Source organism: Argiope bruennichi, chromosome 11 (genome assembly GCF_947563725.1).
Source record: "Argiope bruennichi chromosome 11, qqArgBrue1.1, whole genome shotgun sequence".
Classification (NCBI taxonomy): domain Eukaryota; kingdom Metazoa; phylum Arthropoda; class Arachnida; order Araneae; family Araneidae; genus Argiope; species Argiope bruennichi.
The window spans coordinates 91460485-91598101 of NC_079161.1; the positions used below are offsets into that span (position 1 = coordinate 91460485).

At 31.8% G+C, this 137617-nt stretch overlaps 3 protein-coding genes across 7 annotated transcripts; all 3 read left to right on the forward strand.

Moving 5' to 3' along the window:
- Positions 1–22126: 22126 nt before the first annotated feature.
- Positions 22127–109584, forward strand: LOC129957549 (uncharacterized). Of its 3 annotated transcripts, none has more exons than XM_056069904.1 (2): positions 22127–22219; positions 103296–105101. In XM_056069904.1, the coding sequence occupies exon 2, from the start codon at positions 103442–103444 to the stop codon at positions 104990–104992; it is 1551 nt and encodes a 516-aa protein (XP_055925879.1). In that variant the 5' UTR covers positions 22127–22219; positions 103296–103441; the 3' UTR covers positions 104993–105101. The 3 variants fall into 3 exon arrangements, 2 of the variants coding, with proteins under 2 accessions (XP_055925879.1, XP_055925878.1); XR_008782774.1 differs by lacking the exons at positions 22127–22219; positions 103296–105101 and adding exons at positions 91441–91933; positions 107160–109584; XM_056069903.1 differs by lacking the exon at positions 22127–22219 and adding an exon at positions 91441–91933.
- Positions 38159–50604, forward strand: LOC129957551 (uncharacterized). Of its 3 annotated transcripts, none has more exons than XM_056069910.1 (3): positions 38159–38637; positions 42982–43438; positions 46481–50604. In XM_056069910.1, the coding sequence occupies exon 3, from the start codon at positions 46712–46714 to the stop codon at positions 48206–48208; it is 1497 nt and encodes a 498-aa protein (XP_055925885.1). In that variant the 5' UTR covers positions 38159–38637; positions 42982–43438; positions 46481–46711; the 3' UTR covers positions 48209–50604. The 3 variants fall into 3 exon arrangements, with proteins under 3 accessions (XP_055925885.1, XP_055925886.1, XP_055925884.1); XM_056069911.1 differs by having other exon boundaries at positions 42982–43081; XM_056069909.1 differs by lacking the exon at positions 42982–43438.
- Positions 109585–133948: 24364 nt separating the features above from the next.
- LOC129956761 (uncharacterized) lies at positions 133949–134368 on the forward strand. The gene has a single exon (XM_056068701.1). The coding sequence runs from the start codon at positions 133949–133951 to the stop codon at positions 134366–134368; it is 420 nt and encodes a 139-aa protein (XP_055924676.1).
- Positions 134369–137617: the final 3249 nt, after the last annotated feature.

Here is a 137617-nt window from a genome sequence, read left to right on the forward strand (position 1 = left end):
AAAACTATACTTTGCCAAGAATCAGATAAATTTTTGTTGAATATTTCTTCGAGATATATAAAATATGAAAACTATTCTGTAGAGCACATAAGTCTTTAGAGCCCGACAGCTCTGCTTTCAATTCTGATTTTTTTTAAAAAGGACATGCTTGATTTCTGTAAAAAAAATGCCTTTACATTAATTTCAGTTGAATCATTTGCATTATAATTTTAAGTTGGAATTTTTCGGGGGCTGATAGAAAATTAGAGATAAGTAGAAAATGAATAAGTAGTACTTATAATGATGCTGAATGTGTAGTACGTATAATGAAGCTGAATGTGTAGTACGTATAATGAAGCTGAATGTGTAGTACGTATAATGAAGCTGAATTTGTAGTACGTATAATGAAGCTGCATGTGTAGTAGTTATAATGAAACTGAATAAGTAGTACTTATAATGAATCTGAATGTGTAGTACATATAATGAAGCTGAATGTGTAGTACGTATAATGAAGCTGAATATGTAGTACGTATACTGAAGCTGAATATGTAGTACGTATACTGAAGCTGAATGGGTAGTAGCTATTATGAAACTGAATAAGTAATACTTATAATGAATCTGAATGTGTAGTACATATAATGAAGCTGAATGTGTAGTACGTATAATGAAGCTGAATATGTAGTACGTATACTGAAGCTGAATATGTAGTACGTATACTGAAGCTGAATGGGTAGTAGCTATTATGAAACTGAATAAGTAATACTTATAATGAAGCTGAATGTGTAGTACTTATAATGAAGCTGATAGTGTAGTATGTATAATAAAGCTGCATGTGAAGTACTTATAATGAAACTGAATAAGTAGTATAATGAAGCTGAATGTGTAGTACTTATAATGAAGCTGAATGTATAGTACTTATAATGTAAAGTTAAATCTCTACAGGGCAGACCGTTTGAGTTAAAGCTACCAAATTAGCAGATTTACACCTAAAGGGTCTAAAATGTGCACAACAGAGCTATTTTTTTTAAAATTTTTAATTAGAGTTTTAATGAATTAAAAAATTACGCGAAATTTCTACGTTTCTTCTCAATAATTTCCGAAAATATTATCGCAGAAAAATAATTTTTAAATCAAGTTTAAGCTCAAAAAGATGTCTTTTTAATAATATCATTGTTTTTCCAAGCTTCCATTTTTAATGAATTTCTAAAAAAATACTTTGACCACATTTTTCAATAAATTATTTCGCACAAAATAAAATTATAATTTATCCTGCTTGAGCCCTTCAGATGTGCTTGGGGAAAATTAGCTGCTGCCATCACGCTGGCAAATAATAAAAATGAAAGATTAAATCAACGTTTAGTACAAACTAAACCAAGAAAGTGTCATTTGCAGCACGTGTCTGTATAAAACGAAATATGACATCTTCTAAAAAAATAAAGCATAATAAAAAAATAAAACATGACAAAATAAAAAAAGTTGTCTGTGGTGTTTTAAAATAGCTATAACATTAATTCAATAATACAATTTTATTTAAGGCATACATAGTTTTATATATACTCTAATCAAGGCTCAACTGCCAATTTCTATAACTTGATTAATTGGCGTATATATCTAATAAAAAATGGTCTAAATGAAATAAATAATTATATTTTTTGTAGTCTGAATCAATAAATGTTCTGATGAATTACGAACTTTGAATTTTTATACAGATAGTCTGTTTTTGAATCATGTTTAATAAAACATTTTTGAGACATTTCCTCTTTTAAAAAACAAAAGTTCCGCTCTTTTGCAATTACAAAGCATTGAAATATGAACATTAGAATGTCTCTATTCTATAAGAAACATGCGAACTCTCCTTCGGCCGTCTTGAAGGAAATACGCCATTCAAGACTTTTTCCAAGAGTGTTTGCCTGAAGTAAATTTAATTGTTGATTGTTCTAAAATGAAGGTAATGAAAGTTTCATAAGTTGGTAATGTTTGATCTCATAAGATTAAACGCTAGATTGTCAAGCTAATTTTACTGAATATGATTTATAGGAACGAATTACTGTATAAAATTCAAACTTCATAATGTTTTCAGAAGGACATTTATTGATTGAAATAAAATAATATATTATTTACCGAAATTAAATCTTTTTCAAGGTAAAACTTAATTTTATAGTGAATCAGAATTTTTTTTTTATTGAATAATTCTTAGAAATATTGCAAAAATTATTTAAAAAATATATTCTGTGTTACACGTAAGATTACAATGCTGAATGGCCCTACTTTGTTTTGTAACATTTTTAAAAAAATGTTTGTTAGTAAAAAAGTTTTCCTGTTTATTATTTATTTCTCTTTCAAATTTTTATTTTTTTCTATTCAATTTAAATTTTAAGGAAGTTGACAGAAAATTAGAGAGATATATACAGTATAATGTACATGAATTTCGATTGGTTTCTATAATGATATGAGTTAAATGATTGTCAAAATTTGAAGCTTAAAAGTATTTTTCCTGAAAACGCCTATAAGAGACCATCGTATATAAATATTTAATTGAAAATTTGGAAAACATTAATCCTAGCGTTGTTCGCCAAAGGCGACTAGTATTTATAATAAAGATGAATGTGTGTTTGTGTGTTCGCGCTCTACAGGCCAGACCGTTTGACTTACAACTACCAAATTTGGCATATGTATACCTTTCAGGTCAAGAATCTGGGAGCGATTTTTTAAAAATTTTAATTACTTCAAAATTAAGCGAAATTTCGACGTTTCATCGCGGTAGCTTCTGAAAATATTATTGCTCAAAAATGATTTTTCATCAAATTTAAGTTCAAATAATTATCTTGTTTATGTTGCCATTGTTTTAGTTTATAAATTAGGTTCCATTTTTTAATGAATTAAAAATACATTTTAACCATATTTTTCAAATGGGTATTTCATATGGAGAAAAAAAATTAGCTTTTATGAATAAATGGCCAACACATTGACAAAAGTACAAATTAAAAAATAAATCAAATATTTCTGCAAACCTAGAAAAGTGTAATTTTCAGCACGTCTGTAAGAAATGAAATAAATATGAAACATAATATTTTCCAAAAAATAAATGCACGACAAAGTTTTCGATGATCTTTTACAATATATACATTATTATTTCATTAAATCAGCTTTATTTAAGGCAAATATGGATTTATATATATATATATATATATATACACACACACACACATTTTCAATTGAAGGTTCAACGGCTAATATGTAAACTTTAAATAACTGAAATGCATGTGTTAAAGAAGGGCCTAAATGAGTTAATAATCATATTATATGTAATTTGAGTCAATAAATTCTGTAATAAATGACGAATGTTGAGATTTCATCTTGATCCTCTGCTCTGTGAATCATATTTAACAAAATATTTTCATGACATTAATATTTTTAACAAAAAGAGTTGCACTCCAATCAACTAAGTCTGTCTGTAAAACTGACTGATTTATGAAAATTTAAATATAACTATTCATTAAAAATGGACTATTTTAAACCTCTTCTTCGACCGTCTCAAAAATGATACCCCCAATCAACACCCTGGGTTTCTCGAACGAGGAAGATGGGACGAAATGTGTACCTCAGAATGTGCACTAAAATTCACTTTTCTTATTGACCAATCCCAGCTCGCGAAAGAAAGCTGCTAGGTATATCCATGTATATGAGCAATGCAATCGTACATGTGATTGGCTAACGTGCAAACGTGATTGATTGTGTATGTTTATATTTCGGAGATGAACAGCAAACGTGTGTCAGATTCTGTCTGGTTAATCTTTGAAAATTCACAGGTGGTTTGAGACACAGAAGTGTGAAAGAATTTTTGAGCAATTGTTGATATATGTGGGATAGTAAACATAAAAATATAGTTCTTTTTATCATGTACGTAATGTTATTCCATTTACATTAACTTACAAATCTTCAGTAACATGTGGGATGATTATGATTTAAAGTATATTTGTATGTATCACCAAATAAGTAGCATATTTAGATAAATGATTTTTTTTAAATATATTTCAAAGATTTTATTTTCTAGTGATTCTTTTTTTTTTTTCGTGCAGAACATGCAAATAAGGCTTTCTATCAATATCATGTTTTCACAAGTATTGAGTCATAATTTTTAACAATGATTATCATCTTCATATTTAACTATCAGAACTTTATTGCTGAAGATATTCATATTTCCTCAATTTTAAATACTTTCATCTCTTTACATTTTGTTCCCATTTGTTTCAATAACACTTAGTTCCCTAAAGCCCAACTAATTATTGACATTCTTATTAAATACTAATTTTACCTAATTGTTACATGACAAGTTGTAATAAGCATTGCCTTTTTTTTTTTTTTTTGTTTATTTATTTATTTTGCACTGAAATGGAATATGTAGGGAAGAAAATACTCATATATTGAACATATTCAAAGTGAAAAGGAAAATTTATATTTTAAAAATATATAATTGTTTTTTTTTTTCACTTCTTAATATCAACTACATAGACTCAGACATTGATTTCTATTTATATAGCAATTTCAGCACAATGAGTCAAGCAAATGTCTTAAACTGTAATGCCGTGACAATTTGTGCAATTCTTAATAGCTATTCCTTCGATATAAATTATGAAGATCAAGCAACTCATATATGTGTGAATTTTTGAATTGTTTGTGTGTGAATTTACATTGAAATATTTTAATACCATCTGCTTTTACTTTATTTCATATTAACCATTTTAAAATATATCCAAATTTCAATAAAAGACATACTTCTAATAACATGTTTTCTGTATTTTACTCAATATTTTGCAATACATATATATATATATAATGTAATTTTAAATAACCATGTTATATTTCTTCAAAAAAATTTTCAGCATATTTTTTTCTGAATTGGTTTGAATGAGTTTCTTCTAAAGGTGAATATTTTAAAATCCTTTTATGGAAGGCTTTATACAGATGTATGAGGCCTCATATAATGCACTTAGAATTTTAATACAATATTTTACTTGTTAAAGAAATATAATGATCATCATATGATATTAAAATGCATACATGTAATATTTTTTTTTTAAGGATTGAGAAATTATGTATATTTAAAATAAGCTATACAGAAGTTTCATGCAAGCATAATAAATAGTACTTAGTTAGCTCCTAATAATTTGTTTTAAATACAATTAAAATTGGTACCATTCAGCAACTACATTTGTTGACGATTATCTCAGTGTCAAATAAATGTTTTAAGATTTAAGTTCTTAAAATATCTCTAATTTTATATAAACCTTGTCCTGGTTTTATATTAATCTTCAGTTTCTAAATTTTTACATTACATTGCAACTTCATCTCTTCACATAATATAGTGAAGCGAAAAAAGAGTAATATTTAGTTTTCATTCCTTTTAACAATTTGCTATTTTGTTAAAATTTGTTTTTAAATTACAATAGCTTTCTAACAAATAAGATGCCAAAATTCTTTCTCTTGAAACTTAGCAAAAATGAAATGCTTTGTTAGTTCATTTTCTGGAAATATTTAATTTAAACAATATTAATAAATAAATGTTGTATAATCCTGGTTCAATGTAAACTGATTTTATGAAATATCTCTGATATTGCTAATTCAAAAAACAAATACTTATTGTAGGGAAATAATTGGAATTCTTCCCATGAAATTGCAAAATTGCTGATTTTTTTAATGAGTAATTGATATGCTATTATTCATATACTACAGTTTAGCATTCGTTTTGTATTCAAAACATTTCAGATCCCCCCCCCCAAACAAAAAAGACTTGTATTGCCTGCCTATATGCCTTTACAGAGTTTAATTTTGACCTACTATCAATTATTAGGTTCTAATCCATGCAATTTTTTTTCACTTACAGCTTATTATGCTAACAAAGAATATAATATTAATAAAATAAAAATGATACATCATGTAACAAAAGTTTAATGAACCCAAATGTGGTACATAGTGCACAGATTTGGATTGTATTTCTAACATGATAGTGTTTATAGACTGGTGTACTGTTTATAATTTCAACATGCATGACAAAAATCATTCAAAATGGTTTACAGAACAGATCATCACATCTACAACTACAAAATTCGGCATGTAGTTACTTCTTAAGTTGCTGATGCTCATTAACCCTTTCAAGAGAAATGGAAAATATGCTTCCTCCCAAATGTTTCAATTTTTGTGTGAAGTTATGTAGGTTTACAAGTACTGACACAAATTTTCTATAGTATGTATGGCATGGAATAGTTTTGGTTTTCTGGCACAAGGTCCAATTTAGGACAAGCTGCGCCAGCCACAAGGATATTTAAAAAGTTCCATCATAAAAGTGTAAAAGGTGTAAATAAAACAAGGATACATTGTAAAACGTCAAAAGTTTATAAGGTCTATGATTTATAATGATTTGGCACAAGAATAAAAATAAATCTCAAATTTTAAATGCTGTGAAAGAAACCAGTGGCTTTAAAAAAAGGCAAGTTTTGAGTGAGGTTTCTCACCCACCAGGTCCTGTAAATTTAAAATAGGCGAATGAAAGTCAGTTAAACGATCAGAAGTAAAATTAGGACATTGAGTAAAAATATGTGCAGTAGAATTGATCACTCCACAATTCGTACAATGAGGGGCTCGTTCACCAAACAGCAAATGTCTATGTGTATACCTTGTGTGTCCAATGCGTAGACGAATTAATTTCACATCTGCGCATCGGTTTGGTAAAACTGACCACAAAAGTAATTCGGTCTGAAAACTAGTACATTTTAATGTTGAACTTATGGCAGCACTATAATAAGCACAGGTTTGGGTGTTCTGTCTAAAACAAACTTTTTCGCTTTGTAGTTTCATGATCATCAGCTGAGCATTTGGCATATCGACGGCTGCCATGGCAAGTTCCCTGTGAATGTTCGAATCTCTGACATTTAAAGGAACGCAGAAGATGCGGTACATATGGTTTAACTTTGGATTGTATATAGCCAGCACGTATAAATTTCGGAAATTCTGGACTACTGAAAATTAGTACGTTTAATTTTTATGCGATGAGCCGCACAAACTTTTTGGGAATGCAATTCGGGAGTGCATTCTCCGAACAATCAAAAAGATCTAAATCAGAGATGACTCCTCGGGAAAAATTCAGCGTCCTGTGAGGAGTTACCTCTACAGGGAAGTCTCCAAGTTTTGTTAATTTCTGCATTGTAGCAATCTGTGTTTTTGATGAGGTCTCAATAAGGAGATCCCTGGATGGAAGTTTTTAAGTAGATCTGACATCACCAATAAATGAAGAAATCAATCTTTGAACTATGAAAGGTGAAACTTTATAAAAGGTCTTCGGTGTGTGTAATATTAGAAATCTAGTATCTTCAGTGATAGGTAAGCGTGGCAAAGTGTCTGAAAAACCCATGCAAAAAGGGGAAAAAAATTCGGGCCACGACGGCACCGCCCACCACGGAGACCAACAAGGGAAGGTAGCCACCGGCTCTGGCCATTTCCAGCCTCAGTCCTTACCATGGCGCTAGCTGGAACCTATACGCTGAGAGTCATCCCCGGGGACAGTGACCACCCTTAACGCCAAGCCCAAGAAGTGGGCCCATCGCTTGATCCCCTTGAGCAGCCCAGTCTGGGATACCGGCCGATTGATACATCAGGGACCGAAATGTACCACCCTTCTAAAAGGTCGCCACGCACGGCAAACACGTGGGGTTTAGGGCTGTCCATGAGAAGCGAGAAGCAAACAGACCGGCGACAGCTTCTCATGGCGAGCTCCCTCGCTTACCGATTCGAGGAATGGAATAATTAAGAAAACAGAAGAGGAAGGATTTAAAGAGAGAAGGATAAAGAAGAGAAAAGGGAGAGAGGAGAGAAGAAAGAGTAAAGATCCCTTGGTACCTCAGGATTGGGACACCTGTACCCACCTAAAGGAGGTCAGCCCCTGCAGGGACAAATTTTCTATCGGACAGGAACTTAGATGCTCCAGTTCCTTATTTCATATAAAATAGTGTGTCTTGATTTGTTATTTAACTATCAAGTAACCAAATTTAATTAATGTAATTAGCTAAATGAGTCACTTTTCTTAAGCCAAATTCAATCCTAAAAATATTTTAACAAATCATGATTGTGTAAAAAAATGACCTTTTAAAGGATTAAGAAAGAGTTTTTCACAATTTTGAATTAGAATTGGCACCTAAACATTACTTAAAACTTTAAAATTTTTCTTCAATAATTTTGAAGCATATCAGAACAAACCATTTTTTTTTAAATACAAAAATGAGTTTTTCTATGAAATTTATTTTATTGCCGTGCGTGTTTCTACCTGTAATTTATATATGCGTGTATTACCTGTAATTAAAATAATTTTTTAATATGCTTTATAATTTTTTATCTGTAGTAACTGGATTTATACTCACACACATTCCAAAGATATTAAGTATATTCGTTAGTAATTTTTTTTCGGCACAATAAAATCAGAGGAATCAAACATAAAATATTCCACTCGAATTATCTTGAAAAGTACTAAAATATGGAGCAAGTTCGGAAAAAAAAAATCTAGGAGCAATAATCCCCTCTCCTTTCAACATGTCTCTGATCACAATGTATTCTTATGTCGAATTAAAGGACTTATTTGCAATTCTAAAAAATTTAGCTGAAAACGATTTTCTATCATTGGGGCAATTGTGTTTTTAGTATTCAGACAGAATAACGTTTACTGAAATTTAGAATGAAAGTCTTTAAAGGAGTGATATGGAAAAATAAACCCATTCATCATCATAAAAATTCTTATAAAGAACATTTCCAAGACGTTGAAAATCTTAAGTCAGATAGTGAACCGGACTAAAACAAAGTCTTCGAATGCCAATTAAACCCTCAAGGGGTCGTTTTTCTTTTCCTCTCCTCAACGATATCTATATAAACAGTTTTAAGAAGAAAATTTCATCAAACTGAAATAGCAAAAATTTTTATTGCGGATCACTTTCTAAAGTTCAGTATATCGCAATGCCAAATTAAATTTTCGAAGAATTCGACAAAAAATAAGTTTTAAAAGTGACACTTTTTAAAGACAATCTAAATAATATTTAATTATAGATTTAAATTATAATGCAGCTTTTTTTTAAAAATTATGGAACAACAAAATATAAAACTTTTGGTAGAACAATGCTCTAAAAGTAAATAACGAACTGCTAGAAAAATAGATATTATTATAATTAATATCAGTAATTATAATAATAATTAAGTTTGCACGGGTTTTGTACACTAGGCGACAGTACAAAATTAAACTATCGGAAATACCACAAAAAATCTAAAGGGACCTAAGCAGTTGTCTATTTAATAAAAAGGTCATAGGCACTGCAGAATTGTATGCAGACTATCAACATATACTCTGTTGAGGATATTTTTCATTAAAATGAGCTTTTTTTTATACGAATAAAAACAATGCAAGGAACATAAGTTGCTAAACTATCAGATGTGAAAAATTATTAAAAGAAATAACCACATCATTAACTTCTTAAAAATAAAAATTGCTTAATATTTCAGTGACAAGCTGTTTCATTCATCATTTGGATAAAAAGAAATAATTTGTCTTCAATATTAGGATATAAATTTCTTGGATAAAAAAATTCATAAAATTCTTAATTCTTCAGACTGTTTATGTGTTAAAAAAAACTTGTCAACACTATAATGAAACCTCATTTCTTAAAAAATGAAAATTACCTTAGTTTTACAGAGTTTTTCAGATCCAATATATTTAATTCACCAAAAAAAAATTGCAGATAATATAGCCTCCAAATTAAATTTGGTAAGGAAAAACTAGTCCAAATATAGCGTTCATATATTATGAGAGACTTCCTTTTTTTCAGAATTTTAACACAGTTTAAATAATTTTTTTTTCTATAAATATGGTACTCATTCTTTCTGAATTTCACAGGAAAAAAAAAAAAAAAAAGGAAAATTAGCTTTTTCCTAGAGAGAGAGAAAAAAAAAAAAGACAAGAACTTATTTTCTCAAGCTGAAAGTTTAAAAGCAGGAAGTATAGTCATAAAATCCAGTGTTCACATTCTACCTTTCTTTCTTCCATTGAGATTTCCCGCTCACACCTTATGAGCATAAACAATCAATATCAGCATTTGGCAGGAAAAGTTTTACCACAGAATGAGCTGATGTTTTAGTGATTCACTTGTTATTAAATTTTAAAATTAGGATTTATCTTATACTTATTTTGCTTATAAAAAATCTTAACTCATAATTAAAAATTTCACAGTATTTAACAAATATCTTCATTACATAGTGAAAAAAAAAGACTAAAAAGATGTTATTTATTTATTCTTAACTTCATAGACATGGCCTTTTACGCTGGATATTGGCAACAACCTAGTCACATTTTTCAAAAAATATTCAGTCAATTGACTCCAAGCAAGATGGCTGCAAAAATGTGCTGTGTAGTAAATTATATAAAACATAAAATCAGGAAACAGTATTTTTTTTTTTTACCTTGCTAGATAGTTCATTGCCACTGTATAATTCATTTTTTTAAAATACAAATCTTCAAAATCATAAATAATTTTGTTAAATATAAAATTTGTTTCTATTTTGACACTTCTGTTTTATTCTTTCAAGTTATAAATATATGATATTCTCTCAGTACTCTAATGTGCTAAAGAAATAGATGAATTTTATTAAGTTTTTTGATTTTATATACTACTCCAAGCACTTATAAATTTGTTTCATTTGCAAAATTAAAAAAAGAAAACTATTTCTGGGAGACATTTATAAAATGAATTGATAACCAAAGATTAACTATGTTTATTAACTATGTAAAAAGAAATCATTAAGTAATAAGTATATAAATGGAAAAATGAAATAACGGAGAATCATTAAAAATCTGCAATTTGTGAAAACTAATAATGTAACATATTCTTATGGTTTTGTTTCACTTCAGAATGTGTTAAACTACATATCTTTATATGAGTTGAAAGAAGAAAAATCAAGCTCAGCAATACCCTTGCAGCCTTTTAACAAGCTTGACAAAGCGATGAAATATGCAGACAATGAATAGATAATATAACATTGTAAATTTCTATATATATTTCAACCATCTGCATCTAAATAATTTTTATACAGATTTCTATGCCCTCCCCCTTATAAGAATGTACACTAAACAAATGAAATATAATTCTTTTCATATTATCTAAATGATCTATTTTAATTTTATATACAACACAGCTACAGCATGGAAAATGTTCCATTTCTTAGCTGTCACTTACTGCTTTATTTCTTGAATTCTTGTTTGGATACATTTGTTAGTTCAGAGCCAGGAGTCACCAATGAGGAAGATTGATGAGGACGAGGAGCAAACTCGTGACGTTGGGGTTTGTAGCCGAGTAACAAGACCACTAGACAAAAGTGTACACTCTTTCCATAAGCTGTTATCTGGCTTATAAGCTTCACCACAATTTCTTGTATGGATTTATCCAGATACTATTTTTTTTTTTTTTTTTTTTTTTTAATAAAGGAACTTCCTAAAAGTTGAAAGCTAGAAATTTCTGGACAACCTTTTCAGCTAAACCATTGGGAATTTGTTCCTTTCTTTTAAGACAGGAGAAAATAAATAAATTGAAATACATACAATATAACAATATAAACTGCAGTGTAAAAAATTAATTTATTTTTCTTATAAAAATATATACTATTTTGGTCACAGTGATCTTTTATTGATATACTGATTCAAATTACATTCATTAAATAACAAACAACATTTAATAAACCCATTAAAATGAGACAAGAACACTTTAAAGTAACACAATCATATATTTATATTAAGTCGTTTTTAGTATATTGCTTCCATTATGAGCTTGTTTTTTCCTGTTTTGAATATGTGATTAACTTAAATTTTTGAATTTAGTCACTTACTAATTCTTGACACCATCAAGGCACTCCATTTCCAAAATTATCTATTCTCACTGAGATTAGCAATCATAACCTGCATTAAATCTTCTGTGAAACTAATAAAAGAACTTCCTAAAAGTTAAGCTTAAGAGAAAGCGAAAAAACTTTAGACAATCACTTAAAATTAACCATTGGGAATTATTTGTTTATGGTGTTTAAATTTAGAAGGGATAATTCCCATTAAGTAAGATTAACAATTAATGAAATTTATTATTTTTAAATTAATATCAAAATTAAAATTTTCACAATAAAAGATTTAAAAATTTAAGTTTTTAGTAATCTGTTCAAACATTAGGGCTCTAAATGAAAGTATAGTAAAGTCCTGAGTTAAAGAAAATTTATTCAATTTTTGATGTGCATAAAAAATTATATAAACTCCACAATTAAAATCATCAGTTTGTTTTATATGAGGTGGAAAAAACTATCTGCCAGTGGCTTTCTGAATTAAGTAATTTATTTAAAATTCTAGACCACTTCCTGATAAAAATTGCAGTATTATTATCTGGTCTGCCACCAAGTGGATCAAAATATTCAAATGTTTTATATTATCAATAATCAAAGTCCAATGACAATTTAAATTGACAGGGTTAATTAATAAATCTAGATTTGGCAACTCTTGAATTCAAGAAAATTTAAGAATATCCTTCTGATTATAGATTAAAACTGATTGCAAGGATACTATTGCTTTACAATTTCTGAATTTCTCAGTTAATAGGAAAAGAAAAGCATCTATAACAGAATCATAAAGCCAACCCTTCTTAAAGCTTAGTGACGCAGACTTTAGATAATTCTCTTCTTTCAGAGTAACAAAAGGATCTAAAGATTATAATATATAAAAAGAAAGATTGATATTATTAATAGTTACTACTGTTGCAGTAGGATTATCTTCATTCATCTTACTGAATTTATTAAATATATTAAGGCTAGTACATACAGAATTTTCTTTAGCAGAATACGCTTTTAAAGGAATAATTTCCTTTTTATGACCATCAGGATCATCACTACTTTTTTCATCATGACTAAAGCATTTAGAAATTTCTCCCGCAGGATATGATTGTGAAGGTGCAATCTGCTCTATAATACTGTCAGGTTCATCAATATTTTTTTCATTAACTCTTTGCCGTTTCCCATTTTTTTCACGAAATGATTGTCTCCTCTTATGTCTTTGAGAAGTTTTAAAAAATTTAATCAGCTGGGGAATTTTTTGATTGGGAGCAACATATACCTGAGGCGTGACAGGAGCAGGATCATTTTTATGACAGACAACTCCACGCATACCAGATACTAAAGTATTTAACCAATTTACTACATTAGTTAACATAATTTCTTGAATACGAGGAATTTTAATTAATTCCAAAATCTTAGAGCATAGTTTTTTGCATTCAGCTTCTTTTGTGTTAAAACATTCAGACAAAACATTACCTTTCAATTTAAAATTTAAGATTTGGGGGTCAATTCCTTGTGCATTTGTTTCATTTTCAACAGCATAAAAATCATCTGTTATGCATATTTTTATTTCAGAATACAATAAATGTACTTTATAAATATGCTTGCAAAGGGTACTATTGTCTTCACAAGAACACAAATGACTACATAGTAGTGTACAGTTAATATCAGTACATTTAAAACAGCAATGATCTAATAAAAGACAAACATCTGTAATTTTTTTACTTAGTATACTATTTCTTTTTTTGTCTGTGAATTTACTAACCATTGATCATCATGTTTAACTATATCATTAATGGGAATTTTTACACCCATTTCATGTTTTTCTTTAATAGTTTTATTGAAATTTGAATTTAATGGAAATTTATTGACAACATTAGAAGAATATTTTAAAAACCTATCTGTTTCCATCTTTAAAAGAGTTGAAATTAGCTCATCTATGCACTTACTGAATTTACGCTCAAAATATACAGTTTTTAACTGATTATGAAACGATTCACACTAATGATTTGTATTGGTATCACTATGAGGAAACTGCCTATAGCAGGTAGTCTATAATGCTTTTCTAGCAGAATAATTTTTTTATAAAATAATCAACAAAATTTTGGCATTCATTTAAATATTTACTAATGAAAATTGAAACTTTATTTTCAAAATCCTCTAGAGACTTTCCATTCATTATATTTAATAATTCATACGACATCTTCATACGGAGACATTTATCATGGACTTTAACAGTCAACTGCCTTTTCCAAGCACGGTATACATGCCACTGACACAATAGATGCTTGATATCGGGACCAAATACAGAATTAAAAGCATTTTAAAAGTAAAACCATCATCATCAGTCATGACAGTATTCACTTTCAAATTAGGAATTCGACATAAAGCAACTAATGTACGAAAATCTAAATCATTTGTAATAAAATGCGCAACAGGATATCCCTGATCATACTCATTTTACACATGCAATGAAAGAAGAAAAAAATCATACTGGTTTGTGCCATGGGTAGTATCAATGCAAAGGATTTTATGGGAGTGTTTCATAAGCATGTCTTTTTGAGCTTCAATTTGAAAACCTAATGCAAAAGAATTTTCATGATTTGGTAAGCTATCCAAATAAGAAGATCCGAAAATAGTATCCGACTTTTGTAATTTGAAAATTAAAATGGGATTATATTTTTCATTTTTTAATTTCTCCACAGTACATGGCATCATTAATCGGCTTTACTGTATTACGTAGATGCCTTGAATAAGACCGTATAGTCTTCCGAGAAATAAAAACTTTTATTGAACAGAAATTTCTTTTATCCCAACAGCCTGCATCACCAAGAATTAAGCTTATTATTTTCGAAACAGGAAATGATACCAATAAATAATCCTTGTGAGAGTTATTAATGTCCAATACAATACAGTTAATTTTAACTGGTAAACATGATACAGTTTGAACCTCAGATTTACAGCAATGCTTTAAATGATAGCTAAAAGAGGATTTCGAAGAGTAAGACTTTAAACATAATTTACAAATTCTAGGATATGTATTTTTAACTTTGAAAGGATTTTCAAATTTTTGACAAACATCTGAAACTGAAGATGTTAAATTAACATCTCTACTTGCTTGTAGATCCTTTGTAGGTTTTGACACCGATTCTGTCAGACATGCATTTGTTTCCAAAACCCTACTGTAATTTTTTCCAGATGGGGATAAGAAAACATGAGTTTTTGATTTGCTGCATTGATTTAAATGGTTTGAAAAAGGAGATTTAGAGGAATAGGACTTCAAACATATTTCACATAGTTTAGGATAACAGTCTTGAACAGGTTGCAGGCATTTAAATTTCTTCAGGTAATTTGAAAACGAGGACTGTGTAGAATATGTTTTCCCACAATAAACACAGTTTTTAGAATAGGAACAATTTCGGGGGCCTCCACCATTTATTTTATGTAATATGTTATAATTAGTTGACAAAACTGAAAATTTATTTGATGTGGGAATACTACTAAAAACATTTTCACTAAACTGATAGAATGGAATGCATGGGTTCACAGAAAGTACAAATTCAGTATTACCTTTAGAAGATGGCAGAGAAGAAATATCTTTCGTGAGCAGAGCAGCTGACTGTTGCATGGGTGTAGAAATTAGCCGAGCAGGTTGCACGGGCCTAGAAACTGGCCTGACAGACTGTTGCATGGGTGTAGAAATTAGCCGAGCAGGTTGCACGGGCCTAGAAACTGGCCTGGCAGACTCTTGCTTTGGCCGAGCAGGTTGCATGGGCCTAGAAACTGGCCTTACTGACCCTTACTTTGGCCAAGCAGAAGAAACAAATGCTGTGGGAAAAGATGACAATAGAGGAAACTGAATCATCAAAAGAAAACCAGAGTTGGAAGACCGAGTCTTTACAATCTGTGAAAATAAAACAAAAACCAATTATAAATTATTGACTTCAGGCTTGCATGAATTTTTAAACTCATTGCGAGAAAAAAACAATGTATTCATACATGCCTTTTTAGATGCTATATCAGCTGAAATGCATCCTGTTAAGGATTCAAGAAAACAACCTGCAAGCAGCTTATTACCCCATTTATTTAAATGCAAGCCATCTCTTGCAAGATAATTTTTCTAAGATGGCTGGTAAGAACTGCAAAAGAGAAACGTTTGGTAATAACATAGTTCTTTGAGTGCACAGTTTATGGCTCAAATCTTATAGTTTAGTGTCTGTAAATGATACTGATTCCTTATACTCCTTTCTGTAGAAATCAAAACGTGGCCAAAGCTCTATATTTTTTAAGTATTACTTCAATAGTACTGTGGGAAAAGCATTAATATTAGAAATATATTTATTAAGATTAAAGGAGAAAAGATAAAACATTACTACATAGAACATAAAAGATACATGATCGTGAGCTGCACGTCTTGCAGTCTCACTGCCCAATGGCGGGAAAGAATCACGTGATTAATGACGTGACGCAACATGGCGCCATACAGGATACGGGATCTGTCAGCGCTTCCCACATCGGCCATCATGACAGGATAGGCGACCTCGCCTTATGGTATACAGTACATTGAAGTAAATATATAAAACAAACAGCAAATACAGGAAAATAATAATATGTAAAATTGAAATATTCACAAGATAAAACAAATAAAATAGTCATACCATCCGTGACAGCATAAGTATATAGCAATACAATAGCGTGCACTGGAAATATCGAATAACTAACTAAAAATAAAAATAATATTAGTGTTGAACATATAAAAATATAATAACACAAAATAAACAGAGAAAAAAAATCAAAGTCTATATCGTCCAAATATACACAGACAAAAAGAAGGCAAATAGTTCTCTTTTTTTTTTTAAAGCAGCCAGTATATGTCAGCACAGTTGCACAAGAAAACGAAGTAATTGAACCTTTAACGTTTTCACTTGAATCATATCCATCCAAAACGTGCACTAACGTCCATTCACCAGTCCAGTAAAATATCCACGGCAAAAATCCCCTCTTATCAAAATTTTTAGCATCAATTTAACGTCTTAAATTGTACTAATGTCCACAGCTTTTTCAACAATTTGGCGGGATTTGCTAGGGGTATTCACGAGAAAGGCCGAGCCCCCAAAAATGTGGGAAAAGGCAACGGCCAGCATTAATATGTGAAATATATTTATTAAGATTAAAGGAGAAAAGATAAAACATTACTACATAGAACATAAAAGATACATGAGCGTGAGCTGCACGTCTTGCAGTCTCACTGCCCAACTCTCGTCTGCCAATAATGGCGGGAAAGCATCACGTGATTAATGACGTGACGCAACATGGCGCCATACGGGATACGAGATCTGTCAGCGCTTCCCACAGTATCCAAAGATGCATTATTTGTGCCAACATGCACTTAGAACCAGTCATAATTTTTGTGTACAGAAATATTATTAGCTAATCTTTCAATAGTTGCACCAGGATAAGAAACAATGTCCAAATGAAAGTCAGGTGATTCAACAGATATATACTTATTCAAGTATTTGATCATGGAATCGCCAATAAAAAGAGCCCTCATTGTAAAACAGCGAGATAAAATGGAATTCTTTCAAAAGCTAGTAATAGTAACAAAATTCTGTACAAACTGCCAAAAAAGCCCAAAGCAAAACAGAAAAAATATATATATTCAATACGCAGAAGATGTTCCAAGATTTTTATTAGATACCACAAATAAATTTAAAACTATCAAGTTCAATATACCACTGAATAATGAGAAAATTGAAATAATATACAAATTAAATATAAAAAACAATCAAACAATTTCCCAAGTTAGCACTAATCTGGATATTAAAACCTTTCAGATTATAGATAATAATAAGATGTAATTAATCTAAGGAAAAACAAATAGTAAAATTAAATATAAAAGTTTATAATATAAACTACAAGTACAAAGAAACTTTTTTGTGTCCTAGCTAACCCTAATTAGCACTACAGTGATACTAATTCTAAATAAGATAAGTAAAGTAAAAAAAAAAACTAATTAATATGAATAAATAATGAAAGATAAATAAACAATATAGATTAATAAAATATAAAAGAATTCTTATCTCCACAAGCAAATAAAAGGTGTAAGAGATTCAATAAACACGTCTCACATACAGCAGAGCAAAAAGAAAAAGGATTAGTCACTAAATATTGCTTGAGAAAGACCGCGCTAAATGACCAGTATGACGTCAACAAAGTGTTACGTCATATCCGATGAACTTTGGTTCACATCTGGTAGAATCAGGGGTACACATCCGGTGGCAACGACTTACTCCCATCTGTAAAAACCGGGTTTCTCATATATATACAGGTGTTGCCGAATTCAACCGGCAAATTCAGAGAATTGATAGTAGGCATCAAGAGGATAAAGAATCACCATACAACATGGGGTCCCAAACGACGTTTAATTTGTTAAAATCGCTAAAATATAGAGAGTCAGAGAAGTGTTGGAAATCGTAGAAAATTATTAAAAATATAACAAATGGTGTTTCAACTACGAATTTTTTTTAAGTGAAAGCACATTCTTAAAAATATTTTTTTTTCATGCTGGTAACTTGCGGATTTGATGATTAGGGAATCCTAAATTACTGTAAACGAAAAAGTAGTTTAGGACTCATGTTTGCACAAAGATTAAAACTTGAAGGAAAATAAAAGCTTGAAAATGTAATTCATTTTACACTCTGTAACTTGATACAAGTTTGTAGTGTGAGAACTGGGGAGTTTTAAAGATATTCAAGAAAAAGTAATATGGGAACCAGAAAACATCGCTGCAACATCAGTACCGATGTTCGCAGAAGCCGAAATCGAAATTCGAAAGACAAATTCAGAGAAAGGAGAGTAGGTGAAAAATTACCAGAAAATTCAGGGTCGCTGGTAACGTTTTTCAATGAAAATCACAAATCGGGTGGATAAGGTCTCTTCAACACGCACAATGAAAATACTTAGTCATTCGAAAATCCCCACATCATTCTCTCGTCGAACATGTAGCACAAGTTTGATATTAACATCTGGGCAGAGTCATATATTTGGAGCGTATCTTCTTCCTGAACCTCTCAGCTGCAAAATGTACCTTGTTTTCTTCCAGCACGTTCCTCCGGATTTACTGCAGGGAACACCGACAATTTGTTAATGCATAATGGAACATAAGCACATTTTAGTTACATTTGTGAAATCTGACTTGTTTGCGAATGAAGTATAACGAAAAACAATTCTACAATGATCATTAATGAATACTTGTTCGCTGCTTTTATTTTTCACGAATGCCTGAAAAATTTACATAAGAGAAGGCTTCTTCTCGATTACCTTATTCCTAATCCTCGCATTCATAGGGCCGTTTCCTTAGCTAGACTCATTGTCTTTTCGACGTCTGTTTTTGCGATTTTCACTGAATAAACGTTATATGAAGCCCTATTTTTTCTTGTAATTTTTCGTCTACTTAATGCTTATTGTCCTTGCTATGAATTTCTCTTTCGAATTTGACAACGCTCTCTGCGAGCATCGGTACTTATGCTACAGCGACGTTTTCTGGTTCCCATTTTAGTTTTTCTTGAATATCTTTAAAACTCTCCAGTTCTCACACCGCACACTTATATGAAATTATAGACTATAAAATTCCTTACATTTTCAATTCATTTAATTCATCTTCATTTAATTTTTCTTCAAGTTTTAATATTTTTGCAAATATGGGTTCTAAACTACTTTTTCGTTTTCAGTCATTTGCGACCCCCTAGATCATCAAATCCGCATGTTACTAGCATTAAAAAATGTGTAAGATTGTGCTTTCACTTAAAAAAAATTCGTAGTTGAAACACCATTTGTTATTTTGTTTTATTAATTTTTTACATTTTCTAACAATTCTCCGACTCTCTATATTTTTGCGATTTTCACCAACTAAACGTCTTTTGGGACCCCATGTTGTATGGTGATTCTTTATCCCACCGATGCCTACTATCACCCCTCTGAATTTGTCAGTCGAATTCGGCATATTCAAGTATATATATATATATATAATGCTTTTTGAATCCTGTCGGCTAAATAATATGTAATATATTTTGGCTGAGTAAAGTGCAGGTTCGACAAGCAGTGAAGAGACTTTGTATCTTTAATTTCGTTTTAATATCCATTTCGTGAAAGCATAATTATTAACAAGAAGGTGCAGCTCGGACAGAAAACAGAAGGAAAAAAAAGGGACGAACAAATGATCACTTGTCTTATATAACATAAGATTTTTGGTAGGGCGCCAATTCAATACACGTGTGACCTTTGACATCTTTTGAAGGGTTCAGAAGATATCACTTTCATTTGATACGTAGTACTGATGGCGCATTATTTTTACAAGCGGATGAGTTAAACCAAAAGTGGAATTGGATCAAGAAATAGTAGAATATTTTAGAATGAAGTCACGATGGGCTATAATTTAAGATAAAGTTTTGGAAATTAATTTGGATTAAATTAAGAGTTTAAAATATCATTACATATATATATATGTATCTATGTGTGTAAGTATATATATATATATGTATGTATGTATGTAGAGACATGTTAACTCTGGCTCAAAAAACAGGCCTTTACTAACCGGATTATACATCAAATAAAATATCTCTCACGGGCCCTAGAGGAAAGCCTAGTTGAGATGAATGCTTAGAGATGGCTCATATGCAAGAATCACACACTATATTATAACAAACGAATTTAATGAACTGAACGTTTTACATCGACGAATGCTAACTGCATTACTGAATACAGAGTTCTATTGGCGGGAATCAGATTCCTCCGTATTGGCTGTTGAGTTATGACGCAAGCGGCGCCAGGATGACACTCCGGACACCACAATGGGCCGTCATGATGAACTTGACGTCCTCGTCAACCTCAGGAAGAAGCTGAAACACTCAAAAAAGAAAATTTTAGATTTTTGCATTAAAAAAAAATGTACTTTACGCAGTTGTCGACAAAGGCTTCATGTGTTCTGCTGCTGTAGAAGTATGGTTGGGGCTTTCGAGGATTCCCACTTTCTCCGCAAGGTACCTTTCGTGTGGCGTCTTGGCTATGATGTGATAAGGACCATGGAACTTCGGATGAAGCTTCTAACCATTGCCGAATTGGGTCCTCTGTATAGCCACTAAGTCACCTGGATTATATTGAATAGCTTTCTTCCTGTTCTGGTTGCAAGCTCTCTTCTTGAAAGCGCAAGATGTTCTGTCGTGCTTCTTCACGAATGTCCTCGTGGCTGTCGATGACTCATTGCTCATATTCTTCCTTCCTGTCGAGAATTTTCTGGTCATTTTTGTGCCTCATTTGCACACCGATCATGAGTTCGAAAGGAGTAAATTTTGTACTCCGTGGAGCACTAGAGTTAAATACTGGTTGTGCTGCTTGAACATGAGTGTACCACTTCGTGGGATCATTGATGGAAAGTTTGGCAAGCAGGGGGGATAAGATTTCCATGAACCCTTTCCACTTGTCCATTTCCTCGAGGTATTCCTGTGGTAATTTAAATGTGATTTATATTTTGATTCGCGCAATAGTTTGTGAATTCCTTCGATGTAAATGCGGAACCTTTATCCTTGATGATAGGCATGGGACTTCCGAACACTGCTTCCTGCAATTGCAGTTTTGAAATTTGCATCATTTGCAGTGACACCTTTAACAGGATATAAACAAACAAACTTTGAGAATGCATCTATTACGCTGAGAATATGATTGTAATTTTTATTGGTTGGCACTAAGGGTCCAATAAAGTCAACATGGTAAGTACTTAGAGGAAAGTTTTCCTTCGGTATCGGATGCAAGAACCTTTCAGACTTACCACGCTTTCGGTTGACTAGGATGCATTCGACACAGTTCTGCATTACCGATTCAATACTTTTTTCTATATTCGGGAAAAAATAGTCACGTTCGATAATGTTTTTAGTTTTCTCCACGGCGAAGTGCCCTTTTGAATGCGCGATCTTAATTATTTCGTGTTTTATTAATTCAGGTATTGCAGGCAAACGATGGTTATCCTGTCATTTATACAAAATGGTATTTTGTATGACGAAATCAACTTGGTTGTTATCTTTACATAGCTCTTTCATTTTTTTTTATGTATTCTTCTGACACCTGTGCCACTTGCACTTCTGTTAAATTATCAGAAAGTGCAGTCATGACTGTTGGGTATCTACTAAGTGAATCAACGTGACGCATTTGACTGCCTTAGCGATGTACTATCTCATAATCAAAATCTTCGAGGAATAAAAGCCAACGAGCTATTTTAGGAATTAATTCTTTTTTTAGTAATAGTCTATTTGAACGCAGAGCAGTCAGTGACAGCTTTTATTTTAGATCCTGAAATGTAAGTACTCAATTTTGTTAATGCTTTAATAACAGTTAAAACTTCTCATTCATAGCTCGATAAATTTTCTGAGTTTTTTTTTTTTTTTTACTCATATAACCTATGGGATGTAAATTATCATCGTCGTCAGCTTGAAGAAAGACTCCAGCGTAACTTAATTTGGAAGCATCTGATTGGAGTTCCAGTCTGGAACCTGGTTTGTACAGATGTGAAATTGGATCTTGCAAAAAAGAGCTTCTAAAAACTCTTCAATAAACAGTCTGGTTTCGCGATTTTTACGTTTCACTAAGACAATTGGAGACGCATAATCAGAATAGCTTTTTTCAATGATGCCCAGTGCAAGCCATTCCTCGATTTGTTTTGTAACTTGTTGTTTTTCTATAGGAGCAAATCTACGAACCGGTGAGGTCACAGGGATGTCATCAGTTAAAATAATAGACATTTGCAAATCTGTAGTACGGATTTTCTTTGGAGAGCAATTTGAAATTAAATTAATTACATGATCTTTCATATTTTTATCAGAGATATATATTCTATATCAAGATCATTTCAGAATAAACATTTAAAACATTTGTGCATACTTCCTTCACTAACCATTCAGAATTTACATCAGAAAAACTCTTTTCAAAACAAGTATCAGATATTAAATTAACATCTACAAATTTATCTTTATTCAAAGATATATCATCACTCTGTAAATAAAATTCACAGTCAGAATTTATTTTCGAACAAGTAGTAATACTTTTATTTAGAATAGAAGTTAAGTTATTATCATTTTTTTACTACAACAGAATGAGAAGAAATATGTTTTGTTTCTTTTTTATTCTCACGGATTTATTTGATTCATTTTCGGTATCAACAGAAAGAATTATGCAACGTTGGTATTCTTTTTCACTTGATGACTCACACTCGGATTTATTTTCAGAAACGCATTCAGTTGTAGGATTTTTATTGGAAAAAGTATTTTTAAGATCTAAATAGCTATTAGATGGTATAATACATTCAAAAGAAATATTTGTGTCTGCAGCTGCTAAAACTCTTTTCGCTTCCGATTTTTTATCAACTTGACTAATATCTATCGCCACCAACGGAAAACTGACAATTGAACTGTTCGCTAATTTAATTTTTGTGCTACGGCCTACATAATTTAATTTCCTTACATAATTAGGATTAATAATCATTAACAGGCTTCCGCAATCAACCAAAGCTTTAATAAGAACGTCGTTTACAATTATATCTACGTATTCCAACTCAGATATTATTAACTCTTGTGGAATTTCATTTGATTTCAACATGGAGTTTACAGTATATGAGTAATGGGATCTTCTCTGATTGTTATGTTGTCTAGCATCAACATTTTGGGGACAGAATTTTATCAAATGCGACGTAGAATTACATTTAAAACAAGTTTTCCTATCAATATTTCCACCGTGTTCATGATCGTTATTTTGGCGGGAATTATTGACGCTCGACCTCGAACTGTAGTCATGTGCATCTCTGCTGTCTTCCCCAAACTAACTTTTATTTCTTGCGCGGAAGTAAATGTCTATTTCTTTTGCTAACGTCAGTGGTTTTAACCAGTCTGAGCCTTGTTTGATCAAAATGTGCCCAGATGTATCCTTGTCAAGAGTGCTGGTTAATTTATGTTACAATTAGTTTACAAAGGGTCGCAAAATCTTTTACTTTTCTTAGTTCTAAATATTATTCTAAATTCGCTTTTAATCTTGAGACAAATTGCACATGATTTTATCCTTTAAATGTTTTGGCGGCTTGAAAGTTATCCCAACATTCTTTAGCAGATGGTTGGAATTCTCTTAACACTATTCTTTTGATTTCGTCATAATCTTTTATTTCACTTTCGTTCGCGTATAACAAAACATGTCGGCATTTCTCTCCTAACAAATTTAGAAGGACTTCGGCTTTGTATTCAGTTTTAACCTGTTTTGTTTCGAAAGCACGTTCCAAAATATAGAAAAACAAATTGAAATTTTTTGATTTAGTTGGTATTGGCATTGTCAATGTGCGGATGCTTTTAATTATTTGCTCTATGGACTCCGCATGATTTTCTGGAGGAGGACCGTTAGAACTACTTATTCCGGTCGCTTGAACGTTTCTCATACTTTCTTCATGAGCTAGTTTTAATTTTTCTAATTCAAACTGTCTTTCCTTTTCACGCGCTTGTTCTGCCTCTATTTTCTGGCGTTCCTCTACATTTGAGATGATTATGTCTTTAACAAATTCCAAATCATCTTTAGCAGCTTGGCTATTTTCTATAATTTGTTTAAGCTGCACGATATTTGTTTTTTCCGGAACTACCTCACCTATTGCTTCAGCGACAATAATTAAATCTTTCTTTTTTGTATTTTTAAACATTTTCTATATGTCTTTATTTTTCCTAATAACAAATGCTAATATAATAACGATAGTAATAACAATGCTAATATTTCTTCAAAACAGAAATTTCTAAAATAAACACATTCAAACAGTTTCTTTCTTTCTTTCTTTCTTTTTTTTTTTTTTTTTTTTTTTTTTTGAAAAAGTCATTCTCAAATATGCAAATCCTAAAACGAATGCTTGCAAGATTCTTTATTCAAAATGATATAGAAAATTCAACTACATCTTCTTCTTCAATTATACCCATTGATATCATATTCTGCAGGATCTTCACTATTCGCCGGCCACTGCCGAAGATTTTCTTGAACGATTTTACCGACCACTGCCGAACCGAAGATTTTCTTGAAAAATTTTGTCAGCTACTGCCGATTCGAAGATAATTTAATGACAACTAATGGTGAAATATCCGGATTCTTACCGTATCGAAGATTAATTTTCTATTTCCGAGGTCATTGCAACCAGGACCAAGCCCCCACATGTAGAGACAGGTTAACTCTGGCTCGAAAAACAGGCCTCTATTTACCGAATTATACATTAAATCAAATATCTCTGACGGGCCCTAGGAGAAAGCCCGGTTGAGATTAAGGCTTAGAGATGGCTCATATTATAAGAATTACACACTATATTATAACAAACGAATTTAATGAACTGGACGAACGGCTGGGCCGTTTTACATCGACGAACGCTATTACATTACTGAATACAGAGTTCTATTACGCAAGAGGAGCCAAGATGACACTCTGGACACCAAACACACACACACACACACACATATATATATATATAACATGTGAGGGTGGTCTACCCGACACTTTCTCGCATGCTCTTTGATAACAGTTTTATCCCCCTTCCCCCACATAAAAATGTTGGCAATGAATACATTGCATGGCATTGGTGAAAGTAATTAAGAAAAATTACATTTTGGCGTGAAGTTAGCACTTTTATTGAATCTAGCGGGTCACCCTTGGCGAGGTTTTTGGCAATTAATCCCTGGCATACAGTTAAGAATGCCCTGAAATAGAGTTCGTGTATTAGATTAGTTTTTCCAAACCAATTAAAAGTAAAATTCGACACAGAACTTCACTTGTAGTTACAAAATTACGTACCAAATTTGATGTATTTAAATCATTGGGTTTTTGAGTTGTCATGTTTATATGATTTTGTTATTACATATCGACAGAAGGTCAACCCCTTCTTGGATTTCGCTCAAAATTTGGTGTTTGTATGCTATAGATGTTTAATCTGCCTACCCAGTTTCATTCATCTAGCTGTCTTCGTTTTGTAGTTATCGTGTTACATATATTCGAACAGCCAGACAGACTGACTTACTCTGAATGGAATTTGCACAAAGATGTTTCAGAAATTTGTAATTTTGATGTAAAGAGCATATACTAAAATTCATCTGTCTGGCTCAAAACGTCTTTGAGTTTCCATAGTCATCGACAGGCAGATATTGTTATAGTTTATATTATCAAGGTTTACTGCAAATGTCAAACTTTATATTAGTCGGCTTTAAAGGAAATGTTTATATCTGCATTATAAACATATTTGAAGAAATTGACTATCTTTCTCAAATATTGTTCTTTAAATTAAATGCAAATAATATGTTTTATTGTAGAGATTAATTTATCGTTTGATTTTTGAGTTAAAAAAATCCTCTGGTTTCTTAATTAATATTGGAACCAAGATCTTATATTATTTTAATGTTTCTACTATAACTATTAATTGGAGTAAAAGGAAATTTATCGCCAGTTGTTTTTAAAGATATTCTTCGGCACTTGTGAATGAATTGCACGTCTTTGGTAAAATTTAAACTTAACCACCACTCCTTAACTGGATGCCATTCCCGAACAATCAATAGATTTATAGTTTTCCGATGTTTATTTTTCTTGGCGATTAATCGCTTTTATTAGGTTAATAAACGCGCCTATACTTGGGTTAAAGCCATTATAGTTTCCTGATTATTACAATATATCTTATTACAGCATACTCTTAATAATGTGGCAAATCAGTGCGGCAGTCAGTATATTGTGGTGAAAGATTATAAGCCAGTTAACAGCTACGGTACACGAGCATTTGCTTTTGTATTGTGGTCATGTTACTCGGCTGCGAACCACAAGGTCCCAAGCTCTATCATCGCTCATTCCAATCCACCACAATAGAAAACCAAAGTTTATCATCAAATTCACAAAAGCTTCAGAATTACGAAATTAATTTTTTTTAAAGCATAAGGAGTTATAAAACATGCAGTTTCTGGAAATTTCTAAACTGATCATTTTTATATGTATAATGTTGCCATTAAATCTTCCTCCTCCTTCATTTTTATTTATTCAATTTACTCCATATGTATTTAAACAGTTTCTTAATAAGGTAATAGAAAAAGTGAAAGATTTGCTTCATTTTTTTTCAAAACTGGCAATAAATTGTTGATGTTAGAAGCAACTAAAAACAAGAACTTAAAAATCCCTTTTTACTACCTAACTTCGAAGCGGTTGCAGGTATCGAAAAAGCTTTAAATAAAAAAGTTGTTCGCCTTAATGAAACGCTAATGTGACTCATTTAATTTATTTTTCTATCTTCAATATTAAGAAAGTTAAAGCAAAATAAAAAAATTGACCATTCACCATTTCTACTCCCTTCTAACTAGTTAGCGCATCTTCGACTTCATCCGAGGTTTTTATATTTTTTACAACATATTCCAAGACAATTAAAATGCAAACAACATTGTCAAAACTTTATACGACACCCCACCCTAATATATATATAATTCTAAAATTATATCTATATATCTTTAATTCTAAAAATTGCAATTAGCAAAAAATATTAAAGTGGCTTCTTTCATCTTACAAGGGTTTCATCTTACCACTGTGTTGAAATCTGAGATCAGGATGAGATTTAATATAATGATAGTTGTTACAGAGTTCACGCCCATAGATGGCGTTTCTGTCGCATAAGAAGTTTTTGTTTATTCTTTTTTATGCCTTAACGTTTAGTGTGTAAGAACGATTCTGTGACCTAGACGTGGCACCCAATTGTGAGCGGTGTCCTGATCTCTAACAGTCTACCTGAAGGGGCACAAAAAATATGCCCGAAAATAAAATGGTGTTCACCAGACAGAAATGAGTTTTATTTGAAAAGAATTACATTAAGTGGTCCGTCGACTTCGCAGTATTGAACCATCAAGAGTTTTGTGGAAAAAAAATCGGGAAGTGTTTCGATTTTTCCGGGTGTTTTTGCTTCGGTTTACTCAGTGATTTCTGAATCGTTAGTGATCTACAATGGATATAAAGTGTAAATTCCTGTGGTTGGATTATTGTTTTCGTTTTGGTTTCAGGATATACTTTTGTTTTTCAAACTTGTGTATTAGTTTCGTTTTTATGAGTTGCATGTATTCAGAGATCCCTTTTCAAAATGCTTTCAAAACTTAAAAAGAGTGAATTAATTGAAGTTGTCGAGGAACTAGAAATCGATATTCCTTCGGGAGCCAAAGTAGATACTAGTAAAGATTTAATTGAAAAGAGCGAGATCTGTAATGATAATTATGAATTCGAAAAAACTGAGGTTGAATCAATAATTGAAAAGAAAAAAGATTACGAGAAAAATGAAGCACAGAATCTAGAATTGGACAAACTTAAACTCGCGCAATTAGAAAAACAACTTGAGCTTGCGAATTTACAAAAAGATGTAACACAAAAGGTTAGTGTGACAAATAGCGATTCCGATTCAAATTTTAGTTTAGAAAGTTTGATAAAAAAAGTGTCAAAACTTTAACTGTATCAGTTCCTACACGAGCAGAGTCGTATAATTTATTTTTCCAATCGCTTGAAAGAGCTTTCAAAACCAAAAATGTCCCAGAACAATTCAAGTCAGAGATCCTATTAAATATCTTAGGCGAAAAAGTTGCCAATTTAATGAAATATTTAAATGAGGATGAATTGTGTATGTATGAAAAATTAAAGGAATTAGTGTTAAAAGAATTTCAATCCACCCCACAAGAAGTGTCAAATAATTTTCGTAAAGCGAAAAAACGTCCAAACGAAAGCTATATCCGGTTTGCATCGCGACTTAGTGCAGCATTTGATTATTATTGTCAATTAAATAGGTAAATGATTTCAAGGGAGTTTGTGAACTCATGGTTTCCGAAAAAATATTTGATTCATTAGATCGTGAACTACAAATTCATACAGTGCCCGAAAAAATTATAAGGACACACGAAAAATCGCCAAATCTAGAAGCCTTGTTTACAGAATCGTATGCAAATTTTTGCAGCAAAAATAGAAGTAAAACTAACATATTTTATGCGTAAAGTAACTAAAATTTTCAATTTTAAATCTGCTAAAATTTAAATTTTGATTTTTAAACCTAAATGAATACGGAAAAAAGTATAAGGACATTGCTTTTTCTCCAGTAATTATTGAAAAATTTGCATATTTGAAAGCATAAAATGACAACTCCGAGTTAAAAGATTCATTTGCGAAAAGAATTTCCCACTCGGTAACTTTCAGTGTGAATTTTTAAACGATGCCCAAAGGAACTCAACTTTCTGACTCTGAAAAAGGAAAAATTGTTGCTTTTTGAGAATGCGGATTAAGTGGATGAGAAATTTCAAAAAGAATCAAGAGATCTGAAACGGTGGTTTATAATTTTCTAAAAAATCCTGGGATTATGGTATGAAAAAGCGAATTGGGAGACCAGAAATTCTCACTCGTCGACAAAAAAGAATGATTGTAAGGTGAGCTTGCGAGAAAAGAGAAACCGCAAATGAAGTTAGACAAAATTTGAGTTTACCATGCTCAACAAGGACTGTTCAAAATGTTTTGCGTAAACATCCTCAAGTTTCTTATGGGAAATTAGTGTCACGTCCCCCTCTTACAAATCATCATAAGAAAAGAAGAGTTTACTTTTCCAAAAAATACATTTCTCTTGGTCAAAAGTGGGCTGATGTAATGTTTTCGAACGAAAAAAAGTTCATTCTTGATGGACCTGATGGTTTTCGTTATTTTTGTTATGATCTGCGAAAGACCAAGGAAGTATTTTCCAGGCGTGAATATGGTGGTGGCTCGGTTATGGTATGGGGCGCTTTTGCGGCAAATGGAACCACTCCAATTGTATTTATCAACAGCAAAATGAATTCGGACAGGTATGTTGATATGTTAGGAGAAAGTTTGTTACCTGAAGAGCCACTAATTACTTCAGGGGACTATATTTTTCAGCAGGATAATGCTTCGATACACGTTTCTACGAGTGCAAAACTCTGGTTTGAAGCTAATTCTGTAAATTTACTTGATTGCCGGCGAGAAGTCCCGATCTTAATCCAATCGAAAACTTATGGGGACTTCTAGCCCGAGAAGTTTATAAAAACGGCACACAGTATCAATGTACACAAGATCTTGTCGTCGCTATCAAAGACGCTTGGGAAAGAATATCTGTGGACATTTTAAAAGATCTTTCGGGATCTATGACCTTTCGGCTTATTCAAGAGATTGAAAAAAAAGGTAGTTTTCTTGATTATTGAAAAATTTTTTAAGTATTTTACAACATGTCCTTATAATTTTTTCCGTATTTCCTTTAATGTTAAATTTTGTAAAATCAATATTTTGAAGCTAAATTATCTTTTTTATGTGGTATAAGTGTTATCACAAAATTATGCTGCAGAAGTAAGAAATATAAAAAGTTCATTTAGGTGAAATGGAAATAAAGCATATTTTCATGCAATTACATGTTGTCCTTATACTTTTTTCGCGCACTGTATTGGCGTGAAACAAGCAGAATCTTGGTATGTGCCACCAGATTTGGCCAGGCATTGCGATATTTATGTATCGTCAAAAATCAAAAACGATAGTAACGTGTTTTCACGACCGCAAGTTGTAAACCATTCTCAAAAATATCGTAAAGAATACAGTCCACAAAAAGCATTCGTAGCGGAAGTTAAAACTCCGAAATGTGTAATTTGTAAATGTAATGAAAATCATTCCCTGAATGTATGTCGTGTGTTCAAATATATGCTTGTTAATGAGAGAATTGAGGTCGTTAAAAGTAAGCAATTATGTTTTAATTGTTTAAATCACCATAAAATTGCTAACTGCCATTCAAAATCCAACTGTTCCATTTGCAAAAAACGACATAACACTTTTTTGCACCTGAGAAATACTCAAAGCGAAAATGAAACTCGTTCGCAGAATGCTAACGCTGGATTAAATCCAAGGTCAAATGTATTCGGTCCGCGAATTGAAAATCCCAGTAATAATTCTTCACAACTGACGAATGAGTCACCTGCGAACAGTACGCATTCATTCACTGCTACCAACTTAAATGTAAACAAAATGGTTTTATTAAGTACTGCAAATGTGATGATTTTTATAGTGATGAGTTTTATTTGAAGAAATTTACAATAGTGTACATTTAGAATGTTCATTCATGAAAATATTAAAACGCAATGACCAGTCAATTTCGAGAAAATGGTCGTCAAACTTTTGGTAAAGCTTATATACTGATAACTTGACTGATGTACAAATGATCCCGATGGCATAGTTGTCTAGGTAAACGTCTCGTAAACGGAAGGTCAGGGTTCGAATTTGGCTAGGAATTCTTTTAATAACTTTATTCAATTAAAAATTTACAAATACTCTTAATTAATATGTTTTTAATTTTTTTCATCCGAAATAAATATTTATTATCGAAATACATAATAATAAAATTTAAATTTAAAAAGAAAAATTATAAGTACAGATGCATTTTTTAAAACAAAATAATTTACATTTTATTAACTATTTAGAGTTAGTTTTAATTAATATGCTACTTAATTTTAAGCGAGGATAAATACTTATTCTTTTAATACTTAAATTATAATTTAATGTTTAAAGGAAAAATAATTGAAAACGTAACATTAATGGCTACAATAATTTAACTTGCTTACATCGTTTTCAAACAATTAATTTTCGAATTCTTGGATTTTAATAATAATACATTATCAATTCTAATTCAACGAAGCTGTATTTATATCAAAAATTGAAGGAAGCAGCTGATATTTGTTAAATATGTAAGCAAACGTCCCCAACTGCAGTAATCAAAGGAAATAATAGAGAGCAGCTGTTAATTTATTGAATGCGTAGGCAGATGATTCAAAGTGTATTAAGCGTATACAAAATTCTTATTTAATCGAACATCATGAAGAAATAAATTCTTGCAAAGATAGTGTAAAATGTCAATCAATTGTACACCACCAATTCTCATCACTAATTTTTAATAAGATGATAGGGCATGCTACGCTGCCCAACTTTCTGATGAAAGTGAGATATTTTTAAATGCAAATGAAGTTTGTTTTTCCATAGATCTCTTAAAGGAACCTTGCTCTTGTGGACAATCATCATTTATCAGTTGTGCAAGATGTCGAAATATATTTTGTTTCCAATGTTTTTACTATAATTACCATTCTGGTTCTTGTATAGAATTGAAAGTAAATGTATTTAGGATAATTTTTTAGAAATATTGAATGATTTTTTTTACGATGTGTGTATTTATAATTAATAATTATCACCATTTATGTTATATTTATTACTATTTTTTTAAATATTAAATTACAATTTAAGTATTAAAATAATAAACATTTTCTCTTGCATAAAAATAAGTAGCATATTAATTAAAACTATCTGTAAATAGTTAATTAAGTTTAAATAATATTATTTTGTTTAAAAATGCATCTGTATTTATAATTTTTTTTAATTTTTATTTTATTATTATGTATTTTGATAATAAATATTTATTTTGGATGAGAAAATTTTAAAAATATTAATTAAGCGTATTTTTAAATTTTTAATTTAATAAAAGTTAATAAATAAAATAATTTAATAAAAGATTCTTCGTCTGGTTCGAAACCAGACCTTCCATTCACGAGACGGTTACCTAGACAACCATCCCATCGGAATCATCGGATGGATGTCAAGTTATCAGTATATAAGCCTTATCAAAAGTTTGAAGACCAATTTCTCGAAATTGAATGGCCATTGCGTTTTAATATTTTCATGAATGAACACTCATTATACTAAATCTCATCCCGATCTCAGATTTCAACTCCGTATCCTCCCCTTGATAGTACATAAAATAAGTTAAAATATTTTTCAGAAAGATCAATTAATTTACCTTGAATCAAAATTCATTAATTATTTTACCTCCATTAATCAGCTTAAACAGAGCACGTGTTCGTAACTTCTCATTGCGCGTTTCAGCAGGATACTGTCTGTACCTGACACAATAGAGCCTATTATTAGTGAAAATTCTGATTAAAAATTTATAAAAGAAGGCACTTCAGTGAGCGTGTTGCTACTTATTACAATTATTTCTTTCCCCAGGATCAAATGTTCAAATAGAAAGCTATGGAACAGAATTTTGTTATGAAAGGGCTGATTATAAAAAAATAGAATTTTTTTTCAATATGAAAAATTTAAGAACGATTCTTTCCATTCATCTAAGTGAAATTTCATTCTTCTGTATTTTAAATGCAATACGAGGTTCAATCAAAACGTAAACTGTGCTGTTAAGGTATGAGATTACGTCGGGATGAATTTTTTGAAGAAATGCTCTAAAGTAATTATATTTTAAAATTACTTACATAAAATTGATTGAAAAACATATATGAAACCCAAACCAGTTAAATGGCAAAATTGTTTTAAAAGTTGGAAAAAACGTTCTTTTTTTTGGCTTTAAAGCAAAAATTCATTTCATTTAGAGGTTTATCACATGCTCTGCCAAGAATTTTGCAAACAGATTTTAAAAATATAATTCCGAATTCCTAAACTAACAAAAGAGCTGTATTTATATTTACTCTTTAAATATTGAGGTTTAACTGATAAATAACACGAAAATTTCGATTTTTTTTTTCGCATTGTGAAGCATTCAAACAATTATAAGAATATTTCTCGACAACTGCAAAACACATTGAAGAATTATTATACCAAATGTAACAAAAAATATATATTAGATTTTTCATAAGAAAATTTTTCAATATGAGAAAAGTAGCATTAAACTCTATATAAATGCAGGTATAAAAATCAGTGTAAACTCCAAAAAGATTCACTTAAAAAAATTCGAGCAGTTATATAAAGAAAACCGTAGAAACGTTATAAAAATTAAATTTTAAAAATTTCCTTTTTTCGTCCACATAGTCTCTTACCTGCATTCAAATTTTAGTACAAATTTATTTGTATCTTATTATTACTTGCAAATTCCACTATTTGATGTAATTACCTCCGTTATTTAAACAATTTTTGACTCCTGGGCAAGTTATTGAAAGCATTCTACAAAAAAATTCCAGAATTTGATATAATTGATGCTCTTTCCTTGCACTCAGCCGCTTCAATACTTGTACCATTCTCAAACATATTGTATCATTTTGTGAAGCTTTCAATCTCAGAATTTGATGTCCTTGATGGTTCTCCCCTGCCACTCAGTTTCATCAATACGGGTACTTCCATTCTGAAATTTGTTGCAACATTTTTCGATAGCTTTCAAATATCAGAATTTGTTGCATTTTATTGTCTTCCCTGGCACTCGGCGCACAACATTTTTTGTTTTGTTATCAGGCGCAAGAACCAATAATGCGAATGGTTTACCAACACGTGAACATGCCATATATAACTGACCATGAGAAAAACAAGAGTTTTCTAAATTCAGACAACAAACACTCAACGATTGGCCTGGTGACTGGTTAATCGTCATCGCGAATGCAACTCGAATTGGAAATTAAATTCGTTTGAACTCTTAGGGCATATCGCTTGGGATCATGAGAATCCTCGGAATGAGAACTTACTCCTCTTTGAATTTTCCTTTGAGTGTGGTCGCGTAAATCACTTTGATCATTAGTTTTTTTTTTAATCACCAAACGCGTTCCATTGCATAATTTTGGTTGGTTTAGTTTTCGAAGCATCATGACCTCCGAGCCAACCTTCGGCTGTAAATTGTGCAGTGGTAAGCCAGGCATATCCAAGGAGTTTAAAAATTCAGATGGATAGTTGGTGATTTCGTTTTCGTTTGTTACACAGTCAATAGATTTGTATAAATGCAGAGTACCAACGATTTGATTCTGAATTACGAAGTTTAAATCATCCACGTCATTGATCTTAGCCGCCAAAATTGCTTGCTCACTCAACCATTTATGATTTTTGTGGTTATCAATGATGTTCAGGAACACTTTGTAAATGAGCTCATCTTTAGATGAAACGAAATTGCAAAAATTCCAAGAAAATGGAATCAATCCGCTCGATTCGTCGACAGGAACACGGCCATAACCGATAATCAACAATTGCTTGGCGAAATCTTCAGCAGATGGATCGTTCAACAATGCAACTCTCGTGTCACTTGAAGTTTCTTCACATAGCGGCACAGATCTGATGATTTGAGGCAAGCGTTTATTTCATCGGCAGCAGTCGATCTTTTAATGACTGGCAGTGTTTGGCAGAAATGGCCAGACAGTAAAATCATTGCGCTTCCAAAGCATCTCGAGTCATTGCGCAGATCTTTCATTGTCCGGTCAAGTGCTTCCAATGCGCGTTTGTGCGCCATCGTGCATTCGTCCCACATGATGATATTAGATGCTACTAAAATTTTGACCATTGCGGACTGTTTCGAAATGTTACATGTCACTTGTTTAGAATTTTGTAGGTTTAACGGCAACTTTAACGCTGAATGAGCCGTACGCCATCCTTCCAACAATGTGGCCGCTATGCCATTGCGGTAGAAGCAACTCTTCTACCGCAATGTTCGATCTCGCACGAACAGTGGCCAAAAGCAATGATATGAGGAATTGTGCAATCGTGTAGAAACGCTGCTCGATTCAAATAAACACTTAAACCATCGCGCCGAAAATTATCTCGCTGTTGCAATTTTTTCAGCTTATTAAGAAAATAATAATGGATTATAAAAAATCATTTTTAAATACACAACGGAAATTTGCAAATAATATTCCATTCGAAAGACCACCACTGAAGTTCAAGACATGAATTTAAACTGTCACAATCACAGTTCATTTTGAAGCAAAGCCACGCTGAAAATCGTCTGCCAATCAAGAAAACTGGAAAAGTGTCCTGGGGCGCTAGAATCCAGCCTCTATAGATTCAAACTATTTCATTCTTTAGTAGTGGCAATTATTTTTAAATTGTAATGTTTCGAAACCAAATGTTGGAATTATTTATGATCCTATCCGCAAACGTTTCTCAGAAATAAGACATCACTTTCCAGAATTTTTTAATGCGCAGAATAAATTTGATACGTTACAACGGATCAAGTATTATTATCTTATGTTTGAATTTTTTATTACTGTGCATGGAGACTTTCTCGGAAATAAGATATTTTATTCGGATATGATGAATTTCACACGTTTTAATGGATTACTGATTTATAGAGCATACTGAAGTTCTGCTTTTCGTTTAAGAAGTTTGAAAAATACTTACGGATATTTAATAATTTTCGTTTTGAATTAATTGCGATTATTTATCTTACAGTTTACTAAGAAAATTCTGTACGGTAATAGCATAGTTGAATTCTCAATCTATTAAAATGTTTTTAATATTGCTACGAAGCTCAGTTATTAAATTGGTAAAAATAAAACAAATAATTTAGTTAGTAGTTTTGACCTACTTGACAATTGTTGCAGTATTACCAACTCCTAAAAAAATACCCCTAAGATAGGATTAAATTTGGTGCGATCGTAGTTTAACCCCCTCATTGGCGCACTTTTCAAAAATCGCCAACTAACCAACCATGAGCTTACGCCGTATCGGAGGAGTCCTAGATAAGAGAAAACGGGTGTGGCCATCTTTGGCGCGTTATCGCTAAAGGCGAAGAAGGGAGTTAAACTACGATTCCCCTTAACTTTTTTTTCGTGAACTTTTACGATATTTTATGGTTATTCTGCTATTCGGGTCTGAGACGAATCCAAAAATCAAATATCATTAAAATCTTCAGTTATAAATGGAGTAACTAACACGATTTACGACTTTGTTTTAAATATATAGATATATCTTACATAGAATGTGAACTCCAACATTTTTTAAATACAATATTGCGCCATTTGCAATTAAAGGATTAAAATATTGCTTTATTTTACTCTTGTGGTTCTTTGGACAAGCAACATATTGAACAATAATTAAATTTATAGTTAATAAACAAGCAACTTATTAAAAAAGAAATAAACTAGTATTTATTGAATAAGTAACTTATTGAACAGGAAATAATAGTTATTGAACAAGAACTAAACTAGTAATTATTGAACAACAAGTAAGCTGAATTATAACTTGTTTTATCTTTTCGTGCTAAGCAGCTCTGTTTTAGTCACAATTCCCTGTCATTTTTAAACAATTTGTGAGGATCCTATGTTACGTTAATTAAAAACTGTGTAGCTCATGATTCATCTTTTAGATTATAATGGTTAATGGTGTTTCAGGTCACTTTTAATCCGAACATTAAAAAAAAATCATTCTTGGGATAATGTCTATTGCATTGTCTTTAAAAATCATCATTGAAATCGTAACGAGTTTAATGAATGAAATTTGGTATATTGTCTTTGCATTAAAATTGCAGATACTTGTGAAATAATAGTTGAAATCCATCCATGTCTGGGTAAATCTTTTTCCATTTGCATGCAATGATGAAACTATTTCGTTGCCACATAATATTGCAATACCACATTTCTTTAAAGGCAATCATCGAACTAAACACTAATTTTTCGCCGCTGTGTAATTGTTGTTTACCCATTAGTTTATCAGGCCATGATTTAAAAATGATATAACTCGGTGTCTAATGTTGGATAACGAGTGAATTTTCAATTCATTTTACTTTCATTATTTTTAGAAATACAAATGTTTTTTAAATTCGTAAATAATTTCTACATTTAAATTTATTTTATTGAATTATGTAAAATACTAATTCAATTCTAAGTCCATATTAAATGAAAAAAAAATGAAAACATTATGAAACAATTTAGAAAATTTCTGAATGTTAAAACGGATTTTAAATGAAGAAAACAAATTAGAAATTCTCCGGCAGACAAAGCCAAAATCACGAACATACTGCAAGAGAATAAAATTACATCAACATGAAATTCGCGTTTTTAATTTCCATTTAAGTTTTTTGAAATATATCTATTTCATTCCTGGTCCAATACAAACAGTTTCATTTCGAAAACCAATCGATGATAAATAGAATAGAAATTAATTTTTTGTTTGCAGAATAAAATCATATTAGTTACTGTCGTTTATTTAATAATAAAAAGAAGGATCCGAAGCTCTGCTATTTTCCAGGCATATGCTATGAGCCAATACAATTAAAATATATTAGGTTACATATACATAGGCATATTTTATCCTATAGAAATTATCCTCGCTCATGACATTAATATAAAAATTGTTTTACATTCTTGGCGAGTAAGTTTCAAATTCTTGGCTTCATCTTTTGGCGGAAACATTTAGCTGCAGAGCAACCATACAGCAAGCGCGTCACGCAGCGAGGGTATAATTTGTCTTCGTATGAGAATTTCCCCCATTATCCCTTGCAACCCCGAGCGGAGCAGAGAGAAATGAAATGCGTGCCTCTGATATCGATTATCAATTCGGAGCTATCAACGTTAAATAGATATTTTCTCTGAAACTAAACAAGAATAACAGCCTTCCTTTAATTCTTATATTCAAAAGAAAATATGAGAAATTCTTTTTTATATACATTCAATTCAGATTATTATTGAATGAATTAACCATTTATATCTATACCGCTTTTCCAAATTTTAACAAACATCATCATCAGCAAACAAACCGTTCTTTTGTCACGGAATTGCATTGTGCTGCAACTAAAGTCAGATTAAGAACTGTGTTTCGAGTTACTAAACCAAATGGTTAAATAATTGTGAATTCGAGATAAAGTGGCGAAAAAGCTAAAATGGACAATCATCGTTTAGTTTCGTAAAACTAATTCGTTTTTGGTGAATATTGAAAAATTGCCTGAAATTCGATTCTATAAAGAAGTCTGAGTATCACTTGGTATGTATGTGCATTAGATTATTTATTGAACTGTTTATAGATATTAATATTGGATTTCCTTTTCGTTTTTGACAACTCGAATAATTCTTATTTTATTATGCGTAACTGTAGTTTATCTGTAGTAAAGAAAAAATAATACTCGAATGTAAAACAAAACCAACTGTGAGATAGAATTTATTTTTTCACTTCTGTTTTGAAGAAATATATCAATTATCTATCATTGTGAAATTAATTACCAGAAATACCTCAGACTGTATAATGTATTGAAATTTTAGAGCTAATGTTTTATATTAGTTTAATTATATTTATTTTATTAACTCTAAAAAAATTGTTTCTTTTTATTTATCTGATCTGACTCCAGACAGCCCTGCATTCACTTTTATATCTAATACTGTTAAGGTTGATTTTCTATGCTTATAAATAATTTAATAATATAATTAAACTTATAAGAATCTGAACAATTATATTCGATTAAGTATTGATATTATTCTAATATTTTATAATTCATAGAATTTGTTTTTTTACAAACTTATTTATTGGCTACTAGAAAAATCAAATTCTTTAATAGAAGCGTATTTATCAATCACAATTAGAAAAATGCAATTGTTTTTTTAAAGAAAAAAAATATAATGAAAAATTTTAACAGACAAAATATGAAATTTCATGCAAATTGGAAAATCACCAAAAGAAAAATGGTTTAAAAATTTATTTTAATTCTTATTCTAAAAAAATGAAATGTTTTACCACATAATGAAATAAAACTATTAGTTCTTCATTATTTTGATTTGCTTTAAGTTTTAAAATCATTTAAATTTTCACAAATAAAAAAGAACTAGAATAAAATAGATAAAAATTGATTAATAGAAAATAAGTGGTACATGATTGAAAAATAGAGTAAGTGTGATTGGAGAAATTAATTTGCTTACTAAAGGGAGTTTTCTAATAGTAAATTTAGTAATGAGATTATACCAAACAAATTTCAATATATATTAAGTGAAGAGTAGGAGTTATTTTTATTCCTTTTTCTATCCCACACCCCCATTTTTTTTTCGAACTACTAATTTATTATTACATTTTAGCAAAAAATTTTCCCAGAAATTCATTTTGCAATATTACACCTATGGCAAGTAATTCCACATATAGAGTCTTTTAACTGGGATTTTATGATTTAAGATTAAAAGCATTGTTTCATATGAACTGTATAAACATAAGTGTAAATGTTAATCCAGTTGGTTCAAAAATTCACATATTTTACTAAAAATAGCGAGCAAATTATTAAGATAACAATTATTATTAAATGAATTTAAAGATAAAAATGTTAAAATTTGTGTAACATTCTCAATCGCAACAATCTTTATGTCTCATAAGAGCAAATTGATAAAATAAATTGATTACTAATTTCCAAAGTTTAGATTCCATTTGCATATTACTTTTTCTCAGGATTCTAAGGCACTGAATTATTTTGTCCTAACTCTTTCACATGCCTTTTCAACATTATTATTCAATTTCTTCTAAATTATAGATTCATTTTTCAACTAAGTTGTCGTTTCCAAAAATTGATTGTAATTTTTAAAAATTGTTTTCAACCTCATTAAAAAAAAATGAAAATTTTACAATAAAACTTTATACACTTGCTTAATATTGAAGACCATCCTACAGTAAAAAAATGCTCAAACCTATGCAAAGAGTGAAAAAATTACTCAAACAGTTTCTGCAGTTTATTTTTAAAAATTGAATGAAAAAAAAATTATAAAAATCTGAAGACATATTCTGTATTTTCTCTCTTATTTTAATTGTATTAATGGTATTTTGAGAAACAGATTCAATTGTTCATAATTTATTAATATGATTTATTAGACATATTTTCAAAACATATCATGGATGAATTTAGGTTGCCATTAACCACAAAAACTTTGCTTAATTTTTTGGATTACTATGTAAATACCATGAAATGAAAGAGCTTTGGAATATATATTCTTTTCATAAGGTTCAAAAGCTTTTCAAAGAATATTATTTTTTGAACAAATTTTTCATCTTGCTTTCTGTATCCTTAATTGAGTTGAACTTTCCTTTGGCAGTGTTCAGATCAGACAAAATTTCAGTGTGCTCTTGGGCATGTTTACATTTACATTTATAAAAGAATTCAATAGTCTTTTTTTTACTGCAATAACTATGCATAAAATTTTTTACTACATTTTTAGAAATTTTTCTAAATATACCGATACTAAATTGTTAATGGATATCCAAAGTTCCTGAAAAAATTTATTTTTATAGAGATTTTTTGATGTGTTGAAGTTTGGCTGTATTTTTCAGAGTAAGTTGTGTGTCTTTATTTTAATATAGATTTATCATTGAATAAATCTTTCATCTGGTGATTTCCTACTAAAAATGCAATTAAAATTGTATTTCAAATATTATTGAAATTAAATGCGAGTAGAAAGTTTCTTTGGTATTTATATATTTTGGCAGCCCCTAATTTAATCGCCCGGTTCATTATGTATAAAAGTTAAGGTTGCAGTAGGTATAATGGAGCTTGGCAACTTTGGATATATTTAAAGTTGCCAAGTAAAGCCCGGGGATGGCTACAATATATTACGTGTAATACATGGCTTTGTTTGGGCTCATTACCATTGAATGTGCTGTTTGATATTGTAATTGTTATAATATTGTAATTGTATCAAATGAATTTTTAAACTCTTTACGGCTGGTTTCTTTTCCTGATTTATTTTAATTACCTTTTCTGTGTATATTGGCTTCTAGTGCTTTAAGGGTTTTACTTCTATTGCTGTAAATACCTCAAAATAAAATTTAAAAAAATATAATTAATGACTTTTAATAAGACTCGTACAAGGGAAAGAAACCTTGTTAATTTGAAAATAAAATGTCCAATATTTATGTCTTTTCTGTTATCAAAGGAAGAAAACCAAAGATAAAAAATTTAAAAAAATAATGAAAATGATTTGAATTTCGTTAAAATATTGAAAAATATAGTTGTAAGATATTCTTAAAAATATTCTTTATAATTAAATTAGCAAAATATATATATATATATATATATATATATATATATATAGCTATATATAGTGATAAAATTTGTATAAAACAAAAGATTTTTTTAAAATTATTAACTGATGAAAGAAATCATTTTTACTATGAAATGTTCTTGAACTATGGAAAAAAAAAAATACATGAATGTTTTTAATTTTATTTTTTAATTTAAAAAAAACAATAATTGCAAAATTTTGAATTTTTCGGTAATTTGAGTTTTTCCCTTGTCTAAGAATCTTTGTATTCACTGAATATTAAAATATTGTCGTTAATTACGATTTGTTTTGAGTAATCATTGACATAGAAATAATTAGTTATTTTATTAAATCAACAGGAGTGTTGCCCCGAAACTTTCTCGCATACTCTCCAGTAAAGGTGTTATCGCCCACACCCAGCAAAAAAGTTGTGGAGTTTGGGCAGAGAATGCCTTGCATTGCATTGGCGTACAATACTCACGAAATATTAACCTTTGACGAGAATTTTATTTTTTAGAGAATCTGTCTTACGATCAGTGGCATCAATTCATTAATTGGATTGATGGATTTTTTTTTTTTTTCCAAGTGGCTAGAACCATTCCTATTCCCGATCAGGAAGCTCCGACTGCAGCAGAGGAACTGCTTGGAAACAGAATTTTGCGTTACGGCTTGCCTATAAATTTACATTCGGATCGCGACACACATTTTCATTTCTCTCTTTTTTCTGAGCTTTTCAAGCTTTTAGGAATTCAATGAACACTAGAGGACAATAGAATGAACAATGGAGCGACAACATTGCATCTTGAAGCAATGTCGCGATGTAAAGATCCATGTCATTTTTCATTATTTCTTTTAAAGAAATCAGATTGATTGAGACGCACAGTTTTTACCTTTTTCCTGGACTGTCGAAGTACTCCCAATGAAGTGATTAGATAGAGCGGATCGAAAATCTTTTTGGCCAACCTTGCACTCTCTTTGGAAGACCAAGTGAAAAGCCTTCTTTAACGAATGTATACATGAAGAGTTGAGCGGCACTTTTGGAAAGTGTACACGCGTAGACAGCAGGAGAATTAATCTGCAGTCGAATGAATGAAAATGTGTTATGATGCCAGAGTAATAGATCGCCATTTTATGGGGAATGTCGTATTTGAATGTATTATTACCCGAAGACACGGAGGGGGTTGAGACCGAAATAGCAACTCGATAAGGAAGACCCTTATTCTGTCGTCAAGAACTAACTGATGTTGTCTGTTGAATTCGTAGTTGTCTAACGCCAAAAGATATTCACGTCTATTAACTAATACAGAACAATAACTCATAGGTATGGATAATGAGCCTGAAGAGGGAGGCATTGTCACAATTCTACAACATTTCCTCCTTGCAGATAGTTTTATGACAAAGAAAAGAGTTCTGCGATTAAGGTAAGGTGGTACCAAATCTATGATTTCTTATTTCGCCAGAGTGTGATTATTTTCAAACATTGTATCCTTTTAAGTTTGATAAATTGCTGTGTATTTGTAAATTTCATTTATTTTGATGATTATTCAAACAACAAGAGGAATCTCGTTACATTTTCGCATCGATCTACATTGAATGTATAAGTCATGACATGGTTTTCCAATTATTATACTCTGTTTCACCCTAACTTGGCAGTAGTGTAAATTCTAGGCATGCCGAATCGCAGTCGTCATCAGGGGAACAGGGTTACTTTAAAGTACAAAGTTACTAGAAATGCAGATCGCTGGCGAAACTTTATCTCGCAAATTTTTCGCCAAATGGTAAATATTTATTTACTTTATCATATTATCACTTTATCAGAGAATTAATTGTTTCCTTATTTTCATTATTTTTTCAATATTATTGACACATTATTTTAATAAATCATTAAAATTATTTCATTTCGTTTCACTGTTTTTCAAAAGAAAACAATATATCTTTCAATATTCTGTAAAGCGTAGTTCGGCTAATGTTTTTCGAAAAGATATTTATATCATCGTTCACATCTTTTAAAACTTTATCTAATGTTGGGATCTCATTTCTGCAAAAAAATGCATGGATTTTTCGTCAAATACAGAATAATGTAAAATCATCATATTTTACAAGACCTGAATGTTTATCTACTGAGCCTGGTCGCTTCTTTCCAGGGGTACTTAAAGGATGCTTTTATTTCTTTTTTCAAAAGGAAAACTGTTCATTGCGAAACATCTGTAAGATGCGAAACTTTATCGACGATTTGATTGATAGAATCTTAAGGGTCTTCTCGGAGTCGAGAACAAACATTTAATATATTTCTGCGTGCTGCACTTTTTGTTTTTTTCACTCGTCTTGAAGGTGTGCACAGCGTAGTCGGTGATAACACTTTCTCTTTTTCAACCATTTTAGAAGTTAATAGAAATGACGAATCGAATAAATATTCACCAAACAAAACTAATAACTACTAATGCGATTAATAGTATCAAAAACATCAGCTGCTAAAAAAGCGAGAATAAAAAAGTACGAAAGATGATAATGGTTGCGAACTGAATGAAGTTGAGTTGGCGGAGACGTAAAAGAAAAGCGCGCCAAATATTTGACCTTGAAGACCGGTTCTAGCCAAAGTGAAATTCATTATGTCAATCTTTTAGTTTTATTCGTTCGCTTTATTTACAAAATACTTGACATATAAGCACTTCTAACTTGAGAATAATTTTAAATACATATTGATAAAAAAATGATTTCTGTAATTTATGATATTATTTGATAAATTTCTGCGCATTTTAACTATTTTAAAGTCGGAATTGATGGGGAACTCTTTCCCAAAGCGGAGCGTCACATTTTCTACCTTTAACAATACTGCCAAGTTAGAGTGAAACAGAGTATAGAAAATCGACAGGGTTGCCGCCTCGCAGGGAAAATGCAGGGGATTCGAAAATCATTTAAAAATAGAGAAATTTGAAAATTTTCATAAATACCGGGAAAATACAGGGATTTTGTAGTTTCTTAATTCCTTCCCCACCCTTTTTTTTCATGTAAAAAATTCCGATCTGTGAACATTGCAAGAATAAAAACTTTTTTACTTTTAAAAACATTAAGAAACTTTTTAGTTAAAAAATTTTTAGTTTAAAAATAATATTTAAAAGCTCAACATTTATGGTCATTAAAACTTGTTGCATCTCATTGGTCCTCTAATGCATTCAATGATATATCGAAATCGAATCGCCAGCGATGACCACACGTCAGCAAGTAAATATCACATAAATAAAAATGATGTTCTCGGCATTGTCAATTCAGATTGTTTGCTGGCGCACACACACTCTGATTTCGAAAATTAATTCATTTGAAAATATAAATCATTTCCGATTTCTATAAGATATCGGATACTTGGTTGGCCTCGCGGCGAGTTGCAGCGGACTGTTTTGCAAGCGCGCCTGTGAATTTCTTGCCAAGTGTTCATCGACTCCAAATGGTATTTTTCTTTTGTAACCTTTTTATATTTGTGAAATTGTACATGAGTTAATTATCAGGATGTTGCAGATTATTAACCAGTTACAGTCAATTTTGGCAGAAAAAACAAGCTTCCTGTTTTTATTATATGTCCTAAAAGTCAGAAACAAAAGAAAATCAAAAGTCGTCATTAAAAATTTTATCTCGTTCGCAATTCAGAGTCAAAAATCCCAAGGTTAAAAATATACTTGTCTACAAAATTGGGCTTCAATTTGTTATCAACTATGTATCTTCCACCTGGACCACTACAGCGAAGACGTAAGGCAAATAACTGATAGCTCTCCAAATAAAGCTGCACGCCGTATCTGTATCACGACTTGACTTTTTAGAAATCCACATATATAAAAAGTTCACCAATTCATTTCAGTTGACCGCTCCCATCAGGATTTTTCTTCATACCAGCATGTGTGGTCTCCCCAAAACTTTCTAGCATACTCTCTAATAAATAAGAAGTTATGTTTTACAAGCTTTTTTTCCAAACCAGTTAAAACCAAAATTTGACATAGAGTTAAAAATGCTGTCACAAAATCAATACCGAAGCCCAGGTATTTAAGTGTGTTTTTGAGTTTTTTGAGTTAATGCGCTTATATGCTCCTGAAAGTACAGACGTTTAACCACTTGATGAATTTGAACTAAAATTTAGATGGGTGTCTTCAATAAAAATGTTAAATCTATGTACCGAATTTTATCAATCTAGTTTTCCTCGCTTTATAATTCTCGTGTCACATTATATTTCAACATTCGGACAGACAAACTTCCTCTCAACAGATTTTGCTCTGAATTTGATATAAATCTTAAAATTATATGTAAGACCACATACTAAATTTAATCTATCTAGCTCAAAGCGTTTTTGAATTATTGTTGTAGCAGGGGGACTTATTCCAAAAGTGTGTTTTTCGAATTCCTTGAGATCTAAAACGTGGAGATTTGTCAAAATCTCGAGTTAAAATTTTTTTTAGCGACTGCAGCACTTTTATTATACTTTCTATGCGTTAATGTAAATACTGAATACCGACAAGGAAGTGTTAAAAAAATGTCCGTTGACATTTCATGGCAAATTCCATGAAAACCAAGTCTCTTTAATCTGCCAAGCTCCTTTTACAAATCTCACTTATTGAAATTCTTATATTGTCTATCACAGGCGATGAAAATTGCACCGAGTCTATGAAACAATATAGGCACCTTTTGCAAGTTCCGGTTTTGTTTTAACCTCTCAAACTTAGCAATAAGTAACTTCTGTTGCATTTTTATGTCGTTTGTTTGTTTTTGAACGAAATTTTTTAATAATAAAATTTTATTGTGAAAAGATTGATCATCCGTTTGTTCTTTCGTTTCAGGTAGAGGTATTGTGGCAGATAGGTACAACAGATCGACCTGTTTTCAAATGTCCTTAACCATCAAGCATATATTACAGTATGAACCAACTTCCAACAGTGAATTTTATTTTCAAGACATAAAATGTGAGCGTCATCTGTAAGGAAAACAATAAACGTAGGAGAACATAAAATATCGTGTATGCGATTTTAAAGAACCGTCTGTCGGAAAGTGAAAAGACAATTTTACAATCGATGGCAATGGACTTGTACCCGAAGACATTAGAGGATCTTGCTCTCAGAAGGGCGGCGGTTATTCTGTGTAGTTGCCCTAACATGTATATGTTTGCTGCAAGAATGAAGGATGCTACTAAAGAAGAATTTGAGCCAGAAATAGATAAAATCTCGAGAAATATTGTAGCTAATTTTTCGTTGCCTCTAATGCTGGAGCAGGATTTGCTTGGAGCAATGAAAGCTGTTTCTAGGGAAATAATAAAATGGGTGAAGTTTCATGAAAATTTTTTAGAGCAATATGATGGAGTTTTGTCTAGACTAGAGAACCTAGAACATATATGTTGGACACGCCTCGGGACTGTGGACTACGAGAAAACGGCCCAAGTACTGATCCGCAACAAAAAGTTAAGCACCGAGCAGTGCTTCAAACTTGCCTGCCTCTATTGTTTCTTTCAAGATATAAAGGAACTTTGGAAGGAAGTACCCTATTCGTACAAAAAAGTTTTTTTTAAGGTTAACCCTTTGCCGATTACAGAACCTAGAATAGTGGTTTTTTTTTATTGTTTATTAAATCGCCGAGGATATCAGGAGGAATTAATTCTTCCACCAGAGCAAAGAGATTTATCTTCTATCTTTGAATATATGTTTGAATATGTCGCACTTCAAGGTTATAGAACTGCAACTCAGTATTTTTTTCACAAGTTAAACCTCTTGGACAGATTACACATAATAACAAGGTTAGCTGTACGTGTAGCAAAAATGCGTTCTTTTGATCGTTGTTTCTATTTGCACGAGTACCAAAAATATAGCGACGTTTTGCGCTTTTTGATGAGCCATATGCGTGTAAGTGAACAACGAGAACTGTGTCGTAGTGCGCCGTTTGAAACCCTTAAGTGTCTTCTGGATTGGCCCTGGCAATTTGAATTCTTGAGACACGCAAAATATATATTGCAATTCTATCTTCTCACAAATGAAAAGTACAGCCGGTTGCTTTTCATTCTGGCCCATAACAGTTCTTCAGGATTCAACTATCCGAAATTGTTCCGAATATTTTTTCGCATGAGTCCGAAGAAATATAAAAATTATACGTTGACTCATTACTCGCATTTCTTGCCTGAATTCATAAAGATCAACGATGTTGTGACCGTGAAATTTATTTTGAGGCATTTGAATGTGAAAGAGAAAGTGAAACTTCTGGCCAACAAAAGTATGGGGTGTAACTTTATACCTGCTCTTGTAACTGCAGGCAAGTGGGATTTCCTAAGACTCTTCATTCGTGAATCCCAGTTAGCGAATGAAAGCAAAGACTGTCTCGTGGCATATTTTCGATTGCGGTTTCCTGAGGACTGGAAAAGCGAGTGGTTCCGAGAGTTTGTGCGTGAAATTCGTACAGATCAAAGCGGAGCAAAGTACGATCGATGGGCCTCCGATTGCAAAAGAGTATTTCGACGTGCGGTGAGGAAACGCCGCAATGAAGATCATTCCGAACAGCCTAAGAAATTACTTAGAGCAAATTAAGTTCGAGAACGAAGAACGTGCGTGGCCGAAAGGAAAACAAATATGGATTTTAACTTTAATTTATATACGGGGATAAGTAGTACTTTATGGGATTTCTTTGAAAATTTTCAGATTAGGAGAGGGAAATTTGGATACCTTTGAAGTTATGCTGTAAACGATAAGGGTTTTTATAACTTCACTTAAGGACGTATTAATCCCTAGAAAGGGAAATTTTCGCACGAGTTTTCCCTCCATTATGGGGGAAATGCAAGCAATCTGGACAACAACATACCCGAATGAATGTGTAAACAGAATTGATTTGAACTGATTATCTTTATTTTTAAACGCTGAATCCGTGGCCTCCTGTGTTTTTGAAATGATTGTGAAGTTGAAGTGAAATTAAAAAGCAAGAAAGGACTGATTTTCTAGAAAAAGCTACAAATAAAAATGCTTGTTTGACATAGCATGAACTACCAGTAATTGTGAAGATTAATTTAATTATTTATGTTCGATTTTTCAGAAGATGAAATGAACACAAATTTTTGTTTTCATCCATAATTTTTGCAGTCATGAATTATCTGGCTATGAATGAATTATTCACTTGTTGAGAAAACTTCGAAATGACAAAAAAATATATATTTATCTATTTAAAATAATAAAAGGAAAAAAACTGACGAAGCTTTTACCTAGCCCCATATATAGATCCGATTTCGCCTATTTTTATATGATAGGAAAAATCATGGTCCCGTGATATGTCATCTAGTTTCATCTGCCTCCTTTGACCTCTATTTTTATGAGAATTTTTTTTAAAATGTGTTCTTACTATTTTGATAGGAAAAACAACAACAAAGTTCCTCTATCATAATTTTGGTACCAAATTCGAAAGTTTTTGTTTCGAAAGGTTTCTTATGGTTTCTAAAATCATCACCAATAGTGATCTACCTTTTACTTTTCCAGATATATTGTAGCATATAATTTTTGTAAGGTTGTCAGCCTTGGCAACCGGATCTAATTTTGTTACCAACTGACAATTTCGTTACTTCCAAGCATAGCCAACCACCCTGCGTGCTGTATCTTTATTCTGCAAGTGTCATTTGAAATAATGCTTTGTTTACTTTTACATATATTATTATAATTATAATTTTACTATATGTTTGCTGTGAGAAGATACAGCTCATTATGTTGACTGACACAACTAAATTAATCTTTTCAATGCTATTCTCCGTCGATGACCGTTTTGATGCTTTTTATTGAGTTTTCTAGAGCCAATTTTAAAGAAACTAATTTTGCGAAATTTGGCTCATTTCTTGTGGGATGGCATTACCATATAAATTTCATTTTGCAATATCTCTCAAAAATCGAGCAAAAGGAGGTAAACAGCACCTGGTAATCTACGTAGAAGACATTTGTTTTCATGTGATGTAAAAATCGGCGACATCAGTATTTTGCATATTTTACTAGTAGTTGTTGACTATGTATATTTTTAAGTTTTTTCATCCTCACAGAATGTACACTGAAGTAGGGGATTCTGCAGTTTTACTCGAGAATGGACGGTGGTCGAGAAATGGGAACCATCGACGGCATATCAAGGCTTAACTAACTTTCATATGAAATAGAAATTGACGGAATCGGTACTCTATGACATTCCCAATTACTTTTCAATGGAAAGAATTTGGTAGAACAGCTGGACGCCCACGGGGCTAGTAATTTATTAAAATGAAAAACTTTCTGTTGAAGTGATATTTCTTAAGGAAAACAAACAAAATCAGTCTATCTAAGGAATAATGTTATGCTGGACGTATTTAAGATTTTAAGCTACCTAGCAGAGGAATTCCTTTTTTTGTAAGTTCAATTTGTAATTTTATTTTAAATGGTTGGTTATTAATTTTCATCCCAGTTAAGTATGAATAGGTCGTGCGTATAGAATTGCATCCTTTTTGGACGAAGGTTTTTGTATCCACATTGTCCCAAACGAGATTATAGAGAGAATGCATTTTTGTATATGATGTGGGGTTATTTGCATATTGTGTATTCAGAATATTTTGCATATTATCAATTGTATATAATGTGAATTACTGTGCTGTGTATATTTTATGCATTTTGTGAATTGATCCTTGATGAATGATAATCCAAAACAAAATTGAACATAACTGAATTTGTAATTAGTTGGAATAAGAATTCCAATTTTATGTAAAGTAATTTTGAAATTCGAATCAGAAATGGTTCCTTTAATTTTTTTGTAAAGTTAATTACGTGAATGAATATTCCATATATTGTGAATTTTATATGTGATGTTGCAAAACAAAATTGAACATTATAGTTTTTCTTTTAATTTAAAATTGACCGAAACGTTTTTTAAAGGTTTAAGAAAGAATGAATCATTTATTAAATAAATGAAAAATATTTTTCATTAATTTTTTTTTTACCACAAGATATTAAAATTTGGAGAATCGCTTCATTTACAATTTTCTTTTTTCTTTTTTTTTTTCTTTTTCTAATGTTATAAGATATTTCGTTAAAAACAATTCTATTATTCATTTTGTAATTCAATAAAATTTATGTATGGATATTTTATATACTGCAAATTATGTCTTTGTTTTGTGATATTACAAATCAAAACTGGACAATGTAGCTTAGTAATTTTTTTGAAATATTTGTTTAAAGGAATGATTTTTTCTTAATGAGAAATCTAAAAGTTTTTGGTAAAAAATATTAAATGTTATGTCGTTGTTTTTTCCATGCTTTCTTAAGCACTGAAAGGCAATGGAATAATTTCATAAATGTGTCTCTGTGTTATTGGTATTCGAGGTGTGAAAATGTTTTCAATTCTTTGTGCAATTTTTAAATTCATGTCAAAGTTGATTTGTAATAAAATGTTTATTATATTGCTTCTTATTTTTATATTGTCTGGATGTGAACCAACTACCTGATAGCAAATCTGTTTGACTTCTTGTTTCAACACGTTTAGGCTACACGATTTCTGAAATATTTGAGAATTATTTTTTTTATCTATCGCTGAAATAGATTCTCAAATTTTATTAACTGAAATAAATGGCCTCCTCTCTGATTGTCCAAAGTCTTTTTGACTGAATTTGAAAGTAATCTTTTCATGCTTTACGTCCGTAAATTTAATCCAAAATAACCTTAATATAATATCTGATATTCAATCGGATATTAAAAAAAAATGCACTGGCCGTTCAATGTTTGATTTACAATAGAAGAAAATAATTCTTTTCCGTAAACTGGAAGGAAAGCTAGATTTTTATTCGTGTAAGTTACTATTTCCAAATTCCTTTCAATCCTTGGACTAAAATCATAGACAATTTCAGAAAATAAAATTGAGGGAATGCACTTCTCGAAACATTTTTGCACTCACTTCAATTAATCTTCCCCCCCCTCCCCCAGTTCTCCCCCCTTTAAATTGTGGGCCTTGGATAAGGCCACTAATATCTTGAATTCCGTTCACTAAAACAATGCAAAATAATTAAAACTGACAGTTCTGGTGATATATATTTGCATGAATTTGCCGGTTTTACTGAATCTATCTTGAAAATACTTGTTTTGGAAGCCTGTTTGCAGACCGACTCACGCCAAAATTTGACACAAAACTAAAATTGTAATCACAAGAGAATATTACGAATTGAACGATGATGAACTTGTGTGCTAAATTCTATTTTCATTGGATCTTTGCGTTTTGTAATTATTGAGTCCACTTGTACTCAAACAGCAGAACAGACAGACTTCCTCCGAACAGATTTTTCTCAACATTTGATTGAATTGGTGAAAACACTGTTTATGAAGTTTCATTTTCTACTTTAAAGCGTTTTTGAGTTGACTTCCTTAAAGATAGTCAAAATGACAAAAGACTGTTTCACTGTCTCAGGGAGGTCCAAAACGTATAGTTTCATTAAAATTTCGAATTTGAGTTTTTTGAACGTTACAATACTCTCTTTGTACTTCACTTACGATGAAGTAAAAATGAAATGTGACATATTGAAGCAACCATATGTAATTTTTATATTCCTATTGAATAATTTAGTATTTATTGAAAAATAAATAATTCCAAAGTACAAATATTATAGAACCACTATACAAATCTAGACATGTTGCAAAGTTTGTGTAACTGAAGAGCGTTGAAGTTTTTAGCAGGTTCCAAAACTTTGCATCATTCGGTAAGAACTGAAAGTTTATCTGTGCACTTTAAACATATTTGAAGAAATGAACTATCGTTTGCAAATATTGTTCTTTCAATTAAATGCAGACGATAATGATTTATGATAGAAAGTAGGAATTTATCGTTTGATTTGTCATTGATATTGGAGGGAAAAAAACCCATCTTTTTTTATTAATTGATTTTGAAGCTAAGATCTTCAAACCAAATAACCGTCAAATTCCTAAAACCACTATAAAAGGGTTTTCTTTAAAAATATATATATATATATATAAACAGCTAAAAAATACGCAGTTTTGGGAAATTTTTAATTTATTCGGTTTTACTTATTGATATCATTAAATTTCTTTTCTTTATTTCAATTTTATTAGTTGTATTCAAGTTTTTAATGTTTATCACACGTGCATTTAATCAATTTCATACTGTAAAAATTATAAAATTAATTTTTTTTTTTTTTTTTTTTTGAAAGTGGCGACGTAAATTGTTATTATCTGCTCTGGATTACCCTGCACGATGGACAGTTCTACGCAGTGAGTGAGGGTATTCCGCCCACATGGCTTTGGGGTGAAATATTGTGAATTAAAAGTAAAAGCATTATTTAAGATCAATTTTATAAACAGAAATGTAAATATGAATTTTCCAAAAATGTTTTTACTTTTTTATAGTAGTTTTCAACTTTCTTCTTTAAATCAGCATCATGGTCAATAATTGTCGGTTTGAACTTTTTTTAATGATATGAAACTCTATTAAATACGTCGCATATAATTTCGAGGCATCTATAAAATTTGCAAAATAACCACAAAGTAATGCTTTTTTTGTACGGAGCAATACCGAGAACCATGATGCGCCGACATAGAATTTATTCATTCAACAGGTCTTATTTCAAAATTGATACAAGAAATGGTCCATTCTAATGGAAAAGGCCAGTAATAGTATTTGCAGATGAAAGTTGTTTTTCTAACTTTGAAAAATAATTAACTCACTGCCGAAATTGTAAGGAAAACTTCCAATATTCGATTATCTATCTTCTCTCTATTGACCGTCTCAAAGAAGGTACACCAGTCATTTCCCAGTGTTTCTCAAGAATGATTCGCCTAAGATTATGAAAATATTGATTTTCCTAAAATTGTAATATTCAAACTTTATAAATCGGTGAGATTGGATAGCAGAAGATAGAAATGCTGATTTATTTAAAAGGATAGGTTTATTTATTTCATCTCGCAGAATACATTTCCTTTAGACCAAAGGGTTGTCTAAAATTTAAACATCAAAGTATTTTAAAATATATTTATTGACTGAAAGAAAATAAATTATTCGAATTGACGTCATTTAAATCCTTTTGAACATAAAACTAAAAACTATACTTTGCCAAGAATCAGATAAATTTTTGTTGAATATTTCTTCGAGATATATAAAATATGAAAACTATTCTGTAGAGCACATAAGTCTTTAGAGCCCGACAGCTCTGCTTTCAATTCTGATTTTTTTTAAAAAGGACAGGCTTGATTTCTGTAAAAAAAATGCCTTTACATTAATTTCAGTTGAATCATTTGCATTATAATTTTAAGTTGGAATTTTTCGGGGGCTGATAGAAAATTAGAGATAAGTAGAAAATGAATAAGTAGTACTTATAATGATGCTGAATGTGTAGTACGTATAATGAAGCTGAATGTGTAGTACGTATAATGAAGCTGATAGTGTAGTATGTATAATAAAGCTGCATGTGAAGTACTTATAATGAAACTGAATAAGTAGTATAATGAAGCTGAATGTGTAGTACTTATAATGAAGCTGAATGTATAGTACTTATAATGTAAAGTTAAATCTCTACAGGGCAGACCGTTTGAGTTAAAGCTACCAAATTAGCAGATTTACACCTAAAGGGTCTAAAATGTGCACAACAGAGCTATTTTTTTAAAATTTTTAATTAGAGTTTTAATGAATTAAAAAATTACGCGAAATTTCTACGTTTCTTCTCAATAATTTCCGAAAATATTATCGCAGAAAAATAATTTTTAAATCAAGTTTAAGCTCAAAAAGATGTCTTTTTAATAATATCATTGTTTTTCCAAGCTTCCATTTTTAATGAATTTCTAAAAAAATACTTTGACCACATTTTTCAATAAATTATTTCGCACAAAATAAAATTATAATTTATCCTGCTTGAGCCCTTCAGATGTGCTTGGGGAAAATTAGCTGCTGCCATCACGCTGGCAAATAATAAAAATGAAAGATTAAATCAACGTTTAGTACAAACTAAACCAAGAAAGTGTCATTTGCAGCACGTGTCTGTATAAAACGAAATATGACATCTTCTAAAAAAATAAAGCATAATAAAAAAATAAAACATGACAAAATAAAAAAAGTTGTCTGTGGTGTTTTAAAATAGCTATAACATTAATTCAATAATACAATTTTATTTAAGGCATACATAGTTTTATATATACTCTAATCAAGGCTCAACTGCCAATTTCTATAACTTGATTAATTGGCGTATATATCTAATAAAAAATGGTCTAAATGAAATAAATAATTATATTTTTTGTAGTCTGAATCAATAAATGTTCTGATGAATTACGAACTTTGAATTTTTATACAGATAGTCTGTTTTTGAATCATGTTTAATAAAACATTTTTGAGACATTTCCTCTTTTAAAAAACAAAAGTTCCGCTCTTTTGCAATTACAAAGCATTGAAATATGAACATTAGAATGTCTCTATTCTATAAGAAACATGCGAACTCTCCTTCGGCCGTCTTGAAGGAAATACGCCATTCAAGACTTTTTCCAAGAGTGTTTGCCTGAAGTAAATTTAATTGTTGATTGTTCTAAAATGAAGGTAATGAAAGTTTCATAAGTTGGTAATGTTTGATCTCATAAGATTAAACGCTAGATTGTCAAGCTAATTTTACTGAATATGATTTATAGGAACGAATTACTGTATAAAATTCAAACTTCATAATGTTTTCAGAAGGACATTTATTGATTGAAATAAAATAATATATTATTTACCGAAATTAAATCTTTTTCAAGGTAAAACTTAATTTTATAGTGAATCAGAATTTTTTTTTTATTGAATAATTCTTAGAAATATTGCAAAAATTGTTTTAAAAATATATTCTGTGTTACACATAAGATTACCATGCTGAAGGGTTCTACTTTGTTTTGTAACATTTTTAAAAAAATGTTTGTTAGTAAAAAAGTTTTCCTGTTTATTATTTATTTCTCTTTCAAATTTTTATTTTTTTCTATTCAATTTAAATTTTAAGGAAGTTGACAGAAAATTAGAGAGATATATACAGTATAATGTACATGAATTTCGATTGGTTTCTATAATGATATGAGTTAAATGATTGTCAAAATTTGAAGCTTAAAAGTATTTTTCCTGAAAACGCCTATAAGAGACCATCGTATATAAATATTTAATTGAAAATTTGGAAAACATTAATCCTAGCGTTGTTCGCCAAAGGCGACTAGTATTTATAATAAAGATGAATGTGTGTTTGTGTGTTCGCGCTCTACAGGCCAGACCGTTTGACTTACAACTACCAAATTTGGCATATGTATACCTTTGAGGTCAAGAATCTGGGAGCGATTTTTTTAAAATTTTAATTACTTCAAAATTAAGCGAAATTTCGACGTTTCATCGCGGTAGCTTCTGAAAATATTATTGCTCAAAAATGATTTTTCATCAAATTTAAGTTCAAATAATTATCTTGTTTATGTTGCCATTGTTTTAGTTTATAAATTAGGTTCTATTTTTTAATGAATTAAAAATACATTTTAACCATATTTTTCAAATGGGTATTTCATATGGGGAAAAAAAAATTAGCTTTTATGAATAAATGGCCAACACATTGACAAAAGTACAAATTAAAAAATAAATCAAATATTTCTGCAAACCTAGAAAAGTGTAATTTTCAGCACGTCTGTAAGAAATGAAATAAATATGAAACATAATATTTTCCAAAAAATAAATGCACGACAAAGTTTTCGATGATCTTTTACAATATATACATTATTATTTCATTAAATCAGCTTTATTTAAGGCAAATATGGATTTTTATATATATATATATATATATATATATATATATATATATATATATATATATATACACACACACACACATTTTCAATTGAAGGTTCAACGGCTAATATGTAAACTTTAAATAACTGAAATGCATGTGTTAAAGAAGGGCCTAAATGAGTTAATAATCATATTATATGTAATTTGAGTCAATAAATTCTGTAATAAATGACGAATGTTGAGATTTCATCTTGATCCTCTGCTCTGTGAATCATATTTAACAAAATATTTTCATGACATTAATATTTTTAACAAAAAGAGTTGCACTCCAATCAACTAAGTCTGTCTGTAAAACTGACTGATTTATGAAAATTTAAATATAACTATTCATTAAAAATGGACTATTTTAAACCTCTTCTTCGACCGTCTCAAAAATGATACCCCCAATCAACACCCTGGGTTTCTCGAACGAGGAAGATGGGACGAAATGTGTACCTCAGAATGTGTACTAAAATTCACTTTTCTTATTGACCAATCCCAGCTCGCGAAAGAAAGCTGCTAGGTATATCCATGTATATGAGCAATGCAATCGTACATGTGATTGGCTAACGTGCAAACGTGATTGATTGTGTATGTTTATATTTCGGAGATGAACAGCAAACGTGTGTCAGATTCTGTCTGGTTAATCTTTGAAAATTCACAGGTGGTTTGAGACACAGAAGTGTGAAAGAATTTTTGAGCAATTGTTGATATATGTGGGATAGTAAACATAAAAATATAGTTCTTTTTATCATGTACGTAATGTTATTCCATTTACATTAACTTACAAATCTTCAGTAACATGTGGGATGATTATGATTTAAAGTATATTTGTATGTATCACCAAATAAGTAGCATATTTAGATAAATGATTTTTTTTAAATATATTTCAAAGATTTTATTTTCTAGTGATTCTTTTTTTTTTTTTTTTTTTTTCGTGCAGAACATGCAAATAAGGCTTTCTATCAATATCATGTTTTCACAAGTATTGAGTCATAATTTTTAACAATGATTATCATCTTCATATTTAACTATCAGAACTTTATTGCTGAAGATATTCATATTTCCTCAATTTTAAATACTTTCATCTCTTTACATTTTGTTCCCATTTGTTTCAATAACACTTAGTTCCCTTAAGCCCAACTAATTATTGACATTCTTATTAAATACTAATTTTACCTAATTGTTACATGACAAGTTGTAATAAGCATTGCCTTTTTTTTTTGTTTGTTTATTTATTTATTTTGCACTGAAATGGAATATGTAGGGAAGAAAATACTCATATATTGAACATATTCAAAGTGAAAAGGAAAATTTATATTTTAAAAATATAAAATTGTTTTTTTTTTCACTTCTTAATATCAACTACATAGACTCAGACATTGATTTCTATTTATATAGCAATTTCAGCACAATGAGTCAAGCAAATGTCTTAAACTGTAATGCCGTGACAATTTGTGCAATTCTTAATAGCTATTCCTTCGATATAAATTATGAAGATCAAGCAACTCATATATGTGTGAATTTTTGAATTGTTTGTGTGTGAATTTACATTGAAATATTTTAATACCATCTGCTTTTACTTTATTTCATATTAACCATTTTAAAATATATCCAAATTTCAATAAAAGACATACTTCTAATAACATGTTTTCTGTATTTTACTCAATATTTTGCAATACATATATATATATAATGTAATTTTAAATAACCATGTTATATTTCTTCAAAAAAATTTTCAGCATATTTTTTTCTGAATTGGTTTGAATGAGTTTCTTCTAAAGGTGAATATTTTAAAATCCTTTTATGGAAGGCTTTATACAGATGTATGAGGCCTCATATAATGCACTTAGAATTTTAATACAATATTTTACTTGTTAAAGAAATATAATGATCATCATATGATATTAAAATGCATACATGTAATATTTTTTTTAAGGATTGAGAAATTATGTATATTTAAAATAAGCTATACAGAAGTTTCATGCAAGCATAATAAATAGTACTTAGTTAGCTCCTAATAATTTGTTTTAAATACAATTAAAATTGGTACCATTCAGCAACTACATTTGTTGACGATTATCTCAGTGTCAAATAAATGTTTTAAGATTTAAGTTCTTAAAATATCTCTAATTTTATATAAACCTTGTCCTGGTTTTATATTAATCTTCAGTTTCTAAATTTTTACATTACATTGCAACTTCATCTCTTCACATAATATAGTGAAGCGAAAAAAGAGTAATATTTAGTTTTCATTCCTTTTAACAATTTGCTATTTTGTTAAAATTTGTTTTTAAATTACAATAGCTTTCTAACAAATAAGATGCCAAAATTCTTTCTCTTGAAACTTAGCAAAAATGAAATGCTTTGTTAGTTCATTTTCTGGAAATATTTAATTTAAACAATATTAATAAATAAATGTTGTATAATCCTGGTTCAATGTAAACTGATTTTATGAAATATCTCTGATATTGCTAATTCAAAAAACAAATACTTATTGTAGGGAAATAATTGGAATTCTTCCCATGAAATTGCAAAATTGCTGATTTTTTTAATGAGTAATTGATATGCTATTATTCATATACTACAGTTTAGCATTCGTTTTGTATTCAAAACATTTCAGATCCCCCCCCCCAAACAAAAAAGACTTGTATTGCCTGCCTATATGCCTTTACAGAGTTTAATTTTGACCTGCTATCAATTATTAGGTTCTAATCCATGCAATTTTTTTTCACTTACAGCTTATTATGCTAACAAAGAATATAATATTAATAAAATAAAAATGATACATCATGTAACAAAAGTTTAATGAACCCAAATGTGGTACATAGTGCACAGATTTGGATTGTATTTCTAACATGATAGTGTTTATAGACTGGTGTACTGTTTATAATTTCAACATGCATGACAAAAATCATTCAAAATGGTTTACAGAACAGATCATCACATCTACAACTACAAAATTCGGCATGTAGTTACTTCTTAAGTTGCTGATGCTCATTAACCCTTTCAAGAGAAATGGAAAATATGCTTCCTCCCAAATGTTTCAATTTTTGTGTGAAGTTATGTAGGTTTACAAGTACTGACACAAATTTTCTATAGTATGTATGGCATGGAATAGTTTTGGTTTTCTGGCACAAGGTCCAATTTAGGACAAGCTGCGCCAGCCACAAGGATATTTAAAAAGTTCCATCATAAAAGTGTAAAAGGTGTAAATAAAACAAGGATACATTGTAAAACGTCAAAAGTTTATAAGGTCTATGATTTATAATGATTTGGCACAAGAATAAAAATAAATCTAAAATTTTAAATGCTGTGAAAGAAACCAGTGGCTTTAAAAAAAGGCAAGTTTTGAGTGAGGTTTCTCACCCACCAGGTCCTGTAAATTTAAAATAGGCGAATGAAAGTCAGTTAAACGATCAGAAGTAAAATTAGGACATTGAGTAAAAATATGTGCAGTAGAATTGATCACTCCACAATTCGTACAATGAGGGGCTCGTTCACCAAACAGCAAATGTCTATGTGTATACCTTGTGTGTCCAATGCGTAGACGAATTAATTTCACATCTGCGCATCGGTTTGGTAAAACTGACCACAAAAGTAATTCGGTCTGAAAACTAGTACATTTTAATGTTGAACTTATGGCAGCACTATAATAAGGACAGGTTTGGGTGTTCTGTCTAAAACAAACTTTTTCGCTTTGTAGTTTCATGATCATCAGCTGAGCATTTGGCATATCGACGGCTGCGATGGCAAGTTCCCTGTGAATGTTCGAATCTCTGACATTTAAAGGAACGCAGAAGATGCGGTACATATGGTTTAACTTTGGATTGTATATAGCCAGCACGTATAAATTTCGGAAATTCTGGACTACTGAAAATTAGTACGTTTAATTTTTATGCGATGAGCCGCACAAACTTTTTGGGAATGCAATTCGGGAGTGCATTCTCCGAACAATCAAAAAGATCTAAATCAGAGATGACTCCTCGGGAAAAATTCAGCGTCCTGTGAGGAGTTACCTCTACAGGGAAGTCTCCAAGTTTTGTTAATTTCTGCATTGTAGCAATCTGTGTTTTTGATGAGGTCTCAATAAGGAGATCCCTGGATGGAAGTTTTTAAGTAGATCTGACATCACCAATAAATGAAGAAATCAATCTTTGAACTATGAAAGGTGAAACTTTATAAAAGGTCTTCGGTGTGTGTAATATTAGAAATCTAGTATCTTCAGTGATAGGTAAGCGTGGCAAAGTGTCTGAAAACCCAATGCAAAAAGGGGAAAAAAATTCGGGCCACGACGGCACCGCCCACCACGGAGACCAACAAGGGAAGGTAGCCACCGGCTCTGGCCATTTCCAGCCTCAGTCCTTATACCATGGCGCTAGCTGGAACCTATACGCTGAGAGTCATCCCCGGGGACAGTGACCACCCTTAACGCCAAGCCCAAGAAGTGGGCCCATCGCTTGATCCCCTTGAGCAGCCCAGTCTGGGATACCGGCCGATTGATACATCAGGGACCGAAATGTACCACCCTTCTAAAAGGTCGCCACGCACGGCAAACACGTGGGGTTTAGGGCTGTCCATGAGAAGCGAGAAGCAAACAGACCGGCGACAGCTTCTCATGGCGAGCTCCCTCGCTTACCGATTCGAGGAATGGAATAATTAAGAAAACAGAAGAGGAAGGATTTAAAGAGAGAAGGATAAAGAAGAGAAAAGGGAGAGAGGAGAGAAGAAAGAGTAAAGATCCCTTGGTACCTCAGGATTGGGACACCTGTACCCACCTAAAGGAGGTCAGCCCCTGCAGGGACAAATTTTCTATCGGACAGGAACTTAGATGCTCCAGTTCCTTATTTCATATAAAATAGTGTGTCTTGATTTGTTATTTAACTATCAAGTAACCAAATTTAATTAATGTAATTAGCTAAATGAGTCACTTTTCTTAAGCCAAATTCAATCCTAAAAATATTTTAACAAATCATGATTGTGTAAAAAAATGACCTTTTAAAGGATTAAGAAAGAGTTTTTCACAATTTTGAATTAGAATTGGCACCTAAACATTACTTAAAACTTTAAAATTTTTCTTCAATAATTTTGAAGCATATCAGAACAAACCATTTTTTTTAAAATACAAAAATGAGTTTTTCTATGAAATTTATTTTATTGCCGTGCGTGTTTCTACCTGTAATTTATATATGCGTGTATTACCTGTAATTAAAATAATTTTTTAATATGCTTTATAATTTTTTATCTGTAGTAACTGGATTTATACTCACACACATTCCAAAGATATTAAGTATATTCGTTAGTAATTTTTTTTCGGCACAATAAAATCAGAGGAATCAAACATAAAATATTCCACTCGAATTATCTTGAAAAGTACTAAAATATGGAGCAAGTTCGGAAGAAAAAAAAAATCTAGGAGCAATAATCCCCTCTCTTTTCAACATGTCTCTGATCACAATGTATTCTTATGTCGAATTAAAGGACTTATTTGCAATTCTAAAAAATTTAGCTGAAAACGATTTTCTATCATTGGGGCAATTGTGTTTTTAGTATTCAGACAGAATAACGTTTACTGAAATTTAGAATGAAAGTCTTTAAAGGAGTGATATGGAAAAATAAACCCATTCATCATCATAAAAATTCTTATAAAGAACATTTCCAAGACGTTGAAAATCTTAAGTCAGATAGTGAACCGGACTAAAACAAAGTCTTCGAATGCCAATTAAACCCTCAAGGGGTCGTTTTTCTTTTCCTCTCCTCAACGATATCTATATAAACAGTTTTAAGAAGAAAATTTCATCAAACTGAAATAGCAAAAATTTTTATTGCGGATCACTTTCTAAAGTTCAGTATATCGCAATGCCAAATTAAATTTTCGAAGAATTCGACAAAAAATAAGTTTTAAAAGTGACACTTTTTAAAGACAATCTAAATAATATTTAATTATAGATTTAAATTATAATGCAGCTTTTTTTTTAAAATTATGGAACAACAAAATATAAAACTTTTGGTAGAACAATGCTCTAAAAGTAAATAACGAACTGCTAGAAAAATAGATATTATTATAATTAATATCATTAATTATAATAATAATTAAGTTTGCACGGGTTTTGTACACTAGGCGACAGTACAAAATTAAACTATCGGAAATACCACAAAAAATCTAAAGGGACCTAAGCAGTTGTCTATTTAATAAAAAGGTCATAGGCACTGCAGAATTGTATGCAGACTATCAACATATACTCTGTTGAGGATATTTTTCATTAAAATGAGCTTTTTTTTATACGAATAAAAACAATGCAAGGAACATAAGTTGCTAAACTATCAGATGTGAAAAATTATTAAAAGAAATAACCACATCATTAACTTCTTAAAAATAAAAATTGCTTAATATTTCAGTGACAAGCTGTTTCATTCATCATTTCAATAAAAAGAAATAATTTGTCTTCAATATTAGGATATAAATTTCTTGGATAAAAAAATTCATAAAATTCTTAATTCTTCAGACTGTTTATGTGTTAAAAAAAACTTGTCAACACTATAATGAAACCTCATTTCTTAAAAAATGAAAATTACCTTAGTTTTACAGAGTTTTTCAGATCCAATATATTTAATTCACCAAAAAAAAATTGCAGATAATATAGCCTCCAAATTAAATTTGGTAAGGAAAAACTAGTCCAAATATAGCGTTCATATATTATGAGAGACTTCCTTTTTTTCAGAATTTTAACACAGTTTAAATAATTTTTTTTTCTATAAATATGGTACTCATTCTTTCTGAATTTCACAGGAAAAAAAAAAAAAAAGGAAAATTAGCTTTTTCCTAGAGAGAGAGAAAAAAAAAAAAGACAAGAACTTATTTTCTCAAGCTGAAAGTTTAAAAGCAGGAAGTATAGTCATAAAATCCAGTGTTCACATTCTACCTTTCTTTCTTCCATTGAGATTTCCCGCTCACACCTTATGAGCATAAACAATCAATATCAGCATTTGGCAGGAAAAGTTTTACCACAGAATGAGCTGATGTTTTAGTGATTCACTTGTTATTAAATTTTAAAATTAGGATTTATCTTATACTTATTTTGCTTATAAAAAATCTTAACTCATAATTAAAAATTTCACAGTATTTAACAAATATCTTCATTACATAGTGAAAAAAAAAGACTAAAAAGATGTTATTTATTTATTCTTAACTTCATAGACATGGCCTTTTACGCTGGATATTGGCAACAACCTAGTCACATTTTTCAAAAAATATTCAGTCAATTGACTCCAAGCAAAATGGCTGCAAAAATGTGCTGTGTAGTAAATTATATAAAACATAAAATCAGGAAACAGTATTTTTTTTTTTTACCTTGCTAGATAGTTCATTGCCACTGTATAATTCATTTTTTTAAAATACAAATCTTCAAAATCATAAATAATTTTGTTAAATATAAAATTTGTTTCTATTTTGACACTTTTACTTTATTCTTTCAAGTTATAAATATATGATATTCTCTCAGTACTCTAATGTGCTAAAGAAATAGATGAATTTTATTAAGTTTTTTGATTTTATATACTACTCCAAGCACTTATAAATTTGTTTCATTTGCAAAATTAAAAAAAGAAAACTATTTCTAGGAGACATTTATAAAATGAATTGATAACCAAAGATTAACTATGTTTATTAACTATGTAAAAAGAAATCATTAAGTAATAAGTATATAAATGGAAAAATAAAATAACAGAGAATCATTAAAAATCTGCAATTTGTGAAAACTAATAATGTAACATATTCTTTTGGTTTTGTTTCATTTCAGAATGTGTTAAACTACATATCTTTATATGAGTTGAAAGAAGAAAAATCAAGCTCAGCAATACCCTTGCAGCTTTTTAACAAGCTTGACAAAGCGATGAAATATGCAGACAATGAATAGATAATATAACATTGTAAATTTCTATATATATTTCAACCATCTGCATCTAAATAATTTTTATACAGATTTCTATGCCCTCCCCCTTATAAGAATGTACACTAAACAAATGAAATATAATTCTTTTCATATTATCTAAATGATCTATTTTAATTTTATATACAACACAGCTACAGCATGGAAAATGTTCCATTTCTTAGCTGTCACTTACTGCTTTATTTCTTGAATTCTTGTTTGGATACATTTGTTAGTTCAGAGCCAGGAGTCACCAATGAGGAAGATTGATGAGGACGAGGAGCAAACTCGTGACGTTGGGGTTTGTAGCCGAGTAACAAGACCACTAGACAAAAGTGTACACTCTTTCCATAAGCTGTTATCTGGCTTATAAGCTTCACCACAATTTCTTGTATGGATTTATCCAGATACTATTTTTTTTTTTTTTTTTTTTTTTTTTTTAATAAAGGAACTTCCTAAAAGTTGAAAGCTAGAAATTTCTGGACAACCTTTTCAGCTAAACCATTGGGAATTTGTTCCTTTCTTTTAAGACAGGAGAAAATAAATAAATTGAAATACATACAATATAACAATATAAACTGCAGTGTAAAAAATTAATTTATTTTTCTTATAAAAATATATACTATTTTGGTCACAGTGATCTTTTATTGCTATACTGATTCAAATTACATTCACTAAATAACAAACAACATTTAATAAACCCATTAAAATGAGACAAGAACAATTTAAAGTAACACAATCATATATTTATATTAAGTCGTTTTTAGTATATTGCTTCCATTATGAGCTTGTTTTTTCCTGTTTTGAATATGTGATTAACTTAAATTTTTGAATTTAGTCACTTACTAATTCTTGACACCATCAAGGCACTCCATTTCCAAAATTATCTATTCTCACTGAGATTAGCAATCATAACTTGCATTAAATCTTCTGTGAAATTAATAAAAGAACTTCCTAAAAGTTAAGCTTAAGAGAAAGCTAAAAAACTTTAGACAATCACTTAAAATTAACCATTGGGAATTATTTGTTTATGGTATTTAAATTTAGAAGGGATAATTCCCATTAAGTAAGATTAACAATTAATGAAATTTATTATTTTTAAATTAATATCAAAATTAAAATTTTCACAATAAAAGATTTAAAAATTTAAGTTTTTAGTAATCTGTTCAAACATTAGGGCTCTAAATGAAACTATAGTAAAGTCCTGAGTTAAAGAAAATTTATTCAATTTTTGATGTGCATAAAAAATTATATAAACTCCACAATTAAAATCATCAGTTTGTTTTATATGAGGTGGAAAAAACTATCTGCCAGTGGCTTTCTGAATTAAGTAATTTATTTAAAATTCTAGACCACTTCCTGATCAAAATTGCAGTATTATTATCTGGTCTGCCACCAAGTGGATCAAAATATTCAAATGTTTTATATTATCAATAATCAAAGTCCAATGACAATTTAAATTGACAGGGATAATTAATAAATCTAGATTTGGCAACTCTTGAATCCAAGAAAATTTAAGAATATTCTTCTGATTATAGATTAAAACTGATTGCAAGGATACTATTGCTTTACAATTTCTGAATTTCTCAGTTAATAGGAAAAGAAAAGCATCTATAACAGAATCATAAAGCCAACCCTTCTTAAAGCTTAGTGACGCAGACTTTAGTTAATTCTCTTCTTTCAGAGTACCAAAAGGATCTAAAGATTATAATATATAAAAAGAAAGATTGATATTATTAATAGTTACTACTGTTGCAGTAGGATAATCTTCATTCATCTTACTAAATTTATTAAATATATTAAGGCTAGTACATACAGAATTTTCTTTAGCAGAATAAGCTTTTAAAGGAATAATTTCCTTTTTATGACCATCAGAATCATCACTACTTTTTTCATCATGACTAAAGCATTTAGAAATTTCTCCCGCAAGATATGATTGTGAAGGTGCAATCTGCTCTATAATACTGTCAGGTTCATCAATATTTTTTTCATTAACTCCTTGCCGTTTCCCATTTTTTTCACGAAATGATTGTCTCCTCTTATGTCTTTGAGAAGTTTTAAAAAATTTAATCAGCTGGAGAATTTTTTGATTGGGAGCAACATATACCTGAGGCGTGACAGGAGCAGGATCATTTTTATGACAGACAACTCCACGCATACCAGATACTAAAGTATTTAACCAATTTACTACATTAGTTAACATAATTTCTTGAATACGAGGAATTTTAATTAATTCCAAAATCTCAGAGCATAGTTTTTTGCATTCAGCTTCTTTTGTGTTAAAACATTCAGACAAAACATTACCTTTCAATTTAAAATTTAAGATTTGGGGGTCATTTCCTTGTGCATTTGTTTCATTTTCAACAGCATAAAAATCATCTGTTATGCATGTTTTTATTTCAGAATACAATAAATGTACTTTATAAATATGCTTGCAAAGGGTACTATTGTCTTCACAAGAACACAAATGACTACATAGTAGTGTACAGTTAATATCAGTACATTTAAAACAGCAATGATCTAATAAAAGACAAACATCTGTAATTTTTTTACTTAGTATACTATTCCTTTTTTTGTCTGTGAATTTACTAACCATTGATCATCATGTTTAACTATATCATTAATGGGAATTTTTACACCCATTTCATGTTTTTCTTTAATAGTTTTATTGAAATTTGAATTTAATGGAAATTTATTGACAACATTAGAAGAATATTTTAAAAACCTATCTGTTTCCATCTTTAAAAGAGTTGAAATTAGCTCATCTATGCACTTACTGAATTTACGCTCAAAATATACAGTTTTTAACTGATTATGAAACGATTCACACTAATGATTTGTATTGGTATCACTATGAGGAAACTGCCTATAGCAGGTAGTCTATAATGCTTTTCTAGCAGAATAATTTTTTTATAAAATAATCAACAAAATTTTGGCATTCATTTAAATATTTACTAATGAAAATTGAAACTTTATTTTCAAAATCCTCTAGAGACTTTCCATTCATTATATTTAATAATTCATACGACATCTTCATACGGAGACATTTATCATGGACTTTAACAGTCAACTGCCTTTTCCAAGCACGGTATACATGCCACTGACACAATAGATGCTTGATATCGGGACCAAATACAGAATTAAAAGCATTTTAAAAGTAAAACCATCATCATCAGTCATGACAGTATTCACTTTCAAATTAGGAATTCGACATAAAGCAACTAATGTACGAAAATCTAAATCATTTGTAATAAAATGCGCAACAGGATATCCCTGATCATACTCATTTTACACATGCAATGAAAGAAGAAAAAAATCATACTGGTTTGTGCCATGGGTAGTATCAATGCAAAGGATTTTATGGGAGTGTTTCATAAGCATGTCTTTTTGAGCTTCAATTTGAAAACCTAATGCAAAAGAATTTTCATGATTTGGTAAGCTATCCAAATAAGAAGATCCGAAAATAGTATCCGACTTTTGTAATTTGAAAATTAAAATGGGATTATATTTTTCATTTTTTAATTTCTCCACAGTACATGGCATCATTAATCGGCTTTACTGTATTACGTAGATGCCTTGAATAAGACCGTATAGTCTTCCGAGAAATAAAAACTTTTATTGAGCAGAAATTTCTTTTATCCCAACAGCCTGCATTACCAAGAATTAAGCTTATTATTTTCGAAACAGGAAATGATACCAATAAATAATCCTTGTGAGAGTTATTAATGTCCAATACAATACAGTTAATTTTAACTGGTAAACATGATACAGTTTGAACCTCAGATTTACAGCAATGCTTTAAATGATAGCTAAAAGAGGATTTCGAAGAGTAAGACTTTAAACATAATTTACAAATTCTAGGATATGTATTTTTAACTTTGAAAGGATTTTCAAATTTTTGACAAACATCTGAAACTGAAGATGTTAAATTAACATCTCTACTTGCTTGTAGATCCTTTGTAGGTTTTGACACCGATTCTGTCAGACATGCATTTGTTTCCAAAACCCTACTGTAATTTTTTCCAGATGGGGATAAGAAAACATGAGTTTTTGATTTGCTGCATTGATTTAAATGGTTTGAAAAAGAAGATTTAGAGGAATAGGACTTCAAACATATTTCACATAGTTTAGGATAACAGTCTTGAACAGGTTGCAGGCATTTAAATTTCTTCAGGTAATTTGAAAACGAGGACTGTGTAGAATATGTTTTCCCACAATAAACACAGTTTTTAGAATAGGAACAATTTCGGGGGCCTCCACCATTTATTTTATGTAATATGTTATAATTAGTTGACAAAACTGAAAATTTATTTGATGTGGGAATACTACTAAAAACATTTTCACTAAACTGATAGAATGGAATGCATGGGTTCACAGAAAGTACAAATTCAGTATTACCTTTAGAAGATGGCAGAGAAGAAATATCTTTCGTGAGCAGAGCAGCTGACTGTTGCATGGGTGTAGAAATTAGCCGAGCAGGTTGCACGGGCCTAGAAACTGGCCTGACAGACTGTTGCATGGGTGTAGAAATTAGCCGAGCAGGTTGCACGGGCCTAGAAACTGGCCTGGCAGACTCTTGCTTTGGCCGAGCAGGTTGCATGGGCCTAGAAACTGGCCTTACTGACCCTTACTTTGGCCAAGCAGAAGAAACAAATGCTGTGGGAAAAGATGACAATAGAGGAAACTGAATCATCAAAAGAAAACCAGAGTTGGAAGACCGAGTCTTTACAATCTGTGAAAATAAAACAAAAACCAATTATAAATTATTGACTTCAGGCTTGCATGAATTTTTAAACTCATTGCGAGAAAAAAACAAAGTATTCATACATGCCTTTTTAGATGCTATATCAGCTGAAATGCATCCTGTTAAGGATTCAAGAAAACAACCTGCAAGCAGCTTATTACCCCATTTATTTAAATGCAAGCCATCTCTTGCAAGATAATTTTTCTAAGATGGCTGGTAAGAACTGCAAAAGAGAAACGCTTGGTAATAATATAGTTCTTTGAGTGCACAGTTTATGGCTCAAATCTTATAGTTTAGTGTCTGTAAATGATACTGATTCCTTATACTCCTTTCTGTAGAAATCAAAACGTGGCCAAAGCTCTATATTTTTTAAGTATTACTTCAATAGTACTGTGGGAAAAGCATTAATATTAGAAATATATTTATTAAGATTAAAGGAGAAAAGATAAAACATTACTACATAGAACATAAAAGATACATGATCGTGAGCTGCACGTCTTGCAGTCTCACTGCCCAATGGCGGGAAAGAATCACGTGATTAATGACGTGACGCAACATGGCGCCATACAGGATACGGGATCTGTCAGCGCTTCCCACATCGGCCATCATGACAGGATAGGCGACCTCGCCTTATGGTATACAGTACATTGAAGTAAATATATAAAACAAACAGCAAATACAGGAAAATAATAATATGTAAAATTGAAATATTCACAAGATAAAACAAATAAAATAGTCATACCATCCGTGACAGCATAAGTATATAGCAATACAATAGCGTGCACTGGAAATATCGAATAACTAACTAAAAATAAAAATAATATTAGTGTTGAACATATAAAAATATAATAACACAAAATAAACAGAGAAAAAAAATCAAAGTCTATATCGTCCAAATATACACAGACAAAAAGAAGGCAAATAGTTCTCTTTTTTTTTAAAGCAGCCAGTATATGTCAGCACAGTTGCACAAGAAAACGAAGTAATTGAACCTTTAACGTTTTCACTTGAATCATATCCATCCAAAACGTGCACTAACGTCCATTCACCAGTCCAGTAAAATATCCACGGCAAAAATCCCCTCTTATCAAAATTTTTAGCATCAATTTAACGTCTTAAATTGTACTAATGTCCACAGCTTTTTCAACAGTTTGGCGGGATTTGCTAGGGGTATTCACGAGAAAGGCCGAGCCCCCAAAAATGTGGGAAAAGGCAACGACCAGCATTAATATTTGAAATATATTTATTAAGATTAAAGGAGAAAAGATAAAACATTACTACATAGAACATAAAAGATACATGAGCGTGAGCTGCACGTCTTGCAGTCTCACTGCCCAACTCTCGTCTGCCAATAATGGCGGGAAAGCATCACGTGATTAATGACGTGACGCAACATGGCGCCATACGGGATACGAGATCTGTCAGCGCTTCCCACAGTATCCAAAGATGCATTATTTGTGCCAACATGCACTTAGAACCAGTCATAATTTTTGTGTACAGAAATATTATTAGCTAATCTTTCAATAGTTGCACCAGGATAAGAAACAATGTCCAAATGAAAGTCAGGTGATTCAACAGATATATACTTATTCAAGTATTTGATCATGGAATCGCCAATAAAAAGAGCCCTCATTGTAAAACAGCGAGATAAAATGGAATTCTTTCAAAAGCTAGTAATAGTAACAAAATTCTGTACAAACTGCCAAAAAAGCCCAAAGCAAAACAGAAAAAATATATATATTCAATACGCAGAAGATGTTCCAAGATTTTTATTAGATACCACAAATAAATTTAAAACTATCAAGTTCAATATACCACTGAATAATGAGAAAATTGAAATAATATACAAATTAAATATAAAAAACAATCAAACAATTTCCCAAGTTAGCACTAATCTGGAAATTAAAACCTTTCAGATTATAGATAATAATAAGATGTAATTAATCTAAGGAAAAACAAATAGTAAAATTAAATATAAAAGTTTATAATATAAACTACAAGTACAAAGAAACTTTTTTGTGTCCTAGCTAACCCTAATTAGCACTACAGTGATACTAATTCTAAATAAGATAAGTAAAGTAAAAAAAAAAAAACTAATTAATATGAATAAATAATGAAAGATAAATAAACAATATAGATTAATAAAATATAAAAGAATTCTTATCTCCACAAGCAAATAAAAGGTGTAAGAGATTCAATAAACACGTCTCACATACAGCAGAGCAAAAAGAAAAAGGATTAGTCACTAAATATTGCTTGAGAAAGACCGCGCTAAATGACCAGTATGACGTCAACAAAGTGTTACGTCATATCCGATGAACTTTGGTTCACATCTGGTAGAATCAGGGGTACACATCCGGTGGCAACGACTTACTCCCATCTGTAAAAACCGGGTTTCTCATATATATACAGGTGTTGCCGAATTCAACCGGCAAATTCAGAGAATTGATAGTAGGCATCAAGAGGATAAAGAATCACCATACAACATGGGGTCCCAAACGACGTTTAATTTGTTAAAATCGCTAAAATATAGAGAGTCAGAGAAGTGTTGGAAATCGTAGAAAATTATTAAAAATATAACAAATGGTGTTTCAACTACGAATTTTTTTTAAGTGAAAGCACATTCTTAAAAATATTTTTTTTTCATGCTGGTAACTTGCGGATTTGATGATTAGGGAATCCTAAATTACTGTAAACGAAAAAGTAGTTTAGGACTCATGTTTGCACAAAGATTAAAACTTGAAGGAAAATAAAAGCTTGAAAATGTAATTCATTTTACACTCTGTAACTTGATACAAGTTTGTAGTGTGAGAACTGGGGAGTTTTAAAGATATTCAAGAAAAAGTAATATGGGAACCAGAAAACATCGCTGCAACATCAGTACCGATGTTCGCAGAAACCGAAATCGAAATTCGAAAGACAAATTCAGAGAAAGGAGAGTAGGTGAAAAATTACCAGAAAATTCAGGGTCGCTGGTAACGTTTTTCAATGAAAATCACAAATCGAGTGGATAAGGTCTCTTCAACACGCACAATGAAAATACTTAGTCATTCTAAAATCCCCACATCATTCTCTCGTCGAACATGTAGCACAAGTTTGATATTAACATCTGGGCAGAGTCATATATTTGGAGCGTATCTTCTTCCTGACCCTCTCAGCTGCAAAATGTACCTTGTTTTCTTCCAGCACGTTCCTCCGGATTTACTGCAGGGAACACCGACAATTTGTTAATGCATAATGGAACATAAGCACATTTTAGTTACATTTGTGAAATCTGACTTGTTTGCGAATGAAGTATAACGAAAAACAATTCTACAATGATCATTAATGAATACTTGTTCGCTGCTTTTATTTTTCACGAATGCCTGAAAAATTTACATAAGAGAAGGCTTCTTCTCGATTACCTTATTCCTAATCCTCGCATTCATAGGGCCGTTTCCTTAGCTAGACTCATTGTCTTTTCGACGTCTGTTTTTGCGATTTTCACTGAATAAACGTTATCAGAAGCCCTATTTTTTCTTGTAATTTTTCGTCTACTTAATGCTTATTGTCCTTGCTATGAATTTCTCTTTCGAATTTGACAACGCTCTCTGCGAGCATCGGTACTTATGCTACAGCGACGTTTTCTGGTTCCCATTTTAGTTTTTCTTGAATATCTTTAAAACTCTCCAGTTCTCACACCGCACACTTATATGAAATTATAGACTATAAAATTCCTTACATTTTCAATTCATTTAATTCATCTTCATTTAATTTTTCTTCAATATTTAATATTTTTGCAAATATGGGTTCTAAACTACTTTTTCGTTTTCAGTCATTTGCGACCCCCTAGATCATCAAATCCGCATGTTACTAGCATTAAAAAAATGTGTAAGATTGTGCTTTCACTTAAAAAAAATTCGTAGTTGAAACACCATTTGTTATTTTGTTTTATTAATTTTTTACATTTTCTAACAATTCTCCGACTCTCTATATTTTTGCGATTTTCACCAACTAAACGTCTTTTGGGACCCCATGTTGTATGGTGATTCTTTATCCCACCGATGCCTACTATCACCCCTCTGAATTTGTCAGTCGAATTCGGCATATTCAAGTATATATATATATATAATGCTTTTCGAATCCTGTCGGCTAAATAATATGTAATATATTTTGGCTGAGTAAAGTGCAGGTTTAACAAGCAGTGAAGAGACTTTGTATCTTTCATTTCGTTTTAATATCCATTTCGTGAAAGCATAATTATTAACAAGAAGGTGCAGCGCGGACAGAAAACAGAAGAAAAAAAAAAGGGACGAACAAATGATAACTTGTCTTATATAACACAAGATTTTTGGCCGGGCGCCAATTCAATACACGTGTGACCTTTGACATCTTTTGAAGGGTTCAGAAGATATCACTTTCATTTGATACGTAGTACTGATGGCGCATTATTTTTACAAGGGGATGAGTTAAACCAAAAGTGGAATCGGATCAAGAAATAGTAGAATATTTTAGAATGAAGTCACGATGGGCTATAATTTAATATAAAGTTTTGGAAATTAATTTGGATTAAATTAAGAGTTTAAAATATCATTACATATATACATGTATCTATGTGTGTAAGTATATATATATATATATATGTATGTATGTATGTAGAGACATGTTGACTCTGGCTCAAAAAACAGGCCTCTACTAACCGGATTATACATCAAATAAAATATCTCTCACGGGCCCTAGGGGAAAGCCTAGTTGAGATTAATGCTTAGAGATGGCTCATATGCAAGAATCACACACTATAACAAGCGAATTTAATGAACTGAACGTTTTACATCGACGAATGCTAATTGCATTACTGAATACAGAGTTCTATTGGCGAGAATCAGATTCCTCCGTATTGGCTGTTGAGTTATGACGCAAGCGGCGCCAGGATGACAATGGGCCGTCATGATGAACTTGACGTCCTCGTCAACCTAGGAAGAAGCTGAAACACTCAAAAAAGAAAATTTTAGATTTTTGCATTTAAAAAAATATGTACTTTACGCAATTGTCGACAAAGGCTTCATGTGTTCTGCTGCTGTAGAAGTATGGTTGGGGCTTTCGAGGATTCCCACTTTCTCCGCAAGGTACCTTTCGTGTGGCGTCTTGGCTATGATGTGGTAAGGACCATGGAACTTCGGATGAGGGGTCTAACCATTGCCGAATTGGGTCCTCTGTATGGCCACTAAGTCACCTGGATTATATTGAATAGCTTTCTTCCTGTTCTGGTTGCAAGCTCTCTTCTTGAAAGCGCAAGATGTTCTGTCGTGCTTCTTCACGAATGTCCTCGTGGCTGTCGATGACTCATTGCTCATATTCTTCCTTCCTGTCGAGAATTTTCTGGTCATTTTTGTGCCTCATTTGCACACCGATCATGAGTTCGAAAGGAGTAAATTTTGTACTCCGTGGAGCACTAGAGTTAAATACTGGTTGTGCTGCTTGAACATGAGTGTACCACTTCGTGGGATCATTGATGGAAAGTTTGGCAAGCAGGGGGGATAAGATTTCCATGAACCCTTTCCACTTGTCCATTTCCTCGAGGTATTCCTGTGGTAATTTAAATGTGATTTATATTTTGATTCGCGCAATAGTTTGTGAATTCCTTCGATGTAAATGCGGAACCTTTATCCTTGATGATAGGCATGGGACTTCCGAACACTGCTTCCTGCAATTGCAGTTTTGAAATTTGCATCATTTGCAGTGACACCTTTAACAGGATATAAACAAACAAACTTTGAGAATGCATCTATTACGCTGAGAATATGATTGTAATTTTTATTGGTTGGCACTAAGGGTCCAATAAAGTCAACATGGTAAGTACTTAGAGAAAAGTTTTCCTTCGGTATCGGATGCAAGAACCTTTCAGACTTACCACGCTTTCGGTTGACTAGGATGCATTCGACACAGTTCTGCATTACCGATTCAATACTTTTTTCTATATTCGGGAAAAAATAGTCACGTTCGATAATGTTTTTAGTTTTCTCCACGGCGAAGTGCCCTTTTGAATGCGCGATCTTAATTATTTCGTGTTTTATTAATTCAGGTATTGCAGGCAAACGATGATTATCCTGTCATTTATACAAAATGTTATTTTGTATGACGAAATCAACTTGGTTGTTATCTTTACATAGTTCTTTCAATTTTTTTTATGTATTCATCTGACATCTGAGCCACTTGCACTCGCGCTGTTAAATAATCACAAAATGCAGTCATGACTGTTGGGTATCTACTAAGTGAATCAACGTAGCGCATTTGACTGCCTGAGTGATGTACTATCTCATAATCAAAATCTTCGAGGAATAAAAGCCAACGAGCTATTTTAGGAATTAATTCTTTTTTTAGTAATAGTCTATTTGAACGCAGAGCAGTCAGTGACAGCTTTTATTTTAGATCCTAAATTTAAGTACTCAATTTTGTTAATACTTTAATAACAGTTAAAACTTCTCATTCATAGCTCGATAAATTTTCTGAGTTTTTTTTTTTTTTTTTTACTCATATAACCTATGGGATGTAAATTATCGTCGTCGTCAGCTTGAAGAAAGACTCCAGCGTAACTTAATTTGGAAGCATCTGTATGGAGTTCCAGTTTGGAACCTGGTTTGTACAGATGTGAAATTGGATCTTGCAAAAAAGAGCCTCTAAAAGCTCTTCAATAAACAGTCTGGTTTCGCGATTTTTACGTTTCACTAAGACAATTGGAGACGCATAATCAGAATAGCTTTTTTCAATGATGCCCAGTGCAAGCCATTCCTCGATTTGTTTTGTAACTTGTTGTTTTTCTATAGGAGCAAATCTACGAACCGGTGAGGTCACAGGGATGTCATCAGTTAAAATAATAGACATTTGCAAATCTGTAGTACGGATTTTCTTTGGAGAGCAATTTGAAATTAAATTAATTACATGATCTTTCATATTTTTATCAGAGATATATATTCTATATCAAGATCATTTCAGAATAAACATTTAAAACATTTGTGCATACTTCCTTCACTAACCATTCAGAATTTACATCAGAAAAACTCTTTTCAAAACAAGTATCAGATATTAAATGAACATCTACAAATTTATCTTTATTCAAAGATATATCATCACTCTGTAAATAAAATTCAGAGTCAGCATTTCTTTTCGAACAAGTAGTAATACTTTTATTTAGAAGCGAAGTTAAGTTATTATCTTTTTTTTACAACAACAGAATGAGAAGAAATATGTTTTGTTTCTTTTTTATTCTCACGGTTTAATTTATTTGATTCGTTTCCGGTATCAACAAATAGAATTATGCAACGTTGGTATTCTTTTTCACTTGATGACTCACACTCGGATTTATTTTCAGAAACGCATTCAGTTGTAGGATTTTTATTGGAAAAAGTATTTTTGACATCTAAATAGCTATTAGATGGTATAATACATTCAAAAGAACTATTTGTGTCTGCAGGTGCTAAAACTCTTTTCGCTTCCGATTTTTTATCAACATGACTAATATCTATCGCCACCAACGGAAAACTGACAATTGAACTGTTCGCTAATTTAATTTTTGTGCTACGGCCTACATAATTTAATTTCTTTACATAATTAGGATTAATAATCATTAACAGGCTTCCGCAATCAACCAAAGCTTTAATAAGAACGTCGTTTACAATTATATCTACATATTCCAACTCAGATATTATTAACTCTTGTGGAATTTCATTTGATTTCAACATGGGGTTTACAGGATTTGAGTAATGGGATCTTCTCTGATTGTTATGTTGTCTAGCATCAACATTTTGGGGACAGAATTTTATCAAATGCGACGTAGAATTACATTTAAAACAAGTTTTCCTATCAATATTTCCACCGTGTCCATGATCGTTATTTTGGCGGGAATTATTGACGCTCGACCTCGAACTGTAGTCTTGTGTATTTCTGCTGTCTTCCCAAAACAAACTTTTGTTTCTTGCGCGGAAGTAAATGTCTATTTCTTTTGCTAACGTCAGCGGTTTTAACCAGTCTGAGCCTTGTTTGTTCAAAATGTGCTCGGATGTGTCCTTATAAAGAGTGCTGGTTCATTTATCGGTTATAATTAGTTCACAAAGAATCGCAAAATCTGCCACTTTTCTTAGTTCTAAATAATATTCTAAATTTGTTTTTAATCCTGAGACGAATTGCATATGATTTTCTCCTTTAAATCTTTTGGGGCTTGAAAGTTATCCCAATATTCTTTAGAAGATGGTTGGAATTCTCTTAACACTATTCTTTTGATATTGTCATAATTTTTTTATTTCGCTTTCGTTCGTGTATAACAAAACATGTCGGCATTTCTTCTTCGGCTTTGTATTCAGTCTTAACCTGTTTTGTTTCGAAAGCACGTTCCAAAATATTGAAAAACAAATTGAAATTTTCTGATTTAGTTGGTATTGGCATTGTCAATGTGCGGATGCCTTTAATTATTTGTTCGATGGACTCCGCATGATTTTCTGGAGGAGGTCCGTTAGGATTACTTACTCCGGCCGCTTGAACGTTTCTCATACTTTCTTCATGAGCTAAAGTTAGTTTTAATTTTTCTAATTCAAACTGTCTTTCCTTTTCACGCACTTTTTCTGCCTCTATTTTCTGGCGTTCCTCTACATTTGAGATGATTATGTCTTTAACAAATTCCAAATCATCTTTAGCAGCTTGGCTATTTTCTATAATTTGTTTAAGCTGCACGATATTTGTTTTTTCCAGAACTACCTCACCTATTGCTTCAGCGACAATAATTAAATCTTTCTTTTTTTGTATTTTTAAACATTTTGAATATGCCTTTATTTTTCCTAATAAAAAATGCTAATATAATAACGATAATATAACAATACTAATATTTCTTCAAAACAGAAATTTCTGACATAAACACATTCAAACAGTTTCTTTCTTTTCTTTTTTTTTTTTTTTTTGAAAAAGTCATTTTCAAATATGCAAATCCTAAAATAAATGCTTGCAATATTCTTTATTCAAAATGATATAGAAAATTCTCCTACATCTTCTTCTTCAATTATACCCATTGAGATCATATTCTGCAGGATCTTCACTATTCGCCGGCCACTGCCGAAGATTTTCTTGAACGATTTTACCGACCACTGCCGAACCGAAGATTTTCTTGAAAAATTTTGTCAGCTACTGCCGATTCGAAGATAATTTAATGACAACTAATGGTGAAATATCCGGATTCTTACCGTATCGAAAATTAATTTTCTATTTCCGAGGTCATTGCAACCAGGACCGAGCCCCCACATGTAGAGAAGGTTAACTCTGGCTCGAAAAACAGGCCTCTACTTATCTGATTATGTATGAAATCAAATATCTCTGACGGGCCCTAGGGGAAAGCCCGGTTGAGATTAAGGCTTAGAGATGGCTCATATTACAAGAATTACACACTATATTATAACAAACGAATTTAACGAACTGGACGAACGGCTGGGCCGTTTTACATCGACGAACGCTATTACATTACTGAATACAGTGTTCTATTACGCAAGAGGAGCCAAGATGACACTCTCGACACGAAACACACACACACATATATATAACATGTGAGGGTGGTCTACCCGACACTTTCTCGCATGCTCTTTGATAACGGTTTTATCCCCCCTCCCCCACATAAAAATGTTGGCAATGAATACCTTGCATGGCATTGGTGAAAGTAATTAAGAAAAATTACATTTTGGCGTGAAGTTAGCACTTTTATTGAATCTAGCGGGTCACCCTTGGCGAGGTTTTTGGCAATTAATCCCTGGCATACAGTTAAGAATGCCCTGAAATAGAGTTTGTGTATTAGATTAGTTTTTCCAAACCAATTAAAAGTAAAATTCGACACAGAACTTCACTTGTAGTTACAAAATTACGTACCAAATTTGATGTATTTAAATCATTGGGTTTTTGAGTTGTCATGTTTATATGATTTTGTTATTACATATCGACAGAAGGTCAACCCCTTCTTGGATTTCGCTCAAAATTTGGTGTTTGTATGCTATAGATGTTTAATCTGCCTACCCAGTTTCATCCATCTAGCTCTCTTCGTTTTGTAGTTATCGTGTTACATATATTCGAACAGCCAGACAGACTGACTTACTCTGAATGGAATTTGCACAAAGATGTTTCAGAAATTTGTAATTTTGATGTAAAGAGCATATACTAAAATTCATCTGCCTGGCTCAAAACGTCTTTGAGTTTCCATAGTCATCGACAGGCAGATATTGTTATAGTTTATATTATCAAGGTTTACTGCAAATGTCAAACTTTATATTAGTCGGCTTTAAAGGAAATGTTTATATCTGCATTATAAACATATTTGAAGAAATTGACTATCTTTCTCAAATATTGTTCTTTAAATTAAATGCAAATAATATGTTTTATTGTAGAGATTAATTTATCGTTTGATTTTTGAGTTAAAAAAATCCTCTGGTTTCTTAATTAATATTGGAACCAAGATCTTATATTATTTTAATGTTTCTACTATAACTATTAATTGGAGTAAAAGGAAATTTATCGCCAGTTTTTTTTAAAGATATTCTTCGACACTTGTGAATGAATTGCACGTCTTTGGTAAAATTTAAACTTAACCACCACTCCTTAACTGGATGCCATTCCCGAACAATCAATAGATTTATAGTTTTCCGATGTTTATTTTTCTTGGCGATTAATCGCTTTTATTCGGCTAATAAACGCGCCTATACTTGGGTTAAAGCCATTATAGTTTCCTGATTATTACAATATATCTTATTACAGCATACTCTTAATAATGTGGCAAATCAGCGCGGCAGTCAGTATATTGTGGTGAAAGCTTATAAGCCAGTTAACAGCTACGGTACACGAGCATTTGCTTTTGTATTGTGGTCATGTTATTCGGCTGCGAACCACAAGGTCCCAAGTTCTATCCTCGCTCATTCCAATCCACCACAATAGAAAACCAAAGTTTATCATCAAATTCACAAAAGCTTCAGAATTACGAAATTAATTTTTTTTAAAGCATAAGGAGTTATAAAACATGCAGTTTCTGGAAATTTCTAAACTGATCATTTTTATATGTATAATGTTGCCATTAAATCTTGCTCCTCCTTTATTTTTATTTATTCAATTTTATTCTAGTGTTTAACCTTTACTCCATATATATTTAAACAGTTTCTTAATAAGGTAATAGAAAAAGTGAAAGATTTGCTTCATTTTTTTTTCAAAACTGGCAATAAATTGTTGATGTTAGAAGCAACTAAAAACAGGAACTTAAAAATCCCTTTTTACCACCTAACTTCGAAGCGGTTGCAGGTATCGAAAAAGCTTTAAATAAAAAAGTTGTTCGCCTTAATGAAACGCTAATGTGACTCATTTAATTTATTTTTCTATCTTCAATATTAAGAAAGTTAAAGCAAAATAAAAAAATTGACCATTCACCATTTCTACTCCCTTCTAACTAGCTAGCGCATCTTCGACTTCATCCGAGGTTTTTATATTTCTTACAACATATTCCAAGACAATTAAAATGCAAACAACATTGTCAAAACTTTATACGACACCCCACCCTAATATATATATAATTCTAAAATTAAATCTATATATCTTTAATTCTAAAAATTGCAATTAGCAAAAAATATTAAAGTGGCTTCTTTCATCTTACAAGGGTTTCATCTTACCACTGTGTTGAAATCTGAGATCAGGATGAGATTTAATATAATGATAGTTGTTACAGAGTTCACGCCCATAGATGGCGTTTCTGTCGCATAAGAAGTTTTTGTTTATTCTTTTTTATGCCTTAACGTTTAGTGTGTAAGAACGATTCTGTGACCTAGACGTGGCACCCAATTGTGAGCGGTGTCCTGATCTTAACAGTCTACCTGAAGGGGCACAAAAAATATGCCCGAAAATAAAATGGTGTTCACCAGACAGAAATGAGTTTTATTTGAAAAGAATTACATTAAGTGGTCCGTCGACTTCGCAGTATTGAACCATCGAGAGTTTTGTGGAAAAAAAATCGGGAAGTGTTTCGATTTTTCCGGGTGTTTTTGCTTCGGTTTACTCAGTGATTTCTGAATCGTTAGTGATCTACAATGGATATAAAGTGTAAATTCCTGTGGTTGGATTATTGTTTTCGTTTTGGTTTCAGGATATACTTTTGTTTTTCAAACTTGTGTATTAGTTTCGTTTTTATGAGTTGCATGTATTCAGAGATCCCTTTTCAAAATGCTTTCAAAACTTAAAAAGAGTGAATTAATTGAAGTTCTCGAGGAACTAGAAATCGATATTCCTTCGGGAGCCAAAGTAGATACTAGTAAAGATTTAATTGAAAAGAGCGAGATCTGTAATGATAATTATGAATTCGAAAAAACTGAGGTTGAATCAATAATTGAAAAGAAAAAAGATTACGAGAAAAATGAAGCACAGAATCTAGAATTGGACAAACTTAAACTCGCGCAATTAGAAAAACAACTTGAGCTTGCGATTTTACAAAAAGATGTAACACAAAAGGTCAGTGTGACAAATAGCGATTCCGATTCAAATTTTAGTTTAGAAAGTTTGATAAAAAAAAGTGTCAAAACTTTAACTGTATCAGTTCCTACACGAGCAGAGTCGTATAATTTATTTTTCCAATCGCTTGAAGGAGCTTTCAAAACCAAAAATGTCCCAGAACAATTCAAGTCAGAGATCCTATTAAATATCTTAGGCGAAAAAGTTGCCAATTTAATGAAATATTTAAATGAGGATGAATTGTGTATGTATGAAAAATTAAAGGAATTAGTGTTAAAAGAATTTCAATCCACCCCACAAGAAGTGTCAAATAATTTTCGTAAAGCGAAAAAACGTCCAAACGAAAGCTATATCCGGTTTGCATCGCGACTTAGTGCAGCATTTGATTATTATTGTCAATTAAATAGGTAAATGATTTCAAGGGAGTTTGTGAACTCATGGTTTCCGAAAAAATATTTGATTCATTAGATCGTGAACTACAAATTCATACAGTGCCCGAAAAAATTATAAGGACACACGAAAAATCGCCAAATCTAGAAGCCTTGTTTACAGAATCGTATGCAAATTTTTGCAGCAAAAATAGAAGTAAAACTAACATATTTTATGCGTAAAGTAACTAAAATTTTCAATTTTAAATCTGCTAAAATTTAAATTTTGATTTTTAAACCTAAATGAATACGGAAAAAAGTATAAGGACATTGCTTTTTCTCCAGTAATTATTGAAAAATTTGCATATTTGAAAGCATAAAATGACAACTTCGAGTTAAAAGATTCATTTGCGAAAAGAATTTCCCACTCGGTAACTTTCAGTGTGAATTTTTAAACGATGCCCAAAGGAACTCAACTTTCTGACTCTGAAAAAGGAAAAATTGTTGCTTTTTGAGAATGTGGATTAAGTGGATGAGAAATTTCAAAAAGAATCAAGAGATCTGAAACGGTGGTTTATAATTTTCTAAAAAATCCTGGGATTATGGTATGAAAAAGCGAATTGGGAGACCAGAAATTCGCACTCGTCGACAAAAAAGAATGATTGTAAGGTGAGCTTGCGAGAAAAGAGAAACCGCAAATGAAGTTAGACAAAATTTGAGTTTACCATGCTCAACAAGGACTGTTCAAAATGTTTTGCGTAAACATCCTCAAGTTTCTTATGGGAAATTAGTGTCACGTCCCCCTCTTACAAATCATCATAAGAAAAGAAGAGTTTACTTTTCCAAAAAATACATTTCTCTTGGTCAAAAGTGGGCTGATGTAATGTTTTCGAACGAAAAAAAGTTCATTCTTGATGGACCTGATGGTTTTCGTTATTTTTGTTATGATCTGCGAAAGACCAAGGAAGTATTTTCCAGGCGTGAATATGGTGGTGGCTCGGTTATGGTATGGGGCGCTTTTGCGGCAAATGGAACCACTCCAATTGTATTTATCAACAGCAAAATGAATTCGGACAGGTATGTTGATATGTTAGGAGAAAGTTTGTTACCTGAAGAGCCACTAATTACTTCAGGGGACTATATTTTTCAGCAGGATAATGCTTCGATACACGTTTCTACGAGTGCAAAACTCTGGTTTGAAGCTAATTCTGTAAATTTACTTGATTGCCGGCGAGAAGTCCCGATCTTAATCCAATCGAAAACTTATGGGGACTTCTAGCCCGAGAAGTTTATAAAAACGGCACACAGTATCAATGTACACAAGATCTTGTCGTCGCTATCAAAGACGCTTGGGAAAGAATATCTGTGGACATTTTAAAAGATCTTTCGGGATCTATGGCCTTTCGGCTTATTCAAGTGATTGAAAAAAAAGGTAGTTTTCTTGATTATTGAAACATTTTTTAAGTATTTTACAACATGTCCTTATAATTTTTTCCGTATTTCCTTTAATGTTAAATTTTGTAAAATCAATATTTTGAAGCTAAATTATCTTTTTTATGTGGTATAAGTGTTATCACAAAATTATGCTGCAGAAGTAAGAAATATAAAAAGTTCATTTAGGTGAAATGGAAATAAAGCATATTTTCATGCAATTACATGTTGTCCTTATACTTTTTTCGCGCACTGTATTGGCGTGAAACAAGCAGAATCTTGGTATGTGCCACCAGATTTGGCCAGGCATTGCGATATTTATGTATCGTCAAAAATCAAAAACGATAGTAACGCGTTTTCACGACCGCAAGTTGTAAACCATTCTCAAAAATATCGTAAAGAATACAGTCCACAAAAAGCATTCGTAGCGGAAGTTAAAACTCCGAAATGTGTAATTTGTAAATGTAATGAAAATCATTCCCTGAATGTATGTCGTGTGTTCAAATATATGCTTGTTAATGAGAGAATTGAGGTCGTTAAAAGTAAGCAATTATGTTTTAATTGTTTAAATCACCATAAAATTGCTAACTGCCATTCAAAATCCAACTGTTCCATTTGCAAAAAACGACATAACACTTTTTTGCACCTGAGAAATACTCAAAGCGAAAATGAAACTCGTTCGCAGAATGCTAACGCTGGATTAAATCCAAGGTCAAATGTATTCGGTCCGCGAATTGAAAATCCCAGTAATAATTCTTCACAACTGACGAATGAGTCACCTGCGAACAGTACGCATTCATTCACTGCTACCAACTTAAATGTAAACAAAATGGTTTTATTAAGTACTGCAAATGTGATGATTTTTATAGTGATGAGTTTTATTTGAAGAAATTTACAATAGTGTACATTTAGAATGTTCATTCATGAAAATATTAAAACGCAATGACCAGTCAATTTCGAGAAAATGGTCGTCAAACTTTTGGTAAAGCTTATATACTGATAACTTGACTGATGTACAAATGATCCCGATGGCATAGTTGTCTAGGTAAACGTCTCGTAAACGGAAGGTCAGGGTTCGAATTTGGCTAGGAATTCTTTTAATAACTTTATTCAATTAAAAATTTACAAATACTCTTAATTAATATGTTTTTAATTTTTTTCATCCGAAATAAATATTTATTATCGAAATACATAATAATAAAATTTAAATTTAAAAAGAAAAATTATAAGTACAGATGCATTTTTTAAAACAAAATAATTTACATTTTATTAACTATTTAGAGTTAGTTTTAATTAATATGCTACTTAATTTTAAGCGAGGATAAATACTTATTCTTTTAATACTTAAATTATAATTTAATGTTTAAAGGAAAAATAATTGAAAACGTAACATTAATGGCTACAATAATTTAACTTGCTTACATCGTTTTCAAACAATTAATTTTCGAATTCTTGGATTTTAATAATAATACATTATCAATTCTAATTCAACGAAGCTGTATTTATATCAAAAATTGAAGGAAGCAGCTGATATTTGTTAAATATGTAAGCAAACGTCCCCAACTGCAGTAATCAAAAGAAATAATAGAGAGCAGCTGTTAATTTATTGAATGCGTAGGCAGATGATTCAAAGTGTATTAAGCGTATACAAAATTCTTATTTAATCGAACATCATGAAGAAATAAATTCTTGCAAAGATAGTGTAAAATGTCAATCAATTGTACACCACCAATTCTCATCACTAATTTTTAATAAGATGATAGGGCATGCTACGCTGCCCAACTTTCTGATGAAAGTGAGATATTTTTAAATGCAAATGAAGTTTGTTTTTCCATAGATCTCTTAAAGGAACCTTGCTCTTGTGGACAATCATCATTTATCAGTTGTGCAAGATGTCGAAATATATTTTGTTTCCAATGTTTTTACTATAATTACCATTCTGGTTCTTGTATATAATTGAAAGTAAATGTATTTAGGATAATTTTTTAGAAATATTGAATGATTTTTTTTACGATGTGTGTATTTACAATTAATAATTATCACCATTTATGTTATATTTATTACTATTTTTTTAAATATTAAATTACAATTTAATTATTAAAATAATAAACATTTTCTCTTGCATGAAAATAAGTAGCATATTAATTAAAACTATCTGTAAATAGTTAATTAAGTTTAAATAATATTATTTTGTTTAAAAATGCATCTGTATTTATAATTTTTTTAAATTTTTATTTTATTATTATGTATTTTGATAATAAATATTTATTTTGGATGAGAAAATTTAAAAAATATTAATTAAGCGTATTTTTAAATTTTTAATTTAATAAAAGTTATTAAAAAAGATTCTTCGTCTGGTTCGAAACCAGACCTTCCATTCACGAGACGGTTACCTAGACAACCATCCCATCGGATGGAAGTCAAGTTATCAGTATATTAGCCTTACCAAAAGTTTGAAGACCAATTTCTCGAAATTGAATGGCCATTGCGTTTTAATATTTTCATGAATGAACACTCATTATACTAAATCTCATCCCGATCTCAGATTTCAACTCCGTATCCTCCCCTTGATAGTACATAAAATAAATTAAAATATTTTTCAGAAAGATCAATTAATTTACCTTGAATCAAAATTCATTAATTATTTTACCTCCATTAATCAGCTTAAACAGAGCACGTGTTCGTAACTTCTCATTGCGCGTTTCAGCAGGATACTGTCTGTACCTGACACAATAGAGCCTATTATTAGTGAAAATTCTGATTAAAAATTTATAAAAGAAGGCACTTCAGTGAGCGTGTTGCTACTTATTACAATTATTTCTTTCCCCAGGATCAAATGTTCAAATAGAAAGCTATGAAACAGAATTTTGTTATGAAAGGGCTGATTATAAAAAAATAGAAGTTTTTTTGAATATAAAAAATTTAAGAACGATTCTTTCCATTCATCTAAGTGAAATTTCATTCTTCTGTATTTTAAATGCAATACGAGGTTCAATCAAAACGTAAACTATGCTGTTAAGGTATGAGATTACGTCGGGATGAATTTTTTGAAGAAATGCTCCAAAGTAATTATATTTTAAAATTACTTACATAAAATTGATTGAAAAACATATATGAAACCCAAACCAGTTAAATGGCAAAATTGTTTTAAGAGTTGGAAAAAACGTTCTTTTTTTTGGCTTTAAAGCAAAAAGTCATTTCATTTAGCGGTTTATCACATGCTTTGCCAAGAATTTTGCAAACAGATTTTAAAAATATAATTCCGAGTTCCTAAACTAACAAAAGAGCTGTATTTATATTTACTCTTTAAATATTGAGGTTTAACTGATAAATAACACGAAAATGTCGATTTTTTTTTCGCATTGTAAAGCATTCAAACAATTATAAGAATATTTCTCGACAACTGCAAAACACATTGAAGAATTATTATACCAAATGTAACAAAAAATATATATTAGATTTTTCATAAGAAAATTTTTTAATATGAGAAAAGTAGCATTAAACTCTATATAAATGCAGGTATAAAAATCAGTGTAAACTCCAAAAAGATTCACTTAAAAAAATTCGAGCAGTTATATAAAGAAAACCGTAGAAACGTTATAAAAATTAAATTTTAAAAATTTCCTTTTTTCGTCCACATAGTCTCTTACCTGCATTCAAATTTTAGTACAAATTTATTTGTATCTTATTATTACTTGCAAATTCCACTATTTGATGTAATTACCTCCGTTATTTAAACAATTTTTGACTCCTGGGCAAGTTATTGAAAGCATTCTACAAAGAAATTCCAGAATTTGATATAATTGATGCCCTTTCCTTGCATTCAGCCGCTTCAATACTTGTACCATTCTCAAACATATTGTATCATTTTGTGAAGCTTTCAATCTCAGAATTTGATGTCGTTGATGGTTCTCCCCTGCCACTCAGTTTCATCAATACGGGTAATTCCATTCTCAAATTTGTTGCAACATTTTTCGATAGCTTTCAAATATCAGAATTTGTTGCATTTTATTGTCTTCCCTGGCACTCGGCGCACAACTTTTTTTGTTTTGTTATCAGGCGCAAGAACCAATAATGCGAATGGTTTACCAACACGTGAACATGCATATATAACTGACCATGAGAAAAACAAGAGTTTTCTAAATTCAGACAACAAACACTCAACGATTGGTCTGGTGACTGGTTAATCGTCATCGCGAATGCAACTCGAATTGGAAATTAAATTCGTTTGAACTCTTAGGGCATATCGCTTGGGATCATGGGAATCCTCGGAATGAAAACTTACTCCTCTTTGAATTTTCCTTTGAGTGTGGTCGCGTAAATCACTTTGATCATTAGTTTTTTGTTTTTTTTTAATCACCAAACGCGTTCCATTGCATAATTTTGGTTGGTTTAGTTTTCGAAGCATCATGACCTCCGAGCCAACTTTCGGCTGTAAATTGTGCAGTGGTAAGCCAGGCATATCCAAGGAGTTTAAAAATTCAGATGGATAGTTGGTGAATTCGTTTTCGTTTGTTACACAGTCAATAGATTTGTATAAATGCAGAGTACCAACGATTTGATTCTGAATTACGAAGTTTAAATCATCCACGTCATTGATCTTAGCCGCCAAAATTGCTTGCTCACTCAACCATTTATGATTTTTGTGGTTATCAATGATGTTCAGGAACACTTTGTAAATGAGCTCATTTTTAGATGAAACGAAATTGCAAAAATTCCAAGAAAATGGAATCAATCCGCTCGATTCGTCGACAGGAACACGGCCATTACCGATAATCAACAATTGCTTGGCGAAATCTTCAGCAGATGGATCGTTCAACAATGCAACTCTCGTGTCACTTGAAGTTTCTTCACATAGCGGCACAGATCTGATGATTTGAGGCAAGCGTTTATTTCATCGGCAGCAGTCGATCTTTTAATGACTGGCAGTGTTTGGCAGAAATGGCCAGACAGTAAAATAATTGCGCTTCCAAAGCATCTCGAGTCATTGCGCAGATCTTTCATTGTCCGGTCAAGTGCTTCCAATGCGCGTTTGTGCGCCATCGTGCATTCGTCCCACATGATGATATTAGATGCTACTAAAATTTTGACCATTGCGGACTGTTTCGAAATGTTACATGTCACTTGTTTAGAATTTTGTAGGTTTAACGGCAACTTTAACGCTGAATGAGCCGTACGCCATCCTTCCAACAATGTGGCCGCTATGCCATTGCGGTAGAAGCAACTCTTCTACCGCAATGTTCGATCTCGCACGAACAGTGGCCAAAAGCAATGATATGAGGAATTGTGCAATCGTGTAGAAACGCTGCTCGATTCAAATAAACACTTAAACCATCGCGCCGAAAATTATCTCGCTGTTGCAATTTTTTCAGCTTATTAAGAAAATAATAATGGATTATAAAAAATCATTTTTAAATACACAACGGAAATTTGCAAATAATATTCCATTCGAAAGACCACCACTGAAGTTCAAGACATGAATTTAAACTGTCACAATCACAGTTCATTTTGAAGCAAAGCCACGCTGAAAATCGTCTGCCAATCAAGAAAACTGGAAAAGTGTCCTGGGGCGCTAGAATCCAGCCTCTATAGATTCAAACTATTTCATTCTTTAGTAGTGGCAATTATTTTTAAATTGTAATGTTTCGAAACCAAATGTTGGAATTATTTATGATCCTATCTGCAAACGTTTCTCAGAAATAAGACATCACTTTCCAGAATTTTTTAATGCGCAGAATAAATTTGATACGTTACAACGGATCAAGTATTATTATCTTATGTTTGAATTTTTTATTACTGTGCATGGAGACTTTCTCGGAAATAAGATATTTTATTCGGATATGATGAATTTCACACGTTTTAATGGATTACTGATTTATAGAGCATACTGAAGTTCTGCTTTTCGTTTAAGAAGTTTGAAAAATACTTACGGATATTTAATAATTTTCGTTTAATTAATTGCGATTATTTATCTTACAGTTTACTAAGAAAATTCTGTACGGTAATAGCATAGTTGAATTCTCAATCTATTAAAATGTTTTTAATATTGCTACGAAGCTCAGTTATTAAATTGGTAAAAATAAAACAAATAATTTAGTTAGTAGTTTTGACCTACTTGACAATTGTTGCAGTATTACCAACTCCTAAAAAAATATCCCTAAGATAGGATTAAATTTGGTGCGATCGTAGTTTAACCCCCTCATTGGCGCACTTTTCAAAAATCGCCAACTAACCAACCATGAGCTTACGCTGTATTTTCGGAGGAGTCCTAGGTTAGAGAAAACGGGGGTTGCCAGCTTTGGCTCATTATCGCCAACGGCGAAGAAAGGGGTTAAACTACGATACCCCTTAATTTTTTTTCCCGGGAACTTTTACAATATTTTATGGGTATTCTGCTATTCGGGGCTGAGATGAATCCAAAAAAACAAATATTTTGAAAATCGGTACAGCCGTTCTTGAGTTATAAATGGCGTAACTAACACGATTTATGACTTTGTTTTATATATATAGATATATCTTATATAGAATGTGCACTCCAACATTTTTTAATACAATATTTTGTCATTTGCAATTAAAGGATTAAAATATTGCTTTATTTTACTCTTGTGGTTCTTGAACAATTACTAAATTAGTAGTTAATAAACAAGCAACTTATTAATCAAGAACTAAACTAGTATTTATTGAATAAGCAACTTAATGAACAAGAACTTGTAGTTATTGAACAACAAGTAGGCTGAATTATAACTTGTTTTATATTTTTGTGCTAAACAGCTGTGTTTTAGTCAGAATTCCCTATCATTTTAAAACAATTTGAGAGGATCCTAGGTTGCGTTAATTAATAACTGTGTTTTTAATGATTCGTCTTTTAGATTGTAAGAGTTACTGGTGTTTCAGGTCACTTTTAATCCGAACATTTAAAAAAATAATGGATAATGTCTATTGGATAATAATCTTGGGATAATGTCTATTGCATTGCCTTTAAAAATCGCAATTCAAATCGTAACGAGTTTAATGAATGAAATTTGATATATTGTCTTTGCGTTAAAATTGCAGATACTTGTGAAATAATAGATGAAATCCATCCATGTCGGGTAAATATTTGTCCATTTGCATGCATTCTGCGATATCGTTAATGAAACTATTTCGCTGCAACATAATATTACAATACCACATTTCTTTAAAGGCAATCATCGAACTAAACACTAATTTTTCGCCGCTGTGTAATTGTTATTTACCCATTAGTTTATCCGGCCATGATTTCAAAATGACTTGACTTGGTGTCTAATGCTTCATAACGAGTGAATTTTCATTTCATTTTATTTTCATTATTTTTAGAAATAAAATGTTTTCTAAATTAGTAAATAATTTCTATGAAAAACATTTAAATGTATTCTAATGAATTATGTAAAATACTAATTCAATTTTAAGTCCATATTAAATGAAAAAAAATGAAAACATTAGTGAACAATTTGTAAAACTTATGCCTGTTAAAATGGATTTTAATTGAAGAAATCAAATTAAAATATTCTCCAACAGACACAGCCAAATAACAAACATACTGCAAGCGAATAAAACTACATCAGCATGAAATTTATGTTTTTAATTTCCATTTAAATTTTTTGTAATAAATCCTTTTCGTTCCTGGTCCAATAAAAATACACAGTTTCATTTTGAAAACCAATCGATGATAAATCGTATACAAATTAATTTCTAGTGTGCAGAATAAAATCAGATTAGTTATTGTCTTTTATTCAATAATAATAAAAAGAACATGCCTTTAGAAGCTGACATTTTCAGGCATATACTATGAGGGTATACAATTAAAACATATTACGTTACATATACATGGGCACATTTTATCCTACATAAATTATCATCACTCACGACATTAGTATAGAAATTGTTTTACAATCTTGGAGAGTATATTTCTTGGCTTCTTCTTTTGGCGAAAACATTTAGCCGGAGAGCAACCATACAGCAAGCGTGTTATGCAGGGAGGGCATAATTTCTCTTCGTATGAGCAGTTTTCCCATTCTCTCTTTCAACCCCGAGAGGAGAGAAATGAAATGCAATCCTCTGATATCGATTATCAATTCGGAGCCATCAACGTTAAATAGATATTTTCTCTGAAATTAAACAAGAATTCCTTCCTTTAATTCTTATATTCAAAAGAAAATACGCGAAATGTTTTTTTATATATATTCAATTCAATTTATTATTGAATGAATTAACTATTTATATCTATACCGGTTTACCAAATTTTAACCATCATCACCATCAACAAAAACCGGTCAACTCTCATGGAATTGCGCCATCAGAAACAAAACAGAGATTTGAGAACTGTGTTTCGAGTTATTAAATTTTCGTTAAACCCAATGGATAAATGGCTTTGAATTCGTGTAAAAACTTCGAAAAAGCTAATATGGAAATTCAACGTTTATAGTTTCTTAAAACTATTTCGTTTTTGGTGAATATTTGAAAATCGGCTACATTTCGAAGATATAGAGAACTTAAGCTGAAATCGAAACAAAATCTCAGTATTACTTGGTATGTATATGCATTAGATTATTTATTGAACTGTTTAGAGATATTAATATTGGATTTCCATATCGTTTTTGACAGTTTGAATAATTCTTATTTTATTATGTGTAACTGTTGTTTATCTGTAATGAAGAAAAAATAATACTCAAATATAAAACGAAACCAAATGTTAGATAAAATTTATTTTTTCTCTTCTGTTTTGAAGAAACCTTTGTGTTTATATCAATGATCGATCATTGTGAAATTAATTTTCATAAATACCTCAGACTGTGTAATGTATTGAAATTTTAGGGCTAATGTTTTATATTAGTTTAATTATTTTTATTTTAGTATCTCTGAAAGAGTTATTTGTTTTTAATTATCTATTCTGACACCAGACAGCCCTACATTCATGTTTATATCTAAAACTGGCGAGGTCGATTTTCTATATAAATAATTTAATAATATAATGAAACTTATAAGAGTCTGAACAATTATATTCGATTAAGTATTGATATTATTCTAATATTTTATAATTCATAGAATTTGTTTTTTTACAAACTTATTTATTGGCTTCTAGAAAAATCAAATTATTTAATAGAAGTGTATTTATCAATCACAATTAGAAAAATGCAATTGTTTTTTATAGAAAAAAATTATAAGGAAAAATTTTAACAGACAAAATATGAAATCTCATGCAAATTGGAAAATTACCAAAAGAAAAATGATTTAAAAATTTATTTTAATTCTTATTCTAAAAAATTGAAAGGTTTTACCAAATAATGAAATAAAACTTTTAGTTCTTCATTATTTTGATTCGCTTTAAGTTTGGAAATCATTTAAATTTTCACAAATAAAAAAGAGCTCTAGAATAAAGTAGATAAAAATTGATTAATAGAAAATTAGTGGCATATGATTGAACAAATATAGTAGGTGAGATTGGAGAAATTAATTCGCTTACTGAAGGGAGATTTCCAATAGTAAATTTAGAAATGAGATTATACCATACAAATTTCAATATATATTAAGTGAAGAGTGAGAGTTGTTTTCAATCCTTTTTCTTTCCCCCACCACCAATTTTTTTCATACTACTAATTCATTATTCTATTTTAGCAAAAAAGTTTTCAAGAAATGCAATATTAAACCTATAGCAAGTAATTCCACATGTAGAGTCTTTTAACTGGGATTTTATGAATTAAGATTAAAAGCATTGTTTCATATCAACTGTATAAACGTAAGTGTAAATATTAATCCAGTTGGTTCAAAAATTAACATAATTTACTAAAATAGAGAGCAAATTATTAAGATAATTACTATTAAATGAATTTAAAGATAAAAATGTTAAAATTTGTGTAACCTTCTCAATTGCAACAATCTTTGTCTCATGAGAGCAAATTGATAAAATAAATTAATTACTAATTTCCAAAGTTTAGATTCCATCAGCATATTACTTTTTCTCAGGATTCTAAGGCACTGAATTATTTTGTCCTAACTCTTTCACATGCCTTTTCAACATTATTATTCAATTTCTTATAAATTACAGATTCATTTTTCAACTAAGTTGTCGTTTTCAAAAATTGATTGTAATTATTTAAACTTGTTTTAAACTTCTCTTTAAAAAAAAATGACAATTTTACAATAGAACTTTATGCACTTGCTTAATATAGCAGATCATCCTACAGTAAAAAATGCTGAAACCTATGCAAAGAGTGAAAAAATTACTCAATCAGTTTCTGCAGTTTATTTTTAAAAATTGAATGAAAAAAAAATTTAAAAATCTGAAAGCACATTTTGTATTTTCTGTAAAGAATTTTCTCTCTTAAAAAAAATTAATTAATGGTATTTTGTGATCTTTTCATAAGGTTCAAAATCTTTTCAAAGAATATTATTTTTTGAACAATTTTTTCATCTTGCTTTCTCTATCCTTAATTGAGTTGAACTTTTATTTTGGTCTTTGTAGTTTCTGTTTAAGAACCTTGTTATCTATAAAATTATATATATTTATCTATATGTTCTCTATAAGTTAAATTTTAAAACAGCTGAATTTAAATTAAAATTCCACTCATATTAGTTTAATTATTTTTATTTTATTATCTCTGAAAGAGTTATTTGTTTTTATTTATCTATTCTGACTCCAGACAGCCCTACATTCATGTTTATATCGAATACTGTTGAGGGCGATTTTCTATGTTTATAGATAATTTAATAATATAATGAAACTCAAAAGAATCTGAACAATTATATTTGATAAAATATTGATATTATTCTAATGTTTTATAATTCATAGAATTTTTTTACAAAATTATTTATTGGATACTAGAAAAATAAAATTCTTTAATAGAAGTGTATTTTGACCCCCTTTCAACTTAAAGGACCTAGACAGCTGCCTAATTGAAAGTCACCGACATTTTTGTCATTCCATGTCAGTTCAATCATAGAATGGTCGTCAATGACAATGAGAAAAATGCAGTTGTTTTTTTTATAGAAAAAATTGTTAATGAAAAATTTTAGCATATAAAATATGGAATCTCATGCAAAGAGGAAAATTACCAAAATAAAATTATAATTTAAAAATTATTTTAATTTTTATTTTAAAAAATGAAATGTGTTACCACTTTAATAAATAAAACTGTTGGTTTTTCTTTCATTTCGTCATTTTGATTTGCTTTAAATTTGGAAATTATTTAAATTTTCCCAAATAAAAAAGAGCTTTAGTCTTCGGGCCGGATTCATTTAATCTTTCTTTTTGATTCTTTGGTGTTAACTTAATATTTATTTCTAATTTTAATTTGGTCAAGTTCATTTGTGTTTTAGTTGTGGCAGCATTAGCGCTCTCTAAATACAATGTATATTTTATATTTTATTATATAGATTCAGAAAATTTATATAGGTGTTTTTGCACATTGTTTATTTATGGATTGATAGTTTCTTAACTTACTCAAGGGAGTTTTGTAATTGTAATTTTAGTAATGAGTTTGCACCAAACAAATTGCAGCGTTTATCAAGTGAGGAATTTTTTCTCTTGTATAACCAATTTATTATCATTTTTTTAGTAATCAATTTTCCAAGAAGTTTATTTTTTTGCAACATTACTCCTATGTCAGGTAACTCTGCATATAAAGCTTTAGCTGGCATTTTATGAATTAATAGTAAAAGCATTATTTCATATTAACTGTATAAACATGAGTATAAATATTAATCCAGTTCTATTTAAAATTCTCATATTTTACGAAAATGTGAATTCAAGAACAATTATTAAGATAACGATTACTATTAAATGAATTTAAAATAACAATATTAAAATTTGCGTAATCTTCTCGCTCGCATCAATCTTTATGAGTCTCATAAGAGCGAATTGAAAAATAAATTAATTTCTAATTTTCAAAGTTTAAATTCAGGCAGCAAATTGAGAGCATGTTCTAGTTTCTCAGGATTCAATAGCACTGAATTATTTTATCCTAACTCTTTCACATGCCTTTTCAGCATTATTATTCATTTTCTTCTAAAATTATAGAATTATTTTTCAACTAAGTTGTAGTTTTTAAAAACTCCTTTTATATTTTTGAAATTGTTTTCAACTTGGATGTATAAATCTAGGTTGCTATTAACCACAAAATCTTTGATTAATTTTTTTTATTACTATGTAAATACCAAGAAATGAAAGAGCTTTAGAATTGTTTGATTATTCTTTTCATAAGGTTTAAAAGCAATTCAATCAATATTCTTTTTTGAACTAATTTTTCATCTTGCTTTCTTCATCCTTAATTGGGTTGAAATTCTCTTTTGGTCTTCGAAGTTTCTGTTTCAGAGCCTTGTTCTCTATAAAACTATATAAATTAATCTATATGTTGTCTATCAGTTAAATTTTAAAACTTAATTGAATTTATTTGAAAATTTGAAACCAGGTGGGTGAAGGGGAAATAAACAATGAATAAGACGACTCACCAGAAAGTATAAATTTTGTTTTTGTAAAAGAATTTGTTCCTCTCTCCCTTCTTATTTAATTTATATTCCTTAAGAAGGAAATCTATTCTCTCCCCCTTCTCGATTGTGATGTAGTATCAGCTATGAATGGCAGGAATGTGCCTCTTATGGGAAGAGGTGTATCGTAGTCGGTGAAGGCCTTCAGGATTTATCCATAATTCTCATCCATATCCTTCCTTTGGCAACGTTCAGATCATTCAAAATATCCGTGTGCCTTCGGACATGATGAAGTAATCGTTAACTTTTATATATATTAAAAAACCCATTGTCCTTTTTTTTTTTTTTTTTTTTTTTTTTTTTTTTTACTGCAATAAGTATGCATAAAAATTTTTACTGCATTTTTAGAAATCACTCTAAATATACCGAAACTAAATTGTTAATGGAAATTCGAGGTTCCTGAAAAAATTTATTTTTATAGAGATTTTTTGATGCGCTGAAGTTTGGTTGTATTTTTAGTACTTTTAGTGTCTTTCTTTTAATATAGATTTAACAATGAATAAATCTTTCACCTGTTGATTTCCTAGCAAAAATGCAATTAAAATTGTATTTCAAGTATTATTGAAATTAAAGGCACGTAGAAAGTTTCTTTGGTAATTATATATTTTGGCTGCCCATTATTTAATCGCCAAAGTTCATTATGTATAAAAATTAAGGGTGCAGTACGTAAAATGGAGCTGGGCAGTCTTGACATAATTCTAAATTTCCAAGTAAAGCCCAGGGATGGCTATAATATATTAAATGTAATGCGTGTCTTTGCTTGGGTTCAATACATTCGAATGTGCAGATTTATAAATACACATAATCTTTGATCTTTTTTCTACTAAAATTCAAAATCATTCAAATTACCTCCACGATAAAAAAAAAATCAATGAAATAAGAGCAAATGATAACAGATAAAAATCAATACTTCACAAGATTAAAAAAAATTAACAGAAGGAGCTACATAATTCAACAATTAGTACTACAAAATCTACGCAATCAATACTGAACAGTGAGACACATTTATTGCTTTCGTTAGAACACTAATAATACGCTGCGCATGCGTGAAGATAAATTATAAATTTTCCACGCCTTTATAAGGGCATGGAAACACGATTTGAAGTTTTTAATTTCTTTATTCTTTTTCAAAAAAATGAATTCAAAAGTGCATCAGAATAAATCTGAAAGATCAGTTAATTGACAGTGTTAATCAGTTAATAGATCACTTTAAAAAATCTTAGATCACTTTAAAATTCTTAGATCACTTTAAAAAAATATTTTCCATTGAAGCAACAGGTGACATAAGTTTTAAGCCTTGTCTCTGAATGTTGTGGGAAAAGAAATGGTGCAGTCTCTGACATTCTGTGGGCGAGAGAAACAGCTTATCACACTGCACATGCCAAATTAAAAACATTTTTAATTTATTTATACTGTTAACCAATTACAAAATCAAACAGCTACTGGGAATTTTTCAATTCAAAATTGTTACAAAATGTTTATATAAATGCTGTTTGAGTAATATTATAATTCTATTAATATAAATATTTAAACTCTTGACAGATTGTTTATATTCCTTGTTTATTTTAATTATTTCTTTTGTGTATTTTGGCTTTTAATATGTTGATTTTGTTTCTTTTGCTATAAATACCCCAAAATAAAATGCAAAAAAATGTAATTAAAATTAAAATTTTTTAAATCAGACTCATACAAGGGAAAGAAACCGTTTTAATTTGGAAATAAAATATCCAGTCTTTATGTCTTGGCGATTATCAAAGAAAGAAAACCAAAGAAAAAATTCTTTTAAATGATAATGAAAATTCTTTGAATTTCGTTGAGAAAATGAAAAATATAGTTGTAAGATATACTTAAAAATATTCCTTATTATTAAATTAGCTAAAAAATTTTAAAAATTAGTGACTAAATTTATATAAAAGAAAAGATGATTTTTTAAATTATTAACTAATGAAAAAATCATTTTTTTTATGAAATGTTCTTGAATGTATCAAGAAAAAAAAATATATGAATGTTTTTTTGTTTTTTAATTTTTGAAAATGATAATAGCGGAACTTGGAATTAAACTGTCATTTGAGATTTTCTGTAGTCCATTTGTATTAAGATATTGCCTCGAATTCCGATTTATTTCGCCTAATTAAGTAAAAACTGAAAATTTTATTTGTAATTGTTTCTGGCAGCTAGTCTTTGTAACACCGCCTTTTACTGATAATGGTAAAATATTCGAGAATCAATGTTTATATTTAATAACTCTTCATTTTTTTTGGATCTTCATTAATTAGCGTACTGTGTTTTATATCCAAAAATATGTTTCTTACTGACACAACAACTTGTGTCTTTCCATCTTTTATTGTTAACATCACTCGAATTTTACTCATTGCAAATTGAGAGATTATCATCTTTTAAAAGCATAAAGTTCTATTTTGTATATATATTTCTTTCTCATATTTCCATTTACCATCTTTATGGAGATTTTTTTAGTTAATTTCCTGACTTATTTTTCCAAATAATTCGGTTAAATTTTTCTACATTCAGCAGTTGTTTGAATCATTGGCACATTGAGGTTCCGGAACAGAACTATTTAGTTCTATATAGGGATTGCAATACCGGACCAAAATTTCAATACCGGTATTCGGTATTTTTTAGATCTTAATACCGGGATACCGGTTTTAATACCGGTATTAGAAATTTTAGAAAAAGAAAAAAAAAAAAAAACACACACAAGCGTTTCTTTGTTTTATTTGCTAGTTTTATTAAAAAGGGTAAATATCACAAAAAATAATTTGTAACTTATAAATTATAACAGTATATAAAGAATCACAAAAAAGTAAAGGAACAACTTATTTATTTAAATCGCAACAAATTGTAAATATCACTATTCAGTCTGTGGTACTATTACAGATTTTTGAAATGTGATCTTAAACATAATGCATGAATTGTACTGTCATTAAGCCTGAAAAGTAATTTTGTGCAAAAAGGACCAGTTGTCGAACACGCTCTTTTGGCATCTACTCTAGTTGGTGGTACTGTTAGCAATGCCCGATATACTTTTTCCAAGTATTTACCTCTAAATCCCGCATCTTCAAATCGATTTTTTTATCGGATGGTTTTGGATATAGTTGATTTCTGTATTGTATTTTGGTTTGTTGAAATTTTCTTATTTATCGCTAATTCTAATTTTTGTTCAAGAGACAATTCCTTTTCACTATCGACAGTAGTGATATCATAATCTTCGATAATTGAACCGAATTCTTCTGAATGTGGATAGGGATGTGGGTAAAAAATTTTAAGAAAATTTACTACAAACTTGATCAGATTTGAATTGGTTAGTCTCTTTTCTTTTTCATTTCATTTTTAAAATCATTATAATTATGTAAATACCGTAAGACATTTTCTATTTCGATATGCCTTTCTTCTGTGCAAGTTTTTCAATGCAATATATAATCTTTAGATAGTGATGTGTGCTGTTAGGAGTAAACGGTTCCAACGTGTTTTAAAATCTAATATTAACATATATTCTATTTTCAGTTAGTATGTCTTTTAGTAATATGTCATCTTTTATAGGGGAACGTTTAAATATCTTAACAATTTTTCGAACTTTATATATTATAGGAAGCAATTCTTGGTGGGTTAATATTTCATCCTCATTAGCAATATCTTCAACAATTACATTGTCAATATCACTCTCACTCTTACTCTCTTCAAAGTTGGAATCCGAAGTTTCTATATCCACAGTATTTGGATTCTTCTGTTCTTTATTTTTTTGGTATAATACATCTATTACTCTTAACTGAATTCCATGAGCATAGCACAATTGCTGATTTGAACCAATGAACTTTCCAACTTTTTTCATAACTGTTGCTCCATCAGTCGTTATGGATACAAAATATTTTTTTCGGGGATAATCCATGTTTCGCTAATTTAGATGTAAACAATTAAGTCATTAATTAGCTAATTAATTTCGCCCGTTAGGGAGACATAAAAGCAAAAACGTATACTATTTTGCTATGTTCGCGATCCCTGAACATATAGGGGAGGCAATTTTAAAAATTTCTAGTAAATACCGAAAAACCGGTATTTAAACTTGTGAATACCGGTTTTACAAAGTTGTACAAATGGCTCAAAATACCGGTATTCGGTATCCCGGTATACCGGTATTGCAATCCCTAGTTCTATACTTCCCCCAAACACTCTCGCATTTTCTCTCAAAAGGTGTGTTCGAAAAAGGTGTTATCCCCCACACCCTGCAAAAAATTGTGGAATTTGGCCAGAGAATGCCTTGCATTGCATTGGCGTACAATGCTTACGAAATATTAACCTTTGACGAGAATTTAGATTTTTAGAGAATTTGTCTAACGATCAGTGACACCAATTCATTCCTTGAATGGATGGATTATTTTTCAAGTGGCTAGAACCATACCTAGTCCCGATCAGGAAGCTCCGACTGCAGCATAGGAACTGCTTGGAAACAGAATTTTGCTTTACAGCTTGCCTATAAATTTTCATTCAGATCGAGACACACATTTGAATTTATCGCCTTTTTCTGAACGCTTCATTTTTTTAGGAATTTTGAACGATGGAGCGACAACATTGCATCTTGAAGCAATGTCATGATCGAAAGATCCATACCGTCTTTCATTATTTCTTTTAACGAAGTCAGATTGATTGAGATGCACACTTTTCACCTTTTTCCTGGACTATCGAAGAGCGCCCAATGAAGTGATTAGACAGAACACACCTGAAATGCCTTTTGGCCAACATTGCGGCCACTTTGGACGACCGAATGAAAAGCCATCCTTAACGAATGTATACATGAAGAGTTGAGAGGCACTTTTGGGAAGTGTACACGCGTAGACAGCGTGAGAATTTATCTGCCAGCCGAACAAATGAAATTTTCTTATGATGTCAGAGTTATGATCGCCATTTTATGGGAAATGTCAAATTTGAATGTGTTATTACTCGAAGACACGGAGAGGGGTTGAGACCGAAATTGCTCAATAAGGAAGTCAATAAGGAAGACCCTTATTCTGTCGTCAAGAACTTACTAATATTGTCTGTTGAATTCAGAGTCGTCTAACGCCTATCCAAAAGAAATTACAGTCTATTAACTAATACTGAACAAGAAATCATAGCTATGGGTAATGAGTCTGAAGAGAGGAGCATTGTGACAATTCTGCAGTATTTCCTCTTTTCATGTAGTTTTAAGGCAAAGAAAAGAGTTTTACTGTTATTTTAATGGAGTGACGGATTTGTGATTTCCGATCTGGCCAGAGTGTGGTTATTTTCAAACATTGTATCCTAATAAGTTTGTTAAATTGCTGTGTATTTGTAAATTGCATTTATTTTGATGTTTCTTCAAACAACAAGAGGAATCTGGTTACATTTTCGCACCGATTTTCATTGCCTTTGTAAGCCATGACTTGGGTTTCCAAAAGTGGTGTTTTCATGCAGAGAATTCTTAGAAAATCGAGAGGGTTGCCACGACACCGGGGAAATACAGAGAATTCGAAAATCATTGAAATAACAAGGAAATTTGAAAATTTCCATAAATATTAGGAAAATACGGGGAATTTGTACTATCTTAATCCCCCCCCCGTCCCACCCTTTTTTTATTTAAAAAATTCCGATCTGTGAACATTGTAAGAATAAAAAATCGTATCCACAGTACCAAAAATGAAACAACTGTGTAAATGCGGAAACTCACCCGATTTCTGCTTTCCCCTCCTTTCTTTATGTATAGATCAGTTTACTTTTGATTTCAGCGACAGTTCCTCTTTTTTCATGAGATTACTAGTTCCAGCTAAAGAGGTTGTGCAAGACTGCTATATTTGGTAGTAAATTTCTTTGACGGAAATAGCTACATTCAATCTGCGGGAGCATCCTATTGGAATTTAGTCACTCACACGTGAGTTGAATGGTTTATTTATTACTTGAGAAATTGTGTTAACTTATTCAAATTAAAAAAGTGAATTTTTTAAACAATGCGCTACTCAAAATTCCTATTTAATACAGATTGTACAGATAAAAATATGAATCCTGACTTTGCTGTATGTGTTAGAAAAATTCCACAAAATCCGTTTGCTGCGCACTGGTAGATTTTTAAGCTAGTGTCTAGAAGTAATATGGTAAAGCAGGCACATATTTGTCATGCCAAAAGGGGAAAACAAAATTTCGCGCCAATTCAAAAAAAGTAATCGTTGATGTTGTACTCTATACCTAAAAGGAATACTGGAGAAAACGACACGTCAAGTCTGAAAACTTCGATTTGGATGTCTGAAATTAAGCCGATTTCGGACTTTTTTTGTTTAAAATAATCTTTTAAAGCTGAACTTTCATGGGCATTAAAACTTGCTGCAACTCATTGGTCCTCTAATGCATTCAATGATATATCGAACATTTTCGGACATTTTCTAAAAGTGTGTTTTTCGAATTCCTTGAGATTTCTAACGTGTAGTTTCGTAAAAATCTCGAATTCAAATTTTTCGACGACTCCAATACTCTCATTATACTTCGTGTACGAGAACGTAAATATTGAATATTATTGACAAGGAAGCGTTAAAAAAAAATAAGTCTCCGATCATATTCCATCAAAATAAAGCAAAAATCAAAAAATTTCATCAGTGATTAACTACCCCAACTCTTGAAGTCTCACCATACCAAATGGCTTTTCATTACAATAAATTGCCATTTTGGAATTTATTACAATGTTTAAATTGACTTGCCCTAATTATTTTTTTTCACATAATTAAATCCAATACATTTGATAAATAATAAGAAAGAATTATTTTTATGTCACATCAAATATCTATTAAATAAATATACATGTAATACAATTTTCAATAACAATTACCGAAAACGCAGCAAAATGTCTGTACATCGTTGAAGCAGTAGCCCGATTTAAAACCGGATTCGCATCGGAAGCCGTAGGCGAGAACTTACGGTTGGCAGAAGAATTCGCTTCAAAAAGACAATATTTTGACGTTTTTCAAGGATAATAAGCAATTTTTTTTCCAATTAGGATTAATTATTCAACTGTAACAAATTTGGAAATCTTGATGCATCTGTTTACAGAAGGGCGTAGATGAAGGGGGGATGTGTTCCAATCCTTCATATGCGACTTGTATGTAAACGAGCCTTAATTTCCCAAACTCTCTTAAAAGTATCTGCCAAACTCCGTTCACAAATCTCACTTATTGAAATTCTGATTATAGCCATCACAGGTGATGAAAATTGCACCGTGTCTATGAAGCAATATAGACACATCTTGTAAGTTACGGTTTTGTTTTGGCCTCTCAAACATAGTTATAAGTATCTTCTGTTGTATTTTTACGTTGATTGTTTTTTTCGAACGAAATTTTTTAATATTAAATGTTATTGCGGAAAGATCGATCATCCGTTTTTTCTTTCGTTTCAGGTAGAGGTACTGTGACAGATAGGTACAACGGATGGACCTGTTTTCAAATGCCCTTGAAGTATGAGCGTTATGAAATGCCATGTAGTATGAGCGTTATCTGTAAGGAAAATTATAAACATAGGAGAACATAAGATATTGTGTATGCAATGTTAAGGAACCGTCTGGCGAAAAGTGAAAAGACAATTTTTCAATCGATGACAATGGACGAATACTTCTATCCAAAGACATTAGAGGATCTTTCTCTACGAAGGGCGGCTGTTGTTTTATGTAGTTGCCCTAACATGTATATGTTTGCTGCAAGAATGAAAGATTCTAATAAAGAAGAATTTGAGCCAGCAATACATAAAGTGACGACGGATATTGTAGCTACTATTTCGTTGCCTCTAATGCTGGAGCAGGATTTGCTTGGAGCAATGAAAGCTGTTTCTAGGGAAATAATAAAATGGGTGAAGTTTCATGAAAATTTTTTAGAGCAATATGATGGAGTTTTGTCTAGACTAGAGAATCTAGAACATATATGTTGGACACGCCTCGGGACTGTGGACTACGAGAAAACGGCCCAAGTACTGATCCGCAACAAAAAGTTAAGTGCCGAGCAGTGCTACAAACTTGCCTGCCTCTATTGTTTCTGTCAAGATTTAAAGGAACTTTGGAAGGAAGTACCCTATTCGTACAAAAAAGTTTTTTTTAAGGATAACCCTTTGCAGATTGCACAACCTAGAATAGTGGTTTTTTTTACTTGTTTATTAAGACACCGAGGATATCAGGTGGGATTATTTCTCCCAGAAGGGCAAAGAGATTTATCTTCTATCTTTGAATATATGTTTGAATATGTCGCACTCCAAGGTTATGGAACAGCAACTCAGTATTTTTTTCACAAGTTAAACGTCTTGGACAGATTACACATAATAACAAGGGTAGCTTTAGGTGTAGCGAAAAGGCGTTCTTTTGATCGTGGTTTCTATTTGCACGAGTACCAAAAATATAGCGACGTTTTGCGCTTTTTGATGAGCAATATGACGATAAGTGAACAACGAGAATTGCGCCGTAGGGCGCCCTTTCAAACCCTTAAGTGTCTTCTGGATTGGCCCTCGCACTCTGAATTCTTGAGACATGCAAAATATATATTGCGATTCCCTCTTCTCTCAAAAGAAAAATACAGCCGGTTGCTTTTCATCCTGGCCCATAACAGTTCTTCAGGATTCAACTATCCGAGAACGTTTCGGATATTTTTTCTCATGAGTCCGAAGAAATATAAAAATTATACGTTGACTCATTACTCGCATTTCTTGCGGGAATTCATAAGGATCAACGACGTTGTGACCGTGAAATTTATTTTCAGGCATTTGAATGTGAAAGAGAAAGTGAAACTTCTGGTCAACCAAAGTATGGGGCGTAACTTTATACCTGCTCTAGTAACTGCAGGCAAGTGGGATTTCCTAAGACTCTTTATACGTGAATCCCAGTTAGCCAATGAAAGCAAAGAGAGTCTTGTGGCATATTTTCAATTACGGTTTCCTGAGGACCGGAGAAGCGAGTGGTTCCGAGAGTTTGTGCGTGAAATCCGTACAGATCAAAGCGGTGCAAGGTACGATCGATGGGCCTCCGATTGCAAAAGAATATTTCGACGTGCGGTGAGGAAACGACGCAATGAAGATCATACCGAACAGCCTAATAAATTACTTAGAGCAGATTAAGTTCAAGAACAAAGGACATGCATATACTTTCACGACCATTCTGTCCACGTGCGTCTCATATTTGGGCACTGCGGAAATAAATGCAACGTTCACAACTTTTTAAATATAATGACTTATTTTTTTTTATTCCATTAGAGCTTCCAATTTTCGGATACATCGTGTTTGCCACTTCACAAAATGTCCTCGAAACCTTTGAGTAAAGAAGTTTTCTTGCGCTTCTGCTTAGCAGTTGACTTTGGGAAGTTAATTCGGATATATAATATTGTTCTAGACACTTTAAAAGCGGGATTTTGAACGATATTTCACCTTGCAAAATTTCATCTTTCTATAATTTGAAGATAAATAAAATTTGTATACAATTATTAGTAAAGATTATGTAATAAACTATGTTGTAAAAGTTTTATTGCAAGTTAATGCAAAAAAGTAATGTAATTAAAGTGCATCATAATATAAATTCCAAAATAAAACATATATGTTTCTTTATTATTAACCGCACTTGTGTAATTTTTTGTAAATACAGAAAATATGATATTAAAATTTAATTTTCATTTTTAATAAAAAATTAATAATTCTTTTTTTACAATATCTTTATTAAAACTTTTATACAACCAAATGTCAAATTGCTATTTTTGATTAACTATTATAAAATGAAATATTCAAATTTTATTTTAAGAAACCAAGTCTAATTTTTGCCAGAACATTTCGCCTTGCAGTTAAGTGTATGTCACAACACACCCTATTGCCACAACTCGTATGTTGTCACTTAAGGCCATAGTAATCTCTTGAAAGGGAAATTTTCGCATGAGTTTTCCCTACGTTATGGGGGAAATGCAAGCAATTTGGACAACAACATAACCGATTGAGTGTGGAATAGTCGATTTAAAATAAACCAAAATGTATTTGGATTTTATTATCTTTGTTTTTAAACGTTGAATCCACGACCTCCTGTTTTTTTTAAATAATTGTGAAGTTAAAATAAAGCAATTAAAAAGCATGAAAGGACTGATTATTTGGAAAAAGCAACAATTGAAATGCTTGTTTGACATTTCATGAAATACCAGTAATTGTGAAGATTAATTTAATTATTTATGTTCGATTTTTCAGAAGATGAAATGAACACAAATTTTCATTTTCATCCATAATTTTTGCAGTCATGAATTATCTGGCCATGAATGAATTATTCACTTGCTGTTGAGAAAACCTCGAAATGACAAAGAATTTTTTTTATATATTTAAAATAATAAAAGGAGAAAACTGATGAATCTATTGTCCAGCCCCAAACACGGATGCGATTACGACTATTTTTACATCATATGAAAACTCATGGTCTCAAGATATGTCATCTAGGTTCGTCTGCCGCCTTCCCCCTCCATTTTCATGCGAATTAATAAAAAAAGCTTTTTACTATTCTGATCCGAAAAACAACAACAAAGTTCCCCGATCATAATCTTGGCACCGATTTCAAAAGTTTTTGTTTCGAAAGGTTGCTTATTGTCTTGCCTAGAATCATCACTAATAGCTATTTACCTTTTATTTCTCCAGCGATATTGTAGCATATAATTTAGGCAAAGCTTTCTTATTTAGCAGCTGGATCTATTTTTGTTGCAATTTGACAATTCCCTTACTTCCAAACGTAGCCAACCAACCTGTATGCTTAATCTTTATTCTGCAATTGTAAAATGAAATAATGCTTTGTTTACTTTTACTAATATAATTAAGATTATAATTTTACTGTATATTTGTTGTGAGAAGATACAACTCATTATGTTGACTGACGGAACTAAATTAATCTTTTCAATACTCTTCGCCATCGATGACCGTTTGATGCTTTTAATTTAGTCATCTCGAACCAATTTTAAAGAAATAAACTGCATCAAAATAGAAAAAGCCGCAGTTTTAAATTACGATTGCAAAATGATGATCGAGAATTCTGATTGGTTAGCCATGCTTCCAGGATGGCGAAATTTGGCTCATTTTTTGAGGATTGGCATTACTATATAAATTTCATTTTGCAATATCTCATAGAAATGGAGCAAAAGGAGGTAAACAGCACCTGGTGATCTACGTAGAAGACATTTGTTTTCATGTGAAGTAAAAATCGGCGACATCTATATTTTACTAGTAGTTGTTGACTATGTATATTTTTAAGTTTTTTTCACCCTCACAGAATGTACACTGAAGTAGGGGATTCTGCAGTTTTACTCGAGAATGGACGGTGGTCGAGAAATGGACGCCATCGACGGCATATGAAGGCGTAACTAACTTTCGTATGAAATAAAGATTGACGATATCCGTGCAGTTTCTCCAGCTCTATGATATTCCCAATTATTTTAAATGGAAAAAACATGGGGGAAGATAGTCGCCCTTTTGTCTTGTAATTTATTAAAACAGAAAACTTTGTGTTTTCTTTGAAAGTGATTATTTTAAATATCTACTCATTAATTTTAATTCCAGTTAAATATAAATAAGTCAGCGATTCTCAACCTGTGGGGCGTCCCCTCTAGGGAGGCGCGAGCACACTAGAGGAGGGGGGGGGGGCGCGAGAATATTCAAGAGAAAATATTTTAAAAAATTGATTAACTGACTGAAAGGAAAGCACGCTACACATAGAAAACAAGATACATTTCGACATATTTAATAACTTATAAAAGTAAAATAACTTACTAAATCAAAACTTACTTAATCAAAACATACTAAATTAAAAACAAATTTAATAATTATTAGTGACTTTCTTGGGCCTGTCTTGCAAAGTAAAGTTTTTCGAAGGAAGGCTTAGTATTAAAAATAGCCACTCTCAGTTCTGTTTCTATATTTTGTCTTCAAAGAAGCCTGAGCAGAAAATCCAGTTTCACAAAAGTTGGATGTTGAAAATGGTAATAGAATGTGAAATGCCCTTGTTTCTAATGCAGAAAAATCATCCTTACTCCTGCCCAAAATTCAAATAGCAATTTATTACTAAATTGTCTATTAGTTTCGTCACTTATCGTGAAGTCTGAATTTTTCTTCCTCATCAATTGAGAGTCCTTCGGGAGTCTTATGAAATGGATCCCTAACCCACTCGTAACTTGCTATCAGTTTGTCGTCAGCAAGAAAATACTTTTTAAATTCTTTACCAGCATGTCTAAAAGATTTTCAATGGTTGCAAAACAACTTTTACATGTTCTTCTTCAACCTTGTAAGTTTTAGTACAATCATCCACATTTGCAAATATAAGCTAGGTTTTTTGCTTTAAATTTCTGCTCTACAATTCCAATTTTCTCCAAAAGTATTAACTTTCCCACTCGTATCCAACATACGCATGTGTATTTGCTCCTTGGAGTTGAAGATTCAAGTTATTTAATTTCTCGAATATGTCGACCAAGTACCTCCATTTCATCACAAATAAATCATCACGAAAATTCTCGGCCTCCTGTCTGTTTTCTTCTGCTAGGAAATTGGCGATTTCTTCTCTTTATTCATAAACACGTTGCAAAAATTTCCCACGTGATGACCATCTTGCCTCGCAATAAAATAGTAATGCTGAATGTATTGAAACCCATGTCTTTACAAAGAGAGAAAATGTATTCCCAGTTTCTAAATTTAGCTCACCCCGTCTAGGTTAACTTTCATTAATGAATTTCTTTACTTTCATATTCTTTTAACGTTATCTCCCTGTTTGGCTTTCATTTCAAATATAATATTTAAATTTTGCTGCTTTCATTTGCTTCATCTGTTTACCGGTCTGTATCATCTGTTATCCGGCTTGTCCAAAATGCAAGATGTAGTTTCTCGCCAACGTTGGCTCGCTTTTTCTCTTGTTTTGGCAGTTTGTTAAAAATAATTTAAAAACAGAATCCAAAATATTCAATATACATTATTGTTGTATACATTTTATTATAAGCGGGGGGCGCGATGAAAATTATGATTGAAAACTGGGCCGCAAATATTGAAAGGTTGAGAAACGCTGAAATAAGTCATGCATTGAGTTGCATCCTTGTTGAATAAATGCTTTTGTATCCATATTGTGCAAACCGAAATTGCAGAATGCAATTTTCTAATTATATTTTGATAATTTACATATTGTGGATTCAGAATATTTTGCGTATTATGAATTGTATATAATGTGAATTTCTATAATGTGTATATTATATGCATTTTGTTAATTGATTTTTTTTGTGTGCATAAGAATTTCAATTTTCCTTAAGATAATTTGAAAATTCGATTCAGAAATGATTCCTTTAATTTTCTTTGTTCACTAAGATATGTAAATAAATAATTTGCATTTTCTGAAATGTGCATAATGTGAATTATTATGCTGTGCACATCATATTTATTCATTGATTTGGTCCTTGTCATATTATATGGCAAAACAAAATTTGACAGTGATTTAATTTCGACTTAGTTGGAATAAGAATTCCAATTTTCTCTAAGGTAATTTTGAAATTTGATTTAGGAGTGGTTCCTTTAATTTTCTTTGTTCAGCAAGCTGCGTGAATGTATATTCTATATATTTTGAATTGTACCTTTGTTATACGATGTTGTAAAACAAGAAAAACGTAGTTTTTTAAAAAAAATTTAGTATTGAACGTAACACCTTGTAAAATTTTATAAAAAAAGAGTCATTCATTAATTAAATGAATTTTTAAAAATGCCATTAAATTTTTTTATAAAAGTTATTAAAATTTTGAGAATCACTTCATTTGCAAATTTCATTTTTTGTGTAAAGTTATTATAAGGTTCTATAAAAGAATTTCGCTTATTTATTTTTTAATTCAATAAAATATAGGTATAGGTTATTTATATACTGCAAATTATGTCTTTGTTTTGTGATACTGCAAAACAAAACTGGTCGTTGTATTTTTATAACTTTTTTAGTATACTTTCCTCTTTAAAGGAATGATTTTTTTAAATTTTATACTTCAGAAATCTAAAAGTTCTTAGTAAAAATATTAAATCTTATAGCATTTTTTTTCCATGCACTCTTAAATACTTAAGATCAATGGAATAATTTCATAAATGTGTTTCTGTGTTATTGGTATTCGATGTGTGAAGAGTTTTACAATTCTTGGTGTAAATTTTAAATTGATGTCAAAGTTGCTGTGAGATTTTAATAAAATGCCTATCATATCGCTTCTTGTTTTTTTATTGCCTGGCAATAAACCAACTACCTGATAGCGAATCTTTTTAACTTCGTTTTTCAACCCGTTTAGGCTACAAGATTTCTGAAATGTTTGAGACTCGATTTATTTTATTTATCGCTGACAAATTCGCAAACTTTATTAATCGAAATAAATGGATGATTGTCTAAAGTCTCTCTGCGAACATGGCAATTAAAGGCTATAGATGGATAAATTTCAGCAATTATTACACCAAATTTATCAACATTTTATTGAAATCAATCTACATTTGACTGTGTGTCCGTTAGAGGTTTTGTAAACGCTGTAATTCAATGACACGAAGAGCTAGGCAGACTAAAATTGATATAAAATTTGTTTGGAGAATTTTATATTTGATCCAATTCAAAAGTTGTGACAGAATTATATCGATATCATGTTTGGTAGCTCCAAATATAGCGAGTTAGCCTATAGAATGACAATACAAGCACACACATACATCTTTATTGTAAAAAGGTATGAGATATTTTGATAGAAAATATTTTCAAAATATTTTTAGAAAAATGATTTAGAATAAAAAATTATTTAAAGGCAAAAAAATTAGTACATTTCGAATTTTATAATAATATAAAAATCCCTTTTTTGTATTGTGATATTTTTTAAAAAAATTATTACGGAAAGGACATTAAAATTTTCTTAATAATGAATAAATTTAAATTCTAATTCAAATTTCAGAAAAACATCGCTCCAAAATGCACATTTCCGTTCTCTAAAATTATTTATGTGCTATATTCGAAAGCTCTATATCAAATGGTGCTGCCTTTCGATCTCCACCTTTTTTACCAGTCACTTTGGGAGATCAGTTGATTCAATGAAATTAATGACGATGGTACTAAAACTTTCAATTGAATATTTTATACAACTTTTTTAATATCAATATTTTTAATATCAAAATTTGATAATGATGTAACACGTACCGTTTTAGAAGCCTTACACCATTCTGTTCTTTGCGTGAATTTATTTAATAAATTAAAACTTTAATTTGGATTAGAAGCGATTAAACTAATTAAAATTTAATGAGACAAAATTTTTTTGGCTGAAACCAAATATGTTATTTAAAAAATACGACTACAGAAAATAGAATAAACCCAGCGCTGACATCTTATTTGTTCTATTGAATATTTTTTCATAATTTATGCAATATCTCGGACTGTTTTTCTCAGATAAATTCTCTGATTCTTTTGCTCTAATTCACTGATTTTGTTGAAATTTTTTCTGTTTTCTCTGATTTTTATAGATTTCTCTGTTTTATTATAATAATTTCTGTACAAAATAATATAAATTTTCTGATTTTTTTATTCCGTTTTCGCTGATTCAATATAATAATTGCTGTTCCATATAATGCAAGTTTTCTGTTTTATCTGATTTTTTTTTTTTATTTTTCTGATTCAATATAATAATAACTATTCAATATGATACAATCTTTCTGTTTTTTCTGATTTTCTTTGATTTCTCTGATTCAATATAATAATTTTTGTACAATATAATATAATTTTTTTTATCTTGATTTTTCTGATTTAATATAATATTCAGTTTACCACATTAAGAGAGCAATTTTCACATGATAATAAATTGATAATATATTTTTTACATATTTCATTATATCATACGATAGAGCAGCATTCTTCAAAAATGAAATCTTTTGACTCTTACTATTTAAAAAATTATACGCCTTTTTGTTCGTTATGCTAACATCACAAGAAAGAGGAGAAATAATTGAAAACGGATGCACTTTAACAATTTTTTTCATTAATTAATTGTGAAGAAGAGCCTTAGACATAAGAGCAACAAAATTTCAAAAAGTATACACTTGAAATAGAAATCTACTTATTACAGAAAGAGAAACCCAGTGGCCTAGTGGTACGCGCTGCCAATGCAGAGGTTCGATCCTGTGGCTGGGCAAGGTCGACTCTGCCTTTCATGCTTTCAGTGGTCAATAAACTGAGGATCAAGCATGCTTGGACACTAAACACTGGGAGTTCCGCTTTAAACCTTGTTCCAACGACCCATGATTCTGCAGACGGGACACGCTGTCCCCCTTGACCCTCTCTTGCGGTTTTCTGGGGTGCTTTGACGTTTGTTCAGTTTACCGCTGAAGAATCACGGGTCGTTGGAATAGGGCCTTAGGCTGACCACAAAACCGGGACATATGTCTCGCACCCCAAGGGCCCTCGGTCAAGTAAGCAGATGTGGGCACTGTAGGCCTTGGCCCATATAGGGCTGTTGTGCCACTGAGTTTAGTTTATTATAGAAAAATAAACTGCCATTTCTTCATCTTCAACAATGCAAAAAAAATTCTGGATGAGATTTTTATAACAAGACTGGAAACGATCCGAGTTTCTTTACAAGAGTGGAATTTATTGTTAAATAAACATAAAATGTTTTTAATTAACTAAAGTTAGATAAAAACAAATTGAATTACAATCTTAATGAAATTTTGAAAAGACAATGTTTTGAAAGTTAAGATTATATGTAGTGACGAGCGCCTGTTGGCGAGCGCCATCTGCTGGTTGTTAGACGGAGTTGACGCTGGTTAGACGGAGAGCAGATCAGACGGATCTGGACGAGAGTGAAGACGTGTCAGATCAGACGGATCTGGACGAGAGTAAAGACGTGGCAGATCAGACAGATCTGGACGAGAGTGAACACGTGTCAGATCAGACGGATCTGGACGAGAGAAAAGACGTGTCAGATCAGACGGATCTGGATGAAAGTAAAGACGAGACGAGACACGACGAAATCTACTGAATGTTCAATTCTTTTATGTTAATGTATATATATCCTAAATGTCCTAATCGTCCTAAATGTAATTAAATGTGTGTTCTAAAATAGTAGTGATTTCTGAGTCCTACAAAATATGGGGGTTCGGCCGAGATATTAATGAAGACCGGCACATAGACGAAAGAAGAGCCAAACAGGAGTGAAATTTGACGTGCTACAATAAACCTTTTGGATATCAACTACTTGTGGACTGACGCAGTGTGGATCGACGTTGAAGAAATTGTGAGTACAATTTTGATTTATTCTCAAGTATGGCATTTCTTACACGAGCACGAAAGAGCGACTTACTAACTTTAGTAGACGAATTAGAACTAACGGCACCACAGGATGCCAAAGTGCGACAGTTAGTTACAATGATAACAGAGTCGAAAGACTATGACGAAGAGTTCGTAAAAAACTTACTTTTAACTATCACTCAGGAGCGCGAAAGGTTAGATGCTGAAAAAGCCGAAGCCGAAAAGATTGAGCGTGAATATACTTTGAAAAAGTTAGAACTTGAGTTAAAAAGTAGAGAAAATACTTTAACTGTATCAGATATGCCTAAGTCTGATATATTAAAATTGCTAAAGAATTATGATAATAGCGGAGACATAAGTGTTTACCTTTCGTTATTTGAGAAACAAATAAGTAGGGATAACATTGCAAAAGAAAACTGGATTTCTTATTTACTCGGGTTATTACCATTGGATATAGTGAATTTAATTGCTCGCGAACCTGATCCATCAGCTAATGACTATGATTACATAAAAAAACTGTTGCTTAAAAGATTTAAATTAACTTCCGAACAACTCAGGCAGAAGTTCTTTACTCACAAACGAGATTCTTCTTCATCATGGCGGGATTTCGGTTTTGAACTGAATAACTTTTTTGGGGAATGGATAAATTGTTTAGAAATAACCGATTTTGAAGATTTAAAGCAGCTAATGGTCGTTGACCAGTTAAAGAGTAAAATACCAAATGACGTACGCGATCATTTTCTCGACGATTTGCCCAAAATAAAGAAAGTAGAAGATTTGGTTAATAAACTGGACGAATATGAAGCTGCACGAAGTCACCTTAAAAAGGAAACAAACAGAAATTGGCGTGTTTCCGAAAACAGAAGTAAATTTGATATCGCGAAAGAAGCTAAAAATTCACCATTGCCGTTCGTTCGTGCTCAAAAGAATTATGCTGATGATAATTACTATAACAAGAGTAATAATAAATGTTTTAATTGTAATGAGACTGGCCATAAATCAACTAATTGCAAGTTTAAAAACAAAGGATTGAAATGTTTCCAATGTGGTAACTTTGGCCACAAAGCCAGTAACTGCCCGCAAAGAGATTTTAAAGTGTCTCTCTCTAATAAAGTATATACTCGTAACTCTCCAAAAACTGTAAATAAGCTTAGTAAAAATGTTGAAATAAATGGTGTAAATTGTGATGCATTAATTGATACTGGAAGTGATATTACTATGATTAATTATGATTTTTATTTGAAAATTGGTAAACCTAATTTAACGACTGATAATGTGAAATTAGCTGGTATAAGTGGAGATAGCATTACTCCTCTAGGTTTTTTTTATTGTGATATATTAATTGATGAATATGTAATATCAACCAATGTGTATGTGTTAGAAATAATGCCGAAGGAAATAATCATTGGCATGGACGTATTAAATAATCTAAGCTTTTCATTTCAAGAAAATCAAATTATCATTCATGAAAAAAGAGCCCAAATAAATTACACCCGGCTGGTGAGAAACGAGGTCAAGTTCGCATCACTACGTTCCTCAGAGCTGAAAAGAGACAGTCAGGCACCTATTTTTGCTGCGACTAGCAATAAAATAAATACACATCCTCTCCCATACTTCATTCACTTAGCGGATTCGATAAACTATGATGAAATCGACATGAGTCATGTAAAAAAACCCTTGAGACAGGAAATAAATCGTCTTTTAAATAAGTATTCGCCAAACAAAACAAAAAGTACGGAGTTGCAAATGAAAATAATATTGAGCGATGATATTCCGATTAGTCATAACCCTCGAAGGTTACCTTTTAAAGAACAAAAATTCGTTGAAACTCAGATTGATAAATGGTTATAGGAAGGGATAATAAAACCTAGTTGCTCAAATTACTCTTCACCTGTGGTTTTATCCAAGAAGAAGGATGACAGTTATAGGTTATGCATTGATTATCGTAAGCTAAATAAAAAGATGATTAAAGATCGGTACCCTTTACCCCTCATAGAAGATTTGCTCGACAAACTTGAGCAATCAAAAATATTTACTACTTTGGACTTGAAAAACGGATTTTTTCATGTAGACGTAGAGAAAGATAGCACAAAATTTACGCCTTTTGTAACACATCATGGCCAGTGGGAATTTCTTAAAGTACCATTTGGACTTTCCAATAGTCCGAGTGTATTTCAGCGTTACATTAATGTGATATTCAGGAATTTGATGCGAGATGAAAGTGTACTGATTTATATGGACGACATTATTATACCATCCAAAACCGAAGAAGAAGGGCTAGAAAAATTACAACGTGTTCTACAGGTTGCATCAGAGTACGGTTTGGAGTTTAATTTTAAGAAGTGTCAGTTTTTAAAACCACAAATAGAATTTTTAGGCTACAGAATCCAAAACAGAACTATACAACCCTCTGTATCTAAAACGGTAGCTGTACAAAAATTTCCACAACCACAAACTGTTAAACAAGTACAAAGCTTTTTAGGCCTTACTAGTTATTTTCGGAAATTCATACCCCACTATTCAAAAATCGCAAAACCGCTTAGTGATCTACTAAGAAAAGACATTGCATTTAAGTTTGAATCTGAACAAAAGGAAGCTTTTCAAAAACTTAAAGATATTTTAACTCAGGAGCCAATTTTGCATCTCTATCAACAGGGATCAGTTTTAGAACTCCATACAGATGCTAGCAGTCAGGGATTCGGAGCAATGCTGCTGCAACAGGGAACAGACAATAAGTTTTATCCTATTCATTATTTTAGTCGAAAAACATCCCCACAACAAGAAAAATATAGTAGCTATGAATTAGAAGTTTTGGCTGTAATCGAAGCGTTAAAAAAATTTAGACATTATTTACTGGGTTCTAAGTTTAAAATTGTGACTGATTGTTCCGCTTTACAACAAACTATGAGTAAAAGAGATCTTACACCAAAAGTTGCAAGATGGGCTTTACAATTAGAGGAATTTGATTACCAAATTGTTCACAGATCAGGAAAACAAATGGCACACGTAGATTCTCTTAGTCGAAACGCAGTACTTGTTGTTACTCGTTCATATAGTGAAGTGACCACTAAAATAGCCAATGCTCAAAATCAGGACGAATTCCTTAAGAAATTGAAAGCTTTGATAGATAAACAAGAAGACGGTGAACACATTGTGAGAAATGGAGTTTTATACAAATACGATAATGGTAGAGAATTGCTCATAGTCCCAGAAGCATTACAAAGAGAAATTATTCGAGAAATTCACAATAAAGGACATTACGCTGTGGCTAAGACGGAAGAAATTTTAAAGCAAGAATTTTACATACCAAAGTTGAGGTCAAAAATAGAAAGTGTGATTGCCAATTGCGTGGAGTGTATTCTTTGTAATAAGAAACGTGGGAAAGGTGAAGGTTTCCTTAACCCCATCCCAAAAGAAAATTTGCCTTTAAGTACATATCACATAGATTTCATTGGCCGTATGCCTTCTACAAATAAGAACTATCAGCATATTTTTTCAATAGTCGACGCTTTTACAAAATTTGTCTGGTTGTACCCGGTTAAATCAACATCTACTCAGGATGCAATAACTAAACTTAAGCTTCAACAATCTACTTTTGGAAATCCGACGAGAATAATAACAGACAGAGGTTCAGCTTTTACCTCAAAAGAATTTGAAACATACTGTCAGGATGAAAATATTGAACATTTCAAAATTAGCACTGGAATTCCTCGTGGAAATGGGCAAATTGAAATAATGCATAAAATTTTAATACCCATTCTATCAAAACTCTCAATAACAGACCCTACCAAATGGTATAAACATGTTGCATCAGTGCAAAAAATAATCAATAGTACTGTTTCAAGGAGTACAAAGTTTACCCCGTTTGAGCTTTTAACTGGAGTAAAATTAAAAGATACAACTGATTTACATTTAAAGGAAATATTGGAAGAAGAATACACAAAAGCAATGATGGAAGATCGAAATAATATAAGAGAAGAAGCAAGGGAAAACATTTTGAAGATGCAAGAAGAAAATCGCAAAAGTTTCAACAAACGAAGAAAATTGGCGCGCATCTACAAACTTGGTGAATTAGTGGCCATACAACGGACGCAGTTTGAAACTGGACTCAAACTAAGACCAAAGTTTCATGGACCGTATCGGATTGTCAAGGTTAAACCTAAGGATCGGTATGACGTTGAAAAAGTTGGATGTCATGACGGACCAAATACAACTTCAACTGCAGCTGATTTCATGAAAGCATGGTCTTCAGACTAAAAGAAGAAAAAAAATGTTTATTGTTTTATCCAGATACTGTTTTCTTTTTTTTATTCTTTCAGATTTTTCTACTTTAACTTTCGAGGACGAAAGAGACGTCAGGATCGCCGAATGTAGTGACGAGCGCCTGTTGGCGAGCGCCATCTGCTGGTTGTTAGACGGAGTTGACGCTGGTTAGACGGAGAGCAGATCAGACGGATCTGGACGAGAGTGAAGACGTGTCAGATCAGACGGATCTGGACGAGAGTAAAGACGTGGCAGATCAGACGGATCTGGACGAGAGTGAAGACGTGTCAGATCAGACGGATCTGGACGAGAGAAAAGACGTGTCAGATCAGACGGATCTGGATGAAAGTAAAGACGAGACGAGACACGACGAAATCTACTGAATGTTCAATTCTTTTATGTTAATGTATATATATCCTAAATGTCCTAATCGTCCTAAATGTAATTAAATGTGTGTTCTAAAATAGTAGTGATTTCTGAGTCCTACAAAGATTATATATATATATATATATATATATATATATATATATATACAGTGGCTCAAAAAATTGAGAGTACACCTTACTTTTACTTGATAAATGCAACTTTCAATATAAATAACACATTACCGGAAAGTGGAAACATGTTTTTGTTTTTACACATAACAAATGGTTTAATTTAGAGTAAAAATAAAGAGAAATCAACGAAAAACTTCTAAATTGAAAAGTTTCAGAAGCATTTTGAATAAACATACAAAGAATTTTGCCTCAAATAATTGAGAATACACCAATGAAATTTTTGTAATATCACGCATAGGAACAAAGTGTCACTATTAAATTGTATGTCTTTTGGCTCTTATAATGGTCTCTAAACGTCATGGTTCCGATTCGACCAGTTTTTGGTGGTATCTGAAAATATTTTAACCCATTCATTTTGCACCACTTTTTTTAAAAATCGGTTCTGTTTCTAATTTTGTGTTTGGGAACCACTGCTTCGAGTGTGGCCCATGAATATTAAATGGTATTGATGTCGCGGTACTGTGGTGATATGTGTAACTGCTTTTTACAATGAAAAACTGGAAAATGAAATTTCATTCTAAACCAAAATTTTTAGCATTTTCCTTTAGATTGCTGCGAAGTATATCTAAGTAAACCATATCGTTTATAATGCCAACTATAAAAATTAAATTTCCTACTCCGGATGTAGCCATGCAACCTCTAATCATGATGGAGTCACCATCATGTTTAATTCATATTAATTCATGTAAATGTTTTGGATCCAAAGCAGTATTAGGCTTTCTCCATACAGTACGATGGTTGTCACTGCAAAAATGTTGAGTTTTCTTTCATTATTAATACAGCTTTCTTCCAAAGGTTATTGGTCTTCAATTGATGAGTTTTTGCAAACTTCATATGCGTTTTCTGAATTTGCAAGCTGATGAACGGTTTCTCTCTAACAATGCGACTTTTATATCCAGCTTGTCTAATGGCATTTAGCACAGTTTCAGCACTTACACTTCTGCCTATGATTTGAAAAGTTTCTGCAACAAGTTGGATGAACCATATGGTCGCAGCAATCGAAAGAAAAGTGTTAAAAATTTCGGTTTATTTGGAAATTCCATTTTCCAGCAGGACAACGACCCCAAACAGAATGCACGTAACTTCAAAATGTGGTGTCTTTTTAATTCTAGACAGCAGATACACACACCACCACAGTACTACGACATGAATGCCATTGAATATTCGTGGGCCACACTCGAAGCAGTGGTTCCCAAACACAAAATTAGAAACAGAACCGATTTAAAAAAAGTGGTGCAAGAAGAATGGGATAAAATACCTTCAGATACCACCAAAATTGATCGAATCGAAACCATGACGTTCAGAGGCCATTAAAACAGCCAAAAAGACATGCAATTTAATAGGGACACTTTGTTTCTATGCGTGATATTGCAAAAATTTCATTGGTGTATTCTCAATTTTTTGGAGCAAAATTCTGCGTATTTTATATTTAAAATGCTTCTGAAACTTTTCAATTTAGAAGTTTTTCGTTGATTTTTCTTTATTTTTACTCTAAATTAAACCATTTGTTATGTGCAAAAATAAAAACATGTTTCCACTTTCCGGTAATGTGTTATTTATATTGAAAGTTGCATTTATCAAGTAAAAGTAAGGTGTACTCTCAATTTTTTGAGCCACTGTATATATATATATATATATATATATATATATATATATATATATATATATATAAATGTGCGCGTTATCATTCATACCTTAGGAAGGTATTAAAAAAATTGCAAAATTTCGCTTAATTTTTAATGAATAATTTTAATAAAATTTCGAAATGAAAGTCTTGGTGCACATTTTTTTTTCTGTAATTTTAACGGTCTCTTTTACATAGCACAAACACAATCAAAACAAATTTCTCTTATTTTTTATTTTATTATATTTTTATTATTGATTAATTTTATTTCCATAATTGTTTGCAAAAATTATCGAATATGCTTGATTTTTATTAGAGAGAAAACTTTTTATAAGATGTGTTTAAACAAATATATATATATATATATATATATATTATCTGTTCCGAAGTCGATATATAACGCCATGCTTCATTTTTGGGAATCTGCACCGATTTGCATATGCCTAAAATGCCGGAAATACACCAACATGTTATCCGCCCTTCTCCGCTCAGCGATCGATCGATATGTCTTTTGCGTCTTTGAAAACAGGTGAGCGATTCTCCCATAATGCCCCGCGAACCTCCAGGCACCGTTTTTTATTAAAAGAATTTAAATGTATCCCCCTCAAATTATCGATCGGTTTGTCGCAAAGACGGCACGTGAGACTGCAGCTTGCATAAAAACATTCGAAACACATTGTTGCAAGAAAAGAAATTGTTTTTTACAGACTAATTGCCATAAGATTGATTGCAAGCTGTATTCTGAACACAGCGTAGCAAGGAATTTATAAAAAAGAATACAAGCCTTGAAATTCTATTGCATTAAAAAACAATGGTAAATATTTTAATAAAGGAATTTCTGTAACTGCGTATGTTTTGGAAATTTTTCAATAGCCAATTTAATATCTTATTAACAACTTTTAACTGATTATTATATCAATACAATTCTTCGCGTTGATTGCCATGCGATTTGCAATAGAGTGATGCTTTACTCGAGGCCATAGTTTGATTGTTAATAAATTCCTCTGCAGAGAATTTACTGCATTTAATACGAATTTATTCTGTGTTTGCATGTTTTTTTGTAAATACCTTCTCCCTGAAGTAACCAGGGCCGCATTAAGCCTTCTAGTGGTGCTTAGACAATGCAGGTTTTGGAACTACTCCCCTTTACCTTTTTTCAACATACAAAATCGGATGCTTTTTAAATGGAGTGCCTAATGAAGCATGGAGTGCCTAAATGATTGCATGCCCTTTTTAGGGTTTGGCCCTGAGATTTGTTGATCGTCATTGAAAAAGTGAGTTTTAAGGGATATTGCAACCTCTTGAAACAAAATGGCAATTTGTTTGGAATAATAGGCATACGGGGAAAAAAATGCGCTGTCTCCTTTAGCAACTCCCGTAATAATGGTAATTTTTTAAATATTACTGTCAAGCTCTGTGAAACGAAGCCTGCTGTCGTTGCGCAGTTTTCGTGCATCATGACTTCGCATCCGCACAGCTGGAACGCCAACTTCAAGCTCCAGTTTGTGGGAAGGTACATATGTTAATTCTTGGGCAGTGATTCTCAACCTGTGGGGCGCGCCCCTCTAGGGGGGCGCGAGAATATCCAAGAGAAAATATTATTTTAAAAAACTGATTAACTGACTGAAAGGGAAGCACACATACACATAGAAAACAAGATACATTTCGACATATTTAATAACTTATAAAAGTAAAACAACTTACTAAATCAAAACTTACTTAATCAAAACATACTAAATTAAAAACAAATTTAATAATTATTAGTGACTTTCTTGGGCCTGTCTTGCAAAGTAAAGTTTTTCGAAGGAAGACTTAATATTAAAAATAGCCACTCTCAGTTCTGTTTCTTTATTTTGTCTTCAAAGAAGCCTCACCGGAAAATCCAGTTTCACAAAAGTTGGATGTTGAAAATGGTAATAGAATGTGAAATGTCCTTGTTTCTAATGCAGAAAAATCATCCTTACTTTTGCCCACAATTCAAATAGCAATTTATTACTAAATTGTCTATTAGTTTCGTCACTTATCGTGAAGTCTATGAATTTTTCTTCCTCATCTATTGAGAGTCCTTCGGAAGTCTTATGAAATGGATCCCTAACCCACTCGCAACTTGCTATCAATTTGTCGTCAGCAGGAAAATACTTTTTAAAAATCTTTACCAGCATGGCTAAAAGATTTTCAATGGTTACAAAACAACTTTTATATGTTCTTCTTCAGCCTTGTAAGTTTTACTACAATCATCCACATTTGCAAACATTGTTAGGTTTTTTGCTTTAAATTTCTGCTCCAAAATTCCAATTTTCTATAAAAACCATTAATTTATCACTCGTATCCAACATGAAGTTGGTAAAAAAAAATTTCGTACGCAGTTATGACTGTTAATAAAAGTTTTATTTTTGGCTCAAAATATTTTGTTATGAAAATGAAAATTTTTAAATTGGTTTAACACAATGTCATTTATTATTTATGAATATTATAAAGGAAAAATTATGACGAAAATTAAATACTTAAATTGAAAGAAAAAAAATGCCACTAATAAGGAACAAAAAAGTTTCCGTATGGTATTTATATAGTACATGAAAAACCTTTCTCATGCTGACCAACTTGCCTTTAATGATCGGTAGGCCTTCCTTTTGCCTTTATCACTTCTCTCAAATGTTGTGTCATAATCCCTATCAGTTTTTTTTTTGTTGTTGTTTCTGGAGAAATACGACTCCAAATGTCTTGAATAACCCTTTTGAGTTCAACCTTGTTCTTTGTGTCATATTTTTTTTAGTTCACGGCCGATTTCTTCCAATAAATGTTCTATAACGATCAAATCGGGTGACTGGGAAGGGCTATGAAGCTGTTTTTTAACATTATAGAGATATTACTCTTGACAAATCTTGGAGGTGTGCTTAAGATCGTTGTCCTGTTAAAAAATGAAGTCTATTCCAAGGGACAGTTTATTTGCATTGGTTAAAACGTTTTGTTTTAGAATGTCAAATACTTATACATATTTCCATTTATAAAACATAAATAACCGACACCAGCAGCACTTATGCACCCCCATACTATATTCCAACCATCACCGTGCTTCACAGTTCCACATAAATTCTTAAGTAACATATGCTGTTTTGATTCCCTCCAGATCATAACTCGACCATCTGACCCACGGATATTAAATTTTGATTCATCACTAAGAAGGACCGATTCCCAAAAAGATAGAGGCTTGCTTATAAGCTTCTTTGTAAACTCGAGATGCTTTTTCTGTAGCAGAGACTTATAACATTCTTCTTACGGGCCCCACATCCATTATAACCTTTTTTTTAAATGACATTTATACAATTTAAGATGCGAATTTAATGTTGTAATTAACCATTAAATCAGTTGCAAGTTGGGATTATCTTGCACCTTACACATGATATTTCTTTTATGCAAGCGATTTAACTTCGGAGTTCTTCCGATCTCTATCCTCAAATGTTTACACATCACGGTATCTTTCAATAATATACTGCACTGTAGACTTTGGTTTATAAGTCATTTCACTGATTTTTTTTTCCATAAAAAATCTATTTTTTCGCAACCAAATCACTAACTCTCGAATGGATTTCTGAATTTCCATTTTAAGACGATCAACGAAACATTGGAATTAAACTACTGTTGTTATGTCGTATTCTTCACTCTGACAAACCATCAAACTTCGAAAATTTCTGTGGATTAGTTGTAGAGCACGTCAGGAGGAATTTGCATATTGTGTACGGAAACTTTTTTTGCATGATACTTCGTCATTTATCTTAAAAATTGCAAACGGACTTTCCGAGTTTTGTAAAAAAGAGAAATTTATTACGAAATTCTCTTTTAAAGACTCATATTAACAATATATAAGTAGTTCATAAAGATAAAAAGCAAAGATTAGAAATTATTCTAGTTCATTTTTATTTCAGTCTTCCTTACAGAAACTTTTTTTGCCCATTGTATGTATATTTGCTCCTTGGAGTTGAAGATTCAAGTTATTTAATTTCTCGAATATGTATAACAAGTAACTCAATTTCATCACAAATAAACCATCGCGAAAATTCTCGGCCTCCGGTCTGTTTTCTTCTGCTAGGAAATTGACGATTTCTTCTGTTTATTCATAAACACGTTGCAAAAATTTCCCATGTGATGACCATCTTGCCTCGCAATAAAATAGCAATGCTGAATGTACTGAAACCGATGTTTTTACAAAGTGCGGAAAAGATTCTCGATTTCAGGGGTCCCATTTATATATAATTTACTACGGTTACAACCGTAGTTAACACAATATTCAGACCAGGACTCATTCCTTTCGAAGTCAAAGCTTCTCTGTGTCACGCAATTTCGAGAAAAGCTGACACTGTACATTTTCGGCTATATCGCCAATTCGACGAGAAACAGTATCATTTGAAAACGGTATGGACTGCAAATGTTTTGAAAAATTATCTCCAAACATAGTTTCTACAATCTCAATTACTGCTGGCAAAATAAGCTCTTCACTAATGGTGTGAGGGTTTTTACATCTGGCTATTTTATATGAACTTTGTAAGATGCAATTAAAGCTTTTTTATTCACAAACAAAATTTCTTTAAAAATTATTTTTGCTTTTTCTATGATTTTAATTTTAATTCGAAGAATTCTCTGGGTTTCTTGACGTACTCACTATGAAGCGTTTCCAAATATCGTTTTTTATTAGGTTTCATGCTGTCTGCGGCCAACATTTTTGAGCAAATGATACACAGGAGCCGTTCTTCTTTATTTACTTCAACACTGGTAAACCTATAATTTAAATATTCTTGAGAATATTTTTTTGATTTATTTTCGGAACCACGCTTGTCTGTGTACTTGTTGATGCTTGACTATCGTCTAATGCTTGCTTACTTCCGTGTAAAAATTTATCCATGAGTCGGCATAAATCTACTGCCGTGGATATTTTATATGGTGAATTGCAATTAACACGAAAACATATATAACATACACATTAACCGTAGATTCGATAGCGATAAAAGGATCGACTCGAATGAGACTGGCTGGAATTGAAACTTGTGTTATCGAACATTTTCCTTCTTCCTATGAGAAAACATTTGCTCCGCGCATGCTCGAGACGGCATAGGTCGTGTGGATTCCTTTCCACAAACATTGCTTATTTTTTTTTCACTTTTGTTTAGTCATACTTCTGTTTTATTTCTTTTATTAATCGAAAAAATGTATTCCCTGTTTCTAAATTTAGCTCATCCCGTCTAGGTTACTTTCATTAACGATTTTTTTTTATTTTCATATTCTTTTAACGTTATCTTCCGGTTTGGCTTTCATTTCATTTCAAATATAATATTTAAATTTTCCCCGCTTTCATTCGTTTCATCTGTTTACTACCGGCTTGTCCAAAATGCAAGATGTAGTTTCTCGCCAACGTTGGCTCTCTTTTACTCTTGTTTTGGCAGTTAGTTAAAAATAATTTAAAAACAGAATCCAGAATACTCAATATACTCAATATACATTATTGTTGTATACATTTTATTGTAAGTGGGTGGCGCGATGAAAATTATGATTGAAAACTGGGCCGCAAATACTGAAAGGTTGAGAAACGCTGCTCTAGGGAGCTGAGAAATTAAACGGGATTGGCAGTATTATCGTCATTAGCCATCGCAGTGTCTATGGATGTGTATAATTTTGAATTTCCGAGATCATGTCTAAATTTTTTTTCTTTATTTTATTGGCCCATTCGTTTTTTGGCGAAGCACTGCCCTCTCACCCAACCACTCTTCATTATCTATATCGGAAAATAGAATTTTCCCATTTCTAGACGACCTTCTTCAATTTGCAGAAGCTTATTTGCAAAGAAACTTGATTCATGGTTGTACAATTGGACACGCATGTTGCACATAAGATGGAGCTTTTTAATCCTAGTCCACAGAGGCGGGGCCTTGAGACATGCGTTTATTTCATCCGCCGGTATTTATCCTTCTCAATAATTGGCAGTGTCTGTCTGAAATCGCTTGCGAGCAAAACGATAACACCACCTATCATCGCCTGGCTACCGCGGATGTTCTGCAGGCTGGGGTTTTACGCTTCTAATATATGCTTGTGCGACATTGTGTATTCGTCCCATATATTAAGTTGCACTGCTGCAAAAGGACACCCCGGTCGCTGATTTTGGTAATGTTGCTTTGAGATATCTTCACTGGCAAGATTAATTTGAAAACAATTCAGCAATTTGAATTTAATTCTTAGATTTGAAAACGGAATGTGCAGTTCGGACACAGTTAAACAAAGTTGTATAATGAGCGAGAAAGCTACAGCCAGAGCTACATTGTGGTCCTTGAGGGGTCGGGCTAGCAGCAGATTCACAAACATATTTCCCGTACAAACCTGGTGCTTCAAGAATCCCTCCTCACCATTGTTTACTCGGCATAGAATCGTTTCGTATAGTTGGCACTGCGCGGGAAGTAATCATGGTGTCATTTCATTGACATTCGCTTCTAAAACTGCGGTATCGTAGTTTAGCTCCTTCACAACTTCACTTGATAATTCCCCTCTTCGCTGCTTTATAGATAGGCTGAAGTCAGCAAGACATTTTCCAGATATGAAAATCATTTTATCCTCAATCAGTATCAAAACTTCTTTAATGATTTGGCCAGTGTGAGTGCCATCCAGCCTATGCGCGATTCTGATAAAGCGTAAATCTTCTGATAAAGCTTCCTTATATTTATCTCACAATTGGAGGGGGTTTGATAGTCCGGAAGTACTCACTAAAATTGCAAGGTCCCTAACTTTGGCTGCTGAGTGACAAAGAACGACTTCCGCCATAGTTGCGTCCCAGTGGTTGTCATTTTCTTATAACCCGCGGGCCTTGCATGCTTCCCTGAACCTTACTCGCTCTTGACCATCTACGGTTTTAGGCATCTGGAAATAATAGGGCCACACACCTCATTGAGCAACATTCTCAAGCAAAAACATTCAAAGTGACATGACGTGCACAGTTTATATCCCACCCAATGCGTTTCCTGCCTTCACACCTGGCCAGTTTTCAACCGGTGTTCCCTGTACACGACGCTTCCATTCCTTCCTAGATGCGTTCGATGTATAGTACCGTGGTACTTCAGAGTAGAGCAGGATTTTGGAAAGTTGTCATTTTCGCACAATTGGAAGAATGCAGTCAATGTTGTTTTCTGAGGTGTCGCCACTCTGTCTAGGAAATTCTGCTCAGTGAAGTATACACGCTGCTTCATTGCTGCTTACGTATCTGCCTGTCCTAAACGTTTTCACTTCATCTCTGAGGTTAAAACCGGCGTTACTTTGTTGGATACTAAAAACAACTTGTCATTTCCTTTGCAAATGTATTTTATTTCTTGAACAGAACTGCAAAATTCAACATTTAAATGTGTTGAATATTCTTGACAACAGGGGCGAAAACGGTACAATCGAACTATTGTTCACTTCAACTTCTACAACACCGCTGAGAATTTTAATTTTAGTAGTCCTACCACCATATTCCTGTCCTATCACCTGCTATCACACACATACACCAGAAATTGATACAAAAGTTGCCTACACCGCAGTAGTAAATTAATATAATTTCTCCAGAATATCATGCGGTACGTATAAAAGTCCAAGAAGGATACAATTTTGTTTGATATTGGAAGGCTAGAATTTGGATTTATTAAGTGAATATCAAAGTGATATCCCTCTTGCCCTTTCCAAAATATGATCGGGTACTCTAGAGCATCGTAAGACCGGTGCGTGTTAGCAATTCTGGAGAGAATACCATCGCTTGCTCGTAGAACAATGTCTCGAACTGTGGTCTGCTTGCTGCCTGCAATCACGACTGCTATTTCATTACTCGTTGGGACGTTGTAGCGTCGCTCATGTTGTCCGCGCGGCATCCGATAGGGGTGGACTACTACCTTACAGCTTTCATCAGGCATGTTCTCAAGTGCGTTTTAAATTCCCTGACTAAGGCGTTATTTTCGTGAAGTACTTGTTTTATTTTAAGGACCATCTCCCTATCGACCCCTGGAATAAGCCTTGACCGTCGCTCAATTTTGGCTTCTTCTTCACCCTTGAAATAGACTTATAAGACCTCTGGTTGCATGTTCAAAGTAGGTAGTACAGACCCAATTATATGATATAGTTAAAATTGAATGGTAAAAGTAGGTGAAAATTCAGACATTGCAACCACTCTGTCAGCACCAAAAGATATCATATGAAAACATGAATTAATATTAATTTTAAAAAGCCGTGATTCTGCTGTCTTGCAGGAAAATAACTGTTTTTAAAGGCTTCGCCAATTCTTCTGTTAGAGGAATGGAAATTTTCCCCCAGAACAACACATTCATGCAGTTTCCTCCTTCCATTTAATGCCCTGCAAAATCTACACTCTTTGCTTATCCTCTACATTTTGATAAGCCTGTGACTGGCGTAGTGCAGAGTTGAATCATACTCAAACGCTGTTTTATCAAATACGGAGCACGTGTTTCTTGTAAAACTTCGCTGTGACGTCCGCTCAGCATTGGCTCGTTGCCGATTTTCTGCCTCTTCAAAGGATTCATTAGCACCTTTCGAAGCAAAATGTTGTGCGTGCTGAACCCGCCTCAGATGTGATTGCTCCGGAGTTTCAGCAGCAAGTTGACACACCAAATATTCGACGTGCAGTAATCGCCGTTGTTGAGATTGCTTCTTAGTTTCAGCAGCAAGTTTTAAATGCGAAATATCTGATGTGCTGTAGTCGCTGTTGTTGAGTTTTCTCCGGAGTTGCCAAATATTAACAAACATCAAGTAATAACAAATTTAAAAAAATTAAAATTCACCTAAAAAACGATGTACTTAAAACCATAAGCATATAAGAAAAATATATAACTAATATAAATAATTTTAATTACAAAAGCACTCAACTAACATAAAAACAATTTATTTACATTGTGTACATGGAATAAAAAGCGAACCAACTAATTCAAATCAAATCCGTATCTGTAAAATCAAGTCAAGTCTATTTTACTTATCTATCAAGATTGGATAACTATATTAGTATAATATACATAATTTTTAAACTTTTAATTGAAGTGAAAATACAGTTGTCAACAATCAGAACACAGTGCGCATGCGTGAATTTTCTACTCCAGTTAGGGTAATGCAATAAATATTAGAAATTTGTAATTTCTTTCATTCTGTTCTATTTTAATTCAAAAATAATTCAAAATGAATACGAAAGATCGGTTGATTAACAATGTTTAATTTTAAATGCATCAAACACTAGGAAAATATCATCGTTGAAAATAATCGGTCCAAAACATGTTAAACCTAACCTCGTTAGCGTGGGATGGGGGGGGGGAACTGAAGACTTACTCATTCGGCGGTGGGGAAATGAAAAGATTTTTGGTGGGAAAGTTAGTTTTTAATTAATAAAAAAGAACCATTCAATTTAACGTGATAAATAGTAGCCTATATCCTATTCCAGACAAAAATCTTTCTATGTACCAAATTTCCTCCAGTTCCGTTCAGCCGCTCTGGCGTGAAACAAAAATAAACATTCATTCATCCATCCAAACTTTCACATTTATAATCTAATATATAAAAATCTCATGTCACGGTGTTTGTGTTCGAACTCCGCCGAAACGGCTCGACCGATTTTTATGAAATTTTTTTATGTGTATTTGGTAGGTATGAAAATAGGTCGTAAAGTATATCTCATAACACTAGGTAATTAGGGTGTTCCTATCTACGTTCCAGCGAAAAATAAACACGCGCTTCCAAATGCTACATGATCCATCTGCTGACACATTCTCGGACCAATTGTTAGATATCGGCGATTGAAAAGTTGCTGTCTATGAAAATAATGGATACATAAAATTGCCCATTAATTACTGCACTATCGTTGATTCGCCAAATGCTCTCATTGACCGCATATTTCCCGATGTACGCACATAATACATAAATCATGCGTGGCTGGCAGAAAGAGCCATCTTGGCAGCAAAAAATGTGGACGTCGACGATTTAAACTTCAAGATACAGCAATCGTTGCCAGGCGACTTGTTATCATACAAATAGATAGATAGAATTTGCGATGATAACGAAACTGTAAATTATCCAATAGAGGTTTTGAGCTCAGTGGATTTACCAGGCATGTCACCACACCTTCTATGACTGAAAGTTGGATCTCCGGTTATTTTACTTCGGCATTTGAATCCACCATGGTTGTGCAATGACACGCGATTGGTCATTAAAAAATTGATGAAAAACGTTATCGAAGCCACCATTTTGAATGGCAAATTCCGAGCCGAAAATGTTTTGCTGCCACGAACTCCAATGATCCTCATAGTCGCGCTAATCGAATTCAAACGCGTTCAATTTTCTATTAGATTCGCATTTGCAGTGACAATCAATAAGTCGCAAGGCCAAACGATGTCTGTTTGCGGCTTAGATTTGGGCACACCATGTTTTTCACACGTGGCATGTTCTCGCGTGGGCAAACTATTGAGCTTATTAGTGTTGGTTAAAGACGGAATGAGAAAAAATATCGTACACTCAATTGCTCTTCGAAATGAATATTGATTTTCTTTATTTCATTTTTATGCTTTAGGACAAAAAATATATTACTTTTTTCACTTTACGTTTAACTTTTAAGAGATCAAACAATGTATATGTACGTTACGTTAATGGAATACATTGTATTGAGAAAATGAATGGTTGGTGTTTTTTAGTTTTTATCGGCGATCATCGTCTACAGTGCTCCATTCCTCTTCCTGTGATAGATCCCATCCCTACACACTTACAATACATTCTTTAACAACCAAAATATTCAATAGAAATAATTTATAAGGCAGAACAACGTTTGCCGGGTCAGCTAGTATTAGTATAGATTTGTATTTCAAATTTCTAGTTTTATCCCTACTATTTGAAATTCAAATTTAAATCTTAGAGAAATTGACAGAAAAATAGATAGATATATAGTGTAGTGTACTTGAATATCGTAAGGCTTCTTTCATGGTATGAGTTATATGACTACCAAAATTTGAAGCTTAAAAATAGTTTGCTGAAAAAGCTATTCGGAGATTAAGCTACAGAAACCATTTAATTGAAAATCTGAACAACAATTATTACTGGCGAATCAGCTGTCGACAGCTGCGACTAGTACTATAATGAAGCTGAATGTTTTTGTGTTTAATGGCGCTCTACAGGTCAGGCCGTTTGACTTACAAGTACCAAATTTGGCATATATATATAGACCTTGGAGGTCGGAAATGTGCACCTCGGATCAATTTTTTTTAATTAGAATTTTAATTCATTTTAAAAATTAAGCGAAATTTCGGCGTTTCTTTGTGGTAGCTTCCGAAAATATTATTGCTCAAAAATGATTTTCACTTCATGTTGAAGTTCAAAAAATTATCTTGTTAACGATGCCATTGTTTTAACCTATACATTAGGTTCCTTTTTTTAATGAATTAAAAAAAACTTTTTAGTCATATTTTTGAACAATTTATTGCACAAAAAATAATAATAAAATTTAAACTGCACGAGCATGTTAAGCGCAAATGAGGAAAAAATTAGTTTTTATCAACGAGTTCCATCACATTGACAAAAGCTAAAATTAAATAATAAATATTATTGCAAATTAAATATATAAAAGTGAAAAGGTATGAATTGACATGTTTGTATTGTTTAGCAGACCACATTCCAGTTCTCTGGGAAGAACTCCCTGACGGAATAGAATGGAGCTTGCAAGATATCCTACGCTAGGCAGTGATACGTATTTGGAGTATTACAGGGCTCAGTGTCTTAAGGGTAAAGACTTTAATATCAATTCTACATATTTAAAGGGTATTTCCTTTACGAAGGACGCCTTTGAATTTGCAGCGCGCACGTAGAATAAATCAGGAACTAAATATTTTTTTCAAAAATTACACAATGGAAAGCAAGATACATTTGCATTTAGAACAATCCACTTTATCACTGCTGAACGCTGTCGAAATCTAACAAGACTGTCTTCCGTCTTTTCGAAGAGAAAACTTTCAAAAGTGTTATGCTATTTTCTATCCACGATGAGCTCCGAACATGCGCAAGCTGTAAAGGCGTGCCGTTGCGAAGTTTTATGTTGCTTTCTGGACTGGTCATTGCAGGACCTTTTCTTGGAGATTGCAGCAATCATCTGTACTTTCCTTCCAGAAAGCAAGTATGGACTAGGACATATTACTGTGGTTATTGTTATGGGTTTTCCTCACCGCCGGGTTCTTTAGATAGTGGGTGTATGGTGTGAAAACACAATTAGCAGGCCTCAGTAGAAAACCACGACGTTTACTTACACGAAGAGACGAAAAGAAAGAAGAGGAATACACAGACGACAAATATTTACAGCTGAGCCGAATACAGGACTGCACACTACAACATAGTAGCCCACAAGTAGTAATCGTCCACAGCACACGAAGCGACCACACAGAATCCAGCAGGAAAGGGGATCCTCGGAGCTTCGCTCTACGATCTCTCCAAAGGCTGAACTTCTCACTGTCTCTTCTCGCTTTAGCTGCCGTTTCACTACTTCTCGCAACTGGCTACTACACAAAAGATGCGACGGTGCTTCCACAGTAGATCACAGCTGTTCATGTATACATGCGCTCCACGCAACGTTGGGACTCCATCTGTTGCTTCGCTATCCTCTCGAAGACTCGTTACATGTCGGCGACACCGACACCTTGCAGCTTGAGACTGCTGTCCTTTTATCGTTCCTGGGAGGCGGGCCGAGAACCTTCTAGGCCAATCAGGCGTATCTCGGCTCCTTATAGACGGATCGTTAAAACTCTCAAAATTTCCAGCATTATCTATTTTGTCTCCAAATTCGTCACCAAGTCGCCAAGTTCTGGGGTCACTGGTTCGGCATGCGACAGCATCCAATACAAATGACTGTAAAACGGTCTTTCTTATGAGGACATTACTCGTGCTGGGAAGCAAAATTACAGGTTTGTAACATTATTAAAGAATCCAGTTACTATTTTCCACACTTGGTCCAGGAATGTTTTGTGCGCAGTCCTGGAGAATTTAGAAAACATTTTCTGCGTAAGCTACATTGTTTCCTTTCTGGATTTTCCTATGGTGAACAAATGGAAACTCCAAATAATTTTTTGAAATGTAGACTTCGGAAACAGAATGACACTTGTCTCTGGGCTCTGGTTTCCGAGACTTTTGAGGGATCTTGTGTGGAGAGCCAAAGGACATTTAACTATGCATTCACGAAACTTTGCTGTCTGAAGAAGAAAAGAAGACCCTGAAGGAGAATATTACGAGATTCTCCTCGAAGACTTACAGTGAACTGAAAAAATTCTTTGGTTCTTTCTTTCTTTTCTTATTAATCATTAAAATAAATTAATAAACACAAATATCTAAGAATTAATTAGTTATGAAATATAGAAGAACATGTAAATATTTTAAATATATCTGTCATAGTATGTGTACCTCAACATTTTTAGTACAATATTTCACCATTTGCAATTAAAGAATTAATATTTTGCTTTATTTTATGGGAATCTAGTAGTTATTGAGCAAGCAATTTATGATGAAGAAATTAAAACTAGCTTTACATGCCGCCCGGATTGTGTGAAACAAATTTGATTTAGTCGCAATTCGCCGTAATTATTAAAACAATTTGTGAGGGTCCTAATTTACGTTAACTAATAACTGTGTTACTAAAGATTCCTCTTCTAGATTATATGAGTTTGTAGTGATCGTAGCGCCATCTTTTATTCATGTCCTTATAAAGCGCTACCTATCTACTTTCCCTAATACAATCTATGTTAATACTTCGCCAGAGGAATCCCCGTTCTATGTATACGTGCGCTAAGCAGTGATGTTCCGATAGTTGTTAGTGTAATAAAGAGTTTATTTTTCTAATAGCGACGAAATGCTTTATACAACACTCTACATGAACATCACCACTATGGTAACCCGGATAAGAAATCTCGCATCTCTTTTGATTTAATTTGGTTAATATTATCTTACTAAGTTTCATTTTGAAACGAAAGCGCGCTTCATGATGGAGGAAATCTCAGCGGTGAAGATGCCGAACTTCATTCCGTCTGACCCTTCCCTCTAGTTTACGATGGTGGAGTCAACATTTGAATAGGCTATTCCAAAGCCAATTACAGCTTCTCGCACTAAATTCAACTACTGCGTGAGCACCTTTGCCTCCTGAAATCGCTATAACTGTGCGCGATATCATTCTTTCACCAGATGCAACTGACCCTTACAGCCAATTAAAATCGGAGATCATTTCCCGATGCGGAGAATCTAAATCTCAGGAAATTCGTAAGTTATTGGCTGGAGAACAGTAGCATGATCGGAAGCCGTCCGAGCTGTTAAGAATTATGCAAAGACGCACCGAAAATCACGATATCGCCGATTCTCTTTTACTGGAATTATTTCTTCAGCAACTACCATCTAATGTGCAATCGATTCTTGCCTCAATACAGCCTTTGACACCTCAAAATTCCTCTGAAATAGCCTACAAAATACTGGATATAACACCAAACCAGGTAATTGCTGTTTCGAATTCAACTGCTACAGCTGATTCTGAACTGTTATCAGAAATTAAAATGTTGCGTAAAGAAAGTGCACAGATGCGTCGCCATTCCAGAAGTCATTCACGGAATCGCCAACCTCGTTTTCGACAGAAAAGCCCATCCAGTAATGATGATATCTGTTGGTATCATAGGAAGTACGACTCCAAAGGGCATAAATGCATTCCGCCTTGCAATTTGCAGCCAAACCTCAACAGCAAGCAGTAGCGGCGACATACGCCTCGCCCAGTAGTTCTCATCGCCTTTTGTTCGCGATAGAAAATAAAATGTAAATTTTCTTGTTGACACTGGCAGTGATTGTTGTTTGATTCCTGTAACTAGAAATGATAAACTGTGTATTCCGATTCAAAAATTCTTTGCAGCAAATGGTTCCATCATAAATGTTTATAAACAAAAGTTATTATCTTTAGATTTAGGTTTAAGAAAACAATTTGTTTATCATTTTTATGTTTGTGATATTAAAATTGCAATTATTGGTGCAGATTTTCTACATCATTTTAACTTGCAACCTGATTTAAGAAATCATCGTTTAAATGATACTTGTATGTTCGGGTTGAGGTTCGAACTCGCAACGTTAAGGTTTGTGGCGATCCTGCTTCCATCAAAATGACTGTATTCGAAAAACTATTTTCCTAACTGCGCACCGGAAGTACGAAGCAGTTATCTACGATCAAGCGCGCAAGCTGTGCGAATTAAAAAGATCATTTCCGGTCTTTCAAAAAAATCTGTTGTCTGTCGATGTGTTAGCGTTAAAAATTAAAAGATGTTTATTTTTATATAAAAAAAGTCGTCGCTCATTCTTTATGTGTGGATGTAACTTAACTATCCCAATTTGCAACCTTCTCCACTAAAACATCCCACATTTGGTGACTCGAAAAGTGAAAGGATAACTTTCCCAGTTTTCTTTATGCATTAAATGGCGCCATAGCGCATTTCTTCCTAATGGCGGTAAGCGTATCGTTGAATATTGTTTCTATTTTCACAGCCTAAATAATTTCCATCGGAACTTCTGTTATATAATTTGGATTAGCATTTTCATATTATTTACTCTGATTATCAGTATATTATTTGTATTTTCGTATTTCAAAGCAGTTTTGTGAAATTATATTTATAACGTGCCTTTGATTTCTTGAATAAAACATGCCAGGAGATACTCCAAATTCCGCCAACAACGACGCACCAGTTTCTCGTGTTGGCGTCAAACTTCCGCCTTTCTGGAAAGCTAACCCTGCATTATGGTTTGTTCAACTTGAGGCGCAATTCGCCTTGGCGGGAATTACTGCTGACGATACAAAATTTAATCATGTTATTTCTGCAGTTGATTCTGATATTTTGAATTGTGTAAGCGATATAATATTGAAACCTCCTGATACTAATAAATATCCAACATTAAAAAAACGTTTAATTGAGTTGCATTCTGAAAGTGAAGCTTCGAAAATACGTACGCTGCTACAAGGCCTAGAACTTGGCGACCAATGACCATCTCAGTTATTAGCTCGTATGAAAACATTGGCGGGCGATACTGTTGGCGAGCCACTCTTAAAATCTCTTTGGCTCGGAAGACTGCCAAACAGCACACAAACTATTTTAACTGCTTTGAATGAAGATTTAGCTGGTTTAGCATCAGTTGCAGATAAAATAAATGATTTGGCTGGCCATTCAAACATTAATTCCGTTACTCCTCAATCTTCGAATAATCAAATAGCCCAACTTGAAAAACAAGTCGCCCATTTGACGACTTTAGTTGGCGAGCTTACTACAACAATGCGCCAATCACGCTCTCAAAGCAGAAATAGAAATCGACCTTTTAAAAACAGTCGTAGTTGCTCTCGTGATCGCTTAAAAAAATATAAAGAACCTGCTGATGGCATTTGCTTTTATCATACAAATTTTGGCACAAAAGCAAAAAAATGTAGTTTGCCTTGCTCTTTCAAGAATTCGGGAAACTAAATCGGCGGTCGTCCACTGGCCTTGGCCACGATCGCAAAATTAATAGAATTATGCTGGCCGATAAAGTTAGTAAATGGAAATTTTTAGTGGATACAGGCGCAGACGTATCTGTTTTACCAAACAATTATGCTCCTAAAGCTGATTCCTCTAATGAATTACTCCTCTTAGCTGCGAATGGCACAAAAATAGCTACTTTTGGTAAAAAACGCCTTACGCTAGACTTAAATTTACGGCGAAATTTTACTTGGTCTTTCATAATTGCAAATGTGAACCAACCAATTATAGGTGTTGATTTTTTAAAACACTATAATCTTTTGGTTGATGTTAAAAGTGGTTGTTTGATTGATGGCATAACTAAATTAACCACTCAAGGCAAATATACAAGCACAGATTCATTAACTTCTGGTATATCCATTTTGCTTGGTGATTCAGAATTCTATGACATTTTATCGCAATTCCAAGACCTCACTAATCCATCTCAACCAACAAAAAGCAAAGTATCAACTAAAATACATCACTTTATTGAAACAACTGGTCAACCAGTATTTTCGAGACCTCGTCGCTTATTTCCCGAGTTGCTAAAAATTGCACGTCAGGAATTTGAATTTTTAATGTCTCAAGGTATTATCCGTCCTTCTAGTAGCCCATGGGCAAGTCCTCTACACATGGTGAAAAAGTCTAATGGAGAATGGAGACCGTGTGGCGACTACCGTCGTTTAAATTCAATTACCGTTCCTGATAGATACCCAGTTCCTCATATTCAAGATTGCACTCAAATGTTTTTCAATAAAACCATTTTCTCCACCCTGGATTTGATCCGAGCTTATCATCAAATTCCTATTAACCCAGCGGACATTCCAAAAACAGCAATCACAACCCCATTTGGTCTTTTAGAATATGTTTATATGCCCTTTGGTTTAAGAAACGCGGGACAAACCTTTCAACGTTATATACATCAAGTTTTGTCAAATTTAGATTTCTGCATTCCTTATTTTGATGACATACTGATTGCATCAAATAATGTAGAACAGCACAAACAACATTTAAAAACAGTATTTGAACGATTATCTCAGCACGGATTGAAACTAAACCCTTCAAAATGCGTCCTTGGGAAGCAATCGGTAAAGTTTCTAGGTTGTCTAATTACATCTGAAGGCGTGAAACCTTTACCGGAAAAAGTTCAAGCCATTTCTGATTTTCCCAAACCTCAAAATATATCTGAGCTAAAGCGTTTCTTGGCCATGCTCAATTTTTACCGTCGATTTTTGCCTCATGCCGCTCAGACTCAAGCTAGCCTACACGAACTTTTAAAAAACTCTAAAAAGAATGATAAGCGACTTGTTCCTTGGACTGACCTCACTACAGAAGCTTTCGAAAAATGCAAATCTGATATTTCAAATGCAGCTACTTTGAACTTCCATTCACCTAACCAGCAATTATCTATCATGGTTGATGCTTCAGACTCAGCCATCGGATCTGTCCTCCATACAACTACGTCTGATGGTC

Coding starts and splice junctions, on each gene's coding strand:
- LOC129957551 (XM_056069910.1), top strand. CDS start 46,712: ATGGCAATGGACTTGTACCCGAAGACATTAGAGGATCTTGCTCTCAGA.
- LOC129956761 (XM_056068701.1), top strand. CDS start 133,949: ATGCAAAGACGCACCGAAAATCACGATATCGCCGATTCTCTTTTACTG.
- LOC129957549 (XM_056069904.1), top strand. CDS start 103,442: ATGTTAAGGAACCGTCTGGCGAAAAGTGAAAAGACAATTTTTCAATCG.